We start from the raw sequence: 107,066 nt of genomic DNA, 5'->3' as shown, positions 1-107,066 counted from the left end.
AGGAGTCCAGAGAGAACTGGCAACCTACAACAACCTGAGGGATTTGAAGACTGTACTGAAGTGACTGAGGAACACAAAGGAAGGATCAGAAAGTCTCAGGTACACAACTCACTGCCTGCAATGGACTGGCTCGTGGAATCAGTAACCAAATTAGGAGCCCTTAATCTGTCGGGTGCTATTTTGAATCTGGTTCAGGTGGGCTGTAATTTAAAACTATCACTCTATCACAGCACTTGTGTCCTTTGTGAAATAAGCTCTTACAAAAAGAATTGGTGTACAATTTAAAACAGTATCTCCTATGCAAATGGGGTAGAATTTGGCTCTAACTTTACAATAGCACAGAAGAGAATTATTTACCGGCCAGCTTTGTTTTTGAAATTATTCACTTGTCCACAAGAGGGTACACATACCTTGTGTACTCAAAATTAGATCACTTGCAACTATACATCTCCCTCTAAAACTAAATTGCTGTTCCTTTTCCATTGGCCCATATAGCTTTCAGATTGATCCTCTGTTATTTAGCTGGGAAGTGGCTGTTTGAAAGGAGTTTGGAAATTTCTGCAGTCATCTACCCTCTCCCTCCCTCCTTCCTAGACTCCTGTTTGGTTTTAAAGACAAGATAAAGCCCTCATTTGTGAAGCAGGTTAATTTGAAATGGTTAATTTGAAAGTAACAGAACGCCACTAGCCGTCACCTACAGCCCCCAACTGAAACCTCTCCAGCGCATTATCAAGGATCTACAATCTATCCTGAAGGACGATCCCTCACTCTCACAGACCCTGGGCGACAGGCCAGTCCTCGCTTACAGACAGCCCCCCAACCTGAAGCAAATACTCACCAGCAACAACACACCACACAACAAAAACATCAACCCAGGAACCAAACCCTGCAACAAACACTGGTGCCAACTCTGTCCACATATCTATTCAAGGGACACCATCATAGGACTTAACCACATCAGCCACACCATCAGGGGCTCGTTCATCTGCACATCTACCAATGTGATATATGCCATCATGTGCCAGCAATGTCCCTCTGCCATGTACATTGGCCAAACTGGACAGTCTCTACGCAAAAGAATAAATGGATACAAATCTGACATCAGGAACCATAACATTCAAAAATCAGTAGGAGAACACTTCAATCTCCTTGGCTACTCAATAACAGACCTAAAAGTGGCAATTCTTCAAAAAAAAAACTTCAAAAACAGACTCCAACGTGAAACTGCAGAACTGGAATTAATTTGCAAACTGGACACCATCAGATTAAGCCTGAATAAAGACTGGGAGTGGTTGGATCATTAGAAAATCTAAACCTAATTTCCCCAATACTAATTTTCCCCTACTGTTACTCACACCTTCTTGTCAACTGTCTGAAATAGGCCACTCTCATTACCACTTCAAAAGTTATTTTTCCTCCTTTGGTATCGTGCTGTTAATTGACTGACCTCACACTTGGTAAGGCAACTCACATCTTTTCATGTATTTATACCTGCTTCTGTATTTTCCACTCCATGCATCTGATGAAGTGGGTTCTAGCCCACAAAAGCTTATGCCCAAATAAATTTGTTAGTCTCTAAGGTGCCACAAGGACTCCTCATTGTTTTTGCTGCTACATTATGCATCACCTAGGCAATGACACTAGCCATTAAAAATAAGAGTACAGCTGGTTCACGTTTCTTATTAGCTTTTGCAGTTAAAGTGAAGGGAAAGGACTGAACAATCATCCAGAAGAAATGCTCAATATTGACCATGTTTTTGTTTTTGCCTCCTATACATCAAAATCCTTTGAAAAATATCCAGACCTGGAGATTTTTGAGGAAAACAAACTACAGTAATCTGAAAAGAGACTGCTAGCTGATTGTCTGCCCTAGATAAAAGCTTAGGCAGCCCAGCTGTCAACAGGAAAGATGTATGAGAAATCAATATGACTTGTTTCAGTAGAAAAGACAACAAGGGAAAACGGGCAAATACATCCTTGATGTAACCCATGAGTCTAATTGTGATTGCACCAATGACTATTTTGGCCGATAAACCTACAACTGTGTGAGAATGGAATATTAAATCAGACCAAATAAAATAGAGAAAATACTATAAATTGTTACTATATGTGACTTCAAACTACCTAAGCGTAACTGTGGAGCCTGCAATGCTAAGTAACACACACAAGAGGTAATACGGTAAATAATATGGAGTTGTACAATATGTTATCTAGTAACAATAGCATCCTTTCAATTATAAGATAATCTCTAGAAATTTTTGACAGGTTTCAGAGTAGCAGCCCTGTTAGTCTGTATCCGCAAAGAGAACAGGAGTACTTTTGGCACCTTAGAGACTAGCAAATTTATTAGAGCATAAGTTTTCGTGGGCTACAGCCCCCTTCATTGGATGCATAGAATGGAACATATAGTAAGAAGATATATATATCTTACAGAGAAGGTGGAAGTTGTCATACAAACTGTAAGAGGCTAACTAATTAAGATGAGCTATTATCAGCAGGAGAAAAAAACTTAGGGTTAGGGTTGAAATCATGGTGGAATTCAATAATTTCCATCCCACCATCAACCTCAGCCTAGACCAATCCTCACAAGCGGTCCATTTCCTGGACACTACTGTGCTAATAAGCGATGGTCACATCACCACCACCCTATACCGGAAACCTACTGATCACTATACTTACCTACATGCCTCCAGCTTCCATCCAGGACACGCCACACAATCCATTGTCTACAGCCAAGCTTTAAGATACAACTGCATTTGCTCCAATCCCTCAGACAGAGACAAACACCTACAGGATCTCTCTCAAGCATTCTTAAAACTACAATACCCATCTGCTGAAGTGAAAAAACAGATTGACAAAGCCAGAAGAGTACCCAGAAGTCACCTACTACAGGACAGGCCCAACAAAGAAAATTACAGAACGCCACTAGCTGTCACCTTCAGCCCCCAAATAAAACCTCTCCAGTGCATCATCAAAGATTTACAACCTATCCTGAAAAATGATCCCTCACTCTCACAGATCTTGGGAGACAGATCAGTCCTCGCTTACAGACAGCCCCCCAACCTGAAGCAAATACCTTCCAGCAATCACACACCACACAACAAAAACACTAACCCAGGAACCTATCCTTGCAACAAAGCCCGATGCCAACTCTGTCCACATATTTATTCAAGTGACACCATCATAGGACCTAATCACATTAGCCACGCCATCAGGGGCTCATTCACCTACACATCTACCAATGTGATATATGCCATCATGTGCCAGCAATGCCCCTCTTCCATGTACATTGGCCAAACCAAACAGTCTCTACGCAAAAGAATGGACACAAATCTGACATCAGGAACCGTAACATTCAAAAACTGGTAGGAGAACACTTCAACCTCTCTGGCCACTCAGTAAAAGATTTAAGAGTCGCAATTTTGCAACAGAAAAGCTTCAAAAACAGACTCCAATGAGAAACTACTGAGCTTGAATTAATATGCAAACTAGATACCATTAACTTGGGTTTGAATAGCGACTGGGAGTGGCTGAGTCATTACGCATATTGAATCTATTTCCCTATGTTAAGTATCCTCACACCTTCTCCTCAACTGTCTAAATGGGCCATCTTAATTATCACTACAAAAGTTTTTTTCTCCTGCTGATAATAGCTCATCTTAATTAGTTAGCCTCTTACAGTTTGTATGGCAACTTCCACCTTCTCTGTATGTATATATACATATAGCGTCTTCCTGTATGTTCCATTCTATGCATCCGATGAAGTGGGCTGTAGCCCACGAAAGCTTATGCTCTAATAAATTTGTTAGTCTCTAAGGTGCCACAAGTACTCCTGTTCTTTTTTCTAGAAATTTTGTTATCTGGTGACTCCATTCAGCAGAGAACATCTACCTGGTTCTGTAATATGGCAGTCTCCAAAAGGAAGATGATGAAGTCAAGTATATCTGCATTTGTCAGGGTGATTCAGCAACACTGGCAGTTATTAGCTGCTAAGTGAGGGTTAGCCGGTTCAGATGCTGAGATAGAAATAGAATGGGTTCTGGGATGATTTCTGCAGTAGGGCAGTATTTGCCTGAGAGCTGCTCTACAAAGCACACGTAAGCCCCATACTAAAGTGTTCTTATCATGCATACCGTCTATTCATAATTGCTGTGGCAGATAAACACTTTTGATGATAGCCATCTGTGCCATGCACTGAGAAATGCTCCTGTGCTGTTAGGCTGGGCTCTGTGAATGTTCTTGGTAGCTGTTTGAGAGCTCTAGGAAAGTAGAAGTATTTGTGTCAACAGTCGTCACCATCCAGAGTTGTCTCTGCACACACCTTACCGAAGGTCCTGAGGCTGCATGGTTTCTCATTTCAGACTGCAGCTGTTGGCGATAACATTGCTACCTCTGCCCATTTGTATGGTGTTCGGCACCTTTTTAAAATCGTGGCTTAGTCACCACCATTCAGAAGTATTTTGTTCACTCGCTTTCTTTCGCATATTAACTCAGGAATCCACCTACTTATGGGGTCTCTTTCCATTTTGACATGTGTGAGTGACACCCAAGACGAATGGATCTCATCACAGTTTAGGGCAACTGAACTTGAATTTCCCCTCAGTTGTTCAACAAGGGCACCCACTCTTGGCTTCCAGTTCCCCAGCTGTTGCCTTTCTCGGGGAAGACCTATATCTCTCTCCCTTCTGACCGGCATATTCCAAGCCACACAGTTCCCCGTCTTCATTCTGTATTTCCTGGCACAGACAGGTTGCCCCAGCCCACCTGCTTGCTTTCTCTTCCGAAACTGATAACAGAGTGATTGTCAACAGTTCTAAGTTACCATGCAGTACTTCCTATGCAAGCCTATTTTATTCTGAAGGTAAAGAGCATTACAGAGAACACATATTAAAAACAATAAAAGAACCAGCACGCATGCTAATAAGCTTACCAGAGTTAACCCCAACCCTAACATGGATTCTGGCAGGCCCAGTCCTTCCAACCCTACCCTAAGGATTGGGGCCTGCTGTGGACCAGGGGTCCTGTCCATTTGCTGGATCAGGAAGAGGGTCATAAGCCAGTTTAAACCTGGGCTATGTATCCAAAAACCCTTGCTTTGTCTGTTGGTGCCTGAAGAATCCAGTTGGAACTAGTATATGCATCCTTCTCCAGGTGGGTGGTTTCCACCATTTCTTTCCTTTCTCTAGACTTCCACATGTAATACCAAAGCTGCTAGCTGAACAGCATACAACTTACATATGACCTGTATAGGAGATGCTTTTACTAAGCCCATAAACTTAACTTGAATTTCCTCCCTATATAACCCATCTGTGCTTTAAACGTTTTATTTTATAGTTTGATAGGGTTCTTTGTGAGGGGAAAATGAGCCATAGGGACAAATTACCTGTGGTTTAATTAGGCATAGCAGCTGATTTCAGTGGGGCTGCACCTAGTCACACCAGCAATCTGACCCGTAGTCATTCTCTTTTAACCGTTAGTCCAGCGTGCTCATCAAACAAAAGCCACCATTTGACATAGTTTGTCCCATACAGTCACTCATACTCCAGCGCACATACATTTATTCATTTCCTGAGTTGCCTTTTTTAATGCTTCCCTTTGAGCTTTCCCCTCCGTATTGCTCCATATTCATTGCTAGATATTCTACCTTTTCCTGTGAAAATCAAGTTTTAAAATAAAGTATATTCTTTCCAGGATACATCTTGGCATTGTCTGCTTTTTTCCCCCTGTTACAAATGCAAACTTTAAACTGATTTGTTGGTGAAAATATAAGGAGACTTGCTGGGTGAATAATGGATTTTTTTCACATAGTGGGCAATTAAAAAAGTCATTGTGGGTAAAATGATGTGTCTGATTTCAGCATTTTAAAAATGCTTTTGATAGTTTTTAATAAAATGAAAGGAAATTATTAAATTATTAAAAGTCATTTCAAACAAAAAAAATCAAAATATTTCATTCTGAAAATGTCAAAAGAATGTTTTGGCTTTTTTTCAGGTTTTTTTATTATCACTGAAAAAAAATTAAGTGATTTTGACACAAATTCACTAAAAGTTTGGTTTCACGTAATCTGCTTTTTTTTCCTCTGAAAAAAGGTTTGGTCAAAACATTTCAACCAGCTGTAATGGCGCGTTGTGCCCATCACTATGAATGATGGAACAGAACTATGCAGGAGGTATTGTGATGTTTATATACTGTGCCATGACTTAAAATGTAGGTGCAATCCCTGGGAGGAGTAGGAAAGGGGGGGACATATGCCCACCCATTTTTTCCTTTGTTTACTATCCTGTTGTTGCTTTCTCCTTCAAAGAGTTCAGATACTAAACAAGTAATGAGGAATATAGGAATTGCCAGCCTGGATCAGATCAGTGGTCCATCCAGTCTCGTATCCTGTACAATGGCCAGTATCAGCTGCTTCAGTGGAAGGTACAAGAAATTCTGAAATAGACAGTGTGGTTTAACCTATGCCCAGGGAATGTTTCTTTTATATAAATGTCCAGTCCTTTCTGAATCCTGCTCAACTCTTGGCCTCAATAATATTTTGTGGTCATAAGATCCACTGGCTAACTATGCACTGTGTTAAAAGAAGTTTTTGCAATTGAAAGGGCAATAAATAATATATACATGTGGCTGCAAGATTAGTGTATTCTCCCCCCAGCTCTCCCTGGCCCACAATGTCTGGTGGTTGTGTCACTACCTCCAATCTCTCTTCACCCCAAATATGGTTGCACACACAGTTTGCTACATTGGTATTTATGCAGTAGAGCTTTCCCTATTAGATTCTATAAATCAAAATCCAATGTGAATGTTCAGATCCTTACTTTCAGCATTCCAAGAATCCTTTAAATCAAAGGAAAAGGCAGGGACTGCAATGTCAACTGTATAGTGCATATAAAACATACACAAACATCTTAAACAAAAATTTATTGGCACAAACCTACATGTTACAAATGTATACAGTACTCTTGGAAAATATATTTACCACTTCAAAAATCACTATACACAAAAAGTAGTCATATCAAACTTTGTAAACGATGTCACTAATTTAGCATCCAAAACAAAATAAACAAAAGTGTCTGCATGCATAATTTCTCAGTCAGAAATGGAGTTTCACTGACCTGCAGGTAAAGCAATCGAAGAAAAATTATTGGTCTCTACAACAGTTTTTCAAAATAGCTATGATAAGACATGACAAATGTTTCTTAGCGGCACAAACAATTGTTTGCTCAGTACAGTACAGTATACAAAGTAAGTGATGCCACTCAGAGCACAGAGATCCTTTCTGACCTGCACTACAAAAGAATTAACATTACTGTGGGGGCCTTTAAGAAATAAAGTTAAAGGTTAGGTCTGGAGTTTAGGCACCAGTTTCTCCTAGACATGGCAACTGAATGCTTATTTCTGTTATTCTACTAGTTAGGGAAAACAGCACTCTATGGATTAAGTGGGGAGAGATAGAAAGGTGTTTTTAATCTCCTATTACTTTTCATCTGTGTTTAAGGAGTGCTGGCCTGTCAACTGGTGACTTAAACAGATCACTAAACTATACAAGAAGAGTCCTCTTCGCTCTATCCCACTCCTGATACAGTATCGCTGGCATCAACAGGAGTCTTGTAACCAGCCTCAACAGTTCAAGATCAGGCTTGTAATGCATATGAAACCTCTATTGACTTTAATGGGTATTGTAGTCCTGTTCCTTCACCACTAAAATAAATGGGAGCTTCTCCAATTACTTTAGAAGGCAAAGGATCACACTCTACATGTGCAGAGAGATCTTGGTTCAAAGACAGACCTGGCCTAAGCAGGTATAACTTAGTACACAAAGCAATTGTTGACGTCAGTACAAATTCTTTGAAGTAGGTGGGGATACAGCTGCTTGCACCAGCCCCAAATTTGACTCTAATCTGATCATAATATTGGGACAGAAAAGACAATGGGCCACTGGATGTGCTTGCGGAGCTTTTATTGCCATCCACAGGGCTTTTTTGAGCACATCCAAGGGTAGAATTTGACCAAGTGAATATACACTTTTCCAGGGAATATTTTCAGCCACAGACAGCCCTGATCTTTATGGTAAGTCAGTGTCCCACAGGCAGCACTGGGGGGTGGCTTACTGTATGAATCTGTGTCTAGTGGAAATTGCTTCTTTATTTATCAAACCCAACATTCAATACAACAAAACCTTTTAGAAAAACTAGAACATTTATAGAGAAGCTGGATGGTAAGAGACACATTAACTTTTTCATTACCTGTCTAAAATACAAAGCCTATTTCTTTCTCTTCTGATCATCCAGAAAGAGAGACTTGAGCTTAATTTATCACGTAATATTTCTATTCTGAAATTTCCCTTAGTATCTCTTGGGGAGGATGTGGGGAAGGAGATGATAAATATTTCCTGTGCAAAGATGACTGGACTTTGGTGCTAATAGCGTTCAACTTGAAATGCAGGATATATGTTGCAGGGACACCAATGTCTACACTGAGCCTTTATGATTCAGCAGGGCAAAACTACTCTAAACTATTCAGATGTGCTGACAAGCTTAAAAAATACAAAAAGGGAAAATAATTGCAACAATAGGCCAGGTACTGGAGACCACTGACACAATTTGAGGCTGCTCTAAATTGTAATGGCTTGAAATGGAGGCTGTTATAGCAAATGAGACTAGCCAAAGTATAGCATGCTCCGACCATATCCATTACACTGCTGGCATATTCCTGGCATTCCCCTTACACTAGAACTGTTGAAGGTATTCCCTGGGTAATAGATTCACGCTTTTTATACGTCCCTTTGTATGCTGGAGTGGTGCAAAGGGGCCACAGTGCACTACAGAAGTTGGCCCTATGTTGGCATTGAACAGAAAAATTTTCCAAACAGCACTGCTGCCTTCTTTTCTTTTGCACTTTTAGAATGGTAGTCTAACAGAAAAAGCTGCACATTTTCAATACATAACACACACAATATTGGTGTGAGATGATATATTTCACAGATGAAAAATACTATGGGCCAAATCAAACATTACATTGGTAAGTGGTCATGTAAATTACTCGCCAGTAAGTCAGTGGGAACAAGGAAAAATAACTATAACAGGAAAAGCATATCACAGAGGCTGTAGAATAAATCAGTTTTAAGTGGTTAAGAAAGTTACATAAGCAATCTGTTCAATTGCAATGTAATAGGCAATATTCTTTCTGTCCTGCCAAGATTACAGGGACTATAGGACTCTATCTCACATGAGGTTGATGGATTAGGTGGGGAACAACATTTATTAATATGGAAACAAATTCTTTGTGATTATTAGCATTCAGCTAATATAGGGTTGGGTGCTATTGAAGTAGCAATATTGAAGTACAATAGCACAATGCAATTCATAATTAATTATTTTGTTTAAACTCCATTGTACACATACGTCCTTCTCACCTTGATCCAGGCAGGCACTTAAACATGTGCTTTATTTTCAGCTCATATTTAAGTGCTTTCCTGAACAGGGGTACTTTTCTCAATCAGGTCTTCTGTGTGGCTCATTCTGGATCTGTCTATGAACTAATGAGTCCTCTACTCACCCTGAACTCAATGGGTGCAGAAGGGTGGTCAGGTGATGTTCCCCACCTTGCAGGATTGGGTCTTCTATATACATTTGATCATAAATGAAAAGCATCAAATAATACTATTTAGCTGGCCATAAAGTTTGCTTTCTTGATGAACACTGCATTAAACCTGGGTAGTTTTGTATACACTATGCCAAATAGAACAGACACTAATTCTAAAGGGAAAAAAAAAAAGGGAGTTTATTATAAATTCATTGTTATCAACCTAAGCAAGGGTTGGGGACAGCTTGCAGCACAGCCCCTCTACATCTGCTATTTCTTATTTGGAAAGTGATTTTTATGACCATAAAGGCTAAAGACTTAGTGTATTGTTAAACAAAAACTTAGATTCTACGGAATTTATTGCTTTCTCTTGGGAAATCTTTTTGCCACAGATAAGAGGATTGTTCAAGTCACAGGTTAAATGACAGGTGTTAGGGTCTATCCTTTCAGTAAGGCAAAATTCTTAAGATAATTTTCTAGACAAAATATTCCTGTGTGGGTGTGGTTCATTTTGAAAATCAATTGGTGGCATCACAGGAATTGTCACCCCAAAATATGAGTCAGATTTTTATTATGCAAATTTGTGCTGATTTCTCAGGCACTTCCATATTTTCTTTGTTATTTTTAATCCTCTTATTTATTGGGGAAGGGTGGGGGGAGGAAGAGAACTCATACAAGAACATGTCAGGCTTATCATATCTGTCTTACTACAGCAATATGTTTTTCACAAACACATAGGGTTTTGAAACTAAATATTTGGATTTTTTTTATGCCTACCAAGCTCTTTCATAACAGACCTTTGGTTTAAAAAAAACAACAGCTAAATGTAAACTCACTATGCTTATCCCTCTACCTTGAACCCTGAATTTCCCTAGAACACCATACAAGTTTGTACTTAATTATTTGAAATATCATAGTGTCTCCCTGTACACTTGGCAGGACCATCTTAATAACAACCTACAGCTAAACCCTCAGACCAAGCCAACAATACAGTGACAAATGAAAAAAACTGCTGTATCCTTTCAGATCAATACTATAATTAATAGCCAAAGCACCGGAAGCAATGATATGCTGTGAATCTGTAAATTCCTGGGTCCATTAAATCCAAGATATCCTATTGATCATAGACAGAAGATTACATCAGGTGTTGTTACTGGTTTCTCTTTTAGAAAAACATGCAATTTATTGGCTGACAAAACTAACTTCAGAAGATGGATTAAAATATTACAGGCTCTTAACTCTTTCAAGTTCTTTTCACCACACATGTTAGAAAACAAGGGATCATATATGCATGTTGGGGGTATTAATTAATTCTAGGCACTTTTTTTCCACTCTCCTCCATCAGCATCCCCTCCCCCAACTTTGGTCTATGGATTGATCGAGGTAAATTGGCATAAACTAGCAATGGAAAAAAGTGTAGAAGGTGGAGCAGAAACCATTGTTTAACCTACTGGTTAAAAAAATAATTCTTCTATAACTAAAACAGATTCCTGTTCCTGGCAGACTAAGGTTTTGTAAACTTTTTGAGGCAGAGACTTTTCATATGTGTTTGTATAGCACCGACCACAATGGAGCCCTGATCTTCATTGGGGCCTTAGGGCATTGCTGGAATTCAAACAGCACATGCATGGCTTCGCTTTCTAGACACAAAATGGGTAGCTTTTAAAAAAAAAAGACAATTATCACACTGCAATATTTCACTTTACTGCAATATGTCTTATTCCCTATGCTTTAAATGGCAAATGCTGAGGAGGTAAATTCATCTCCTATTTGCACTAATGGCTGTTTTAAATGGTGCTCACTATATTATACACCAAACCATTTTATGTGACTCAGACTTAAATCATGTAGCAAGAACCGTGTATTTATGTAGGTGAGGTGCACTGATGTATAGTCAGCTACAAAATCATTCAATAACCTTCAGTATTTTTTAATTCTACTTGCTTTATTTTACTCATGTCATTGACGTTCACAGCTCGTCCTAGTTTAGTACCTTGCCCTTATTGTGCTATCATTACTGTGTCATCATTGTGCGGTTTACTCCCTCTTCTGTCAATGTTGATGATTGGTCTGCTATTTGAGGCACTAAAAGGCCAATTAAAATGACCATGTAACAATTCAAGATGTGTTGAATGGTTTAAAAAAAGTGGCTGGATAACCATCAGTCCACAGGGAGCATCATGCCTGTTCCATTTTTCCCTGTCAAATAAAGGTGCAGGACCATATTCTGCCCTTTATCCAACTCCTAGGACCAATAAGAAACCAGTTTGAAGACTTGAAGGCATTATGGGTGGAGTTTTCTAAAGGGTTCTGCGTGGGCCCAACCCTGCATTCACTGAAGTGAATGGTGAAAAACCCATTCAGGGAACTCCTTTGCAATGGGAGTGAAGCTAGGCCAACGCACTCTTGCAAATCTGCCCCTACACAATATGCTCCAAAAGCAGAAATTTGAACGACCTTTGTTGCCTTTTGAAGAAGATGGGGAACGAAGAGTATTTGGGTGAGGGTGGCCAGATAGCAAGTGTGAAAAATTGGGACAAGGTGGGGGGTAATAGGGTTCTATGTGGGGATAATAGGGTCCTCGATAAGACAAAGCCCCTAAAAACAGGACATGTTGTTATCCTAATGGAGAGCGTGGGTAGCAGGGAAGCAGGAAAATGGGGTAAAAGCTAAAGGGTGAGCAGACTTCTTCATAATTATTTTTAATATCCTCTGAAGTGTTTTTCCTTTGAAGGCCTCATTACTCGGTTACACTTATTGAACCTACAAAGGCTTCATTATTTTACTTGAGAATCATGAATTAGCCATGAGAATGTTTTCATGTTTTAAAAGAGTGCAGCATTTGGCTTTGTTGCTTTTGCAAGCAAGTGCATGTGATAAAGTCATGACAGAATGAGGTTACTGCAGAAGTGACTCATTGTTGAATAACCAAGTGTCTACTCCAGCAAAACTGCATGTAACTAGACTGCCACCGTTTTTTTTAGGTTTTCCATTTTATTGTAAGATGTAGCTTTTCAACGTTAACACAACAGAAAAAAAAAATAAGCTCCTTAGGAGGCTTAGATCTGTGTATGTTTAAGGTAGGGAGTCCACAGGTTCACAGCTGAGAAAGAAAGCCACTAAGTGCCCCAGCGAAGAACTGCTTTCATGAATTATAGACAGGAAATTAGTTGTAGAAAGAACCTTTCTTGAAATGGAACGGGAAGTGTTTCTGGGAAAGGCAATTTGGAGGAAAGAATGATTTCTGAGTGTTGTTGGTTTGTTCCTTTACAAATTCTAGTGCAGTGCCTATGTAGGGAACAGTCTTTGAAGAATACTGGCAATTATTTTTCTGTACAGAGCTAGTTAAACTATTGGATTTTAAATTGAATACAGTTAGGGTTGCACTGTGCCCAGTTCTGTGTGGTGACAAAGGGAGGGAAAGTACAAGGAGCTTCCACTTCCTCTGTATGGCCTGAGCCAATGGCTACTAAACTCAGTGGGAATTTTTCCACTGACTTCAATGGGCATTGGATTAAAGCCCTATACCCCTGTACAGGTGATAGGAGAAATGGCTGTGCACAAGGACATGTGGAATCACAGGCTTAATATTGGATAGAGCCAGTGTGCCTAGCAACTGGTAAGATAGAGCTCCTAATGCAGAGGGTGGACCTAGATTCTCAAAGAGGGGAGTAAGGGAGAGGGTGGGGCTTTACGCACACACCTCTCTCATTGATTAGAAGCACTAGGTTAGCACGTGGGTGGAACAGAGGCCAATTCACCCTGTAAAACGGTGAAGAAGGGGCCACTGAAGCCAATATTTCCAAAGAGTTCCTGGAGCCTTTCTGCCTGCCATAGCAGATATACTTCTGGGAAAGATCACCATTTCATAGCCCCTACTTACCTGTCACCCAAATAAGGACAGCGGCTTAACACCACAATCTTGCCCTAAAATGATGGCACTGAAAAAAGAAATTGCAATTTGAGCTCAATACAAATTCTATCATGCAAGTGACGGCACATCTTGAGGACAGAGCTGGACTGCTGATAGGTTTGTGGGAATTCCCCTGGCTGTCAAGCTAGACATGTACTGGACTTTAATTTTTATATTTCTTTCCTACTGTAATTATTACAGTGTTGTTCACTCATTGTAGGTATTTTAATCACTCATTCCAGACCTCGGTTGAAAAAAAGAAAAAAAGTGCCAAGAGCTCTGCATGCTTAGAAAAGACCTCATCAGCCTTGAACTGCTATAGGATTAACGTTATACAAGATCCCAAGGAATTAAAAATGCTGGCTTTAAAAATGATTAAACAGTGTCTTTAAATAGGTCTTAGTCCTGTGGGGCCAGGGCTATAGTTAGGATCTTTACAAGATTTTTTTTAATTATGCCACTTACAATGTGTTGAAAGTACCCTTGCCTAATATTATTAAGTGAAGACACCGATGTTACAGCAACATATTTAGATAGACAAGTGAGGAAGTGCAAAGATTTGGGTTCCCAGTGCAATGTTAAGTCACTCACATTTTACACACCATATATTATATTTTAGTGCCAAAATAATGCAAGGTGAGCTGTGTTAGAAGGGGAGAAAGTGAAATGTCCAAGCAGGGATCCTTGGAAATATTATGTCTGTGCAGAACAGGAGCAAATACTACCACTGGGGTAATAACTGGAACAGCCTCAATGGCACCCCCTGTAACAGCTGTGGAATAGGGACAGAGCTGCTGTAACAGGTGCATGGTAGTAAGGGAAGGGTCCCTGGATACACCCCTCTCCAGCCATCCTCCCTTTGGTGTGGTGTACCCTGCTAACAGTGCCAGTTGCTCTTCCGTGTTGTGTATGTGTAATCCAATGGTCAGGGTCAGCATGTGTTACAAGTCCCCCGCTGCCTGACCCCCAGAAGATGAGGGTTTGGTACAATGGTCGGATACAGAGCCTGACTCTTTAGCTCAAACTGTACAGACTCATACTTTCAGAACTCAGAGTAGCAGCCGTGTTGGTCTGTATCCGTAAAAAGAAAAGGAGGACTTGTGGCACCTTAGAGACTAACCAATTTATTTGAGCATAAGCTTTCGTGAGCTACAGCTCACTTCATCGGATGCATTCAGAACTGGAGGTCACCAGTTCAATCCCCGAGGCGGTGGCCCTCACAAACAGCCAAATTATGGCTGCCTCCTATGTGGAATTGCTGGGGTGTGGTTGTGGGAGAAGCTCCCCATGAATCCTTTTACCAGCCCCACCCATGCACATATGTGCTAGAGCAGGGGTTCTCAAACTGGAGGTTGTGAGGTTATTACACGGGGGGTCGAGAGCTGTCAGCCTCCATCCCAAACCCCGCTTTGCCTCCAGCATTTATAATGGTGTTAAATATATTTAAAAAGTGTTTTTAATTTATAAGGGAGGGGGGGTGACACTCAGAGGCTTACTATGTGAAAGGGGTCACCAGTACAAAACTTTGAGAACCACTGTGCTAGAGCAATCATAACTGGGCCCTTTACACTCTAACCAGCAATAATTCATCCTTGCTCATACATAACACTTATTGGACGTTCACATAGGCAGCTGTAGTTCTGGGTTGACTTATATGTTAAATTTAAATTTCCTTTTTTTTAAAGACATGGTGAGTAGAAAAAATAAATAAATCATGGCTCCAACACTAATGAGATGTGCAACTGTGATTTGGTGGGTGCGGTGGGTTTTCTGTTTTATAGCTCCATAGGTTGTAACCTGCACCATGCTACAGCTACAGGGTTCCACAATGCAGAAGAATACAGCATTGCACAATTCTATGTTACCACTGACTGAGCAACTTCACCCTCCCCCCCCCCCCCCAATTTGGAAGCCATTCAGCAGTTCCTTTCTGTAAGCTGTGAAGATGAGCTGGGCAGGGAAGGAGGTACTTGCTCACTCATCCAGGTCATGGAATAGAAACATTACTGTGTGACTTATCTTACCAATCACAACTAGCCAGTACAGCACAAATAGCAAGGGTCAAATAGTCACAAGTGACTTATTCATGATGAATCCATAGAGTTAAAAACATTCATTTAATATATTTAATTACCAAAGGTGAGGACATTTTTAACTGTTTGCAGGCATTTTGCAAGACACAAGAAGAGACATTTTGTGGATAAACTGTTCACTGTGAATTATTTGCTGAGGGCTTCTCCATGTGAGGAAACTGATCGGCATAGTTATTCCAGAGTATCTGCCCAGGGGTTCACTCTAATCCAAAATAAAAAATGACTTTATTCCAGAATAATTACTCCACTTTCAAAGCTAAGTAATTATTTTGGAATAAATCACTTTTCTTCTGGAACAGATGGTCTACCTGGGGGGCGTTATTCCAGAATAGCTCATTTATACGTGAATAGCTATAGATGTCATTCCAAAATAGCTAAATTGGTTAATTTCTCCCCTTGTAGATAAGCTCTGAGCTCTAGCAAGTAATGTATCTCCTAAGAGATGTAGCCTAAGTAATGGATACTGTAATGTATCTCCTAAGTAGTATACATTACAGTACACTACTTAGGAGATACAGGGCACCTCCACACAAGGCCCAAAGGAGAGCAAGTGCACATTCTGCAATCCTGGAAATACATGTCAGTCAGGATTTTCTAGTTGGATCTTGCAATGTGCCTGAGCTACCCAGCTCCCCTTCTCCACCCTCCCCTAAAGTTCCTACTTTGGTTCTGTCCCTAGCTGGGATTTGTTAACCTTTAGATCTACAGCTTTCCCTAGAGTAGTGGTTCTCAACCTTTCCAGGCTACAATACCCCTTTCAGGAGGCTGATTTGTCTTGCATACCCCAAGTTTCACCTCACTTAAAAACTACTTGCTTACAGATTCAGACATAAAAATTCAGAAGTGTCACTGCCACACTATTACTGGAAAATTGTTACCTTCTCATTTTTACCATATAATTATAAAATATATCGATTGGGATATAAATATTGTACTTACATTTCAGAGTGACACATGAGTCTGTTTTTCACTTGTGAAGCCAAAGCTCGAGGCCCGCTGCCCATAATTTAGCTTTGCAAGGCCCCCTGTGGCAAGGGGCTCTGGGCAGTTGCCCTGCTTGCTATCCCCAAACGCCAGCTCTGTGTACGTTTCTGTGATTTTATTTATTGCCTGCATCCCATCCATGACTTTTAATAAAAATACTCATACCAAAATCATAGCCTTATATAGAGAGCAGTATAAACAAGTCATTGTGCATATGAAATTTTAGATTGTACTGACATCACAAGTGCTTTTAATATAGCCTGCTGTAAAACTAGGCAAATATCTAGATGAACTGATGTACCCCAGGGAAGACCTCTGCATTCTCCAGGGTATGAGTACCCCTAATTGAGAACCTAGAGAGGCTAATTCTGCTCTCCTTACTCACAGTGAGCAGTAAGTTAGGCCTGTGTATTCAGGATGGGGGGTTGCCCCTATTTAGTTACCTTCAGTGTAGATGTTCTGCACCAGTGCAAGCCATGTGTTGCACCAAGGCAGTGTGGCCGCATTAGCGGTTTTCGCTCGTATAGCTACATAGACATAATTACACTAGTGCAAATTTCCCTCCTCTATACAAGCTTTTAGCAGTCTCATGGAAATAAATCAGTTTACATAGGGAGTAATGTACTACTAAATGTTAGAGTGGCAGTTATTTTTTTACAAGAGCCAGACAATTGTTTTGCTGGTTAAAAAAAGTTTTCAAGTTGGACTGCTTAGCCTTTTTCTGCAAGTCCCCTATCCTGCAGGCTGCCAAGTCAATGGGAATGGCACTCAGCACCTCACAAGATCAGGCCCTTAATTACTTTAGAGTAAACAAACGTTCTATCCCTAGTCAATGAGCTTTTGGAGTTTGTGCATTTATTCCCTCACAAGATTGAAGTAAGCAGGACATATCATTATGCCCAGTAATACATTAGTAGCTTTCAAAATGACATTTCCATTTCATTAAGGCTGTGGGGATCTGCTATTTCTTTGTCATATGGAACATGTAAAAATAAAGCAATAAATAGACAGCAAAAAATAAAGTAACTAGAGCCTTTCAACTAGCCATTGCTTATTTTCTCTTCAGAATTCTGCTTAAGCACAATTTGTATGTACGTCCATTACAATGTCACGTTAGTGTATATATACTGATTGGCTTAACTGTCTGTTTTGGGTTTTCTCTAACACCATATTTAATGATGGTTTACAATGAGAATATTTACAGGTGTATCGATACATTTACAAATTTTGTCTATGGCAGCCAAAGATAAAAACCAAAAACCAAATACTTCTTCTGGTATTTATGCCAACAGTTACCCTTTCAAAATCCTGCGGAAAAGTTATCAATTATCACTCTACGTGGATCCTGTCAGGATCATTAGGCTCCAAATTTGACACATCTTTATTTGTATTTGTTACATTTGTTTGAAAACAAAAACCAATATCATTCTCTCTGGATAGTAATCCCTCCTTCTTCTAAACAAATTATTCAGTGCTTAAAAAATCCTAATACAAAGCCAGAAGCTCACTGCTTGTGAGCAACCCTATAACAACAGACCAGTGTGTGTGTGTGTGTGTGTGTGGACAATGGGAAAAAATTTGAAATGAAAATCTATTTCAGTTTCAAACTTCCATAAGCAACAAGGGCCATTGTAAACAGAATATAAACAGGTTTCAGAGTAGCAGCCGTGTTAGTCTGTATTCGCAAAAAGAAAAGGAGGACTTGTGGCCTTAGAGACTAACACATTTTTTTTTAGCATAAGCTTTCGTGAGCTACAGCTCATGCATCCGATGAAGTGAGCTGTAGCTCATGAAAGCTTATGCTCAAATAAATTTGTTAGTCTCTAAGGTACCACAAGTCCTCCTTTTTTTTTTTTTTTTGAGAATACAAACAGTGAGTTTTAAAAAAGTATAAAAAATATCTCAACAGAGCCCTTTTAAAAAGGGGATGCTGTCAGTTTAAGACTGTATAGATTGCCTTACTTGTGTTACTAATAACAGTGCCTCAGATAGCAGTTCTGTGACATTTTCATTCCATGGACCACTTTATAAAAGAACTGTTCTTTCATGGGTCCTCCCTGCCACAATTCACACCCACAATCTCCCATTGATTGATTTTCAAATGGTTCATTTGGTGAGATTCCATGAAAAAAGGCACCCCAATCCTGCAAATTGATGCATATGGGCATATCCCTGTAACTGTGCAGAGCCCCCTGACTTCAGTAAGATTACTCATGTGCTTAAAGTTAAACATGGGCATAAGTGTTTGCAGAACTGGGGTTCAAGTGCCATACATTAACCATAAATCTGAGGGCTGCCATCTTGGCTTATTAACAATCTAAGGTTTTTTTTGGTTATTTATGATTGTTTTCTTGTCAGTGTCATTCTTGCTTCTCATCCAGTTCTCCTTCTGGTTCTCATACACTACCATGCTGCCACAGGGTTTGTATAGGAAACAACCAAATGGAAAGTTTAAATCCAGGAAAGCATTCCTGTAGTTGTACAAAACCTAGACCAAATAGTTTCAAACCTGGGTGCCTAAAATTAGGCTCCAGAGTCCATATTTAGACACCTAAATACAAATAATTTGACATTCAGATTCATTAAACATCTGCAGCTCCCATTGACTAAAACAGAATTAGCAGGTGCTCTAGATGAATCAGGCCACATTTATTTGTGTGTTTAGATATGGATTTTGAAGCCTAATTTAGGCCGTCAAGTTTGACGATTTTGGCCCTACTATTTAATAAAAATCTTAATTTTGGGCCTAAACTACATGACAGTGTCCTTTTAAAGTAAAGGACTTTCCCTATAACTGTTCTCTTATGATTCTGAAAAGTGTAGGATGCTTTTCATATATTACAGTTTCTGAAGGTCATTGTGGATGCATTTTAAGACACAATGATAAGACAATACATGGAATTACTTGGCAGTATTTAGCTGGTACAGTTTCATGTGGAAACAGTATAATACCAAACACACTACACTGAATGCTTACGGATTATAACAGGCAAAATTCCCCAAGACACCAGGAATTAAAAAGCAGAGTTCAATAAGAGAATATCAGAAAAGATGAACCAAGCCATGCCAAGCCTTCCCCTCGTTGCCTTTTCAAGTGCAGAAATAAACTAGGAAGGAAAGAAGGAAAAAGAAAACAACAGATGTTATCATATAGTTAATATTGGACTTCAGTCAGAGAGCATATCCAGTCAGAAAACAGGCAAGCACATTAGCACAACCCTGCCTAAGGAGCACACTGTGGTGTTATTACAATAACAACTTGTATTTTGGTATCGCAGTGTCTGGGAATGGGCAGCTCTGGAAAGGGTGGTGGTCTGAGCTGCAGGATAAATGTGCTGGGTTAATCATCGAAGGTATGATCCTGTCCTCATACAAATCAAGGGCAGAACTCCAACTGATTTCAATCATAGCCTGATAAAGCTCTCACTACACAGCAACATTTAGCCCAGTGAAATGGATGTGACTGCACCAGACACTGTGTTTTAAGCACCAGAGAAGACACTTAGGTCCCTATTCAGGACAGCACTTAAGAACACACTTAACTTTAAGTCAGTGCTTAAATCCCATGGACTTCAATGGGATTTAAGTAGATGCTTAAAGTGCTGTGCTGAAAGGGATGCTGTCTTGAATCAGGGCCTAATTTCTCTGCCTCTCAGTACTCAATCTGTGAAATGGGAATAATATTTTCCTTTCTCCCACCCCTCATCTGATTTGTCTATTTAGATCAGTGGTTCTCAACTCTGCTCCACCGCTTGTTCAGGGAAAGCCCCTGGTGTGCTGGGTCGGTTTGTTTACCTGCTGTGTCCACAGGTTTGGCCGATCACGGCTCCCACTGGCCGCGGTTCACTGCTCGAGGCCAATGGGGGCTGCAGAAAGCAGCATAGGCTGAGGGATGTGCTGGCAGCCCTTCTTGCAGCCCCCATTGGTCTGGAGCAGTGAACCACGGCCAGTGGGAGCCGCAATCGGCCGAACCTGCGGACGCGGCAGGTAAACAAACCAGCCCAGCCTGCCAGGGGCTTTCCCTGAACAAACGGTGGACCAGAGTTGAGAACCACTGATTTAGATTGTTATCTCTTTGGGGCTTGGACTGTCTCTCACTATGTGTATGTACAGTGCCTAGCACAGTGGGGTCCTAAAGTAAGTTGGGACTTCTAAGCGGTACCAGAATGGAAACAACAACAACCTGGAGTGCAAAGAAGTATTTATGAAAAAATGTATGACCCTGAGCCTTAAAGCACTGATTCTCTCAAGTATTCCACTAGGCCTAACAATTATATAAACAACCTCAAATCATAGCCTATGTCTACACTACAAGCTAGGGGTGTGATTCTCATGCTCACGTACATATACTTGTGTTAGCTCTCGCTGAGCTAGCGTGAGTATAAATAGCAATGTAGTTGAGGTTGCAGAGGCAGGGCTTAAGTGTGTCGAGTACAAACCCACTGAAACCAGTGGGCACATACATGGCATGGCTAAGCCTCCACTACCTGTGCTACCATTTCCATTCTTGTAGCTTCAGAATTACGAAACGCAAAATCATTCTGGGTCACATTGGTGCCAGCTTTTATATAACTCACACGTTACATCATGCACCTAACTCATGTTTACTGATCATTTGTAAGTATAACAGAAGCAAACATACACAGACTGAAGGTGAAGTAGGTAATCTGAGAAGAAGGTATTAGTACATGCCTATAACACAATTTGCTGTTAAATCTCTTTTAGATTACTAGCAGTATTGTCTGACTGAACAAACCCCCAGTTTTAATATCTAATGCCATATTAAAGTTACATAAAAGAAACAACTTCATTCATAACAGCTGTTGCTAACACATAGAGTTATATATATATATATAATAACAGGACTCTGTGTTCAGATTTCATACACAGATAGAGACATTAGGGTTAATATAAATTAATATATTATATTAAATATATATATTAAAAAAGAAAAGACTTTGCAATCCTTCCTTTCTGATACTAATGTCTCTATCTATGTATGAAATCTGAACACAGAGTCCTGTTATTATGATATCCCTGCTTTGCCGCCTATACGATTGTGACCCATTGTTCATATTCTATTTCCAGGTATATATAGATATGCAGAATTCAAGACACTCCTTGTGTCACTGAGAACTCAAGGCAGCTTTGGGCCAGGTTTTAGATATCTAAAGATGCAGATAGTCACCTCATGAGATTTTCAAAAGCACCTACATGCTTAACTACTATTGACTGGCACTTTTGAAAAATCACATTAAGCACCCCTACATAACTTAAAATTTGGCCTGCTGTCCAGATTCTATAACAGTGAGCTAATTTACACGACTGAGTCTTCTCCCACTAAAGTAAATAGGATTTGTGTCATGGATTTTAATGAGAGTAGGACTGAAGCTCTTTGAGATTGCATAAAAGTTTACCTAATCCTGAAATGGTGATATTTAAACTGGGAGAAACTATGTAGTATAACAGAGTGGGTGCCATTAAAACTTGGATGTTTCCAACCCACAGTCAATTAATGTTCAGTGAAATTCATAGTATATTTCCTTATAACAGCAGGACACTTGAAGGGAATATTCAGAGTCAGACTATCTTCCTAAATGTTTTATTTCCTTCGCATGAGGACATTGGAAATCACAGAGCTGTTTATATTGTACATAAAAAATGAATTACTTACTTATAATTACAATAAGAATGACTGCACATACTACACCAAGGATGATCATCATCTATAAAGAGAGTTAAAGAAAGAAAAATGAGGTCTTTGCATTGTAAAAGGTCGCTCCTGGTTTTATCTTTAGGTGGGCTGTTCACTCTGTCCCAGTGTTCTTAATCATTGCACAGACACCCTGTAATCAATTTTTATAGGTCCCTAATGTAGCATTTCCTAGAACCGAGACAATCTGAGAGAGAGCATCTGTTAAGATACCGTCGAACACGTTTGAAGCTGTGTTCGCTGGCTGTGTTGTAGCCTAAGTTATAACGTGGCCAGCTAATATGGCTTCAGATGTATTCACCAGGATCTCAACAGGGCTTTTAATCATGGTAAGATAATCTGATTAGCTAACGTGATTGAAAAGCACACACTTTGTGAGAGTCAAGATGGGCCCTAATGTGTGACAGGAAGGAAGAGCCAACAATTGGTACTGGCCACTTCTCCTCTCCTTCTACTCCTCCTCTGGCTCCTGAAGTCTGGAAGCTTTCTTCACTTTACTTTCTTTTCAGGGGAAGCAGGGAGGACCTGGGGGGTCAGGATAGGGGGTCAGGATCCAGCCCTGGAGACAGCTGGTCTTACTTGAGAAGGAGGTGAATTGCCAGTAGCACCACAGGTTTCTAGGGGAGACAGAAATGAAACCAGGCAACTGGGTTGGGATTTGCACTGGGGAGGCATATGGATGGGTGTTTGGCATGGGGACAGGGAGAAGGAGGGTTGAGGCAGGGGGCTGGAAATGATGATACTGGAGTGGAGGAGTAGGTGGTTTCAGGATGGGAAGGAAGAGGGGTCTTCCTTGTTCCAGGGAGAGGATGAGTCTGTTGAGGGGTAGGGGCAAGATTTTGGTGAATTCAGTCTTTGCTTAGCCTTAATCTGGCCCTTCTGAAGAGATTCTCTTCTTCCTTCATTTCCCATGGTGGCCTGAGGAGGCTCTGGGTCGTCGTCGTCTTCTACCTCCAGAAGCTTACCTCCATGAAGGAGAAAGAGGTTCATCAACACCCACAAGGAGAAAAAGGCTTTTCCACCCCACTCTTCATATATGCTATGCTGATACTGGCTTTGTGCATGTTTTCAAGTGTATTTTTATTATGTTGGGGCTGAGGTTTTTGCATGTGTATCAATTTCTTCAGTTTTCGTGTCACATGTTCTCACACTTAGATTTTTAAAATAAAAATTTTTCCCCAAAGAAACAGTTGGGTTTGAATTATGTGAGATGAGGGTGGGGTGGGAACTTCTTGCAAAAAAAAAATCTAAAAACTTTTATGATACCCCCAACTTTTACAAAACATTCTAGAGAGTCTGTGAAATCCAAAAGTTGGCTGGAGTTTACATAGTAACTATTGAACTTAACAAGAGCTTTGAAAGGGATATAATTGCTCAAGCTTCAGTATAGAAGTGAACTTCTAATTATTTGGGGGAAATTAGAAAGAAACTTCCCCTTGGGAAAGCTAATTCCATAGCTGCCTATTGCAGGGTTTCTTGTGCCTTCTTCCAAAGCTGCCAGTGCTCGCCAGTTTCAGAGGCAGGATACTGGGCTAGATGGATCACTGGATTGATTCTGTGTTGTAATTCCTACGTTCGCTCATTCTTGTCTCCAGAAATTGGCTGAAGCCTCATAATTATGATTCAAATTTCAGATAGCACAAAGATAGTGTAGGTAAAGTCTTTCTCTATTCAAAGTCACTATAGCTTACAAAGACTATCCTACTGGTTTAAAGAGTAACATATCTTACTTTTCAGCATTAAGAAAAAGGGTCATTTAAAGCCAACGTACTGTTACAAGGGCTCATTAAAGCAAAGTGAAAGTAAACAATTAACATTTAACAGATTTAACAAGAGATACCTATCCTCTTTACCTTGCAGTTTTTCCACCAGTATTTTCTCTTCAATTTAGCTGCACTAGTTTCAAACTGTGAGGCACCAGCTTGTAATGCATCTGCCCGGTTGTCAAGCTCTGAAAGCTTTTGGTCTCTTTCTAGAACCTTGTCTACATTCACTCGCATGATGTCCACCACCTGAAAAGATAACCCTCAGTTAGCAGACTCCATACATGGGAAGGCTGTATTCATAGGACTGAAATCTCATGGCAAATGGGAAGGGTCCCTTTGCTATCAAGGTAAAAATTATGGCTTGCTATTATATAGACAATTCCTCTATAACAGAGCTACTCAAACTTATCCTAGGAGCCCTAGGTAGATAGTAAGGTGCACATAATCATGCTGAGCTCAAGTGTCCTTAAGACTATAAAATACTAAGACATTAAAATGTACTCTAGTTATTTCCATGAAGTTTTTTGAGGAACATGCATGCACTGGTGCTTTAACCCAGTTAGCAAAGCAGCTATTGTTACAGGAAACTGGCTGACATACCTATCACGGGGCAGGCACCAACACATTTGCATTACATGGTAGCTCATAGTGCTGGTTAGGAACACAAGCCCAAAAGTATTTTCACTGCTGATGACTTAACAACATAGTTGCCCTATCATAACTATAGAAGTAGGCTTGATAAGAGTTTCTAATAGGAGCTACCACAACCTCCTTCGCAGACAAGGTGATCTTCCTTCTTCAGATTGTAGTCTGAAATCCTGTTTGGTATTGCAGGTAGGGAGAACATGTGGGATAGAAAAACTCTAGTCTTTGTTAATTTCACCATGGAGACCAGTATGGGCCTGATGCCCAAAAGAGCATAGATTGGAAAAGACACACAGTAGGTACTGGGAAAGGCATAGTAATTCAGTTATTTTATACATATTGAAATATATTTACATTGATTGGGCATTTTTAGCCAATTAATGCTTAAAAATAGAAATCCTGATCCAACTTCATCAACGTCTTACATAGGCACAGTTTCTGTTTAAGTCAATAAAGTTGTGCCCACGTATGGCAGCAGTAAATGTGAGACTGGCCTGCAATTCCTTATAAATTATTAATACTGCAGACGATGTCAATTGTACTTAATCTAATTCAATCTGTTCAGAATAATAATAATTAGCAGTAAAAATCAAGAGTCAAACACACACTTTGGACACAGTAAAAACAGTGAAACCCTACATGCTGGCTTAGTTATAAGATGCATCTTGTATTTATGTACAAGAGAAAACAAAAGATAGTGGGTCCCATCCTGCTCTCATTGAAGTCAAACGCAAAACTCCCATTATCTTCCAGTGGGAGCAGAATTAGGTTCTCAGTATGAAATCCTGGCCTCACTGAAGTCAGTGTGAGATTTCACGTCTACTCGCAAGTAAAGTTTTGTTCCTGTCCTTGTGAAATGAAATGGCACTATAGTAAAACCATAGCTTCTCTGCTGGATTTCCATAGTGCAAGTATTTGGTGCCACCTAAAGGACGGTCTCAGAGTAGCAGCCGTGTTAGTCTGTATCCGCAAAAAGAAAAGGAGGACTTGTGCCACCTTAGAGACTAACAAATTTATTTGAGCATAAGCTTTTGTGAGCTACAGCTCACTTCATCGGATGCTTTACCACAAGACACATTGAAACAAAAACATTTCCTAGGAAAAGACTGCAGTAAGAGGGCAAGATAAAAGTAAAGCATGATGAGTCAGATCCTCAGCTGTGGAAATCAACACAGTTCCATTAAATTCAAGGGATCTGGCTTGATACATATATCCTATCTTGAAAATCCCAGTAGAGTTTTGCCTCCTTGATTCTAGTCAGCCTGTGATTTAACAGTTGGCTGAGCTCCCCCACCACATAAAACGTGAGTTCTGCCTGCTCCCTTAAATGTCTTCTCTGGACTACCAACCTACAGCAACTTCTATCCCAAGTCTGAACTAGCCATGGAAGTGAATCTGGACATTTCAAGTGTGCCCTGGGATTGATGGTCACCTGCTGTCCACTTACCAGACTCACCAGGTAGTGACTTCCCTGACAATTAGCCTGATTCTCTCTCTCCATTCAAACTCCTCTTCACTACGAAGCTGACTCCAGTAGGCCTGAGTTAAACATATCAGAACTAAAGTGTGTCTCAGGCCACAAAGTTCAGAACCAGGTCTTCAGAATTTTGGAGAGTTCTAGGCTTTTGGTTTGGCCAGTCTATTATTGGAAGCCATTTCCATTCTCCTGCTTGAAGAACCCCATTCATGCGTTTGAAGTAGCTCCTTTTAAGCAATAAACTAATCATATTTCACTTCCCAAGTAGGGTCATTTGCTTTGATTCTGAGCAATGTAAATGCTCACAGCACCCTTATGATGCAGTCTATTTAGGTAGAGAAGTTTATTTTATTATTCTAACTGAGGCAGGGTTCTACCAAAGGCTGGGACACAGTGGTCCTGATTCTCTTCTCACTTTCCACAGTGAGAATGAGAAGTCACTCCATTAAGGTAAATATAATTACACTGTTGTAAAACCAGTAGGAGAGAAGAATTGAGCCTAGGCTTTTCTGTAGCTGGACGCTATTCTGATCTGCCCCAAATATCAGCAAAGGAGCATCCAGGACATGAAGCCGAAGAAGGTTCTAAAGGAGGAAAACTCTGTCTAAAATATAACATTAATTGTATGTATAATGAGAAGCTCAGGTTGGATGATTTCTGTAAACGTCTTTCCTATACTTGTGAGGTGCATTTGGGGACAATCCCAACACCAGTTGAATGGATATTTTTTGGTGTTTGTACATCTGAATTGGCATTAAGGATCCACAGAGAGCAAGATAGAGTTCTCTACAACTAGTTGTTCCTAACTATGTGGTGTTCGGTTAGGTAATGGAGCATGGCCTAGGAAGTCTTCTACGTACTGTACTTAATACACACATCTAAAGTCTGCACTACATAACTGGCAAGTCAGCAGCTTATCCATGATCAAACCCCAAGATTAGCTCGATGGGTTGCACCCAGGATTAGCTTCACTAGTTCAGTGAATATGGTGGTAAATGAATGTTGGCATGATGAGTGTGACTGAGTGAGAATTTTCTGTAATATTTTGTATGAATCATGGGAAAAGGTTATTTACCCTTGGGCAGCTATGACAAAGGTGTCAATGGCACCTAGGTGTCTTGAGTTTGGCCCATATCATTTGGGAATCCATGAAGACAATGGCAAAGCCAAACTTTGGGACATTTGCTACCTAGCAACTAATGACCATGGATGGTCCACTCCCACTTCCCCCCTCCCTCCTCTGTAGGAAGCCAGCTGTGTTTAACCAATTGGAGAACAAAGGACTGAAGAGGGGCCAGGTAGGATTGGCCTGGTTAACTTGAACAAGAGGGTACAGACTCAGAGCAGAAGCCAGTGGGGACATACCACTTTAAGGAGAATGGTCCACTCTGATTAGCCCAGAGCCACTTTCTTTTCTCTATGCTAACCAAGGGCTTTCTATGCTGGGTTCCTGTTGACTAATAAACCTTTCTGTTTTGACAACACTGCATGAAGGTCACTGAAGATGCTGTCGGAGATGCACTGCTCCCTAAGATTTACAAGTGTCTCTCAGGAGTCCGCCTCAGTGGGACTCGCTGAAAGGGGATTCATGGTGGGAAGCAGGACTGCTGAAGGCCCAGAGGTCGAGGCTACGGAGGTAGTGAAGCCATGTGACTTACTCTTAACGAACAGTGAGGCCCGTAGGAGGTCTGGCTCACTGAAGGAGTCCTCCCAGAGGCTGTTCCAAAGTGAGGGGTCATAGCACTGATCCTGTGGATCCATAACGAGGAGTAAGATTGTTAAGGGGAATTATCCCAATGAAGAGGGAATCCATGCTGGAACTAGGTCTCATACGGAACTATCATTCAAAAAGTAGCTGGCGACTTCTTGGAGCTGTTGCTCTGTGGACTTGCTCAACTGTTTGTCTTTGCCTGAATTTCATTTTTAATAGTAACCAAATAAATTAAATAAAGCCCTTATTGCTAACTACAGCCTGACCCTGGAAACCAATCCAGGCTTTCAGACACAGGTTCCTTCCCATAAGGAATAGCTTGCAGGGGCAGGGCCTATGTCTTTATAATCCCAGAAAGGATTTATATTTATATTGGCTATTTGCAAACAATGACAGAGCTAACATCTAAGTCATACTTGTTTTGTGAGCAGAGTTGTTAGGGGTATAAAGATTATGAATGAGCTCTTCTGCAATCTGCCTATTAAAAACCTTATCTCACATAAATCTCATTCCATAGACCCCCTGACTTCAATTGAATAAAGGCGACAGGATCTTTAACTGGGCAAACAGTCATTTAATCATCTTAAAAAATAAAATCTCATCAGTGCCCCTGTTGTGTGCAGCTCACCTCATCGACCTGAGCTTGTGTCTGTTGCAGTCTTCTATTACTGGTCACATTGGTGGGGGGTGGAGGCCCTCCTGCCCCGGAAATTGTGGAACCTCCGGCACCTTGGGTGGGAACTGGGGCTGACCTAACCAGAAGCAAAGAAAATAATTGAACATGCATTGAATTTCATTCATTCGCACCTTCACTTTGCTACCAGTCCAAGATGTGTATACGCAGAGATAAAAAGCAGAGTTTTCTAGCCTTCCATTGATTGTCAGTTAGTGCAGGTGTCCAAAGTTAGGCACTTAACTCTGTACTTAGGCACCAGGTGCCTGACTTTGGGGGACCAAGTTTGAAAATTGTGCCCTTCCGGGTTAGTTCTGATATTCCCCTCATTTTCCCCATTAAACATTCTGATTCAGGCATATCTACTGGAGTAAACAGGAATCCTGTGTGTCTTGGATAGGCCCTTCGATTAGCTATCAATCATCTTTCTTCCCTGGCTGAGCAGTGGAAGTCAGGGAGGAGGAAATACTGCTCAGAGTATCCATGGAACAATGCATAATGGGCATCTTACCAAGCACTCCAGTTAGCTTCTGTGCAATTCATTTCCATGTTTTCATTAGCTATAGTGTGCCCTGCTTGCAATGCAAGATACAGTCTAGCAAAGATCCTCTGAGGGGTTAGGCAGAAACACTAAAATTTTAGAAAACTCTCCCCTGGCAACGAGGCTAAGTCCATTTGTTTGTCAACTGCAGAACTAGGCATCAAACAAACCACAGCAACAGTTCTGAACATGTGCTCCAGCAAGCATGTGTAGGTAGGGCCTAACTTCCTTACAATGGCTTAAAAAAAAGACTTGAAGCTGGTCTCTAAGGGCATGTCTACATTACAAAATTAGGTCGATTTTATAGAAGCTGATCTTTAGTAACCGATTTTATACAGGCCATGTTAGTCTGTATTCGCAAAAAGAAAAGGAGTACTTGTGGCAGCTTAGAGACTAACAAATTTATTTGAGCATGAGCTTTCGAGCCGATGAAGTGAGCTGTAGCTCACGAAAGCTTATGCTCAAACAAATTGGTTAGTCTCTAAGGTGCCACAAGTACTCCTTTTCTTTTTGCGATTTTATACAGTCAATTGTGCATGTACCCACTAAGTGCATTAAGTCGGTGGAGTGCGTCCTCAATACCATGGCTAGCAATGAGTCACAGAATGGTGTACTGTGGGTAGCTATCCCACAGTCCCCGCTGCCCACTGGAATTTTGGGTTAAGCTCCCTATGCCTGATGGGGCAAAAACACTGTCACGGGTGGTTTTGAGTACGTCATCAGTCTTCCCTCCCTCCCTCCCTGAAATCAATGGCAAACAGTCGTTTCACACCTTTTTTCCTGGGTTACCCATGCAGATGCCATAGCATGGCAAGCATGGAGCCTGATCAGCTGCGCACTGCTTTTGTGAGCGTTGTAAACACCTCAGCCATTATCCTGCAGTATGTGCAGAGCCTGGCTAGGAGCCGCCAGCACAAGGATGATTGTGAGGAGGACATGGACACAGACGTTCCTGAAAGCATGGGATGTGGCAACTGGGATATCATGTTGGCATTGGGGCAGGTTGATACAGTGGAACGCCAATTCTGGGCCCGGCAAACAAGCACAAACTGGTGGAACGGCATAGTGTTGCAGGTATGGGATGATTCCTAGTGGCTGCAAAACTTTTGCATGCATAAGGCCACTTTCCTGGAACTTTGTGAGTTGCTTTCCCCCACCCTGAAGCACAGGAATACCAAGATGAGACCTGCCCTAAGAGTTGAGAAACGAGTGGCAATAGCCCTGTGAAAGCTTGCAATGCCTGACTGCTATCGGTCAGTGGGGAATCAATTCGGAATGGGCAAATCTACCGTGGGGGCTGCTGTGATCCAAGTAGCCAAGGCAATCAATACCTTTCTACAAACAAGGGTAGTGACTCTGGGAAATGTGTAGGTCACAGTGGATGGCTTTGTTGCAATGGGGTTCCCTAATTGTGGTGGGGCAATAGATGGAACGCATATTCCTATCTTGGCACTGGACTACCTTGCCAGACAGTACATAAACCGCAAGGGGTACTTCTCAATGGTGCTGCAAGCACTGGTGGATCACAAGGGCATCACTGACATCAAAGTGGGATGGTTGGGAAAGGTGCATGACACTCGCATCTTTTGGAACTCCGGGCTGTTCGAAAAGCTGGAAGAAGGGACTTTCTTCCCAGACCAGAAAATTACCACTGGGGATGTTGAAATGCCAATAATTATCCTTGGGGACCCAGCCTACCTCTTGCTCCCATGGCTCATGAAGCCGTACACAGGCAGCCTGGACAACAGTAAGGAGCAGTTCAACTATAGGCTGAGCAAGTGCAGAATGGTGGTAGAACGTGCCTTTGGACATTTAAAAGGGTGCTGGCGTGGTTTGCTGAGTAGGTTAGACCTCAGCACAACTTATATTCCCATTGTTATTGCTCCTTGCTATGTGCTCCATAATATCTGAGAGAGTAAGTGGGAGGTTGAGGCAAATCGCCTGGCAGCCAATTATGAACAGCCAGACACCAGGGCAATTAGAAAAGCACAGCTAGGCGTGCTGCACATCAGAGAGGCTTTGAAAAACAGTTTCATGACCGACCAGGCTACGGTGTGACAGTTCTGTGTGTTTGTCCTTGACGCAAAGCCACCCCCTTTGGTGAATGTACTTCCTTGTAAGCCAATCCCACTCCCCCCCGCCCCGCCCTTCGACCACAGCTGGCAAAAGAAGTAAAGTCCCAATTGTTTTGAATCCATCCATTCATTCATTCTTTATTTATTTAAAAAAAATTGAGATCACTGACAATGCTGATTAGTAAAAGGTAGCCCGGGTGGGGTGGGGGAGGAGGGAAGGACAAGGCCACATTGCTTATTGTAGCCACACTACAAATCAAAGCTGTTGGAATGACAGCCTTCTGTTGCTTGGGCCATCCACTGAAGTTGAGTGGCTGGGTGCCTGGAGCCTCCTGCCCCGCGTTCTTGGGCTTCTGGGTGAGGCGGGTATGGAACTTGGGGAGGAGGGCAGGCCGTTACACAATGGATGCAGTGGGGCGCTGTACTCTAGTTGCCTTTCCTGGAGCTCTACCAGACACCTCATCATGTCTGTTTGCTCCCCCATTAGCCTCAGCATCTCCTCCTGCATGTTCTGATCACACTCACTGTATGCTTTCCTGGCCTCTGCCACTGAATGCCTCCATGCATTCAGCTGTGCCCTATCAGTGCGGGAGGACTGCATGAACTCTGAAAACATGTCATCGCAAGTGCGTTTTTTTTGCCTTCTAATCTGCGATAACCTCAGGGACGGAGTTGATACAGGGAGCACAGAAACATTTGCAGCTGCAAGGGGGAACAAAGGGAGAGTAGAATTTAAGAAGATACATTTCTGTGAACAAAAGGGAGACCGTTTCACAGTGAATTAAGCAATTCACAGCAGACAGCACATGTGTTTTAGGTACAAGGTCACATTTTGCCTTTTATATTGAGCACCTGCCGGTATGGTGACACATCACACACGGCTGGGCAACAGAATTCGGTTTCCAGGCAGCCATGGTAAGCCAAAGGGTTTGCGGGATTGGCTCTTCCGCATTCATAATATGTGGGAATAGTTTCAAACTGCAGCACCCGCCTTTCCCATAGCAACCAATGCCGGTTGGTTTTGCCATTTAAAAGGAGGACCTGTGGTTGCCATTTAAAAGGAGGGGCTGCAGGTTTTGGGGTGGATGTGCAGCACACCCCTCCTCGCCCCTGCGTGGCTATTCTCCGGGATGATCCTTTTTAGCCAAGCGCAAACAGCCGATCATGACCGGGGTCTAATGTGCCGGGGATCACCAAACAGAGGGGATTACTGTCCCCTTACAAAAATTCCCCTATTTCAACCAGGTGACCATGAATGATATCACTCTCCTGAGGCTAACACAGAGAGATATAGACTGAATGTTGCTTGAATGCGACCAAAACCCAGGACCATTCACTGCCATGCTTTGTGCTGCAGTGAATCCAGACTACTTGCTACTGGCTTGGCGTGGTAAAGTGTCCTACCATGGAGGACGAAATAAGGCAGCCCTTCCCAGAAACCTTCTGCAAAGGCTTTCAGAGTACCTCCAGGAGAGCTTCATGGGGATGTCCCTTGCGGATTCCCACTCCATCCCTAGACACGTTAACAGACTTTTCCAGTAGCTGTACTGGCCGCGAATGCATCTCAATTGTTCAGGGCAAATCAAACATTAAACACAATTGCTTTTAACCCCTGTAATGTAGTTACAAATGTGCACTCACCAGAGGTGACTTCTCCGCCTTCAGGATCTGGGAACAATACGCCTTGGGAAGGTATTGGCTCCAGGGTGATGAAAAGGTCCTGGCTGCCGGGGAGAACAGATTCTCCACTTGCCTGCTGCGCATTCTCCTCCTCCTCCTCCTCTTCCTCATCCACAGAATCCTCCTCTGTGTTGCGTGAGGCTTCCTCCTTGCAGGTGGAAGTGGTGGGGTAGTGGTAGGGTTCCCCCCCTAGAATGCCATGCAGCTGATCATAGAAGCGGCATTTATGGGCCTCTGACCCAGAGTGACCATTTGCCTCCTTTGTCTTTTGGTAGGCTTGCCTGAGCTCCTTAATTTTCATGTGGCACTGCTGTGTGTCCCTGGTGTAGTCTCGGTCCACCGTGCCCTGTGCGATTTTGGCATATATATCAGTATTTCTTCTGCTGGATTGGAGTTCTGCCTGCAGAGATTCTTCTCCCCATACAGCAATCAAATCCAGTGTCTCCAGTTCGCTCCATGCTGGAGCTCGCTTGCGATTCTGGGACTGCATGGTCACCTCTTCTGCTGAGCTCGCCACGCTGACCAAACAGGAAATGAAATTCAAAAGTTCCCGGGGCTTTTCCTGTGTACCTGGCTAGTGCATCGGAGTTGAAAGTGCTTTCCAGAGCAGTCACATTGGAGCACTCTGGGATAGCTCCCAGAGGCCAATACCATCGATTTGCACAGAGCTGCATCTGCACTACCCCAAATTCGACCCAGGAAAGTCGGTTTTAGCTCTACTTCCCTCGTCGGGGAGGAGTACAGCAGTCAATATTAAGAGCCCTTTAGGTTGGTGGAACGGGGTTGGTTGTGTAGCCGCATTGCTTATAAAATCAACCTAAAGTGGCTAAATTCGACCTATCCTTGTAGCGTAGACCAGACCTAAACCACCTTGCAGTGGTGGCACAACCAGATGAACTGAAACAGTAGATTCAACTCCTTATAAAACGGATGGATTTGCCATATAAAGAGCAAAACGTGGGCACGCCTAGTTCTGTAAATCTGGCCCCAGGGCGCATAAATCCTCAATCCAGGCAATCTGATTGCAATCAGTGCACTGGGGAGGGCAGTGATTCAGACTCTTATAAGTATTAGCTGTGTATAAAGTGAGAGAAAATACATGACATGCTAGGTCTCCCTTGGCTGTTTTGGTTCTCTTTCCTCCCATCCTCTCCACTTCTTTTCCTTCAATGTTTTCATGGGCTGTGTGCCCTAAGCCCCGTTTTCTAACAGTGATTTAGAATAGTCCCTCCCTTCTCTTGCTCTGTGTTACCTTCTCTTAATTTCTGAGCTTCCCCATCCCTGTCTCCTTCCTGCCTCTTTACTACCAACCACCCATGATCCCACTCTCCGGGCACATCCTCATCTGTCATTAGTCACTCCCCATCCTGCCTCACCCACTTCAGATGCTCCCCACCAGCAACCCTTACTCTCATTCTTCACTCTCTGCTCATCATTCTCATTCTGACTACCCCCACCATCCAGTTCTCTTCCACTGTTATACTTTGCTTCACTATCAGCCCCTTCCGGGGCCTTAAGGTAGCTAGGCAATGTCAAGCCATAGACCTTCGTTTCTCCTTTTCTTTCAGGTTGGGAGGATTTTGCCCTGCAGCTAGGCCTATTTACTTAGGTTACAGCCCAGCTCAGCAGTGTGGCCAATCACCAGCAGACAGAGCTTTGGGGGCAGGGAGCAGTTTCAGAGCTCATTCCCTCCTCCAGCCACTGATCTAAATTAGTTGATGGAGTGAGCAGGAAGAGAGCTGATGTGCTCACTCAGCATGGCTCCTCCCCATATCTTTGAGCTGCTGAGGGGAGATGCGGTTGAGAACCTGGCCCCTCTACTCAGTGCTGTGAATGTATAACCACCCTCGTGAATCAGAGCGAGGTTGAGAGTGAGCGAAGCAAGGAGAGCCATCAAAAAAGAGGACAAATAACAGCAGAGGGAGAAAGGGATGGGAGGAAATTTAGGCTGAGGATAGTTTATGGCAAGGGGGAGGATCTCTGAGGGACACTGTAGTACTTAACCCGCCCATCCTGGACAGTATCCAATAGGGTGACCAGATGTCCTATTTTATAGGGACTGTCCCGATATTCAGGACTTTTTCTCATATAGGTGCCTATTACCTCCCACCCCATGTCCCAGTTTTTCACACTTTCTGTCTGGTCACCCTAGTATCAAACACCAACTGCCGCCCCAGAGCAACAGACCTGGCTTAAATCGTTTGCCCAAGAGCACAGATTACAAAATGTGGCAGAGCTAGAAATAGAACCCATATATCCCACCTTACAGACAAAACCACCGTGGTCATCCTCAAAATTGCTTTTAAAAAACATTTCCTTAAGATGATCTGACAGATCCAATCTGTCCTGGTGATTGAACTTCAGCAGGCAAATCATCCCACTCGCCTGACAGCTCCTAATGATTTCAAGCAGCCATTCCCCAAGCCCACACATCAAACCTATGACTCTCTACCTTTTCTGAAGGTTCCCCATCAATTCCTCCTGCAAGGGAAATAAAACCTTCCTATAACTGCCAAGGAAATCCCTGAACATTTGAATTGGAACCACCACCACCCCCCCCACATAAATTCCACTCCTAGACTCTTAATGCCTCCCCCACAACGACAGCCTGAGGGAGCACAGTGTCTCTCTGAATCACTCCTTTCTACCAGGGCTTGATTAATGTTACTGGAATTACTTCCCTATCAGAAAACTGCCACAACACCTTGTATTTAATAGAGATGTGTTGATTCCTCAAATGCACCCTCAGTATTGATTTGTCATTTGGTCAAGTCCAAGAGCCCCTCAGAAAGATCATTGTTCACTTACTGAGATTAATGCTGCATATTACACTTCTTTTATTCTGATAAATCATTTATCAAGCTTTGATTGAAAGGAAAGGGCTTGAGTCATATGATAAATAGCACATCCTTGTAAAATTCCCATCAGTTGCCATGAACACAAAAGGCCAGATTGTGAACTCATTTCACCAGCCTCAAATCATAGCAACTCCAATAAAATCAGTGGGGGTACTCTGAATTTACACTGGTATAACGAAGATCAGAATCTGGACCATAATGTTCAACTGATTCAAACAACACACACTGTATGGATAGCATTTTGGGAGGATGTTCTGGGATCCTGCAGTTGAAATTGTAAAATATCATCATGGCTCTGGAGGAAATGACCCTTTTCCCATCAACCCAACTAGGCAATTTATGTGGAAAAATTGTGTGATACCCATTTGCTAGTTTAAAAACACAACAACGCAGTCATCCCCTTGCTATATTTTGTAAAATCTCTGAGGCTACAGAATGCTTATACACGGAAAGAGGTAGTATTTAAACCAGCCACCTGCTTTGGCTAATAAGGGTAACCTATAAAGGAGACATAATCTTCCAGGACAAGCTGGGTAGGGTTGCTACCCGCACCCCACACTGCACCCAGTCTCAATTTCTGACCATGCTTCTGCATTCCAATCTTTGTAGGACCCCAAAATGAAAGCACCCAAGTTTGGCTAAAAAGCTGGGTGCTCAGTTCTATACACATTTTCTGACCAATATTTACAAGGCACTTTTGCGTCCCTATCTGTGCTTAAAATGAATTTCCATAAATCAGAAGCACTCCCTAATTTGCTATATCATAGTCTTCTCACCAGTCTCATTGATGCCTTCTTATTTGGTTGGAATTAGGGTTCAGTTGTATGTTCAGGGACCACATTGTCCCCTGTACAGGTTAATTCAGCCAAAAGGACTGGAAGCACTCACAGCATGTTCCTCACATCATTCCAGAGCTCCTACACTCCAAAGACTGGCAAGCAGGAGGTGTTCTCTTTATTAGAGTTGGTCGGGAAATTTCCAGCGGAACATTTTTACACTGTAAAATCCTGATTTATCAAATGCAAAATGTTTTGTGTCAATTTCAACCAATCTTCCAATGGAATATAGGCAGGTTTCAAAACTTGCCTGCTTTCCTGCCAGCTCCCCAACCACTCATGTGAAGGGCCACCTTAGAGTTGTGACCCTCAAGGCTTCCTTGCTAAATGAAACAGCTCAGATTGGTCAGCTCCACTGCTGCTATTCAGTGTTGGGCGGCAATTATACTGACCAGCCGGGGCTGCTTCATTTAGCAAGGAAATCATTTCTGTGAGGTATTAGTCAGCCAAAGCAATTTTTTGTGATACATGTCAGCACCCTGAGTTATATAACAGCTGAGGATTTATGTTTACAAGAGGTTTTTTTTTTAATACATAAAATGTCACAATTTTTGAAGTCAAATGTCTCATTCCTCTTTATGGCTAGAAAAAAATGTTGAGTCCTATCAAGATGCTGGGTATGTGGGATGAAGCTCTCATTTCAGATCCTAAATTCATTACATTTTTAGGTAAAGAGAAGCAATCAGCTGAAAAGCTGTTATTAATACAATGCTGAATATTGCCCATCCCAGATCTTGAGCTAGATTGATTTTTTTGGGGAGGGAAATTTAAAATGCTGAGGGACAAGGAAGAAACAAATCTTTGGCAGGTTGAATTTAAAAAAATGGTATCTGATCAAAGCTGCCCAGTGATTGGAATGTTAAAGTAAAAATCCAGGATGGGATGGATTAAGGACAGATGAGGTAGTCACAGGTGTATGATAAATAGATTTATCACTTGATATCTCAATACACGGTATAGGCTTTGATAGACTTCAGGCATTCTACCAAATTAGTAGGTAATTCTTTCCATAATATAAATGATGTACATTCTACAGAATGCAGAATTTTGTCTCAATAACACACATGCAACCCCATTGACAAAGAGAACACTTTGGTTCTGTGTCTAATTTAAAGCATTTAAAGAACATTCTACCAATTTGGTAGAATAATTTTAGTGGAAACAGAGATGTACTAGTCTTCTGTTACATGCTGTAAATGTAGACACCAAGGTAAAGTTGTGACTCTAATTTCTCATTCTACATAGCTTAATATGAAACCATTCTGCTTTGTTTCTAAAGCAATTTACCATTTATTTTTAGAAGTTAAATGGATGTAACTACAGAGCCCTTGTGGCCAAGATGGAGTCTGCTCTTAGGTGCCCGCAGGAACGCAGTTGGGAAACTCCCTTCCACCCCAAGTGCACCTGTTCCAACGCCCCTAGACTAAACACACACACACACACACACACTACAATCATTATAGGAAAGGGAAATATTTATTTACAGAAGGATGAATGGAGAAAAACAACAGAGGAAGACAGGGGGAGCAGTAAAACAGAGAAAGGACCCACAGGCCAGTGGTCCCACAATATGAAAGGGCAGACACTGAGCAATACATCTATACTCAGAGTTCAGGAATCCTGGGCAGAGCTCCAGTCCATAAGTGAGTCTTGGGTACTCCTGCTTGTCTTTGCTGCCAGTGAACTTTCTTTAACAAACCCTTCTAGTGCCCTCTTCTGCCGCTCTCTGCAAACCCACACAGAATGACAACCTTCCCACTTAGCTACTATAGCCTCCTTCCTTATTCCCAATGCAAAGTCACAAGCCCCAGTACTCAAGGCCCCAGACAGCTCTGGGTGACAGTGATACTGTGTCTGGCTCTGGTTTGTCTTTCCTGGGTGATTCCTCCCTGGCACGGTGCTCATGCTGGCTCCTGTTCTGGGGCATCTCTGGTCGGCTGTTCTGTTCCTTCCAGGGTTATGGCTGGTTCTTGTTGCTTTACTACGTGAGGGCCTGCTTGCTGTAGACCTTCTTATCTGGAGTCCCCATTGCTCTCCCTCTCTCAATGCCCCTGCCACAACAGCACTTCCTTCGCCTCAGGAGAAGGTTTTAAAGGGATCATGCTCTCTGGCCATCCTCTTTAAACCCCAAGGGGGTTATACCGAGCTGTGCCTCCAATTAAAAAAGAACAATTGGCAACATCCACATTTCATTGAGATTTCCAATTCAGCTTTGGTTGAAGGAACAGTTCAAGCATTAAGGGAGGTCATCCATCAGATGCTTAGAAAGCTCTCTGACACACACACTTTTGCTCATGAGATACAAAGGGAGAAGTTCTGTTTCATTTTCTTTATCTGGTCCAAAGAGGGAGGGTAAAAACGGTAAATATACTGACTCCATAACAATAAATTTGTCTGTACACATATTTGTCCTAAAAATCGTTGTAAATAATAAGACAGATACTTTGATTAAGTTTACACTAGGAACTGAGTGGCAGTGTTCAGGAATTTTGCTTTCTCTGTAGACCTATGAGCATAGTACCTGAGCACCTTATGCTCTTGAATGTATTTATCCTCACAGTTCCCCTGTGAGGTGGGGCAGTGTGAGATTCCCCATTTTACATATGGGGAAACCGAGGCTCAGAAAATCTAAGTGACTTGCCCAAGGTCACACAGGAAGCATGTGGTGGAGAAGGGAATTGAACCCAAGTCCAGGCTAGTCCCCTAACCACTGGGCCGTCCTTCCTTTCATTCTCCCTATGGTAGTAACTTTAGATAAAAGATAACCAGACTTGCTGATGGTATACATTATTTTCTTTCATATATATTAAAAGAAAGGATGAGGAACACAAAAGTTAACAAATACAGCAGAGCTGAGGCAGTAAAGTGTCTGAGGGCTTGTCTACTTTGGCAATTTACAGCACTATGACTTTCTCGCTCAGGCGTATGAACCCCCCCGAGAGCAGCAAGTTTCAGCGCTGTAAAGCACCAGTGTAAACAGTGCACTGGGAGCTACGCCTCTTGTGGAGATGGTTTGTTTCGAGCGCTGGGAGAGCTCTCTCCCAGCGCTTTGCCATGACTGCACAAGCCATGTTAAAGGGCTGCCGCGGCAGTGCTTTAGTGTTGCCAGTGTAGACTAGCCCTGAGTTACAGTAGCTATACCGAACTGGGCCAGATCCTCAGCTGGCATAAATCAGCAGAGCTCCAGTGAAATCTACAGAACTATGCCAATTTACACCAGCAGCGGATCTGGCCTATTGTTTTTACAGAAGTTAGACCAATTATTTTTTTAAATAATTTCATCCTATTTGGCTCGTCTTGCCTCAGACCCTTCAGTTGCTGTTCTGATAAAAGCAGTAAATTATTCATTTTCTCTTTATTATCATCAACCACATTTCTATAGGCAGTATTTATTTTTGCAACCATAGAGATTTAATAGTTAGGCCCCAGCTTATGTCTGTACAGACCCCCTTTTACTTTAATAGGGGTCTATCCATGTGGAGTTCATGGCAGGATCAGAGCCACATTAATTGCAGTCCCCAAAAGGTGAAACAACCTTTGTTCAAATGCAGCAAAATCAGCACAATTCCTTAACACCACGCACATGGAATTCGGGGGCTATCTCACTTAAACAATGATGGCATTAATTTTCCGATGTCATTATTATTTTTATTAGAGTACTGCTTATGGATCCAAAGAAGAATAAGGACCTCATTGTAATAGGCACTGCACAAACAACACAAAGTCAGTCCCAGAGACTCAGTCCCAGAGTTTAAACACCGGAAGGCTTTAATTTGGGATAATTTCCAAAAAAGATGACGGTTACTCTCCTATCCCATGGCATTCACTCTTGCTTTTGCTTTTAATTTGGTGTCCATTTTGTTTTGCAGGACTGGTGTGTGAAAATATCTAATCATAATTTTTCACCAGCATTCATAGAATCATAGAATCATAGAATATCAGGGTTGGAAGGGACCTCAGGAGATCATCTAGTCCAACCCCCTGCTCAAAGCAGGATCAATCCCCAATCAAATCATCCCAGCCAGGGCTTTGTCAAGCCTGACCTTAAAAACTTCCAAGGAAGGAGATTCTACCACCTCCCTAGGTAACGCATTCCAGTGTTTCACCACCCTCCTAGTGAAAAAGTTTTTCCTAATATCCAACCTAAACCTCCCCCACTGCAACTTGAGACCATTACTCCTTGTCCTGTCCTCTTCTACCATTGAGAATAGTCTAGAACCATCCTTTCTGGAACCACCTCTCAGGTAGTTGAAAGCAGCTATCAAATCCCCCCTCATTCTTCTCTTCCGTAGACTAAACATTCCCAGTTCCCTCAGCCTCTCCTCATAAGTCATGTGTTCCAGACCCCTAATCATTTTTGTTGCCCTTCGCTGGACTCTCTCCAATTTATTCACATCCTTCTTGTAGTGTGGGGCCCAGAACTGGACACAGTACTCCAGATGAGGCCTCACCAATGTAGAATAGAGGGGAACGATCACGTCCCTCGATCTGCTCACTATGCCCCTACTTATACATCCCAAAATGCCATTGGCCTTCTTGGCAACAAGGGCACACTGCTGACTCATATCCAGCTTCTCGTCCACTGTAACGCCTAGGTCCTTTTCCGCAGAACTGCTGCCTAGCCATTCAGTCCCTAGTCTGTAGCGGTGCATTGGGTTCTTCCGTCCTAAGTGCAGGACCCTGCACTTATCCTTATTGAACCTCATCAGGTTTCTTTTGGCCCGATCCTCCAATTTGTCTAGGTCCCTCTGTATCCTATCCCTGCCCTCCAGCGTATCTACCACTCCTCCCAGTTTAGTATCATCCGCAAATTTGCTGAGAGTGCAATCCACACCATCCTCCAGATCATTTATGAAGATATCGAACAAAACCGGCCCCAGGACCGACCCCTGGGGCACTCCACTTGACACCAGCTGACAACTAGACAAGGAGCCATTGATCACTACCCGTTGAGCCCGACAATCTAGCCAACTTTCTACCCACCTTATAGTGCATTCATCCAGCCCATACTTCTTTAACTTGCTGACAAGAATACTGTGGGAGACCGTGTCAAAAGCTTTGCTAAAGTCAAGAAACAATACATCCACTGCTTTCCCTTCTCTTCAAGATGGGCAATTTGTACTGCTCGTAATGGCTAGCATTATGTCCTTACAATCCTCTGGAGAGACTTCCTCGTTCATTTCCTTTTCCAAATAAAACTTCACTAAGTTAGAAGTAATTATGTATAAAAATATGCTAAAAGAAAGTTATTCAGGTTACAAAGTCAAGCACTCTAAAGTTAGGAAATGCCAGATTTACAGTTGTCTGTAGAATCTTAGTTCTGCCCTCTTGTGCCTCCATCCTGTACACTGAATGAGGCAGGGACCCTATGGGAAAATAGCATGTTATTATGTAATTAAAAACTATATCATAATACATAAACATAAGGGTCACAGTTAGGGTTTCACAGGCAACCGTAAATTGGCATTTCCGAACTTTGGACTTCTTGACTTTATAACTTTCTTTTAAGATGGTTATTTGTATGTAATTTCCTATGTTGTGGGGGCAGTGCTGATTTTTTGTTGTTTTGTATTTTCTGAAGAAGGTAAAATCAAGTTATATTAAGTACAACTAGTGGAAAGACTTAGGCAACCCCAAAATAGGTGGATTTACCAGCTTCACCTAGAATAAAAACTCTGCAAGCCAAATAGTGCCCTAAGCAACACCTGGGTAACCTTACTAGCCTCAAATTAGGTTGTACAGGTGCCACAGATAATCTGAAGATAACAGGGTTTCACAGGTGGATTGGAAGAGCCTACCAGAATCTTTATTATTGATGTGATGGATGAGTTGGAAAGAACTTGACAGTTGGAGCACCACATTAATTTGTGGAACTAGGAGGTAGAATTTTCTTTTAAATTGCAAACTGAGCAATTTAATATGGAAATCAGTGAGAATGTGCCAGTTTAACAGGGTTTCTTGTCAGAGAAGAAACACATTTTAACTCTGGCTCCCTCTGCTTAGGTCTTAAAATATGGTCTCTCTTCTTACTGTTATATTTATCACTTAATGCATTCAGCAAGTTGGAATCAAGCACATATAGGCTTCAGACTTGGCTTGATTTTAATTCTCCAAATTATTGTAAATTTGGATTTACAAACCAAGTGAAGTTTATAGAAAATGAGTTCAGTATAAAATGATTATAGTTTAAAACTGAATGGTCTTAGCCAAGTTTGAGACTGTCCTGAGATGGAAGCATTTTCAAACTTTGTTTCATCTCCAACATTAGACACACCCTCTTCTGAGATAGGCTAAAAGATTGAAATGATCTTACATAGCCATACATTCACACTAGCTTTGAATAAATCTGAAAACAGAAGGACAAAGTTTCAGCTTGCAGATTTAACTCATTCACAAGTGGAGTTAGTAGGAAAAAAACCAGTTAATTTTTACAAGTCATTTTGAGGTTGTTTCCCTTTCACAGGATTTATAATGGGCCCATTATCCATTTTGTATAATATTTTCCATTATATTTTTTACCAAAATCCTGGTTTCTAGTAAGAAAAACAGTTTACTAAAATTATTAACTGGAAACAAATATTGTAGAACATTTTGTGAAAAAAGGAAAATTTCTATGATAAACAATTGTTTATTTAAAAAAACAAAGAAAAACTTTTCACAAAGGCCACATTTGGACAAAAGCTTTTTCGAGCAGCTCTATTCAGCCCTTTAAAATAACTGGAGTTATTTTCTTCAAACTTGGCTTGCACTTGGATAAAAAGAAATTTAACATGAAAAAGAAATACTGAAAATTTGTTGGCATAAACCTATATGCCATCTAAGTAGGTAGTTTAGTTAGTATCTGTTCTTTACAGGACAATGTTTTGACACAGATAAACAAAGGGGTCAGAATTAAGATTGTGCCCAACTTTGAGTTGCTCATTTCCTGTCTTTTGTGTTCTTAACCGTACAAATTTAACATTAGTATAGAATTGATATTCTGTATGTTAAATAGAGTACATATATATAGTTATGGATATACAGCAGACAAAGGAACACCTTATTTTAGCTATCTGTATCTTGGCACAAAAGTGTCTGAAAACACCAAGAAACTGCTTCTTCATAACTAGGTGTAATGACTTAAGACGACAAGCTATGAAATCCCTTCAAAGCAGAGACTGACTCAGCCCGATCTTTTTGGAAAGAAGCCAGTCATCAACTTCCAATTGACCAGATTCAATGGCCAGAAAGATTGGCTTTGTGTTCTCACTTTAATACAAGGATTTTATTGTGCTCTTTTCTGATAAAGGTTAGAAGAAATAGATGTCAATGGCAATTTGTCTTGTAGATACAGATTCGGCCATGGTATTGTTCATTAGATAATATGAACTCTCCTTAGTTTGAGGTAGCAACATTCAATTATGGGCTTTGTAGCACACCACAATTACTAACTAATTGCACCTAACCATGAATTCTAGTTGCCCATCTTCCTGTACCAAAGCACACACTTGCACTGGTACCAGTGTGAAGATCACTGGGACGCCAACATCTTGCAGCATGAGCCAAAGGGCTGACTTGTCAACCAAATCAAAAGTTGCTTTGTTGTCAACATATGCCATATGAAGCAGTACCAGTGCGAGAGTGCATGCTAGTCCATGGCTTTCATCGCATTTCTACACAACCTCAAGTGTATGACAGGGGTGATTCTCACTCAGGCACTATTCTGTCAAGCTATTGACTGGATATTAGGACTTGCTGCTCCACACATTGGAACCAAGGTTGGTCAAGAAGTGTTCTCTGACCAAGACTATGGTGATGACACTGCCTTGCTTGTGGAGAAACCAGAGAACTTCAATCCTGTCCTTCAAGTTTTCCAAAACACCAGCCACACTATGGGATTGTACATCTCACGACAGAAGACCATAGTCCAGAACCTCAGAGCTGGGCCACCAGAAACCTCAGTGCAGGTGGGGTCAAGCATTAAGAAGAACATTGACAAGTTCATCTACCTAGGCTGCAAGCAGACTTCAAGAGGTCACAGTAAACTGGACATCCTCCTGAATGAACTTCATGTGTCAGCTATGAATGCAAAAACATCTTTGCACTGAGACAAAGTTCAGGACCTATCAAACCTGTGTACTGCCTGTACTGCTAAACATGTCAGAAACCTGGCCCCTCCTACAGGCAGACTTGGAGTCATTAGAAGCATTCCAAACGTGTTGCCGGTGACAAATCCTGAACGTAAAGAGGTTCCATGTTGTGCAAAATGCTATAATCTCAGAGAGATCTGGCCTTCCTCCAATTGCTCACTACATTCGAAAGAGGCGTTTGCATGCTCTCCGGCCACGTCACCAGGATAGACAAAAAACAGGCCTACATATGTTATTCTCACACTCTCCATCAAAAGGTGAAAGTATTCATGCCTCGACCCTACCAGGCTTTACCCGTAGGGCTGACCCCAGAGATTTTGGATTTTCTGATTGATCCAGATCTGGGAACTTCATTCTACAATGCCTGGTATCGTGCCATCAACCATGGTCACAGTGGCTGTTGCAGCAGTCCTCAGTACAGTATGTGTGTTTGATGATCTTCCTGCACTAGTTATCTAATCCACTTTGAATGGTCCAAATTCATCTGTGGTTTAACTTCACTGGACTTGCTTCTGATATCATATATGCCAGTGTAAATCAGGAGTAACTACTGAAGTCAAAAGGGTTACACCATTTTAAAACTGATATGAGTGAAAAGAGAATTTAGATCATTGAGACCAGTGGACTTACATATCAGGGAAGAAATCTGTGGTTTTGATGATGTCTTCTCAACACCCCAAGATATCATAGGAATGGTGAAGGTCCCTCCCAGTAAGGGGGCAAAAATAGAGCTTCCTGTGGTGTTAAGGAATTTTGACTATTCTAATGGAGACATATAAAAAAACCCCACCTTTTTTCAATGTTCCATTAGATGCCTTCAGCACTCAAAGAGGTGACTGTCACCCGTGTAGAAGACTGCAATCCGATGGCTATTAGCTTACATGATTTCATAATACTCCTGACTTGCTACATGTTGCAACGAACACTAATGAACTTCCACAGTATTACCATATTGGGAGAAATAATACCAGTACGCAGGGCCAGGGTCCTGAGCAAGGGTGGGGGAGGGGAGCACTCACCAGGAAGGGGCAGGGCCTCAGACAGAAGGGGTGGGGTCTTAAAATCCCTGGGGCCTTTAAATGGCAGCCAGTACACCAGGGCTCCAGCAGCGATTTAAAGGGCCCAGGGCTCTGGCTGCAGCTGTGGCAGCGGCCGGGAGCCCCAGGGCTCTGGCTGCGATTTAAAGGGCCAGGGGCTCTGGCCACTGCTGGGAGCCCAGGGCCCTTTTAAATTGCCGGCCTGGAGAAGCTGCCCTTGCCAGTATGGTCGGCTTACGCCGTACCGGCTTACTTTCATCTCTGGACTTGGAATAAAGCCCCCTATTCAGAAGAATGGAGCAGCTCACTCTTCTCAGAGCGATTGTGTCAGGCTGTCTGCAGACTCAGGCAGGCATCACTGCATTGCTTCCACTTCTAAGATTTTCTTCACAGCCATCAGGGCTAGTATTTTTTGTAAGCTGAAATTCTGATATAGTCACACTCTGGGATCTGAGGACCCATATGTCCATGCCATAATCCAGCCCCACTGTCAACTGACATGGTTTTTGAACTCTATCACATAAAAAGTTCCAGACCTTAAAGGTGCAGTCATCACACACAGTCACAGTGAGTACAATTCCACCCACCACACCATCAATTAAGGCAACTTCACACACGAGGAAAAATAAAATTTGAACAGGGAACTTTCCAGTCAGAACTGGCTTTTCTCCAAAAAATGGAATAAAGAGAATTTCAATTTATAAGTAGATGGTATCCTTTATCCAACTTTAAAAAAAACTCCCAGCAAACCAAATCAAGTTTGGATAATGCAAAGCCTTCATTTTCTACCAGCTACTTGAATTACAGACCTGGAAATGGGGAAGGAGATAAAACTGTTTGAGAACTGAGACAAAGGTGGAATATAGCACAAAATCCCCAAGACTAGATTTTGTAAGGAAACATATAACCTAATAGAGTGAATGTCATTGCAGTAAATAGCTGAGAACAAAGTGATAACACACTGAAAACACAGTCAAGATAACTGCAGCAGACACTGTCCCCACATTTCTCGTAAATACCAGAGCAAAAAGACTAGCCCTTCTTGGGAGACACAAGGTAATTGTATCAAAGATGAATGAAGACTTTGCAAAAGCGATCAGATATTTCATGAGCACAGCACTGACAGGCTGTGATTTCCACACATTTATCAGACACACAAATGTATTCATTTTTTTTTAAACTAAACCTCTAATTTTTTTACACTGGAATGATCACTGAGGCCCCAATTCAGCAGTCCATCACGACTGAGCCAAGCACTTACATCAATGCTTAGACTTAGGCATGTGCTTCAAGATATGTCTATCCTACAATCCATGTGGTGTGACTACAGCTCATGTAGACATACCTGAGCTAGTGTTAATTTAGCTAACTGAGGTACCAGAGCAGAAAAGCCACAGTAGTCTGCACTGTACAAGCTCGCATGGAACTGTGGGCAATTATTCAGGTGGCTAGCCCGTGTTGCCATGGCTCACTGCTCCAGTTCCAGAGCTAGCTAGGTTAAAGCCAGCTCAGGTCTATGTGGAAGATGGTTGTTCATCACCCAGGTGCTTTCTTGTGGCAGAGGCACCTCTGTAGTGCTCTGTTCTATATTCTCCCTCTTCCAGGCCCTTTTATGCAGGCTCCATACCTTTTTGCTCATCCAATCACAACAGCCCTGCTTGGGGTCTGGTTTGTTCAGATGAAAGGGAGTTGACTTAAGCACATGCTTAAGGCTAGGTTGAATTGGTGTCTAAGGGATACGGCTTGTCTACACTATGAAATTAGGTTGAATTTATTAAAGTCGACCGGTAGCCTCCGATTTTATAAAATCAATGGTGTATGTCCCCACTGTACACATTCCTTCGGCAGAGTGCATCCCCACTACCATGGGTAGCATCGACTCACGGAGTGATGCACTGTGGGCAGATAGCCCAAGGTTTTTGCTGCCAATTGGAATTCTGGGTTAGGCTCCCAATGCCTGATGGGACAAAAACATTTTTGTGAGGTGTTTTGGGTACATATCGTCAGCCTCCCATGATGCACTTGGCTCCTACCTCCATCCCTCCCTGAAAGAAATGGCAAACAATCATTTTCCAGCCTCAGCCTGGGTTACTCATGCACATGCCATAGCAGAGCAAGCATGGACGCCGCTCAGCTGTACGCTGTTGTTGGAAGCGTCACAAACACCTCATGCATCGTCCTGTGGTATTTGCAGAGCCTAGCCAGGAGCAGCCGCATGGAAGAATGTGATACCACTCAAATACCATGGCTGTGCTGGAAGCCATGGAACGGAGCAATTCACACATACTGGCAGCAGCAGCAGCCGAGCTGACGCAGTGGAACGCTGCTTCTGAGCCAGGGGAACAAGCATAGACTGGTGGGACCGCATCATGATGCAGGTATGGGATGAGGAGCAGTGGCTGCAGAACTTTCAAATGCATAAGGCCACTTTCATGGAACTTTGTGAATTGCTTTCCCCAGCCCTGAAGTGCGGAAATACCAAAATGAGACCTGCTCTGACCATTGAGAAGTGAGTGGCGATAGCCCTGTGGAAGCTTGAAATGCCAGATTGCTACCGGTCAGATGGGAATCAGTTTGGAGTGAGTAAATCAACTGTGGGGGCAGCTGTGATCCACGTAGCCAGGGCAATCAATTCACTTCTGCTAAGAAAGGTAGTGACTCTGGGAAATGTACAGGACATAGTGGATGGCTTTGCCGCGATGGGGTTCCCTAACTGTGGTGGGACGATAGGTGGAACGCACATCCCTATCTTGGACCAGACCACCTTGCCAAAGAGTACATAAACTAGAAGGGCTACTTCTCAATGGTGTTGCAAGCACTAGTGGATCACAGGGGCCATTTCACCGACTTCAACATGCGATGGTCTGGAAAGGTACATGATGCGTGCATCTTTAGGAACTCCAGTCTCTTCTGAAAGCTGGAAGAAGGAACTTTCTTCCCAGACCAGAAAATTACCATTGGTGATGTTGAAATGCCAATAGTTATCCTTGGAAACTCAGCCTACCCCTTGCTCCCATGGCTCATGAAGCTGTACACAGGCAGCCTGGACAGCAGTAAGAAGCAGTTCAATCATAGGCTAAGCAAGTGCAGAATGGTGGTAGAATGTGCCTTTGGATGTCTAAAGGGGTGCTGGCGCAGTTTACTCACTAGGTTAGACCTCAGCAAAAGCAATATTCCTATTGTTGTTGCTGCTTGCTGTGTTCTACATAATATCTGTGAAAGTAAGGGGAAAAAGTTTCTGGTGGGGTGGAGGGGTTGAGGCAGATCACCTGGCTGCCAATTATAAGCAGCCAGACACCAGGGCAATAAGAAGAGCACATTGAAGTGCACTGCGTCTCCGAGAGACTTTGAAAACCAGTTTCATGAATGAGCCAACACTGATGTGACAGTTCTCTGTGTTATTCCTTACGAACCTGCCCCCCTTTTCGCATGTACTGCCCTGTAAACTAAATTCCCATCAACCATAGTGTGCACAGTGACTAAAGAGCCTCTTGTACTCAATTCATGCATTTTTATTATGTTACCAAACACTGAACAGGGACAGCAATGAATAGCAAAAATAACCAGGGTCTAAGGGCCTGATAACACAGTGGGGAAGGTGCAAGGACACAGCTTATTACAATTGCACTGTCTAGCAATCAAATCTGTGGGAATGAGAGCTTTCTGCTCCATGAACCATCTCCTAGAGTTGAGTTCAAGGATAATGGAGCTCCCCTCCCATCCCCCTTGCATTCTAGGACATCTGGGAGAGGAGGATATGGAACTTGATGAGGAGGGCAGCTGGTTCATCATTGGGTGCAGTGGGACTCTAAGGTCTAGCTGCCTTTCCTGCACCTCAACCAGATGCCTCAACATGTCTGTTTGCTCCCCCATAAGCCACAACATCTCCTCTTGCGTGTTATGCTCTTGTTCCCTGCTTGCTTTCCTCCCTCTTGGTCAATGAGCATGCTCTCTGAGAGTGTGAGCCTCCATGTATGCAGCTGGGCCCTGTCAACCTTGGAGGAATGCATCAAATCACAGAACATGTCTTCCCTTGTCTGCTTTTTTCACCTTCTAATCTGGGACAGCCTTTGTGCTGGAGTGGAGGAAGCGCCCAGAGAAAATGTTGCAGCTGCAAGGAAAAGCATACAATGTTGAAAACAAAAAGTTAACTGTTGCAGTGAATGAAACAATTCACAGCAGTAAATACATTCCTTGAGGTACTTGGCCAAATTTTGTGTTTTAAAAGAAGATCCTGCGAGTTAGGTACAATACATGGCAGAGCTCTGGGCAGCAGATTTCGGTTTGCAGGTAGGCATGGTAAGAACAGACGAAAGGGTAGGTGGTGTGAGGGCACATCTGGGGAAATTTTTTAGTGTGGAAACTCTTGGCACAGAAACAGGGTTTTTCGGGGAGCACGCTTTGCGTGGCTGCACTGGCCGCCACCGTAGCCCAATTATTTACCTCAAATTAAACATTAACCACAATTGCATTTAACTCCTGTAGTGTTATTACAAGTGTGCATTCACCAGAGGTGCCTTCCCTGCTATCACAGTCCCACACCAGTGGGTCCTGGGAGGGGACTGGCTCCAGAGTTAGGAAGAGGTCCTGGCTGTCGGGGAGAATGGATCCTCCACTTGCCTGCTGCGCATTCTCCTCCTCCTCCTCCTCATCATCATCAACAGGGTCCTCCTTGTTATTGCCCATAACTGCCTCAGTCCCCTGGGAGGTATCCACAGAGAGTGTTGGGGTCCCTGCCTAGAATCAGATGCAGCTACTCATAGAAGTAGCCTGTCTGTGGTTCAGCACCAGAGTGACTATTCACCTCCTTTGTCTTCTGGTATGCTTGCCTGAGCTCCTTTATTTTCACACGGCACTGCTGTGTGTGCCTGGTGTAGTGTTTTTCCTCCACGCCCTGTGCGATTTTGGCATAGATGTCAGCATTTCTTCAGCTGGTTCAGAGAGCTGCCTGCACAGACTCTTCTCCCCACATAGCAATCAGATCCAGCAATCAGATCTCCTGCATGCTCCACACTGGAGCGCCTTTGTGTACCTGGGCAGCCATGGTCAGCTGTGGTGGTGAGCTCTCCATGCTGATCAAACAGGAAATGAAATTCAAAAGTTACCAGGGCTTGTCCTGCTTACCTGGCTGAAGTGAAGTGGACTTGAAAGTGCTGTCCAGAGCGGACACATTGAAGCACTGTGGGACACCTCCCGGAGGCCAAACAAGTTGAAATACACTGTGCTGTGTCTACACTACCCCTAATTCGACCCAGGAAGGTCGAATCTAGCGCTACTTCTCTCGTTGAGGTGGAGTTCAGGCGTTGATTTTAAAAGCCCTTTAGGTCGGTGGGAAGGGCTCTGTAGTGTAGACAAGCACATTATAAATTCGACCAAATGCGGGGAATGTCGATCTAATGACGTAGTGTAGACCAGCCCATAGACTCAGACTACATACCTGTGAAAAGGAGTAGCAACTCCCATTACTCCCACCAGACCTCGGATCTGGGCACAGAGTAGTAAGCTGGCAGCAAGTGGGTAGGGAGAGTCAGGGGACAGATGGAGCCTGGGCTCTAAATTCCTCTAACTTGTGCCTAGCCTAGCTAAACTGGTGTCATCATTTGCTGCTAGGATCAATAAATAACTATAGCACCATTCCCTGGAGCAAAGAAGAAGCTGGAAGGGATTGTGACTGTGGGTGTGAACCTGTTTTGTGATATTTTGTGGGCTCCAATTATCCTTCTGCACATTTTTGGAGGGTCCAGTTTAGGATCCAGATTTTGAAAACATGTCTGTATTTGGCTTTTGGGCCTGACACTACTGAACCACAGAGCATGCTTTCTTGTGTGGGTAAAAAGACACAGACTTTGAAAAAAAACTTTTTAAATATCAAAAAGAAGCTGTGGGAATCAAAGAGAAGGAGTTCATTGTGTTCTCTTCCATCTCCAGTCAAAAATCAGCAAGAACAAGAACACTCTTATATCTTGGCTCCATATTTTGTAACAGGTGCTAAAACTGGTAGCCTACTCTAGCACCAGCTAATTTTACTGGGTAATTACCAATCTTATCAAAATTAGATGCTGATTACCAGAGACTTGTGAAGTTTAAATTCTCACTAGTCACTTGACCAGAGATACCCAAACTGGACATTTTATCCTAAACAGCTCAGTATTTACTTATTTAGGTGGTAGTTACACAGCTTTTAAACAGTTATGAGTAAATAATTTCTTTAGGAAACAACCACCTTTCCCCTTTGGTCCCCAGCAAAAATATGGAAGTATAGAATATTGTTATCACACAAAATCTTATATATACCAATTGCATGTTCAGAGAACTGAATACAACAAAACCACCGTTTGCAAGTGCCCTTTATTACGTGTCAAGTATTTGCTCCTTTTCCCCCTAGAGTTAATATATTTTGTACACAAGGATTCTCTTAACCTCATCTCGAAACATAACCATGTTATAGTTAGTAAGTTTTCTTCCTGTCACTGGATTTTATTTAACCAATTTAGTTATTTCAAAAAAGATAATGGCAGTTCTTAATTAGCAATATTAATAACCCTTCCAAATTAAATTAACATAAAAACAATTCTTTTGTTTGTAAAAAAATAATCAAATAGTTAATGTCTGTCTAAAATAATCTACACTGACTTACACCATTTCTGTTAGAAAAAGTAAAGTGAGGCAGTATTCTTTTACAGACATATTCACCATACTGACTTTTGGCTCTTTTGTTCCTCTTTACTACAATCATTTGCAAAAGCAGGGATTCAGGTCATCTCAAAACAACGTGGCATATAAATCAATACTCCAACTCAGATATTTGCTTTGCAACATTTTCTGATGGAGCTGTTCAGATGGCAATTCAGGGTCAGATGCCAAATCAGTTGGTCTGAGATTTGTGTGTTACGTGTGCAAAACAAAAACATCAGAACTTACCATCTCAGATGCTTCTCCTCAGCCCCTCTATCTTGAGGTGTTCACTGATGGCCCTACTCAAAGTTCCTCTCAAACCATCTCGGGAATGGCCACCAGCATTCCCCATTATATCTTAGTTTCTCCACGTCCAAGACTTTGCCGTTACTTGCCAGTAGTACATCTTAACTGTTTTACATATAAATCATGCACTTCCATTGAACTCAATGGGATTTCAGCTGCTCTGATTTTCAAAAGGAGCCTAGGAGTTTAGATACCTTTTAAAAATTCCATCCCTCAGGTATAAATATGTCCTTAGTTGAAACCGTACAAAATACGTTGCATACACCCAAAGGTGTGATTACAACTGCCTAGAAATCTGAGCCCTCACTCTGGCTAAATTTACGCTCAAAAGTTAGATCAACATGGCTACATCCATTCGGGCAGGGCTGGATTACCCAACAGACAGATTAAGCACGTGCTTAGAGCACCAGCAAAGCAGGGGGCACCAAAAAAAATGAGATTGTTCTTGGAAAAAAATTGATATTTGATATTTCAAAAAAAGCATGGAAATAGTCATCATGGGAAAAATCAGAACTTTGTTAGAACACTTCCCCCAAACTCAAAAGTCCAAACGGTACCACTCATTTTCTCCTTTCACAAGTACTTTTTAAGCAGCCAAGAACACTCTGCCTCCTCTGGCCTGACTCCCTTACCTCACGGCTTTTCTTACTTGCTTGAACATTACACTCAACTTTCTTACACTCAACTACATACTCTTCCCCCGTTTTTCTGTTCTCTTTTTGTTACTTACCCCACCTAAACCCTGGGGGCGTCCTACTAACGTAGATCGAAATAATGCGAGGAAATCAGATCCTGTCATGTATTGCAATAAATTTATGTTTTATTATTGATGTATTCGTCTAAGTATAGCTGAAGACCAATCACAAAAGGGAGAAACTATACAAGAGGCAGAAAACAGTGCAAACAAGATGCAAGAACTAGAGTTTGTATTCATGTTGACCAGGTGGAATGAAATTTTACAACTCTGTCACCACACAAGTCAAGCTCTCCAAGAAAAAGAATTGGATTTGAAAATATGTGCAGACCTCTGTCAATCATTAGCAGACTACTTACACACTTTGAGGAATGATTTCGAAAGATTTGAAGACATATCAAAAGATATCTTGCCTGATAATAACTACAAAGAAGCCCAGTCCCACAAGCGAATCAGGAAAAAACAAGCAAATGATAGCAGCGCAGCAGAATCAGCATTGAATCCTAGAGACAAATTTTGCGTATCTACTTATTATGCTATAATTGATACACTTGAAGCTCATATGAAGAGGAGAGGTGAAGTGTACAAAGAAGTAAATGATATGGACTTATCTGACGAACAATATTCACAAAGTTCCCAAAAACTAGTTGACTCATACCCTGTTGACTTGAACATGAATCTCTGGGGAGAAGTACGGCAGTTCCACTGTTATATGCCCGCAAAGTTTATTGAAACAGGAAAAATGAAATTCAGTCACATTGATCTTCATGACACAATACTGAAAGACGGAATACAATGTGTATTTCCAAATGTAGAGATTGCACTACGGATTTTTCTAATATTGATGATTACTAACTGCTCCGCAGAACGCTCTTTTTCTCAGCTGAAAAGAATAAAAAACCCTCAGAGAACAACAATGTGTCAGGACAGACTTGATTCACTTTCCCTACTGTGTATGGAAGCAGACATGCTTTGTCGAGTCAATGAACTTATCCAGAATTTTGCAATCAGAAAATCTAGAAAGAAGCTATTTTAATTTCAACATACATGTAAGTTTTGTGTCATTTCGAAAAATAAAATTTTATTTTACGGTATAGTATTGTTTTTATTTTGAATTACATATGGGGGGCGACCACAATCTTTTCAGTGCTTAGGGCCTCTAAAGGTTTTAATCCAACCCTGCATTAGGGGAGTGAAGAAACTGTACCCTGACTGATGTAGCTATGCCAACCTTAATCACTAATGTAGATGCAGCTATATAAAGAGACAAACACTTCCACTGATGTTGTTACCGTCATTTGGGGAGGTAGTGTTCTTACACCACAGAAAGAAACCTTCTGTCGGGTTAGGCTGAAGCTATACTCCTGGGATATGACATAGTTAAAACAGTGTAGTGCAGACATGCCCTCTGTCTTGTTTCCGAAAGAACTCCAGGGATTGTAGCTAATTTTAAAAAGCCAGATTCGTCTTGACACTGTATGTTAGGTTTGTGAAGTTGAAGGGAATTCCATAACAGAGAAACACGATGGGTTAAGATGTTTAGGCACTTTGCTAAAAACCACGCAGGAATTCTGTGTTTACAATTACATTATTATCAGAAATGTTTCATCAGAAATTTGTGAGATTTACAATGTCATGTTTCAGTTTTGATCCTAAGTTTAATTTATTGACACAGTTCTCATTCATTCCCCCAAGTTCACAAAATAAAGGCCTGATCCTTCTTCCACTCCAATCAATAGCAGCTGTGCCAAAGGGAACAAGTCTTTGTGAATCTGCAGTCCGTTTTTACACGATTGTGAACTCTGACACATGACATACTGTAGCATTCAGATAAATGAGATAGTGGAGGAAATATATGTTGCAGTACACAGTTGCCTAGGCAACAGAGAGAATTTATTATAAAACGGAAAGCGACACTGCAGTGGATTAAAAAAATCCCCAACTTGGCCAGTTTACTAGGATTTAACATGTCATGGAACTAGACTCTAGGGATATTAATTCATGCACATCAAATTCTAACCATAGAACACTTCCCCCAAACTCAAAAGTCCCAACAGTACCACTCATTTTCTCCTTTCACAAGTACTTTTTAAGCAGCCAAGAACACTCTGCCTCCTCTGGCCTGACTCCCTTACCTCACGGCTTTTCTAACTTGCTTGAACATTACAAGCAACAGGAGGTTTGTGGAGAATGACTCACTCTCATGTGGCTGATGGTCTGAGCTCAGAATGGAGATTAATGACCTGACAATCCACAACTCTGGCATTATTGTGTTTGCACACAACTAATGTGTTCACTGAATGCAGTAAAACTTAATAAATATAAAATCCTTAAAATTATACAAATACAGAGGTGATGAGTGATACTTGCTGATGGACATGTTATGCTGGCCTAGCTAGAGGGAAGATTTTGTATACTGTACTCTCTGATGGGTAACATATATTAAGTAGTCTATAAAATCAGGTGTTCCTCTAAAGTTAGCTAGCAAGTTTTTAAATTCTATACCATTTACACATTGAGATGAAAAGATGGGCTCACCCTCTGGATTGGGTTTTAAATTTAAAGGATTGGGGTGTCAGGAAGACAGGGGGCAGGGCAACTGGAGCTTATCAGCTTATTATTGAGTACTAAGGGCCTTTCCATTGATCAAGGCAGGAAACCTCCCCCCAACTGCTGTTCTAAATTTTTTTAAAGAATGCAGGTTGAGCTTTCTAAGGAGTGCAGAGGGTTTAGCCACACATGTTTCAGTACAGTTATGTGTGGTTAAAACCTCTGGACTCCTTTGAAAATCTCAGCTGTCTTGTCTCTCTTTTAGGGCCAAATCACCTTTCTTGCTGTTGCTAGCTAATCTCCAGAATAGAATTGTCAGATAGGGAGAAAAATTCCCAATATCTTTGGGCCATAGCTGTTTTTAAAATTTATTCTCCAGCTGACTGAATTTCAGTGGGCAGGGTCTGCCATTGGATTAGGCTATCAGTGGATACCTTGAGCAGGCCCAGTAGAGCCCCACAATGCCATTCCAAGACCAGCTGCCATAATATTTGAACTTCTACAATTCCTTCCATCAGAGGAACCGAATGCACAGGGGTCACTTTTCTGCAGGTTTCTGAATTACTCCATAGAGTTCTATAGAAAAGATACAATTCTCTACTAAATCCTATAGATGGTTCTATAACAAAGCTATCATTTTCTATTAAACTATATCCTGTAGGGATGTTCCACTGATTCTAAAGTTCTTTTCTTATAATTTGAGGAAGGAATTATTTATTGCAACCTTGACTCCCTGCAAAATAAAGATAAACCTTTAGATCTTCCTCACATGTTCCTTTTCAGTGCCACAGACCATCTGCAAAATCTCGATAGTTTATAAACATTTTAAAAGAAGGATCTATGAGATGAAATGTACATTTTCCCCTTTGGCAGAAGTGACTAATGTGAGAAGCTGTTGAATGCTGCCTTGGGAAGGCATCAGCAATATCTAGCAGGAGATGCCTCCGTAGGAGCCAGTGCTAGTTTGATTTCAAGTAATTGAGATTTCTCTGTCCCCCAAAGTGTTTCACCTTTTAGGCTTGATTCTGCAATCAGTCCTGTATAAACAAACCCTGATGCCCGTGGGGAGTCCCACTGAAGTCAATCAAGCTAAGCAGGGGTGTTCTGCTCATTGTGTTCTGCTCATTAGAATCAGATGCTGGACCTTTGAGGGCTCTAAGACCTCTTTATAAAACTCCTGACTGGCAAAAATCTCAGATTACTGAACAGAGCCATTACTCAATGGGGAGATGTTTTTGCAACATTGGTCTTGGGGTTTCTTCCATGAGGGTTGGTAAAAGGGTGTCTAGGGGTGAAAGTAAGCTGGGTATGGGCCGGTATGGTGTACCAATAAAAAGTGGCCACCTGTCCTGACCTGTACGCAGCTGACTTTAAAGTGCTGCCCCTTTTGCGCCCCTCCCCCCCGCATCGGTGGCCCTGCCAGGTCCCTACCGGCAGGGCCGCCGCTGGCAGGGGAGGGCACAAAAGGGGCAGTGACATTAAAGCGTCGCCACAGTGCTTTAACGTCATTGCCCCTTTTGCCCCTCCCGGCTGCCGACGGTGGGGTGGGGGGCAAAAGGAGCAGCTGCCCTGGGACCGGAGATTTAAAAGGGCCCAGGGCTCTGGCCGCTGCTGCCGCTAACGCAGCAGTGGTCGGACCCCAGGCCCTTTAAATTGCCACTGGAGCCCCGGGCTGTGCGGGCCACGCAGCTGACCCCCCCAGCACCGCCCCTTCCGCCCGAGGCCCCACCCCTTCTGGGGGCTGGAGTCGGCCCCTGTACCGGTAAGTCCTCTATGTTACTTTCACCCCTGTTACCTCTATGTTACCTTTCACTTTTGTCCCCTTTTTATATCTCTTGACCAACTGTACAAAGGGCCAAATGTGGGAGTAAAATCCAAACTGAAGAATTTACAAGAAGTTATAAGCCCAGGAGTACTGTATTTAAATCAGAGATGAGCCCTAAGTGCAGAGGTCTATTCTAAATGCCAGTAATTGATGGCAAAGTTTTTGATCTGGGTCTTGCTTAGCCCACTATGACGATTTAGATTCAGACCTCTGCTTCCCTAAAGGCTCATTTCTAACTAGAAGAATGTGGGATTCGTTTCTCAGGCATTAATAACATTTTCTACACCCCCAGTGGTACGAGCTGGCAGTCCTGATTTAAAGAATTCACAATAAAAGTGTTATAATATCGGGATTGTAGGGGATGGACATACATTTGACTCTATAGGGACACTCAAGATAAAGTAGATTCCTTCCACCTTTGAGAAACTGGTTTAGGGACAGTGGTAACTCTGGCAGTGGTAACAAGGGGGCAGTGGTAACTCTGCACAACTACTGTTTAGAGCAGGTGGGCTTTTTTGTCATAATTTCTTTGTGAGTTGTGAAAAACTCTTTAAAAGGGTATTGCTTGGATTATGTTGAGCTACAATAAAGCTGTAGCCTTCAATTATCCTAAAAGAATAATGATGTGGGTTATTTTTTCCTGTGGCTAGATAATGGAAGAGGGTAGATAGCTGCAGAAAGAGAATTACTTGTTACATAGAAGAGTATAGGCTGTGGCAGACAGCTACTGTTCTGGCTTTATTTAAGTCAAGGAGTTTGTATTTCCTTCTACCTGGAGGACTCTTAGACTATAAATGCCTTTCTTAGGCCTCAATCCTGCAAATATTTCCTGTAAGTAACTTTGGGCATGTAAGAATTCCCACTGAATTTTATTCAAATGTGTAAAGTTAGACATGTGAACAAGTAGTTGCAGGACCTGGGTCAGACTCATAGACCATAAATCCCTGGGGGCAGGGATAAGGACTTCCTATATTTGTACACCATCCAAAGCAGTGTGGCCCTGATCCTGATGGGAGCCAACCCAGGTGCTACCACAATACAAATAGTAGATTCTAATGAGACAAAACATTCCAGTCCATCAGACCAAGGAAGTGACCGAATCTGGCAGATACAGGGCTTTTTGCCTAATGCTGGGCAATGAGAGGTCGGTCTCAGGATTCAGCCTGCTACATCCAGACACCTTACTGGTATGGTGGTATAATCAGTTTTGAAGGGAATAATAATAATAATTATTAATAAAACATCAACAGCATTTCCTATCTTTTAGAGTCTGGTCCAATGCCCATTCAGGATTCACATTAACTTTAATGGGCTCTAGATAAGACCCTATTCATTCCTATGATATTTGTTCCACATGAAAGTTAGAAGAGTTTCTGACAGGAAAACTAACAAGACAACAGATCCATCTTGTAATGGGGAGGACTGACAGGTGGGAACAAGGGGGCTGATTTCCAGCGGTGCTGAGTACAGACTACTCCAGTTGAGATCAGGCCCAGTTGCTCTAGTTATTGATTTGCAAATTAATAAATATTCTTAGAGCAAGAACACTTCAAAGCAATACTTATCCAGAATGTCCTAAAACACACCTAAGTATTTGTATTCTCCATTTTATATTCTCCATGTTATTAACAGGATGGAAAGTTATTCATTCTGTTTGCTCTGTTTTCACTACTAAAACAAGTTTGACTGAAGTTATTATTTCTGGATCAGGCGCTGGCTGACAGAAAGACCATTAAAGTCAATGGAAAGACTCCCATCAACTTTGGATCATGGCTTTAGTAAGTGCCAAATCCCACTCATTTTATTAGTCTGAATAGACCTTTTGAAGCTAATGGCTGAGATTTTCAAACCACGAAAGGCATTTAGGCACACAGCTTCTATTAGTTTCAATGGGAATTGCGTGTCTCAGCCAATGATTCTACTCACGCGAGTAAGGCAATCAGGATTTAGCTCTAAGTTCGGCTTCAACAACATGTTACCCAAATTGAAAAAAGAATACTCCATCTTATCTGTCTTCATTTTCCATGAAACCCATGTGGGAGAAAACCCTCTGTAACCACCTGTGGCATGATTAAAAAAAGAGGTGAACAAATATAAGTCATAAGTGGAATCAGAGCTGACTTGCGAAGTGAAATAAGTGACATATGATTCACACATATAAGTGAAACCTCAAAATGATTCATAAGCAGAAAAGATAATATCTGTTACATCAACTGGGTTTTCTTTATAGAAAACAACTAACCACATGTGATCCACATTTCCTCAGTTCATAGCCCGGTGCATTTCCCTGCCTGATAGTGGGAAATCACCCTATTTAGCTTCCTATGCTATAGGGATCAGAAAGAGGTACTTTTAAAAAAAACTTATAAAAATACCTTATTTATTATAATTATTGTTGATAAAACTAACATCAGACATTTTAATGCACACAAATGCAGTGCTGCTTAAAAACAATGACTGTTCACTTGTATTAATTTCTGTTTTTTCAACTGTGTATTAAAAGCTATATCTAGTGCAGGGGTGAGCAAACTATGGCCCGCGGGCCACATCCAGCCCGCCAGCCGATTTTATCTGGCCTTCGAGCTCCTGCTGGGGAGCAGGATCTGAGGCTTGCCCGCTCCTGCACTCCAGCTGGGGAGCAGGGTCAGGGGGCACTCCACGCGGCTCCGAGAAGCAGCAGCATCTCCCCCCTCTGGCTCCTACGTGTAGGGGCAGCCAGAGGACTCTGCTTGCTGCCCCCACCCCAAGCGCCGCCCCCGCAGCTCCCATTGGCTGGGAACTGTGGCCAATGGGAGCTGCAGGCATGGCGCCCAAGGACGGGGCAGCACACAGAGTCACCTGGCCGTGCCTCTGCGTAGGGGCTGGAGGAAGGACATGCCGCTGCTTTCAGGAGCTGCTTGAGGTAAGCACCACCTGGAGCCTGCACCTCTGACCCCCACCCGGGCCCCAACCTCCAGTACCAACCCTGATCACCCTCCTGCCCTCTGAACCCCTTGATCCCAGTCCAGAGCACCCTCCTGCACCCCAAACCCCTGGTCCACTCCAAAGCCCGCACTCCCAGCCAGAACCCTCACCCCATCCTGCACTCCAACCCCCTGCCCCAGCCCAGATCCCCTTCCTGCCCTCTGAACCCCTCAGTCCCAGCCTGGAGCACCCTACTACACCCCAAACCCCTCATCCCAGGCCCACCCCAGAGCCTGCACCTTCAGACAGAGCCTTCACCCCCCTCCCACACTCCAACCCCAGCCCAGAGACCCCTCCTGCACCCTGAACTCCTGATTTCTGGCCCCACCCCAGAGCCCCACCCCCAGCCAGCGCCCTCACCCCCTCCTGCACCAAAACCCCAATTTTGAGAGCATTCATGGCCCGCCATACAATTTCCATACCCAGATGTGGCCCTCAGGCTAAAAAGTGTGCCCACCCCTGATCTAGTGAGAGGGTATGTATCAGACATACTGCAATGCACAAAGTAATATTCTTCAGAGAACTCTTACAGCAAGGCACTAAAACCTGATGTTACACACTGATTTTGTATAACAATATGACTACCTGACCTTCACTGAATAATTGTATCTACTATCTAAGCTATTTATATGGCCCCATTTCCACACTATTTGAAGGCCTTGCCATTCTCAATGTGTTTATCACCAGAACACCCTGTGATGTAGGGAAGGATTATTGTCCCCATTTTACAGATGGAAGTTGAGGTCCAGATTTTTAAAGGTATTTAGGCATTGCTGCACTCAGAATTGCAATGCCTAACTGATTTAGCAGCATAAATTTCATTTTCAAAAGAGATTTAGGCACTTAGGAGCCAAAATCCCATCAGCTGCCAAATCAGTTTGAGTGCCTAAATACCTTTAAAAACCTTGGCCTAAGTGACTTGCCCAAGGTCACACACAGAGCTGCTTGGAAAAATTCCAAAATCTTTTTTGTTGTTGAAATTCACTGATTTGTTGAAATTGAACAATGGAATTGATTCAATGTATATGATTTTCCCATGGCACCCAGGCAGGAGTTTGATGGAACCCTGCCTGTCACTCAGATTTTAAAAGCTGCCTGCCTGGGTTCCTGCCAGCTCCCCTGCTTGGATGCCTGACAGCCCACTGAGCCAGGAGCCTCAGGGCTTGGGAGGTGGCATTCAAATTAACAAAGGTCTGGTTAGTTTCATCACTTCTATTCAGTGGTGGGCAGCAGTGAAAGGGGCAAGAATCATGCCAATTTCAGTCCGCCTGGACTTCCAGGGTCCCTGGTCTGCTGCAGTCTGCCAGGCTGGCAGCTGATGATGATCCCAGGGAGCATATCTCATTTCAGAAACACCATATTTCAGGGTTTCTGCAACAAAATACTGCAGGATTTCAGTTCTGTGAACATTTTGGAGTTTTTGGCTTTTTGTCCCAATTTGGGATGAAAGATTTCTGAAAATGAAAAATGTTCTAAGAACTAAAATTCAGTTTTCCAGCCAGTTCTAGTTACATTGGAAATTTCTGGCAGAATAGAGCAATGAACTGAGATCTCTCAAGTCCCAGCCTAGTGCCCTAATCACAGGACCATCTTATTCAGGTTTCACTTGAATTTAATTTAATTCAGACACACTTAACAAAATCTTCAATCCTCTTGTCATTGATAACCTCACACAGTGACAAATGCACCAGAACTTCACAGAACATGGAGCAAAAACTTACTGCAGCTATAGTCAATGGAAGCCTTGCCATTGAATCCTGCAGCTGCAACGTTGGGCTCAGAGTCCCTACCATCAAGTTTATTTTTAAATGAAATATTGGTAGAATCATATGTCTGGATCCCTGACTGAAACTGGAATACTGTAAAACCACTGCTCTATAGTGAAGTGGTAAATGCACGGATGCAACCAGAAGAACTGGCCAAAATTACACCTACCCCTTGAAATCAGAGTGTAGTCCATTTACACTTTCAACAAATTTGGCCCTGCATTTTTAATGTACGTAACAGATGTAGATCTTGGAGCTGTGCTTTTTAAACATATTTTATAGATCAAAATAAATAAGTTACAAAATATCTGATGCAGGAAGATCACCCGACCGTGCCTTTCAGCCTTAATGAGCCCACAATTTAACACCAGCTTTCTTCTTTTGTAACTGCAACAGGTCTGACTGTGCTGCCTTGATCTTTGCTAACTAATATAGGACTTAATTCACTCCAGCCTATCAAGATTGCTTCATCTGTGCTCATTTTGATATTTTAATGTTTAGTCAGTTCTCCCCAAAGACAGACCAAGCATGATACTTCTTAAGAAAAAGATGTCACACACAAAGCGAACTCACAAAGCAGGTCACTTCCTGGAAATGCTGCTAATTAGTTTAGAGGTGGGAAGAGCCCCTATACTAGAAAAAGTTACATAATGTGTCATTATCAGATATTATTAGATGTTATATCAGGTCTTTTACAGGTGTAGGTACTAGGGCGAAGACTTACCTCTTTCGACTGCAGTGATCTTCTCAGGTCTCACAAGTTAAGCCATGTTGAGTCTGGGCAGTATGTGAATGGGAGAGCAGCAAGGAAAACCCCAATACTGCAAGGAGTAGTGGTGATTCAGGAGGAGGTGTTTTTCCCTGTTGTTGCTCTGGCAGAGAGTTAAGAGGCAATATAATGTTGGAAGTGACTTCATTTGGTTGAGTTGTAAAACTAAACTCCTCTGAACTTCTACTGATCATTAAAGAATCAATAGTACATTTTGAAAATATTAAGAAAGCATGTTAACTTGAACATCCTGGCCAAACTACAATCTCAGAAATTACAGTATCCCTTTCTAAATTCCTCCTGCAATTTCAGCCGTATACAAAATTCTCTACTTTAGGCCTGACTCTGCTCCTAATAAAGTCAGCTGACCAGGATCTGTTGCTTAGTTTCCTAAATAGTCATGTGGTGTTGCTTTAAAAATCAGCTGTTACATTTGACCCTAGAGGTAGGTACTTTTCAGTGGTGATTGGAACAATTATACATGAGAAAAAAACTTTTGCTGTGAAGCAGGTAGGGTTGCTACACACCCACAAAATCAAGGAAATAGAAGAAAGCCATGCATCGTTTTCTCCTTCACCCACAGGCACACACTTTACCCCTTCCCCAATTACATTCCACTACAGATCACATACAGCAACCTTAATGCTGCCCCTGTATGGATGCTAACTTTTCATTACCCCATTTAACCATCCATCTGTACACAAGCCTTTTCCAAATCACCCCCTCCTAACACAACCAATTATTCCACCAAACAGCCACAATTACTTGTGTTAGTATTAAAAAACAACCCCTGGTAAAGGGATGTATGCAAAAAGGACCAAAGAGAAGCAGAGTTAAGGTCGCAACAGATAGGCTGTGGTGTACAGTAGTTGTTGTAATGGGGAGGTGTGTACTTGTGAGTGAAGGAGAAGAGGATGCGTATAAGTGGCTTAACTTCTCATACTTACTTTTATTGGTGTGGGTCAGATATATTGTGGATCCAACTCTCTACCAAGTTTTGTGTAGATTTTTTTTTAAAGACTTATTTGTCAACAATGAAAATAGGTCTGCCAGAGGAAAACTTCAACCAAAGCCATATTTCAAAGAATTGTGAAGGAAGAAACTAACAAAAACTTCATAGGAAATTCAAAAGGCATTAAAACAATCCTGTCCAAAATTTCACCACAAATGTCCAACTACTTTTAGAGAAAATAGGAATTTATACTCCATTTTAGAATGCAACACTAACTATGGAATCACTACCAGATACTGCCATAATATAATATGTAAGGTATTTTGGGATCTTTCAGAGTAAATATCATTTTATGAGTGTAAGATTGCGTGATATTAACAACCCCTTGCTCAAAAGACTAATTTAGCTGTATTGAAAAAAAACCAGAGAAATATTTACACAAAAACATTGTGTCTCTGTAGGCCCAAGATATGTTTAAGGCATATGAACAGAGGTTCATTTTGTGCATTTTAATAATTGATCATTCTTTTCCTTTTCTTCTTTTCAATACTTTGCTTTAAATTATATATATGTGAAAGGGGTGTTTGAAGATGATTTTGGTCATTTACAGTACAATTTAAAACAAGAAAATGTTCAGCCTTTTGAATCTTGTTTGGGAGACTACGGCTGAAATAAAAGAGCAGGTTACTGAGGTTTCCAGGTGTAAAGGAGAATGTATTTAGCGGAAATGTCTTTTCATGTGTGTGTGTCCTTCAATTTTACAGAGGCAACTTTGCATCTGGAAATAGTTAATGGTGTCATTTATCTAACTACATGATTGCACATGTAGAACGGTTAGCATTTTCTATTAAAATCTACAGGATTTTTCCATAAGATTTTTTCACTTTTCTGGAAATAAAAGACAGGGTAATTTGGTGCTGGAACTTTGCTTATGAAAAATACCTTGAGGAACTGTACTTAAAGAGTGATATCACTGAAATTCAGAGTTCTCTCATGTGTATTTATTTTCATGGGTACAGAAAAACAAAATAAATTACTGTGCAACAGCCCCATTTTAAGAAAACAATTATAGCACTGTAAGGTGTTGATTTCCTGTGCCACATTCCATTAGAATCCAAGAAGTTCCTACTGGAAAAGGACTTGATCCTACAAGGTGCTGACCACTCTTACATGATCCCGCAAAGCATTTAAGCACATGCTTAACTTTAAGCACATGATAGGCCCACCAGAGTCCATGGGATTGCTCACATGCTTAAAGTTGCTTTGCTGGATCAGGAACAGAATGTGCAACACCTTGTAGGAGTGAGCTCAAACGGCATCTTTTTAAATCACAACAGTTAATTTCCTTGTTTCTTTCTTACAGTCCAATGGTGGGGAATAGAAGGGGAGAGAAATATGAAAATGTCAACTGAAGCCACTACAATAGACCAGACCTGTAACGATACTTACTGAGTAGAAAAAAAATTAAAATAGCTGGTTCACTCACTCACAGAATAATCATTGGTTAGGCTGGTAAGTACAATATAATTTACAGAACCAGATAAAAATGAACAGGTATCATTAAGTAGATGCCAAATCACAGCAAGAGTAGACAAGAACAAAGAATGGATAGAAATAATATATTGCAAAACCAAATGCTTCAGTAGTTTTGCAGGTGAATCATCACCGCCACAGAACATGCTGGGGTGAGGGGGTGGGTGGGGGGTGGAGGAAATGAGCAAAGTAAAAAATAAATCCTTCTCTCAGCTTCTTGTAGGTCCTGTGATCAGAATCCCAGTGCTGCTCTCTCTGTGCTTTGCAGGCTATGTTTTGACTAACCAGCCAGCAACATTATTTGATTCATTAAAGAATAAGAAGGGCGGTAGCAATTTACATGACTGTTAAGATTATAAAAAACAGAAATACAAAGGTGCATTAATGTTGCCCAATGCGCCTCCCTATTTAACTCAGTGTTTTTTTCTGATAGAGTAGTTCAGAAGATTAGGCCAAATATGGTCTCCAGAAATGTGCTACTGCAAGACAAGGCTTTTACACCCAGTAAGCATTATTATAAACATAAGGCAAAATTTTGAAAAGTGCCTAAGCCACTTAGGAGCCTAAATCCCCTTGGCAACAGTCTTTGAAAAATATTTACTATTTTACCTCTGATATTCTTGTTATCTATATAAATGTCTAATCTTTTTGAATCCTGCTGAACTCTTCAATTCAAGGATACCTTGTGTCAAGAAACCCCTCACACTAGCACTGAGTTATTTGAAAAATTGTTTCCTTTTGTCAGTTTTGAATTTGCCAAATATCAATTTCACTGAATGTCCCTTTGTTCTTGTATTAGGAGAGAGTGACTAAAAGGTGCCAATCTATTTTCTCAATACCACTCATTGTTATATACCTTTCTCTTGGAGAAGCTGTTCTAGGTCTTCCCATCTGAAGGGTTTTCATGTCCTGTATAATTCTTGTCACCTGTTTTTGAATTCCTTTTATATCTGCTATATCCTTTAGGAGATGGAATGACCAGAATGAATATAATATTCCAGGTGAGGGCATAGCTTTCATTTACATAATAGTATTCAAATATTCTAATATTTTCCATTCTATTCCATATATATATATATGGGTTTTATACTGCCACCCATCACTGGAGTATCTGAGCATCTTCCACATAAAAATCCGTAATAATAGCCAAGTCCTTAATGGGCTTAATGGACTTTCTGGCACGTGTCCCTATTCAGGGTAAAAACACACTTTGGGAAGAGTTTTTTGTTTGGTTGGTTTTAGGGTAGCTTTTTGGGGTGGAGCAGCATGAGTTTGGGAATAAAAAGAGTGTTCATAGTGTGAGTCTCACACAGTTGAAGTAAGATTATAAATACGAATGAACAGTGTAACACTATTGCAAAAAAAAAAGAAGAAGCAAACCTCATTCTGTGATGTATTAGCAGGAGTGTTGCAAGCAAGACATGAGAAGTAATTCTTCCTCTCTATTCTGCGCTGATTAGGCCTCAACTGGAATACTGTGTGCAATTCTGGGCGCCACATTTTTGGGACAGATGTGGACAAATTGGAGAAAATCCAGAGAAGAGCAACAAAAATGATTAAAGGTCTAGAAATCATGACCTATGAGGGAAGATTGAAAAAATTGGGTTTGTTTAGTCTGGAGAAGCAAAGACTGAACGAGGGGACATGATACCAATTTTCAAGTACATAAAAAGTTGTTACAAGGAAGAGGGAGAAAAATTGTTCTCCTTAACTGCTGAGAATAGGACAAGAATCAATGGGTTAATATTGCAGCAAGCAAATTGCGGTTTAGGTTGGACATTAGGGAAAACGTCCTGTCAGGGTGGTTAAGCACTGGAATAAATTGTCTAGGGAAGTTGTGGAATCTGCATCATTGGAGATTTTTAAGAGCAGGTTGGACAACCACCTGTCAGAGATGGTCTTGATAATGTTTAGTCCTGCCATGAGTGCAGGGGACTGGACTAGAATCAGATGACATCTCAAGGTCCCTTCCAGTCCTACGATTCTATTCTTTCAAAGGGAAGGTTTTGCTCAGAACGTTTCCTCAGAATGACAAGAGTCTGGATTTGCCTGACCTCCTCTGGAAGACTGTTCCATAGCCAGAACCGCTTGACCAAGAATGCTTTGTCCCCAGCTCTCCCATGCTTCATCCTGGGCTTTGACATCGGCATTATTTCAGAGGAGCTCAGCTGTCACAATGGTTCACAGATGGAAATTCAGCCTTTGATGTGGCTCGGGCTTGATCCATTAGTTGCTTTGAAAGTTAGGACCAAGACCTTAAACTGTCATCAGAATCTGACTGCGAGTCAGTAGATGGATTTGAGCATAGCGATGATGTGCTCACTAATGGCCTAAGCCCTGGAAAGGCAGGCGGCCACATTGTCTACCAGCTGTAGCCTGTGCATCTTCAAATTCAGCTTCAGATACAATCAGTTACAGTAATCTAGCCTGCAGGTGATAAATGAGGGGATCAATGTGGCCAAGTCCTCATCCGGGAAGAAGTGACAAAGTTTCTTAGCAAGCTGGTGGTGAGAAGGCATTTTTAGAAACTGATGCTACCTGGACGTCTAGACTTAGTGAGGAGTCAAATTAGATCCCAAGACATCACATCACTTTCACAAAGTGGGCAGTATGCCTTTGATGGAAAGTGGAGACAATTCATAGATTCTAAGGCCAGAAGGGACCATTGGGATCATCAGATCTGACCTCCTGTGTAACACACAGAACTTCCCCAGAATAATGCCTAGAGCAGATCTTTTAGAAAAAACAAAACACATCCAAATTTGACTTAAAAATTGTCAGTGATGGAAAACCCAACACAGCCCTTGGTAAATTGTTCCAATGGTTAATTACCCTCACTGTCAAAAATTTACATCTTATTTCCCATCTGAATTGTCAGTTCTAGCCATTGGATCATGTTATACCTTTCTCTGCTAGATTGAGGGTCTCATTATGAAATATTTGTTCCCCAGGTAGGTATTTATAGATTGTAGTCAAGTCACCCCTTACATTTCTCTTTGTTAAGCTAAACAGATTGAGCTCTTGGTTTTATCACTGTAAAGGCAAGTTTTCTAATCCTTTAATCATTCTCATGACTCTTCTCTGAACTCTCTCCAATTTATCAACATCCTTCTCTAATTGTGGACACCAGAACTGGGCACAGTATTCCAGCAGCAGTTGTACCTGTGCCAAATACAGAGGTAAAATAACCTTTCTACTCAAGATCCCATTGTTTATGTATCTGTAACAAGGCAGGTCCTCTCCTGCCCTGGGGTCCTTCGCAAACAGCCTTGGACACCTCTTGCTTGTCAACACCTCTGAGTTTTATTGATGTTTTCACAGCCAAGCCACGGTCACAATCCCTGTTACAGCACTTCTAACCACAGTGTCCTTTGATCCCCAGCCCTTTCTCCAGAGATCTCACCAGCCAGAGATTTAGCTTCCCTTTGGCCCATCAGCCCAGAGTCTGATTAGGTAATTAAATCATCTGCTCCTCAATCAGGGCTTCTCTGGGGGAACTAGTTAGTGCCTAAATGACCTGAGTGCTGGGTCAGTGGCTGACTGTCAGCATTCTGTCACAGCAGAGTGACACCAAAGATCACATTAGCCATCTTGGCCACAGCGTCACACTGGGAACTCATATTCCACCATGACCCCCAAATCTTTTTCAGTTACTGCTTCCCGGGATAGTATTCCCATCCTGTAAGTGTGGCCTATGTGGCCCACGTTCTTCGTTCCCAAATGTATACATTTAGCCATATTACAACACATTTTTTTTGCTTGCCCCCAGCTAACCAAGCAATCCTGGTCACACTATCGGTGACCTGTCTTTCTCATTATTTACCATTCCCCAATTTTTGGCTCAACTGCAAATTTCATCAGTGATTATTTTATGTTGTCTTCCAGGTCATTGATAAAAGTGTTAAATAGCATTGAGCCAAGAACCAATCCCTGTGGGACCCCACTAGAAATGCTGCCAACTCAATGATGAGTCAACATTTACAACTGCATTTTGAGACCTATCAGTTAGCCAGCTTTTAAACCATTTAACGTGTACCATGTTAATTTTATATCTTTCCAGTTTTTTGAACAAAATGTTGTATGGCACGAAGTCAAATGCCTTACGGAAGTATAGTATAAGTAAGTATATTACATCAACAACACCACCTTTATCAACCAAACTTGTATTCTCATCAAATGTCCTGACCTGTTCTTTGGCATGTTTCTGCTTTCTGATGAGCAACACTTCAGTTTGGCCTGAAGGACTTTTTCCTTGAGTTGATACAGTTCATTTAGAAGGGGCATGAGTAATTCAAATGATTTCCTCCAGCATGCATTACTTTAGGGTTTGCCTATATGCATAATTGTGTTTCAGATGAAAGAGTCTTTTTGTTTAGTTATTCATCTTTATCATAATTAGATTAATAAAATGTATAGGTGAAAAATAACACTTTCTGACTGTACTCTTTCAGCATATACAAAGTCCAGAGAATCCAGCTATACTTAGGTGCCCTGGATTGAACTAAAAATAAAGTAGCAGGATCAATTCTACCAATTCTCTTTTTTGTTGATTTTCCAGGAGTTTGTTCGTTTAACCAGGTTTGCATAGAACATGTTTTATGTTAAACAGTGGAATGAAGTGCACATACCAGAATATGAATGACAAATATATATCTGTGATTCTTTCCTTTATTGTATCTTCCATATGTTAATTTGCTTGTAAATTAATTATGTCAAAGAAGAACAAAATCTAAGGCCTCAGACTACCACCACAGATGTTAGGTCTACAAATCTTATAAGATGATTACTGTTTAACTTGGCCTCTTTGTGCCTTCTGCATGGTGAGTTTTCCCTGAAGAGTTTGTTGTGGACGTGGGATCTTCATCTTATTCCCTTTTACACTGATTTTACACCAGTATCACTCTAATGACTTAAGTGGAGTTACTCCTAACTTATATCACTGTGAAATCAAAGTCAAACTCAAACACAGCATGTTACAAAAGAAGTACTGTTTTAATACTTGCGTCTAGCAGATGAGAAAAATCTCTGAAAAAAGCGGCTTAGTGGCAGAATCTGGTACTATTATATTGTACAGTAACTCATGCCTCAATGATATCAATGGGTCTTCTATAGAGGAAGGCACCATTCAGCTTGAGGCCAGGTAGCACAAGCCAGCTCTGAATTAGCAGAGGACCATTCAACATTCATAAGGCATCCTGGGTTGTGCTTGGTTTTATTGTTCTGTGTTCAGTCATTCAGCATGCTCTGAATGGTTATAAGAGAACAGTAGGAACAAACTGGCACCAAATATTTGTTTGTTCTACCCTGGGATGAAACTGAATATTTTGTCTGAGGGAGAAACTGTACATATAAGGCGGACAAGTAACATTTAGAACAGGCACATACCACATGAAAACCTCCTAACACCTTGTCCTATTGAAAAGACTTCAGTAAGCAGTTCAAGTTCCACATACTTAAAGTGTTTTGAGTCTTCCTGCAAATAAATAGTAATTCCAACAGTGTACCGTTTACTCAGTAGTCCTGTATGGAATCACATTAGTTGGTGAACATTTAGCTTCAGTGTGAAAGAAAATGGATGAGGAAAGTTTAATAAGCTGTGTGCTTGCATTATTCGTCTTCCCCTTCCCACCCGCTTTTGCTGATAGCTTTTAAAGGTCATTTGGGATTTACTTTCCCACACACAGACATTCTGAAAAGTGTTGTTATTTCTTACCACTTTATTCATTGATCTGCATTACTTATCTCAGCATCCGCAACTTAGATATATTATACATCATTTAAAATAAGTTTCAGATCCTACTAAATGATCTCCTGACCTGCCAACTTGCCCGTGTTAAAATACCCTGGAGGTTTGCTTTAAAAAAAAAAAGTATTCTAGAAAAATTGCAAAGTTCAAACACTGAGGTCCAAATCCTCAGCTGGTATAAATTGACAGCTCCTTCAACTTTAGAGCTATACCAACAGACACCAGCTAAGGACGTGACCCAGAATTTAAAAAAAACCTTGGGAACATTGTTAGAAAGTTTTGTACCTTACTGAAGTCTATGCAATTACTGCAAGATGCAGAAACAAGAAATAGAGGAAGGAGAAAGAAGCCAGCAAAAATACACGTAGCTGCTTGCAAATTGGTTTCCAAATAATGGCATTCTCCCTATAGCCCATCCACTGGAAAAAATTGTGCAAACTGATGATGGTTCAGTGCACCACTATCTACAGGCAGAACCCATAAATTACAATTTCAGTATATCAGGTGCTCAGTTAACCAGGCAGCAGCCCTACTCTAATTAATTTACATGGCACAGTTCTTAGTAAGGAAAACTTAAACAAGCTATAGATGGATAATTTTTATTGCCCAGTGTGTACTGTGCAGTGAGATGTTGGAAACCTGGGGTAAGGTACCCTTATTTTAGAAAACTGCATGTTATCTAAAGCAGACAGCATTTGTAGATAAAATGCTGAATGATCTGAAGTAGGGAGGATTATGTAGATTTCAGATGCCACTAATTTGGTGAAAGATTTATATAGGAAGATCATGCTGTTGAATTAAATTAAATTATTTTTAAATTACTGAATTAGTTAAAGGATACAAAGGAAGACTCATGACATATCTGCATTTCCTCTAAATTTTTCATTCCACACCACACATAAAATTGATCAATATAATGAGGAAACATCAGAGCTGTTTGAATTATTCATTGTGAATAATGTTTGTTAGGAAATTAGCACCTTGTTTGGTACTTTAATCTCTCACAAAGCAAATTTATTTTAACATATTCATTATTCTGAAGTGTTTGCCAAATAGGCTGGCCAAATACATTTAATCTTATGGGTTGTTTGCTATTGGTGGGAAAATATTAAGAATCAGGATAGTGAGCAATATATTCTTATAATTATTCAAGCCAAAATTCACAATACTTTGTGAATACTTGGTACGTGTCCAAATACTGAATAATACGACTCCAAATTCATTGCTAGGCAAAATCGTTTCCCCATCTATAACATGGAGATATTATTTTCTCTCTCTCTAACCTTTTGTCTGTCTTGTCTATTTAGATTGTTAGTTCAGTGGGCCAGGATGTCTCTCCTACTCTGTGTTTGTACAGGACCTAGCACTTCCGTGCCCCTAAGAGTGACTGTAATACTGAATAAACACCAATACCAGCTCAAGGCAGATCTGTTTTTCCTTTCATGCAAATATTGAAATTACACACACAGAGAGATCTATAAACAGACACACTAACCTTGTGAAAGCAATGACTCATCTAGTAATGGTTTTACATATATTATGTGGTTAAAAATGTAAGAAAGTGTGAAGACATTAACGCTTTCTGTAGTGTAAGTTCTCTCTCTGCATACAAAGAAAACTGAGGCAATAAAAAAAGACTAAGCTGTCAACACCTGTCATGTTCAGAAAAGTTGCTAATCATCTAAGCCTTTCCTGGTTTGAATGTATGGGATTAGAATTTAATCATTTGTTCCTGCTTTAAATTTTTCTGTTTTTCAAAATAAAGATGGAGTATTTTGTCTGATGCTTTTGGATGTTTTCTTTTGCCAGACTTTGATTTTTTTTTCTCCCTGACTATTAAATAGAGATGAAATTAACATGAGTATTTTGGTCTGCCAACATCATCATCAACTCATAGTAGCGCCTTACTCTACTAAAGTATATTTGTGGACTAGCATCATCTACCATATCAGCAGATCTCTGGAAATAGGACAGCTGCCATGTTTTATGGGAAAAATTGATGCTATAGAAAATAACCAGTTACTCCGTATAAAGACTCTGGGAAATGGAGAAAATTGGAAGAGAATGGGGATACTCTCCCTTTTGTAACTACAAACTGAGCTCGCTGAGTGGGCGTCTACCCTGAGATACATTTGTGCAAATCCCTACATGGTCGATAGGAGCTGTGTGCAGACAACAGGGGGCAGAACTGAGCACAATATGTTTTCTACTGCATGGAAAGGAAGCGTGAGAAATAAATGAGTTGAGAATTGCTAACATTGGGTTAACAAAACCATGATCAGAATTTGTGGGTGGTATTCAGAGTTGATGTAAAGAAATACCAGAGGAAGCCATTTGCATCGTACAACAAGTTTTATTGGTCCAGTAAAATCCAGGAATTAGGCTATGTACTCCTGTGCATATTCTAACAGGTTTTACAGCTAGTGACAGCTGCAGTACTTGGTGTGGTGCAAATATTCAAATTTTCTATTTCAGAAAACCAAAGGGGGAAAGCAGGTGCCAGACATAACACAGAGGGTCTGATTCTCCTCTTACTTACACAGGGGTAAATCAGGAGTAGTTATGCTGAAGTCAATTGAATTACACAGGTATAAAACTGCTGAGAGAGGAGAATCAGACTCAAATGCTTATGGGTAGTGGCCACAATACCATAACAAACAGTTTTTGAAAAACTGCATGGAATTGCCGGTTGTCCCTCAGTTTATTTTTTCTACAGTAAAATCTACTTGGTAACAAAATACCAAGAACTGTAATATATATAGTGAGTCATTCCAGTGGCCACTCTGCTAAAGATAACTAACTACATGTATGTGGAGGAGAAATAGCCAGCAAAAACAGTTGAGAAACTGGTTGGGATTAACTTGGTTTTGAAGTCATGGTCCCTGTGACAGAGTGCTCATTGTAGCACCCTGGTCACTCAGATTGCTGAAGCATAGGGTTGGCTGCGAGCTTGGAAAATTGTTGATAGATCTTTCTTAGGACAAAGATCCAATATCAAGTGTTTAGCTCAAGATACTTTTTGCATGTGTAGGCACACAGTAACAAGATGCAGATCTACCACAGTTGTTCCACCAATGCCAGCCTTGTTCCATTTAATTTTCACCACTCTTTGTTATTTACTTTCCTTCCCTCTTTTTATTTGTACACCCAGCAAAGTAAGATCTTTAAAAGCAGTTTCTTATCCTTTTCTAGGGAAAAAGCAGTGGCTGCCTCTGTGTTTTTTTGTCTATATAAGCAAAAGTGGAGTGATATGTGAATATGATGAATATTTCCACCCATAAGTTTGGCAGAAAAAAACCCCCAGTTTTTTATTCTAGTCCATTTTGTAGCCATAAAATTCAACTCTTCATAAAATGGCTGGATTCCCACTGAAACATGAGGAAGTTTGCATATTTCACTCCCATAATCTGTCCTTTTATGTTTTCAAACTTCAAAACTTGAGACATTTTATGCCTCAAAATGCTTCTGTTGTCATTCAAATTCCACACAAAATCCAGACCTTTCATGAAATTAAACAATTCTTGTAATTTGCAAAGTGCATTGCCAATACCAAGCACAATATTATTTGTTAGTGACAGCTCCATTGCCAGCAGACAATATTTAATGGTGAAATGCCAGGCAAGAGTAAAGGACAGCCATTGTAGATTCTTCCCCGAGAACTTAAACGGCCCACCACTATAATTTTAGCTCCTCCTAGGCATTTATGGATGTATCCACAAAACAACCTGTGAGGAAGGGATGTATCATTATTCCAGTTTTGCAGAGGGGGAAATGAGCCACAGAGGGATTAAATGATTTGCCCAGGGTCATATAAGAAGCCTGTAGCAAAGCTGGATAATGCAGGGTGCAGTCACAGAGCTTGCCACCCTCTGGCATGGCCCAGGAGACCACCTGCAACAGTTTCCCTCTTGGTTGGCTCTCCACTCCAATCCACTCACATCAATTCAGGAATTTTAAACATAAACATAACATTTCCCTTCTTGGGGTCTAATTTTTCAGGTGCTCACCCTGTAAACACAGTTCCTTTGGCCCTTTCAGGCTCACATCCTTTCTGCTTCAGGTCCTGTCTCTCTTGGCTCTCCCTCTGAGCAAGGGAACTCTGCTATTTCCACCCCAACCCCTGGCCTCTCTGGGGAGACCTTCCCCTAAGCCTGTTACTAGCCTCAGTCCCTGGGCTCAGACTCCTCCTCTCATGACAACGTCAAAAGTTCACAAATCATGAGTCAGTCTGAAAAATCATGAGCTTTTTTTTTTCTTTTTTTTAAAGCTATGTTGTGGAGTGGGTTTGGTTTGTCTATGATTTTTGCACTCCCCATACCCATCTCCAGTGCATGAGAATTGGTGTTGCCCACTGTCCCAAATGGGTTGGGTATAGTAATTCTGGACCCTGCTGCAGGAGCTCTGACCCCCACTTCTGCCTGTCCCTGTCCATCAATTAATTCTGTTTCCTAACCTCTAAATCACTCCTGTCTCCTCAGCTCTGCTCCCATTTCCTTTTTTCTCCTGGGGTTCTTCCCTCCCCTCTTCCAGGCCTGGGGGGCTGCAGACACATCCCCTCACTCCCTGCTTGACTGCGGGAGGCAGGGTTTTGTTCACCCTCAGAGGAACCATCCACCCCCTGTTGCTCACAGGCAGGGAGGAGGGAACAGAGCTGCTGGACTCTTTCTGCTCCCTTCTCCCTTTTGATGGGAATGCTGCCAGGCTACTGAGGGGAGGGGATAGGGGTAATGCCTGCTTCCTGCAGCAGCCTTGATTGGTTACCATGGAGGTGGATAAGTGAGGAAAGACAGGTTCACCCCAATCCAGCAGAACTTAAATTTGCTAGCAGGCTGGAGCTTTTTGAATCATTGCAGGTCTGGCTCCAGCCAAAATCCTGTCACTCATGGGGGACAGAGGGAGAAATCACAAGAGTAGTCAGCAAGAATAGACTGCAGGGTCTCTGAGCCCTCCATCCTGGGGCTATGCTTGGACCCTGGCAGACTTCCCCAGGCCACCACTGTCCTGGTTCAGCCATAGGAGAGACTCCTGCAGGTCTCTCCAGATGCCAGGCTCCATGTGACTGAGCCAAGAGGGCTGCTTTATAATCCTCAGCAGGTAGTCACATGGCTGAGGCAGCACTCTCCCAGAACTGCCTGTTCTTAAAGGGGCCACCATGCCTTGAAACAGGGCTGGCTGGCCTCAGTCCCTCTGCTGCCCTTGAAGGGGACAGACCATCCTGTTACACCTGACTGGTGCTTTAGCCACAAGACCAGCCTTCCTCCTCTTACCTGCAGATTTATAGGATACCCCTTTGCAATTAGAAAATATCTCTGCAACTCTTTCACAGACACAGAGAGTCTCTGAACTCCTGCTAAACAACGGACATCTTGGATGTCATGTGTGATTTTATATGGTCTTGAAGGCCACTTCAGATGTAGCTGCTCATACAAGTAAGGGCTACAGGATTGAGTTCTACGTGTAGGACAAAGACAACCTCTTTAGTAACTTACTAGTTTGAGTCTTGTACAACACCAAGGGCAGTGTTGACCCTCAACTATTGAATATAGTGAACAAGTAAGCAAGTCCTGCTGTCTACCATAGTGATGCGTCCATTATTGTCATTTGCATTACAGTAGTGCCTATTGGCCCGACTGAGTTTAGGATGCCATTGTGTTAGGAGCTGTACAAATACAAGACAGTCCTTGCTCCAAAAAGCTTTCAATCTAAACAGACAAGACAGAGAGAGAGAGACTGGGAGGGAAAAGAGAGAGCAGTCTATCATGCAGGATCACACAGCTGGCCAGTGGCAGAGATAGGAACAGAACCCAGGTCTCCTGACACCCTCACCAGCGTCCTGGCTACTAGACCACACAATTGCTTTACGATGTATGTTAGACATACTAGTTGCTCGGTACACAGCATTCCTACTCACAATTGTTAGTCTCTTCTACAGGAAAATCTGAATGTTTACTTTAAGTCATAATCAACAACACATTAATTCCACCACATAGGCTGGACTCTACTTCACCATTTAAGAAGGCATTTGCACATCAATGAATGAACAATTTATTTTAAAAATTAATTTTAATGAGGACGGAAGGATAACAAAATAATTGCCTTCAGAAGAACATGCTTTATTACCAACAGGTGGAGATGTGTGAAGACTATTTCACTTTTATAGGTGATTACTGCAGCCAAATTACTCATGCCTTGGCTTTATTCTTTTTATTGTAATTCGATCTTGTCATATGGAAACATTAAACATGACCTTTAGATCTTATAATTGCTGTGAAAGGAGAAAATCACCAAATGTTTTTAAATAAACATCCACAATCTTCCCATTTCTCTATCAGAGCAGCATAAGCTTTAGGTACATAGCTTCAAGTCCAGCTGAAGTGAACAGCATGAGCCAAAGATCATCTTATTCACACAACCACTCCTGTTGGTTTCAATGGAACTAATTGTGCAATCACAGTGAGCAAGATTTGGCTCTGTCCGTAATGGCACCGGGAACACAGTTCGTTCTTAAAATGCTTTTATTTAATAATCTCCAAAAAGATAGCAATATTACTTTGACATTACAAATTAACACCTCCGACCACTGGTGAAGGAACAACACTGCTATTAAAGATAGTACATTTACAATATATTATAAAATAAAAGCACAAGCATGTAATAAAAGACTACTAAACCTAATAGAAATAACAACTATGTTACCTCCAAATAAACCCAGTCTTATGCAGCTCTCTCTCTCAAGCAATCAAAAATGACATGTGCCTTGTATGCACGCACTTCTATCCTACAGCTGTTCTCTGAAATGATCTTTTTTTTTCAAAATTCCTAACAATCAATATAAATGGAAGGGTAAGAGGAGACATGATAAAAGTATATAAAATAATGAACAAGAGAGAAGATAGATCAGGAGCTTCTGTTAGCCCCATATCATAACCCAAAAAACTCAAGGGGACAGTCAGTGAAATTAAATGGTGGGAAATTGAAAACCAATACAAGGAAATACTTTTTCCACACAAAGTGTAATTAAACTGTGGAACTCACTGTTATAGCAAATAGAGACCAAGAACTTACCAAAATTCAGAAAGGGACTGGACATTTATATGGGTATCCAGAACATCATAACTAATGATCACAAATTTTGTGAAAAGGATATTAAATCTTACGCTTTAGGGTGTAAACCAATCTCTAGTAGAATGGGAAGGAGACCTAATGGGGGGGGCACATTATTCTCCATCTGCCTACTATGGGGTTCTTACACCTTCCTTTGTAGAATCTGGTGTTGGTCACTGTTGGAGACAGAATATTGGACTAGTCGGACCTTGGGTCTGATCCAGTCTGGCAATACCTGTGTTCCTCAATTAGACACAATTACACAGGCATGAGTCCAGCACTCCCCATTCCCAAAACTAAGAAGATACTTATTTGAAGCCCAGTCTGTACTGAGAAGAAAACTGGCGATTCATGCCGATATTTCCCTAACCTGGCATATGAGATGGAGGTCTCCCTTATGCTAGAGTCTTCCATTTCAGTCAATCATTCTCCCGTAAGGTCACAGTAGTCCTAATGACCAACATGTTTCCCCTCCAGATTGGAAAAATGGCCATTTGTCCTTTATATCATGGATCTACTGGCCGAAATCACTTAGTCTCCTACAAATGGAGAAGAGGGAGTCCAGACAGAGCAGAGCTCTGAGGCATGCAGAGAACCACACACCTTGGCGGGGGTGGGGGAGGTAACGCCCATTCAACAGCAACTCATAAGCCTGTTATCACCTCATAATGGGTTGCTGTGGAAACAGTCACTAAGAAATAGGAAGTAGGAGAGGATTTGTTTTTCCTCCAAAGAAGTCTGATTTCATACAAGTTATCTGCTTATCAATTGTCATTTTCTCAAGCAATATAAATTACACCAACTCCAGCTCAGCCCACTCCATGGCCTTTTCTGGACTGGGCACACACACAGCCCCTTCTTTTCCCCTGCTGGTTTGGTTTGCAACTGGTTCAAATCGGACTATACAGTGTTCCCTATTAACGCTTCCCATGGCGCTTTTCTAAGCTTCCAGATGTTCAGTTTCTAGGCACTGTACTGTGGGAGCAGCCACAGAAGAGCCAGACATGGCATTCCTTGAGACAGATTGGCTTTACACAGTTGAGAATTAGCTTTAACAAGGTTACTTTCAGTCACAGGGAAACTCTCACTCAGTGAGAGATTTTTTTTCCTCCCCTCAGACTTTCTGCCCCGGTAACCAAAGTGCAGGCTTCACAGGAAACTGGTTGAGATGTTTACAACATTGATGTTTTAAACCAACCAATCAGTGCTCACAGGTGAGTGAGACAAATATCTCTGGGGAAGGTCAGAATCTGAACAGTTCCAGAGCAGCTGGATTCACATGCAAATCAAATGTGGTTCGAGTAGTCATCAAATCCCTAAACTCACTATACCGTCTCTTCTCTTTGTCCTTGGAAAAGGGTCTGTGACCATCTGCGATGGAAACTATCCCCATGGGAAGGACCCTACCAAATTCACAGCCATGAAAAATGCATCATGGACCGTGAAATCTTGTCTACCCCCGTGAAATCTGGTCTTTTGTGTACTTTTCCCTATACTACACAGATTTCACAGGGGAGACCAGCATTTCTCAAACTGGGGGTCCTGACCCAAGAGGGACCTGCAACGGGGTTGCAAGGTTATTTTAGGTGGATCGTGGTATTGCCACCCTTACTTCTGTGCTGCCTTCAGAGCTGGGAAGGAAGAGAATGGCGGCTAGTGGGGGCCCAGCTCTGCAGCCAGCAGCACAGAAGGAAGGGTGGCAATACTATAACATGCCATTCTTACTTCTGCTGGCGGCAGCTCTGCCTTCAAAGCTGGGCTCCCGGCCAGCAGCCACCACTCTCCACTGTCCAGCTCTGAAGGCAGCGCTGCCATCTGCAGCAGTGCAGAAGTAAGGGTAGCAGAACCCCAACACCCCCTACAATAACCTTGTGACCCCCTCCAAAACTCCTTTTTGGGCTAGAACCCCTACAATTACAACACTCTGAAATTTCAGATTTAAATAGCTGAAATCATGAAGTTTACAATTTTTTAAATCCTCTGACTGTGAAATTGACCAAAATGGACAGTGAATTTGGTAGGGCCCATGGGCCAACTTGGAGAGGTTATACTGTGTTGTACCCATGTATGAGAGAGATGAGAGAGTAAAAATGTCAGATTAAGTCGAACCAAGATGAGTGCTTAACTGTCTCAGCAACCACAATTATCATAAGTTAGTTTGTACTACGCTAGGCACTGTACAGACACACAATAAGAGATGGTCCCTGCCTGGAAAAGTTTACAATCTAAATAGATAAGATGTACAAAGGAAATAGTATTGTTCCCACTTAAATGATAGGGAACCAAGTTACAGATAGTTTAAAGGACTTGGCCAACGTCACACAGGAAGTCTTTGACAAAGTTTGGAAATGAACTTGGATGTCTTGAGTCCGAATCCAGTACCTTAACTAGATGGGAAGGATATTCTGATGGTTATTTCAGCTTTTGTTATTATAACCCTTGGCCTCTCTTCTCCAACCACTTTGTTTTTCATTTGCCCTATGTTAACCATAAGTTCTGCAAAGAGCCTACCATGGTTCCAGGTGCAAGAAGAGTGATGAACCACCACACCAGCTTGAGGCAACCCTCCCCCTTCTCAGCATAACAGCATTTAAGGGCTTTCCACATACTGTTTTATTTCAAAGTACTTTGGCATCCTTGAGAGAAGACATTTTCAGGAAGTGGGAGGAATTCTTAAACTTCTTTTAAAAGGTCAATCTTTAAAGCATTTAGAAGAAATAACCCCAGAGTAACTCTGTTTTGTGAACCAAATTGGAAAACACCAGGGAAGGAAAGACATTCATTACGCTCTGGGATGATCACTGGAACAGAAGAGGATTATGTGGATTTTTACCCATTTATGCCTATTTATTAAATTTAAACCAGGAAGTGCCATCTTCTGAGAACATATCCATCAGTCATTATTTCCTGATCAGAAGGTCTTTTTTAATTTTAAACCATCAAAATCAGAAAAATATTCACAATCCCTGGGGTTGCAAAAATTCCCCTACAAGGTTTTAAGTCTCCCTTGATCCATAGTCACCATTTAAACAATGCAAAGATATGTGGGTTTCCCTTTGTATCATGCTGAGATTGCACATTTTAGTGGCCATGGAACTGGCAGAACAATTTTAATTTGGTTTAGTCTGGCTATTAAAACTCTTTTCAGTTAAAATCATCCTTTATTTCTCCCTATAAATTCTTTTAAATCTCAGCCACAGGCATTTACAGAAGGCAAGCTTTCACACTCATTTCTAGAAGTTTTAAACCTTGGGCGTTCATTGGAACTTTCAAATAAAAATAAATGTATCATTGTCCCTTCTTCTGGTACCAGTGTCCCATTCTGACACATGCTACTGCTCTGCAGAGGGAAGAGGCTGATGTCTGGGGCTTTCCAAGGGTACGTCTACACTACGAAATTAGGTTGATCTTATAGAAGTCGATTTTTAGAAATCGATTTTATACAGCCGATTGCATATGTCCACAGTAAGCACATTAAGTCGGCGGAGTGCGTCCTCACTACCGTGGCTAGCGTCAACTTTTGGAGCATTGCACTGTGGGTAGCTATCCCACAGTTCCCGCGGTCTCCGCTGCCCATTGGAATTCTGGGTTGAGCTCCCAATGGGGCAAAAACATTGTCGTGGGTGGTTTTGGGTACATGTCGTCAGTCGCCCCTCCTTCCATGAAAGCAACAGCAGACAATCGTTTCGCGCCTTTTTTCCGTGGAGATGCCATACTGCTGTCAGTAGACGGTGCAGTAGGACTGCTAACCATCATCATCATCCACCGCTTCTGCTGCAACTCTGCTCTCCTGGTGCCATGAATCCACCTTGCAGGTCCTCTCATTGTTTTGTATAAATAGCTATTCTCATGGCATCCGTCGTCATCCACCACTTCTGCTGCAACCTTGCTCTCCCGCAGACGCCATACCACGGCAAGCATGGAGCTGACTCAGCTCACCGCTGCTGTTGTGAGCATTGCAAACACCTTGCACATTATCCTGCAGCGTGTGCAGAATCTGAAAAAGCAGGCGAGGTCAGTGCGATCACGATAGTGATGAGGACATGGACACAGACTTCTCTCAAAGCACGGGCCCTGGCAATTTGAACATCATGGTGGTAATGGGGCAGGTTCATGCAGTGGAATGCCAGTTCTGGGCCCAGGAAACAAGCACAGACTGGTGGGATGGCATAGTGTTGCAGTATGATTCCCAGTGGCTGTGAAACTTTCGCATGCGTAAGGGCACTTTCATGGAACTTTGTGACTTGCTTTCCCCTGCCCTGAAGCGCAAGAATACCAAGATGAGAGCAGCCCTCACAGTTGAGAAGCAAGTGGTGATAGCCCTCTGGAAGCTTGCAACACCAAACAGCTACTGATCAGTGGGGAATCAATTTGGAGTGGGCAAATCTACTGTGGGGGCTGCTGTGATCCAAGTAGCCAACGCAATCACTGAGCTGCTGCCATCAAGGGTAGTGACTCTTGGAAATGTGCAGGTCATAGTGGATGGCTTTGCTGCAATGAGGTTCCCTAACTGTGGTGGGGCGATAGACGAATGCATATCCCTATCTTGGGACTGGACCACCTTGGCAGCCAGTATGTAAACCGCAAGAGGTACTTTTCAATGGTGCTGCAAGCACTGGTGAATCACTTGGGACTTTTAACCCACATCAACATGGGATAACCGGAAAAAGTGCATGACGCTCGCATCTTCAGGAGCTCTGGTCTGTTTGAACAGCAGCAAGAAGGAACTTACTTCCCAGACCAGAAAATTACCATTGGGGATGTTGAAATGCCTACAGTTATTCTTGGGGACCCAGCCTACCCCTTAATGCCATGGTTTATGAAGCCATACACAGGCACCCTGGACAGCAGTAAGGAGCAGTTCAACTATAGGATGAGCAAGTGCAGAATGGTGGTAGAATGTGCATTTGGACGTTTAAAAGCTCGCTGACACAGTTTACTGACTCGGTTAGACCTCAGCGAAACCAATATTCCCATTGTTATTGCTATTTACTGTGTGCTCTACAATATCTGTGAGAGTAAAGGGGAGACGTTTATGGTGGGGTGGGAGGTTGAAGCAAATCGTCTGGTGGCCAATTACGTGCAGCCAGACACCAGGGTGATTAGAAGAGCACAGCTGAGCGCTCTGCGCATCAGAGAAGCTTTGAAAACCAGTTTCATAACTGGCCAGGCTATGGTGTGACAGTTCTGTTTGTTTCTCCTTGATGAAAACCCGCCCCCTTAGTTGACTCTGCTTCCCTGTAAGCCAAGCAACTCCCCCCTTTGATCACCACTTTCAGAGGCAAAAAAGTCGTTATTGTTTTAAAATCATGCATTCTTTATTAATTCATCACACAAATAGGGGGAAAATTAGCAAGGTAGTCCAGCAGGGGTGGGTGAGAAGGGAAGTACCGGGTGGGGTGGTGGATGAGGGGAGGCAGGAAGGACAAGGCCACACTACAGTTCAAAACTTATTGATTGCGAGCCTTCTGTTACTTGGGCAATCCTCTGGGGTGGAGTGGCTGGGTGCCCATAGCCTCCCTCCCCCCCCACATTCTTGGGCATCTGGGTGAGGAGGATATGGAAATTGGGGAGGAGGGCAGGTGGTTATACAGGGGCTGCAGTGGCGGTCTCTGCTCCTGCTGCCTTTCCTGCAGCTCCACCAGATGCCTGAGCATGTCAGTTTGCTCCCCCATTAGACTCAGCATCGTCTTCTGCCTCCTTTCATCGCGCTCCTGCCTCCTCTCATTGCGTTCATTTAACGCTTTCCTGGACTCTGCCATTGTTTGCCTCCACGCATTCTGCTGAGCTTTTTCAGTGTGGGAGGACTGCATGAGCTCTGAGAACCTTTCATCACAAGTGTGTTTTTTTCGCCTTCTAATCTGTGCTAGCCTCTGGGATGGAGATGACAGGGGGAGCGTGGAAACATTTTCAGCTGTGGGAGGAAAAAAAGGGAGAGTAGTATTTAAAAAGATATATTTTAGAGAACAAAGGAAAGACTATTTCACACTGAATCAAGCGATTCATATTACATAGCACATGTGCTTTTGGTACAAGGTCGCATTTTGCCTCTTATATTGAGTGCCTGCCAGTTTGGTGAGAGACATCACACACGCTCGACTGGGCAACAGAATTCGGCTTGCAGGCAGCCATGGTAAGTCAAAGGGTTTCGGTTTCTTCAACCTTCATAACATATGGGACCGGTTTCAAACAGCAGTGCCCTCCTTTCCCATACCAAGCAAAGCCAGTTGGGTTGGCCATTTAAAAGGAGGGGCTGTGGTTTTAGGGTGAATGTGCAGCACAACGCAACCCTCCCCCCACCCAATTCTCTGGAATGATCGCTTCACCCCCCCGCCCGCCCCACCCCCACTGCATGGCTAGTATCAGGGAAGATCCCTGTCCACCAAACGCGAACAGCTCAGCATGAACGGGCCTCCCCACACCGCCTGGCTAACAGTGGAAAAGATTTTTTTTCTGCCAAAGGCAAACAGCCCAGCAGGATTGAGCATCTCTGAATGTCCCCGTAAACAAATTTCCCATATTTCAACCAGGTGACCATGAATGATATCATCTCCTGAGGCTAACAGAGAGAGTACCTCCAGGAGAGCTTCATGGAGATGTCCTTGGAGGATTTCTGCTCCACCCCAGACATGTTAGCAGACTTTTCCAGAAGCTATACTGGCCACGAATGCATCCCAAGTCTTCAGGAGAAATTAATCATTAAAACATTTGCTTTTAAACCCTATATTATAGTTACAAAAGGTACGCTCACCAGAGGTGCCTTCTCCGGCTTCATGGTCCAGAAACCCACCTTGGGAGGGTATAGGCTCCAGGGTGATAAACAGTTCCTGGCTGTCGGGAAGAAAGGTTTCTCTGCTTTCCTGTTGTGCACTATCCTCCTCCTAGTCCCCAAAATCCTCATCTCTGTTGCGTGAGACTCCCCCTTTGCAGGTGTCCATGGACAGTGGTGGGGAAGTGGTAGGGGCTCCCCCTAGAATTGCATGCAGCTCATCATAGAAGTCGCATGTATGGGGCTCTGACTGGAGCGACCGTTTGCATCTTTGTTTTTTGGTAGGCTTGCCTCAGCTCCTTAACTTTCACGCGGCACTGTTATGTGTCCCTGTTGTAGCCTCTGTCCATCATGCCCTTGGAGATTTGGAAAAAATATTGGCATTTCTTCTTTCGGAACGGAGTTCTGCCTGCACAGATGCTTCTCCCCATACAGCGATCAGATCCAGTACCTCCTGTTCGGTCCATGCTGGAGCTCTTTTGCGATTCTGGGACTTCATGGTCACCTGTGCTGATGAGCTCTGCATGGTCACCTGTGCTAATCAGCTTGCCATGCTGGCCAAACAGGAAATGAAATTTAAAAGTTCCTGGGACTTTTCCTGTCTACCTGGCCAGTGCATCTGAGTTGAGAGTGCTGTCCAGAGCGGTCACAATGGAGCACTCTGGGATAGCTCCCGGAGGCCAATACCATCGAATTGCGTCCACACAACCCCAAATTCGACCTAGCGAGGTCGATTTTAGTGTTACTCCCCTCGCTGGGGAGTACAGAAATCAATTTTAAGAGCCCTTTAAATAGACAAAACAGGCTTGGTCATGTGGACAGGTGCAGAGTTAAATCGACCTAACACTGCTAAATTTGACCTAAACTCGTAGTGTAGACCAGGGCCAAGTCAACTTCCCATGGGAGGAGAAATTCATGATATGGAGTCTGAGTATATTTTGTGTGTAATTTGTTTTATTTACGCACATACCTCAGTCCAGGAACACAGCTGGTCAGATAGCATATGAGCAATCCTTTCTTCTCAGAATCTCAGCCTAATACCAGTGCCCACTTCCCAGAGAGCAACTCCAGCTCAAGACCTGAGACTGATCAGAGACCTAGACAGAGAACAAATTCTCCAGCTGTCACACAGCTCCCTCCCCAAGGGTCATTGCCTCAACACAGAACTTTGCATGACAAAACTAACAACTCAGCATGTCTTCCCAAGACTAAACATTTGCTCACACTCTGCAGAAAAGAACTTGGAAGATTACGTGTAACAGTGCCACCTGGTGACACCTGCCAAGACAGTATAATGTAATTTGGAATGAACTACAATGGGAAAGCAAGTAACTTGATAAAATCATCAGATAAGCCTCCCTCTCAACTACCTGCCCCTGCTTTGCCAGACCTCTCTCTCTCTCTGTTGTGGTCTTCTCCTCAAAGCTACATAGAATTATTACACTGATTTCGCCTGTCATACAGGATCTTCGCACCTGTCTTGCATCCTAGACACCCTCTCCCAACATTCACTCCACTGGTTCTTTCTAAGTGGCTTCCTTCTCAGAATCCCAGCCACTTACAAATCAAATTCCGACCTCACTTTTAGCTCATGGAAGCCTGGTGGAGGAGGAGGGTGCTGGATATATACAATATGTAATCCTTGAACCCCCTTCTCCCTTCTTTAACATTAGAGTTTAAATAATAATAGTTCTTCAGAGTTCTTATTACAGCAGCCCAGACTCCCCGCTGGTGTAAACTGATGTAGCTCCAGTGCAGTCAATAAAGCAACTCAGATTTACACCCATTTGAGGACCTGGCCCATAATGTCAGAGAGATGCTTCAGTAATCTAAAATATTTGTTAAAGTTTCCTGCCATTAAAGTTGGTAATGTGGTTCTCTCCAAACATAAGTGTTTTGGGGCTATGGCTGCATTGGGCATCTAATATGAAGCAGATGACTCAATTTGATCCATACTGGAAATGCAATTAACCATCTTAAAGAGGTGTTGATTAGGGATCACTGCTATAAGAACCTGATCCAAACCCCACTGAAGTTAATGAAACAATGGCCATTGACTTTAGTGGAGTTTAGATCAGGCCCTAAACATGCACATTTGTTTTCACAAATTTAGTCACTTTTCTGATTAACCATTCAGAGATGGTCAAATGAACACTCCTTTTGCTAAAGATATTCTAGAAGAAAAAAAAAACACTCAAGATTTTATTTCCAAGGATACAGCAAAACACTCAGTAATCAAGTGGAACCTGCTTTGAGTCACAGTGTCCATATGTTGAACAGCTCTTGCAGAGCAGCCCAGAAGTGTCTTAATTGCTACTTGTCTGTACACATTTGCACAAAGCACCCATCATTAAAAACTGTGACAATCTGAAGATATCTGCATGCTGTTAGGCATAGGTGTTGGTTTAAGCACTGAATATATTCTCACCGTGGGATCTCACACATTTTAAATGGTACATTTACATCTTAACATGTAACCTCCAGGAGATTAAATGTATTGCTCTTTTTAATCTTTTAAATTATAGGAAACTTCAGAGTTTTAAGATAGCTAAGAGCAGCTCTTTACTGAGTCCATTTGTATTTATAAATATAACACCCTGCAGGTTTATAGAATCCATTAGCATGTGTGTGTGAGAGAGAAAAAAACTCTCTTCTTTTTCTGTGCTAAGTAAGGGACAAACTCATTGAGATAAATCTTTTTTATTCCTGAAGAGCTCCACACACCAATGCCTGTCGGAGCTAAACAGGGATTCCTGATGCCCAAAAGGGCCCTCTAAATCAATAGAGGTCCAGTAGCTACTGATCCACTGAGAATCCACAGTCCTTGGGGAGTTTTCCCCCTCCAATCCCACCCTTTGGAGTGATCTATAACTTTTCCCACTGGTCTGATTTGAAGATATGGGGCCAAATTTGGCACCAACTTGCATCCCCATGCAATTCATTTGGTATCAGTGAGACTGCATGTTGTGCAATGCAGCTGTGGGTTAATGTGTGTCTGTGACAGAAAGGAACCATTGATGGTTCACTTGTCTCTGTCAGCAACTTGTCAAGCCTGACACACTCACTACACCAACACTGTTGTCATGATAGAGATCCAAAAGGTGGCATGTCATATATCATTGGAAAACTACTAATTGACTGGTCATTAATATTCTTGGGTAATGAAAGTACAAGGAGTGCACAGAGAGTTATGGCTCTATATTAGAACTATGGTCTTAAAATATGTTTGGCAAGCAGTGCCTAAACCCAGTCTGTCCTAGACAAAGGAACGTGTATTTGTTTGTCTGACCAGCCTGATCCTCAGGCAGAGACAATGAAGGTACATTTACTTAAAAGATAAACAAAGCCATCAACCTAGCGAGTGTGGAAAATAGCCTCTTCTGGGGTCTGAACCTCAATGATAAGCAATTGAATCAACTGCTTGCAGACAATGTTACTGTATTATAAAAAGTGTGTCAATTCAAGTCTTTTATGAAAGCTAATAACACATTGGCATTTCATATCACTATCAAATATAGGGATTAACACTATATGAGAAATTTTGAATACTCACTGATATTGTGCTTTAGAGTCTGTTACCAGACAAAGGAAGAGAAACAGGTTCCCTCTCATACAGGAGGGAAGGCAGCTATCTACGCATCTCCAGTAAAATTAAGTAAGGTGTGACCAAAAACAATAGAAGCTCCATTTACACACGAACTGCAGGGGGACGGTAAGTCCACAGGAAGAAAAGAACAGCATGAAGTTACCTAGACTCTGGAGACAAAATAGTAAGTTTGGGAGATATAAGGAAAGAGAAGAAATCATGTTGGCCTCCATCACTTGACGGATACAAAGGCCCAGAGCTCTTGCAGGCTGAGAAAGATAGTTCCTTCAACCAGGAGGGTTGAGGCCTTTGGGAATAGAAGACTGGTGAGAAAACTGCCTTGAACAAAGATTGCAAGTTGCTGAAGGTAAGTCTTTGCCATTAGAAAGCGTATTTTTACTTTTGTTTGTAACCCTTTCTAACTGTATTTGTTCTATTTGGTATCACTTAAGCTACGTCCTTTTGTTAATAAACTTGGTTTATTTTTATAATAAGCCAACTCAGTGCTGTGCTTGAAGGGAAGGCTGTATTTACCCCAGTTAGAGTAATAAGCTGTAATGTGCTTTTGACTCTTTAAAGGTGCAAAGGAACCTTATTATTTCTCTGTGTAGTCCAGGAGAGGGCTGGATATTTCAGGCAGACAGCTCTGGGGTCACTGGGCCAGTAATAATTATGGCAGTGGTGTAACAAGCAGGTTGCTAGGGTCAGAGTTGCTGACCCAGGGCTACTCAACACACAGACACTCAGTGCATGTTTGTATGTTGGCTGGGAGTGTCCAGGCAAGAAGCTACAAATATATTCTGAGATTCATTAGATCAATCAGTGAGCTCTGCCTGATGCAAACACACACACACACACGGAAGTATTGCCCTTAAAAAAGAAAACTGAAGTTACTAGTGAGCCGGAGAAGAGAAAAGATATGGGGACACAATGGGCTATGGACAACATTTAAGGTTTCCTCTGAAGCATCATGCTTTGTTCACTGTTTGCACAGGATATCAGCCTATACAAAACATGTGCCTCAGTGAAGCAGACCATATATTCAAAGCTTTTATCCCAAATCCCAATCCACAAGAAATCACCCTGAGAAACTCAGCTGGGTTCTGGTTTCTCTAGGCTTCAGTTCTGCACCAATTTCCATGGAGAGACTTTGCACCCAGATGGAGCCCCATGGAAGTCAAGGTAATGGACATGCATAACACACATAACTAGATGACCAACCCAGACTGCCAGAGGTCCTCGCCACAGGAGAAGGGAACCTACATTTCATTAAGCTACATTTCATTATTATAACAATGATGCTGATGACATTAAACAAGCATTCAGTACTTATGCTATTGGGTTCAGCTTTTAAATTCCTGCAGCCACACTTCTTGAAGCTCCCAGTTTTTACCCTCGATGAAGGCTTCAAGCCATATTCTCTCATCTTATCAGAAACCTACTCAGGCCCCTGGGGTTAGCATTGGGACAGGTCACCAAGGGAACATTCAATGAGACTGAAAGGTGGCAAATTCAAAAAAGGATAAAAATAAATATTTTTTCACTCAACACTTAACGGTGGAACTCTCTGATACAGGATGTTGCTGAGGCCAAGAACTTCGATTCCAAGAAGGACTGGATATTTATATGCATAACACAAATATCCAGGGTTTAAATATTTAATGAAAAATATTTTGGAAGGGATAGAAACCTCATGCTTCAAGGCTTAAGCCAATTTCTAACAATTAGGGGTTAAGACAAGAACTTACTGGAGGACAGATGATCCCACATCTGCCTACTGTGGGGTTCTTGCATCCTACTTTGAAGACTCTTGTGCTGGCCACTATCAGAAACAGGATATTGGACAAAATGGGCCCCAGTTTCTGATCCAATCTGACAATCACTAAAAACTGATTCCAGGCTTGGAGGACTGGGAAGGACAGCAGAGAGCAAGTACTTGTCTGAAATTTCAGAAGTATCCCTGGCTTGTGGAATAGACTAGGCTCTCACCCCAATCTCACCATTGCCTGGACCACAACTGAATATACTTCTAACTCTGTACCCCACAACCAGCCTCATACCATACTAAGGAGTGGAATTAACTATTGCATTTTCTCTTGGGAGACACCCAAGAAGAATTACTATTCAGTTTTGACCAAATGAGTGAAATAGCAGCTAAGAGTGAAAGATTTTCCCGGGCTCTGTCTGACAGAGAACCACAGCACTTCTGTTTATACTGTCACCACTGCCAGCTGTAACATATTAACAGAAGTTCTAGAGGCTCAGAATGGAGGATTACAGCCTCTACACAGATTCGTTGTTCAGTGCAACCACAAAAATATCAAAGCAGAGGATGCAACTTTCATGAGGAATTATTCTGATAATGTTCCATCACTCAGAGGCTGTAGCTAAAGCGTGATGGCTGGAGAGCATTTAAGAACTGTAATCAAGCAATCTCAGAAGAAGTTGGGACTCTTAGAACCCAGGTTTACCAAAGCTCTGAATAAGGACAAGTTACCATCTGCAAGTTACAATGAAAGGCAATTTCTAAGGTACACCATCTGCAGGATAACAAGACGCCGCTATGAAAATAATGAATGTCACAGTCAATCAGTGACTCACTGTCTGGGAAACACTTCTGGCACAGATTCTGTTCGATGATCGGCCTATGTAGCTATCAAAAGAAACTTGGTGCTGGCATGTTGCAGTGAGTTATGTGTCTACACTCCCACCTTTGCTCCCACTCACACAAGAAATTGTTAATATCAGCCTCTGCTTACAATATTTCTCTACCAGTGTCTGGAGTGTAAGAGTCCCTAATTTATCTGATCTTTTTTCCTGACATGAATCTTAGAAACATTGTTAGAGATCATGAAATCATTACACCAAGATCTTTGCCACTTATGTATAATGTTCTATAAGCAACATGCAAAATCAGCTTCCAAGAGGTACAAAAGGAGAATAATAGAAATAACTATTTCCCTTTATGTAAATCTTTTTCTCAAAGACCCTTTAAGGACTTGTGTACATTTGTGTACATATCATAGTGTACAAATTTACTGAAACACATCCATATCCCTTTGGGTTTGGCGTTGTAGCCAGCTAATGATACTTACTTCCTTTGTACACCACTTTGAAATATAGGGATGAAAAGTGCTAAATAAAAGAGAGAGTTAGGAAATAGTTTCTTTAACCTGTGAACGGACCACTGCACAGTGAAGGAAGGTAGTTTTGGCCAAAGTCTCCAGGGAAAACTGCTAACTTTTTAATAAAAGTGTCATGGAATCTTTAATCTTCATTGCTAGATTCCTCATAAACTCTTCACCAGGTCAAAATTATCTAATTTGAACTCTGCTTTCTTCCACCGAATGCTAGTCATAAAGCAGACTCTGTGCTGCTTTACTATTGCTTGCTGTTTTCAAATGATCAAAACTAACTTATAGTACATAAGAATAGCCATACTGGGTCCACCAGTGGTCAATGTAGCCCAATATCCTGTCTTTTAACAGTGGCTTGCGCCAGATGCTTCAGAGGGAATGAACAGGAAAGGGAAATATTTGGGTGATCCATTCTGCCATCCACTCCCAGCTTCTGTCATTCAGAGGCTTTGGGACACCCAGAGCATGGGGGTGCATCCCTGCCATCCTGGCTAACAGCCATTGATGGATCTATCCTCTATGAACTTGTCTAATTCTTTTTTTAACCCAATTATAGTTTTGGTCTTCACAGCATCTCCTGGCAACAGGTTCCATAGGTTGTCTGTGCATTGTGTGAAGTACTTACTTATATTTGTTTTAAAACTGCTGCCTATTAATTTCATTAGGTGACATGTGGTTCATGTGTTATGTGAAGGGGTAAATAACACTTCCTAGTCACTTTCTCCACTCCAGTCAGGACTTTGTAGACCTCTGTCATATCCCCTCATAATCATGCCTTTTCTTAACTGAACAGTCCCAGTCTTTTTAGTCTCTCTTTATATGGAAGCTGTTTCATACCACTAATAATTTTTCCTGCCGTTCTCCATATTTTTTCCAATTCTAATATCTTTTCTGAGAAAGAATGATCAGAACTGCATGCAGTTTTCAAGATATGGGTGCACCATGCATCCAAATGTTAGGAACTAATAGAAAAGGGATAGGTAAGACAAAAATATCATTATACGGGGGCATAATGATATTTTTGTCTTACCTATCCCTTTTCTATTAGTTCCTAACATTTGGAAACAATAAGACTTCTTGCATGAGTCTTTTCAATATATAAGTGGGTGGAATACTGAAGAAACCATAGCTATGGCAAAACCCCTTAAAATGTACTGGGAGTGAAACCTGATAGCTGTACAATAGTCTTCCAAGAGAATTCATGGCTGATGGCTACTTTTCACCTTTAAAACCAGCCTGGATAAACCAGTTATGTACAGCTAAAAGTTTATGTTTTCTGTCTCTGCTAACGTCAACATTAAGATACAGTAGGTAAGTCCTTAAATATGGAGTAAAACTTCACTTTCTAATCATTAAACATCTTATTGTGTTAGTCTTGCCTACAAATGGGTTTGAATGCTATTATAAGCAGGATGCTGATCTTGGATGAATCTGGAGTAGATTTGCTCCTCAGTGTAGAGTATGCCACTCCCACTGAGAATATTTAAATTTTTCTTTCAACACTACAATCATCCCTATTTAATAGTGTAAAATTATAATTAGGCAGGCCAACAAATTTGAAGAGCAACTAGCAAAAAGACTAAAACTAACAGCAAACATGTAAGTACATTAGAAGCAGGAAGCCTGTCAAACAACCAGTGGGGCCACTGGACGATCAAGGTGCTAAAGGAGCACTCAAGGAGGAAGAGGCTGTTGCGGAGAAGCCAAATGAATTCTTAGCATCAATCTTTACTGCAGAGGATGTGAGAGATTCCAATACCTGAGTCATTCTTTTTAGAGGAGATGTCAATAGAGGAGGTTTTAGAACAAATTGATAAATTAAACAGTAACGAGCCACCAGGACCAACTGTTATTCACCAAGGGTTCTGAAGGAACTCACATATGAAATTGCATAACTGCTAACCTATTGCTTAAATCAGCCTCTGTACCAGATGACTGGAAGGCAGCTAATGTAATGCCAATTTTCAAAAAAGGCTCCAGAGGCAATCCTGGAAATTACAGATCGGTAAACCTACCTTAAGTACCAGGCAAACTGGTTGAAACAATAGAAAGAACAGAATTATCAGACACATAGATGCATGTGATATGTAGGGGAAGAATTAACGTGGCTTTTCTAAAGGGAAATCATGCCTCACCAATCTGTTCGAATTATATGCGGGGGTAAACAAGCATGTGGGCAAGAGTGATCCAGAATATCACTTGCACTTTCATAAGGTCTTTGATGAGGTCCCATATCAAAGGCTCTTAAGCAAAGTAAGCAGTCATAGTCATGGGATAAGAGGAAATGTCCTCTTATGGATCAGTAACTGGTTAAAAATAGGAAACAAATGGTATGAATAAATGGTTGGTTTTCACAATGGAAAGAGGTAAATGGTGGGGTCCCCCAAGGGTCTGTCCTGGGACCTGTGCTGTTCAACATATTCATAAATTATCTGGAAATAGGAGTAAACAGTGAGGTGGCAAACGTTGTAAATTATACAAAATTACTCAAGATAGTTAAGTCCAAAACTGACTGTGGAGACTTGCAAAGGGATGTTCTAAAACTGGGTGACTGGGCAACAAAATGGCAGATGAAATTCAGTGTCGATAAATGCAAAGTAGTGCACACTGGAAGGCATAATCCTAACAATACACACAAAATGATGAGGTCCAAACTTTCTATTATCACTCACGAAAGAGATCTTGGAGTCGTTGTGGATAGTCCTCTGAGAACATCTGCTCAATGTGCAACAGTAGTCAAAAAAGCTACCAGAATGGTAGAAACTGTTAGACTTATGTTCCCCTCTCAGTCTTATCTTCTCCAGACTAAACAGACCCATTTTTTCAATCTTTCCTCATAGGCCATGTTTTCTAAATCTTTTATCATTTTTGTTGCTCTCCTCTGGATATTTGAGTTTGTCCACATCTTTCCTGAAATGTGGTGCCCAGAACTGGACACAATATTCCAACTGAGGCTTTATCAAAACAGAGTAGAGAGGAAGAATTACTTCTTCATGCTTGCTTTCAATACTTCTGCTAATATGTCCCAGAATGATATTCGCTTTTTTTGAAACAGGGTCACACTGGGGACTCATGTTTAGCTTGTGATTCACTATGGACCCCAGATCCCCTTTTACAGTGCTCCTTCCTAGGCAGTCATTTCCCATTTTTGTGTGTGAAACTGATTGTTCCTTCCTAAGTGGAGTACTTTGCATTTGTCCTTATTGAACTTCATCCTATTTAGTTCAGACCATTTCTCCAGTTTGTCCAGATCATTTTGAATTTTAATCCTATCCTCCAAAGCACTTGCAACCTCTCCCAGCTTGGTATCGTCTGCAAACTTTATAAATGTACTCTCCATACCGTTATCTAAATCAGTGGTGCCCAACCTTACTATATAGGAGGGCCAAATAAACCAAAGCACAAACTTCTGTGGACCAAACAGATTCTACCTATTTTAATAAGATTTAAAATATAAATCAATATAGGTGACTTTAAGTTCAGCTTGTTTTGTATTATTTAGACAGAAACAATCTATGTACACTATTGTCTATTTACGCACTTGTGTAAACTAAAATGATGTAAACACAATGATAAAGTGCTAATGAACTGGCCATTAATATACTGTGTTGAAGTAGACTGTGGGCCTTATGAAATGCTCTGGTGGGCTGTGTACAGCCCACAGGTCGTAGGTTGGGTACCCCAATCTAAATCATTTAAGAAGATATTGAACAGAACTGGACCCAGGACTGATTCCTGAGGGACTGCATTCAATATGTCCTTCCAGCTTGACTGCAAACCATTGATAACTACTCTCTGGGAATGGTTTTCCAACCAGTTGTGAACCCATGTATAGTAGTGCCAAGTAGGCTATATTTCCCATTTGTGGATGAGACGGTTATGTGAGACAGTATTCAAAGCCTTACAAAAGTCAAGATATACCACATTACCGCTTTGTCCCTAGCCACAAGAGTTGTTATTCTGCCAAAGGAAGCTGTTAGGTTGGTTTGACATGATTTGTTCTTGATAAATCCATGCTGACTGTTACTTACCACCTTATTATCTTCTAGGTGTTTGCAAGTTGATTGTTTGCTCCATTATCTTTCTGGGTACTGAAAGCTGCCTGGTTTGTAATTCTCCAAGTTGTCCTTATTCCCTTTTTTATAGATTGGCACTACATTTGCTCTCTTCCAGTTCTCTGGAACCTCTCCCATCTTCCATGAGTTTTTTGAAAATGGCTAATGGCTCAGATATCTCCTCAGTTAGCCCTTTGAGTATTCTTGGTGAAAGCTGAAACAAAAGAGTCATTGTGCATGTCTGCCATTTCCACATTTTTCATTATTGCCCCTCCAGATTGAATAATGGGCCTACACTGTCTTTTGTCTTCCTCTTGCTTCTAATATAGTTGTTTGTATATATTTCTTGTTACTCTTTATGACTCTAGCTAGTTTAATCTCATTTTGCACCTTGGCCTTTCAAATTTTGTCCCCACATGCTGGTTTTGTTCTTTTAATATTCATCCTTTGTAATTTGACCTAGTGTCCACTTTTTTGACCTAGTGTCCACTCTTTTTTGAGTTTCAGATGATTGAAGATCTCCTGAATAAGCCACAATGGTCTCTTGCCATACTTCCTATCTTTCCTACACAGTGGGATAGTTTGCTTTTATGTCCTTAATAATGTCTCTTTGAAAAATTGCCAATTCTCTCAAAACTGTTTTTCCCCTTAGACTTGCTTCCCATTGGATCTTACTTTCTAACTTTGAGTTTTGTAAAGTCTACTCTCTTGAAATCCATTATGTTTATTCTGCTGTTTTCTCTCCTACCATTCTTCAGAATCATGAACAATATCATTTCATGACCACTTTCACCCAAGCTGCCTTCCACTTTCAAATTCTCAGTCAGTTCCTTCCATTTTGTTAAAGTCAAATCTAGAACAGTCTCTCACCTAGTTGCTTTCTCCACCTTCTAAAATAAAAATATTGTCTCCAGTGCATTCCAAAAACTTGTTGAATAGTCTGTGCCATGCTGTATTATTTTCCCAACTGATGTCTGGGTAGCTGCAATCCCTCATCACCACCAAGTCCTGTGCTTTGGATGATTTTGTTAGTTGTTTAAAAAAAACCTCATTCATCCCTTCTTCCTGGTTAGGTGGTCTGTAGTAGGCCCATACCATGACATCACCCTTGTTTTTTGCCCCTGTTATCAGAGACTTTCAACAATTCTGTCTCCTGTTTCCAACCTCAGTGCAAGTGTATACATCTTTGATATACAAGGCAATGCCCGCCCTTTTTTCCCTGCCTGTCCTTTCTGAGCAAGCTGCACTCTGACAGAGTTGGCATCACACAGACTTGGTGGGATAATACAACTGACTGGAATAGTTCTATATGACTATTCCAGTAATTTGTATTATCCCACCAAGTCTCTGTGATGCCAGCTACGTCATAGTTGTGTTTATTCACTAGTATTTCTAGTTCTTGATACGTACTCGTGTATTATTCTTTCCACCTTTTAACAATGGGTAGGTCCGTGTACTTTGTGTCTGTAGGAGACTTATACTACATTAGACCTCATCTTGAAAGATGTTGAGCTACCTCCATTGAGGTGCTCAGCACTGTCAATGCTAACTGAAGTCAGTGCCAGTAGGTTTTCAGCACCTTACAGGTTTAGGTGATTAGTTTGCTTTCTGTGTGTGTCTGTCTAAATCCTGGCCTCGAGTGGGATTTCCCCTTTGGTCCCCCACCCCCAGACTTGTTTGTGACTTTGTAAAGTGCCGGGGCTGGATGCTGCCAAAGTATTCGAAGGAGAGAAAGAAAATCCCACAGATTATTATGTTGGATCATATTAAAGAAGTTCTGTATTAAAATCATAAACGAGTTTGATTCCCCATAGTTTAAATTCCAGGGCATTACTAATTAAGAGGTCTCTTGGTTTTTGGTCTCTTGTTTTTACTGTTTCTCTCCCGCTCTGTGTGAAACTTGCAAGCTGCTAATTGTGTTAGTACATCAAAAAACAGAGTCTGTTCTCAAAGCAATACTTTGTAACAACAACTACTCACACAGAGAGAGACTCAAAGTGATACTTTTTAACAACAGAAACAGCACACAAAGACTCCCTGCCCTTTTTTTGTATTTATCTCGCTTTGTTAACAATTGTGATTAAAATAGAGATAGAGGATGTATGTGGATGGATGCTTAGTGTGGATAATAAATGAATGATCAGGGAGGTGCCAGCCTAAGAATCCAGTGTCGATCGGCCGAAGAAGGCGTCAAGTGGAAATAACCAGAGGACCTCCAGAGGGCAGACTGGAATCCACCCAACAGCCTCGGATGGGAGAACCGAAGAACAAGATAACATCTGGCAGCACGGAGCCATCAGGAATGTGCCATCTGCTGATTGATTCAGCAACAGCATGATGAAGCAATTCCCATAGACTGGCATAGGAAGAAATTCCTATAAAAATGGATTCTAGAAAGTGAGAACTTTGGGGTCTGATTCTGCAAACCAACTTCCAGGAGCATCAGATGTGCATCTGACGAGGCCCTGCTCCCTCCTCATGTCCAGGCCACCTGGCCAGTGGCTTGGCATGAGCAACTCTAAGGCTGGTAACTATGATAACAACCTTGCAGAACGTGTATGTGTGTGTGTGTATGTGTGTGTATGAATGAATGTGTGAATAAATATGAAATTGAATGGAATGTTATAGCTATAACTAACTGCTTATTATGATTCTTTCTGTATTCACAATAAATGTGGCATTTTGCCGTATCCCCTTTGATAAGATCCTGCTGGTTTTTATTTTATTGGTATAACACCGCAGCCAATCTAGCAGCAAATGCAGGAAGCTTTCCCACAGACCAGCCTCCAAACAGCACTTAAAAAAAAAAAACCCACACATTTTTAACTACTACTTTTTTGACCTCTTTATCCCACAGAGAGGTAACAGAAATGTTCAGTGCCGACCTCTGTGCTAAGCCAGACTCTGAACTGAGTCTGTGACAGAAGTCAGCAATAAAAACCCAACCCTAGAACTACATTTGTGAAACTTCAAATGTTATGGGCAAAAGATTTTTGTCCATGTTTGCAGTCTTTTCATGCATTAAATCGCACACAGAGATGGGTTGTGGTAGCAGATAGGGCAAATACTTGCACACAGCATTGCCTTTGCCCAGCTGTAGCATGCTGTAATTAAGGCCCTTCCCTGTCTAAGGCCAGAGTCATAAAGAACAGTTATTTTAGTATTTGAATGTAAGTGAATAAATGGAATTTCTATCCATTAACCTTTGGAAGTAGAGAATAAGTGGTTCTAGGCACAATTAATTAGTTATTTCTAGGAAATCATTACTGAGTCTGTGTATATATAAAAAGCTGGAATTTATGCACACTGTGCAACTCAAAATTTCAATGTATACTAGGGCAATTTGGTCTTTCTGGATTTTGTTGGCTTCCCCCTGAGTCCTTCTGCAGGACCAGATCCTGCCTAGCCCTTTTGTGGATGCACAGGAGTTGTGGGGAGACCTAAGGAGCTATGTCGTCATGCCCCCTGCTCCCTACACATCTATAGCTCCTCTCTCATTTAGACAGCTAAATCAGTGGTGAGATTTTCCAAAGAGTTCGGCATGTTAGGTGTACACTGGATGTTGAGTTCTTTTGAAAATTAAGCCACAAGTATCACAGTGGGAACTGTGGGATGCTGAGCACTTAAAAATCTGGCCTGCCAGACATAGTTGCAGTCACTCTGCCCCCTCACTTGTTTTTCTGAAGCCGTGAAGGGGTAGGTAAGAAGCGGGGCTATGGCCTCATCCTCTCTTCTCTGCAACAGCCCACATCAAGTGGAGTAAGCTGTACCATGTGGAGGGGTGTAACAGTGGATGGACTCCTCTGTGCACAACGGAGCTCATATGGGGTTCGGTCTCTTAGGGATCCCTCTTTCTTTGCTCCCTTTGTGGCACTTGCTTGCCCAGTGATTTGTGCCAAAACGCTCCCCTGCTGAGGCTCCACACTGCTGCAGTGCTTACTTTGAACCATCGTCCAAGTGGCTACCACCCTTCTCTCTGCCTGCTGAAATGCACCTACCTCTTGAAGCAATTCCTGCCTATTTCAGTTTGCAGCATTTGGCATCACTAGGATTTTCTTCTCCTTTGTCACTTTCCCCCTTGCACATGCATGGTTACTGCTGTATGAAACGCCTGCACTCTCCATTAGTGAGACAGTGCTGTATTCCCACTGCAAACAGAGGCTTCGAAACAAGCAAACCCCAGTAATTCAGTGAGATGGGGGCTTTTAGCCAGTTAGAAGGAGATTATCTAGAGTTTGTTAGGTGTTTGGCTGCATGTGTGTGTTCTCCCTGTGTGCTGACCACAGCACGGCACCATAGTGTAGACATGGCCTAGCTCAAGACAATATAGAGATTTGAACCCAGCTATACAGCTATGCAGGGTTAGTGCATAAATCCACTGGGCTAACTGGCCTACGTTTATAAGATACTGCAACACATTAGAATGCATTCAAAGGTGCCATTTATATTTAAAAGTTCAGAGATGTTTCTTGAAATAATGCCCTTCTGACCTCCCAAAACATACTCATAGAGAATCTCAACGCTTTCCAGAAGAATTCACTCAGTGATGCCTCAGTGATGCTTCTGTTTGATTCTGGCAGAGGTAAGTCTGTTGCTTTCATTAGCATACAATCTGTAAACCAGATTTCTGCCTCGTTTGGTTGAGACTAAAAAAAAGACACCTCTTTCCCACATATTTTCCTTTAAATATTGCATCTGGAAAAAGTGAGAAACTTGTTCAAATATTTCCAATTATTTGGACAGGAATATTAGAGTGATGAAGTCCATTCTAATTATTTCATCCAGTACAGAAGTGATGATGTAATTGCAAATAACAAAACAGTTTTAAATGTACAGTCAGATCTCTCAGTAAATTACTACTGTGTGCAGAAAACATATGGTTGCCTGAACTGAGTAGTTAGCTTTTCTAAGGTGGCCATCATCTTGTGCTTGTTCAATGGGTTATGTGAAAAGAGCTTAGCGGGCTTCATACAGGCACCAGAGGAAAAGCAACCACAACATTAAGGAGAAAATCTCGGTTAATTGGGGCTAATTGACAACTGTGATGAGTCTCAGGAAGGTCAAGTGTTGCGGTTCAAATACAAGACAGGACAAGGCTTTAAGCAAGCAAGCAGGCTAGTCTGCCGATGGCCTGGTCTGCCTGTCAGCTTTTCCACCCTCTCCTTTATTTCTCTCTCTCCCCCCGCGCATTACATACTCCAACAGATAAAAGGAATACACTGGCTTTGTATAATATTCTTATTTACCAATTTCTATCTACCGCATTCCTTGCTCTCAGGCCTTGAGCCCAGTCCTGGGAGGCTTCCCACGGTTCATGTCATCTGGGCGAGATTCCAAGGTTCATGCCCTTGAGAGGAGCCGTGTGTGCACTGCTCCTACACAACACTCCGGGTGTGCCCTGAATGTTGCCAAGTGCATGAACCCTGCATGAATGCTACAGTCAAGTACCAACTGGGCCTGAAGACAATATTCTCTCACTCCTAGAATTGCTGTCTCCTAGTCAGGGTTGAGTTGGATCCACAGGACAGCAACAGGGATAACATACATTTGCTTCTACAGTAATTCAAAAATCATTGGCGGAGCAGGGGGCAGTCACCACCTTGTTCCTCTTTCTGGATGTGCTGTCTCTCCATCTCAGTACTAGTTCCACAAGCACTCGGGTAGCCCTTCTTCACGGTTCCATTAAGTTACATGATATTTTACAGAACCCACCTGCTTTACAACATCCACTTCTTCAAATCTGTTCATTCAGTGGCTCCACTGCCTGGATAAAAGAGCAGATAGAAAAGGGAGCTGCTCCTAAGCCAGATGGAGTTAAGCCCATTCAAATAATACAGCTCTTCAAATGGCCCCAGAGCTTGCAGTCACCACATGGTGACACATGATGACATGCGCAATATTGATGCGAGTGATTTAGGTGATGAACTGAAAGCCCTTTCAAGATACGTTTCAGCTGGATCAACTCCAAAGGCTGTTCTGGAATATATGTGCACAAATAAGATGACCACCCTCTTTCCAAATGCTTTTGTTTCTCTGCGCATACTTCTAATGCTTCCTGTAACAGTTGCCAGCGGAGAACGCAGCTTCTCCAAGCTGAAGTTAATAAAAACACATCTTAGCTCCCCAATGACACAGGACAGGCTGGGTGGCCTTGCAATCATCTCAATAGAGCATAAGCTTGCCCAGACTGTGGACCTTCAGCAGGAAATAGTTCAAATCTTTGCAACCAAGAAGGTTGATTATTCAAAAAGATAAAAATGCCAGTGTTTACAATGCAGACAAGAAAAGTTACATTTGCTGTTCAGGCGTTTGAAAGTTAAGTGTTACTTTAAATTTTTGAACAAGGCATTTTAAGTTGTTAGCTCTCCTTTATTGGGGTAGGTAGCAGAGCAGTACCATGAGAGGAGTAGAACAGGAAGAAGGCAGAATTGAGACCTTTCAAAGTTTTGGCCCAAGCGAAGGGTCATTTGAGCTCCCCGCCTCAAGAGCCAAAATGTTGTGGGCCGGCCCTGTTCACCTGCATTTTCTCTTACCCAGTGCTCTCTCCTGGAGGTTGGGTGACAGACATCTAGCAAGCTTGGCTTTGATCTATGGGTGATCACAAAGCTCAGTGAAATTGTTGGGCACATTGTCTGCCTTCCATTCAGGCTAAATGAGTGTGCAATTAAATGCCCTTTTGGTTAGTGATAGCTGGAAGCCACCACCAAAAGACTTGACTGAACACAAACACAGGGTCTTGGGACTGATTGTTATTGCTGCTGTATGTGCATGTTTGAGTCAGAAACAGCCAGATGAGTGAAAAGCCCAGGAAACAGCAAGAGAAGCCCTTGTAACATGAACCTGAGAGAAAGCTAAGAGAGAGAGCATAAGAAGACAGCCAGACTGGGATGCCCCCCTGCAGCAGGTCATGGCACCACACATGCATCTGACTCAGTTTCTCCTCAGTCCAACCATAAAAAGAACAGTCTCTCTCTCAGTGTCCACTTCAAAGTACCACCTCTGGGTATAATTTATTCATGTACATATAGAATAGCCCATAGAACCCTCATAACAAAGCTGTTCTCCCAATTGCCACAGTAAAACAGAGAAATGTACAGCAATTTTTCAAGCTCCTCACCCATGAGCCCATCAGCAGTGTCACACTGTGAGAGAGCTTTTTGGCCAGGGTGCTCATTGGAGAGAGGCTTGGAACTGTGAGCAAACAAACTGCCTCCTGTTTGTTCATTCTTTGTATATAAACAGAGTTGCATCAAAGACATACCTGATGCCATCATCATTTTCTCCTTCTACTTGAAACAACCCCCAAGAGGTAACACTCAAACCCCTCCCCCCCGCCCAATCTCAGTTCACTTCTTACCCTTATGCTTGGAACAGTATCCCCCTCTTCTCAAGCAAGAAGCGAGTCCTGCTCTTCCTTCAAATCCCTCCTTTTAAACCCGCTTCTTTCAATTAACTTCTCAGTACTGACCCTCTCCTCAATAAGGTTTGCTCCCACTTTTCAGCCTGCTTCTTTATCATTTGTATTGTACCACTCAGACGGTAATCTCACATGAGGCCAGATTCCCAACTGGTGTAAATCAGCATAGCTCTACTGAAGTCACTGAACCCAGTTGTACACTAGACATATATCAGTCTAACTACATTGCTCAAGGGTGTGAAAAATCCACAGTAGTTATAACTGACCTAACCCCCTGTGTAGCCATCGCTATGTTGCTGAGAGAACTTCTCCCATCGACAGAGCTACCCCCTTGGGGAGGTGGATTAACGGCACCAACGGGAGCAGCTCTCCCATCAGCATAGTAGCATCTTCACTAAAGCTGTATGTGAAGACAAGCCCTCAGGAGCCATCTCTTTGTCTTCTTACAAGTGTCTGAAGTGCTATGGATGTTTATGGTGCTCTACAACAAGATGAAAAGAAATCATTTCCTGGTATTTGGTGTTCACTAGCAATAAACTGTTGCAAGTTGATGAACACCATTAGTTGTTGCTATAGGTTGTTAGTTAACACACTTTTACCTTGTGGCATTCATCAACAACTCAAAGTTGGATAGTGGTGACATTCATCAAGGAGTTTTAAATTCCTTTTCTGTACATCCATTTAATAGAGAAACAGAAATCAACTGAATACATCAATATCTGCATAATAGCAAGTTGCTTATTTATCCTGGTTTTGTACGATTAGTGTGTTGAAAGATTATCCCACCAAAAAACAAAACAAAAAAAAAAATAAAAAGGTTTCCGTTTTTCCCTAGATCAACAAAGAAACTTATGCAAGCTTTTCTAGAAAAGACCCAGGCATACTTATATTGAATCAACCTTTCTGTTTTTAATTAAAAAATGTGTTATGAATCCACACTAGTAATCCAAAGATAGTATGAAAAACTGTTTCTTGTTTGAATAGTTTAGATGATCATTCTGCAGCAGGGAACTGTTGCATTAATCATCGAAGAACAGCTCACATACAGTCAAAGTATTTGACAGCATCCTCTGACTCCTGATATAGACACAAGTAGGCAACAGCACCAATCGCACACAATGAGCTGGCAAACTCCAAACCATTTGGAGAAGTTCAGGGGTGCACATTAAGCCAAGGCATTTTTCAGAAAGCAATTCCTTGGCTTGGAGACATTCTGGATGTTGTAGATAAAAGCTTGTTTTCTGATATTTTAATAGGTGAATAAGCAAATGAAAAAAAATTCTAGATCTCAGAATGAGATTCTGGATGTAATTTTTTAAAAATTTGGTATTGAAATAGTTTACAATAGGACACAACTTTTTATTTACAATAATCAGCATAGCTCCATTCACTTCTATACCAGTAGGATCCATCTGAGGATCTGGCCCTATGTTTCCCCCCCTGCTTATGTTATATAGGATTAGAATTATTTGACTTTTTTAGACTTCTGAGATGTTTGCAGCTGGTTTGCACCGACTGGTCATAAATGAACATTTATGCAATCATGTTAATAGATTCATAGATTATAAGGCAAGATAGGACAATTGTGATAATTTGGTCTGACCATCAGTAGAATACAAGTCATAGAACTTCCCTGAATTAATCCCTGTTTGAATTAGAGCAGATCCTTTAGAAAAACATCCAATCTTGATTCAAAAATTGCTGGTGATGGAGAATCCACCACAACCCTAGGTAAGCTGTTACAACAGTAAATTACCATCATTGTTAAAAATTTGCACCTTATTTCGAGGCTAAACCTGTTCAGCTTCAACGTCCAGCCACTGGATCTTGTTATACCTTTGTCTTCTTGTTTGAAATGCCCTCTTTCATCACATTTCTTTTCCCCATGTAGATTGTTATAGGCTGTTATCAAAGGATGCATTTCAGAATCTAGTTATCTAAACTACATGGGTCAGATTCTCATTTACACCAATGTTTTTCCAGAGTAACTATTAACTACATAGGTTTTACTGTTGTCTAAAAGAGCAAATTAATGCTGCCATTTAAACCACAGCTAAAGACATGGACAGCTATTTAAAGGTGTAATAAAATAATTCTGAAGTGATGGGTTACTGTCATCTACTGCTGCACAGAAACAGATGGATGCTGAATACAATTGAGTTGAAATTATTTTATATCTAATATATTATCATATTGCACCAGATAGCGAGGACAAAGGTCCAGATCCTCAGCTGGTATAAATCAGCATTGTTCCATTGTGATGTACAGAACTGTGCTGATTTACACTGCCTGAGGATTTGGCCCAGCATTTTGACTGGTTGGTGTCAGCACTATTTTGAATTGGAAACATGTTAGTAATTCTCTTCACTGCTGTCCAACAACTGGAAAAACTGCACAGCCAGCCATAGCAGAGTTCCCATCGTTTAAGAGCCACAGCAGACTGATTAGACTTTGACAGTGTCTTACACAAACTTTGGATCTCTAAAATACACAAAAGAGGTCTCACACCCAGCAAATGCTCCTCAGAGTCTGACACTGATTCACACAGATGCCATGTAGTTTTCATGTGACAGCCAGCCACACCAATGTTAAAGTAGCTTCAGATGCCTTATTCACGTAGCCAGCCTTTCACCGCACCCACACACCACATAAAATTAAACATAAAAAGATACATTCATAGTAAGAGTTAATTTGTACTTGGTTTTGAAAACAACAGCGTACTACTTGGCCATTTCTCCAAAACCCAAAAAAGCAACTTTTCATATATCAGAAACAGCAGTGAACTTTCCAGCCACAGTATTGCGCTTCCGTAGAGCGAGCATTTAGGGGAATATAATTGTAAACACATATTCACAGATGTGAAACTGAATCTGTGACAAATCACAATACACAATCCCCGAGCCCAGCCTTGCTTCAAAAGGGATCTCAGCCAGCTTAAAGCCATGCTGCTATCATTTCTTTGTGAAGTAAGAAACACGCCCATTCACAGCTGAGTATTCAGAGTTTCAGCACCACACCTGATGGACAGTGCTTTGACGCTGCTTTAGCCAAACTCCTTCCCTCCAGACATACTAAACCTTCGTTCTCAGACTGCAGCTCATTTTCATTAAACTCCTATGACAAGGGATACTCACATTGTTTTCGGTCAGACAGTCTGTGGATGTCCTAAGGTTCAGCTGTTTCTCTCACTCTCAGCAGCTAGCAAAGATGGCTTTCCAGCTCTGCTTCTGATGCAACCAGTCTCTTAGTATTGTAGGCACTGTTACTGAGATAGGAGTGGTAGGCATAAGCTACTGAGCATGCCTGCACCTCACATCACACAGTAGGAAGTAGAGGAAATCCACAGATGCACACCCTCTGTAATTCAGGGCAGAATAAAGTCCTAGAGTGACTAATATAAATGGAACTCACCCTCCCTCCCCCAGCTGTCTGCATCCTGACTCCTCTAGATCTAATAATAGGGCATTTATTCTCAGCTGTGTAGTGCATGGAAATTAAAAGTATT

The 107,066-nt window shown here is 42.0% G+C and overlaps 1 protein-coding gene across 1 annotated transcript; it reads right to left on the bottom strand.

The window, feature by feature from the left end:
- Nucleotides 1–15,357: 15,357 nt before the first annotated feature.
- On the bottom strand, nucleotides 15,358–106,855 carry LOC102938917 (vesicle-associated membrane protein 2). Its single transcript, XM_037909662.2, has 5 exons — nucleotides 106,696–106,855; nucleotides 28,513–28,636; nucleotides 24,139–24,297; nucleotides 22,247–22,298; nucleotides 15,358–19,679 (listed from the first exon to the last, which is right to left on the bottom strand). Coding segments are annotated over exons 1-5 (354 nt in total). The 5' UTR covers nucleotides 106,698–106,855; the 3' UTR covers nucleotides 15,358–19,662.
- Between the last annotated feature and the right edge of the window lie 211 nt (nucleotides 106,856–107,066).

Source organism: Chelonia mydas, chromosome 9 (genome assembly GCF_015237465.2).
Source record: "Chelonia mydas isolate rCheMyd1 chromosome 9, rCheMyd1.pri.v2, whole genome shotgun sequence".
Classification (NCBI taxonomy): Eukaryota; Metazoa; Chordata; order Testudines; family Cheloniidae; genus Chelonia; species Chelonia mydas.
The sequence above is the reverse complement of the archived record's forward strand: the minus strand, read 5'-3'. Positions and strand labels throughout refer to the sequence as shown.

What these genes read in the sequence shown, in the direction of transcription:
- LOC102938917 (XM_037909662.2), bottom strand. An exon ending in CACAAGCTCAGGTCGATGAG is followed by an intron (nt 24,298 to 28,512) that starts GTGAGCTGCACA and finishes TTATCTTTTCAG; the next exon opens with GTGGTGGACATCATGCGAGT. An exon ending in ACTGGTGGAAAAACTGCAAG is followed by an intron (nt 22,299 to 24,138) that starts GTAAAGAGGATA and finishes CTCTCTTTATAG; the next exon opens with ATGATGATCATCCTTGGTGT.